Below are 128,109 nucleotides of genomic sequence, written 5' to 3' on the forward strand. Positions count from 1 at the left end.
GGTTTTGCTGACTAATCACACACTGAATTCAGCAGGAAACTTGACATGAAAAGTCATACTTTGGTGTTCAGATTCACTCTCTCCAGCTTAACAGAGTGTGCTTTTAATAAGATGACTCTCATAAAGAATTTTGCAAAATATGTTTGGGGGAAGAAGAAGACGTCCATGAAGATGAGAGAGCTGGAAATGCATAAGTCTGACGATCCTCTTGCAGTTTTGAATTTGTGTAGGTAGCATACTCTGGGTGTTGTTGGAGAAGAAGTCATTGAAACTTGAGGCTCCACTGCATTATGAGAAAAAAATCTTAAATTTTCTCTTTCAGAGAAGAGAAATTTTAGTAGTACAGAGCCTTCAGTGTTGGGTATTGGGTAATCTGAGGACTAGTTAATTCCCCTGTATGGGGTTTTCATCATCTCTAGCAACTGGCTGCTAAAGGACTACATTCAAGTAATCAAGTATGCGCAGCTGACAGACTTCCTGCTGTTTGGTAAAAGCCCTAGTGGGGTTTTAACAACTGTTTGGTGATGGTGTCAGTAGAATGTCATCCCAGCTGCAGGAGGAACAATAACTTTAAGTAAATATACTCAGTTACCTTAAAATGCAAATAAATGCCCATAGTCTTCTCAGATAGCAACTGACAGGTTGAAACGTTCCATTGCTTGTCTTGTGAGCAGTTCCATTGTTGCTGAAGACATTGCCTTGAACTCGAAAGTAGGCTGATGGAACTGTAAACAAAGAGAGATGCCCCATTTTCTAAAACAGCAACTCCAAACTTTGAGCACCTTTGCCTTTTGAATGCTTTTGGCACTGTGTGCAAGGAACACAATTCACAAACAGGTATTTTTTTCACTTGAAGTTAATTGGCTGGGCCATGAAAAATGTGGCCTCATGGCTGAATGAATAAAATATGCAAAGGTATCTGAGACCAATTAGAAATACATCGCTTCACTGGGCACCCAGTGCGTGTGTAACGGCCCATGAACCTGAACCTACCTCTGGGGCAGCTTGGGTCTGTTGGTTTGCTAGAAGCAGTTCAGGGGGACTTCCCTTGTCTGTGGCTTAAAGCAATGGAAGTGAAGCCTGCAGAAAACTTGAGGGCACTTGTGGAATACAAGATTTTTATGCAAAGGAGGAGCTAAGCTACAAGGAGTTCTTAATTGACCAAGCTGTTTGGGAAAAACAAGAAATGGAACAAGCAGGATAAAAAAACCCAACAGTAGCAACTTGTGGCAAAACTGGATACTGTGTTCTTGACACGAGCCTGGTGGAAGTGCCAAGTTCATGTTCGTGACTTGCTTTGAAACAGAATGCAGTGTACAGTATGAACACTTGCATTTCTCTATGCTCCCCTCTATTAAAAGTTGTGGCCTGTTGGTAATAAGGAAGCAGGTTCTCCCCCTGTTCCCACACCGGACTGTGATGGCTTTTTCCCAAAGCACTTGCTCTCCCTGCTTCTAGGCTGCTGTTTTCTCATAGTAATGTTTTAGGAAACACGGTGAAAGGGACTGCAGGTGGTATTTCAAGGTAATCTTACTGTTCTCACAGGCTTGTGCTGTTTGTTCTGGAGGTGAAGAAGCACCTGTGAAAACAAAGCAGTTCTTGGGCCTCTTTGTTGCTTTTCTTGGCTGGCTTTGGTTTTTCCTATCAGAAATTCCTTGAACTGGTAGATTGCTTGTGACTTCAATTCTATGCCTGTTAATATGCACTGAGTGTTACTTTTTTAATTCTACCTCATGACACGCTGTTTTTCACAAGAGTGTTGTGCTGAAGCGTTGGGCACTAACCTTTCTGTATAAGAAACGGTCGCTCCAAAGTGGCGGCAGGCCATCACGGCCGGACGCTCCCTGCAGTGCACAGCACCGAGAGCGGTGCGGGGGGCCAGCCCTGCCTGGCTCTGGAAGCCAGGGCCACAGAACAGGAGGGTAGGACTGATGCTAAAGCTGACCTGGTTAAGGGGATTGGTGATAATGTTGGTGCTTTTGTAGCGTGCCCAGCAGATGCAAATTAAAATGGATTCTGTCCATGTGTGCTGTAGAAATGTTACTTAGTTCTTCTGATTACATTTATAGTAAGTTTGAGTTAGAATAAGAAGATAATCTGAAATTCTGGTCATTTGATTACTCCTTTTCAACAATACTTGGAGATTTTCAATGAAAGTTAATCTGTTTTACCTATGAAGTTCATGTAACGCTTCCTGAAACACTGTTCCGTAGTTAATAACTGGTATGCCTTGCAGTTGCATCTTGGCAGAAGGAGTAATTTTCAGTTGTCTTTCTGAATAATATTACCTTGCCTTACTGAATCAATGGTTTGTGGTGAGCTCTGCATTATTTCTAGACAGTCAAAAGAAAGATTTATCTTACTGTTATGTTTCAAAAGGTGAATTATTAACCCAACAGAACTATATAAAACTGTCTGAAACAAAGATAAGAAAATGTTTCAAAGGGTAGATGAAAGACTGCACTAACAGCCAAGTATGGCAGGGGCTTATACCAGAGGTGTCTCTAAAGGGGTTTACTTTCGACCTCTCAAGTGTTACATCACTTGATGAATTTCACAGTATTTCCACTGAAGACAGAGCTCTCCGTTTGATGGTACAGCATGCCGTCTGTTTTTCAAATGCACGGTTTCACGTTCATTCACTTCTGCAGGAGAATTCCTCCATTCACAGCATGGCTGGTCAGCAGCAGCAGATAAACTGTGTCTCTCTAGAAATGTCGGTGTATAGCAGCGCCTACAGGAACGAGCTAGTGCTTCAGGCTGGTGATCCTTCTGTAATGTCCAGTGACTGTGTTCTGGGAGTAAATGCATTTCCTGAGTATTCCATTGGAGGTCGGTCTCTAAATCACTGCAGTGCAGTTAGACATTTAACTGTTGATGGGGCCACTCAGTGACATCCGTGTGTATGTGCTTTCTCCATAGGAGGGGCATATGGGGGTGTTGCAGCACCTATACAGCCACGGGGCATCAGTCCACTTGTCAAAGATGAGTAGTTCAGGGAAAAATGCAACCTCCAAACAGAACACTTGGGTATAGGGAGAAAGCACAGTGGCAGAGACAGACACACACACGTTTGTTTGCACTCTTGGAGTCTTGGTAAGGACAGTTCGATGGCCTACTGCCAGGATTAGAATGTAAACACCAGGTTTTGGGGGGTGGGTTGGTTGATTTTGAGGGAGTTTTTTGTTTGTGGGTGTTGTGGTTTGTTGTTTTGTTTTGTTTTTTTTTTTTTTTTTTTTAATTTGGGTAACACTGATGTGGGGAAGGTCCCAGTACCATAAAACGTGGGCCTGTTGCTCCATGAAACGTGAACTCTTAGAAAAAAGAAATACACTTGCCAAATGAAAGCTTTTAAAAAATGTAGTTTACAAGATTGTAAAAAGTTGGAGTAAAAGGAAAAAAAGTCAACAGCCCATAATATTTTTGTCCTGCAGGAAAAAGAAGCTTCTCATTTCCTGATCTTAGTCAAAGGTGCGTTTTCTTAAGCACTAAGTATCTTCAGTTAAGTATAAGGTTTTTAATACAAGAACAAAATGTGCATGTAGAATATTTTGAAATACTTGAGATTTCATAGTAAAAATTGTAGCCTTTTACTACACTAGAGGAAGTATCAGAACTGCTCTGAAAATAATGTACTTACAGCCGTACAGTAACTTACTATTTGTGGACAGTTTCTCTTGCTTGCATAATAAATTAAAGATTTAATAATTTGAGGAATTAAAATCTATTTTCATGTATTTATCTTACACTGAGCTGTGTTCTGTAATGCTCACTGGTTCTGGCCTGCTCCCCACAAGTCAGAGGAAAAAACCAGTGCACAGAGCAAAACCACCTCTGTGCGTGGGCCTCTTTCCCTTCATGGGTTTCTTCGCTGCTGCTGCCCTTGCCGTTTGTGAGAAGAAACAGCTCACTTGTGAAGCCTGGAAAGCAGGATGTGTGTTGGGGCTAGTATGACCATTACGAACAAAGTGTAATTAACCACTTCACCACCTGAGACAGCACCTGCGGGATAGAGAGCTCCTTTGTTCAAACAGGAAACCCTTGAAGGCAGCACTGGTGATCTTGTAAAATTTTGCTGAAGGAGTCTTACAGAGGCAAGCAGGCAGCTGTCTGCCCACAGGGAACGGCCAGGGACTGAAAACTGTCCTGCTCTGCCAGGGGCAGCTGCGTCTGCGGGTCGTGGGTTGCCTGTGCCAAGGGTGGCGCTGCCCTCTGACACCGACACTGGTGAGGGTCTGGGCTCCAGCGAAGCCACTCGCCATTAGGCACAGTGAAAACAGCGGCTGCACAAAGCCGGAGTTCTGCCTCGGCGTCACCGGGGGCGTCGGATGAGTGTCGTGAAGGGCCGGTGGGGCACTGCACGCTCGGGGTGCATTGGGCACGTCGCTTGGGTACCTGCTGTGGCAGCTCCTGTACCTGCGGCCTTGACACGCGCAGGGGCAATGTGATGTCTGGGTTTAAATTAGAAGATGGGTTCAAGTTTGGGGCAGGGGAATACAAGCCAAGCAGCTAAGGACATGAGCACACTTCATTGCCCTGGCTTTGCCTTAAAGGCAGCAATACTAAGCTGGCAGTGGTAACCGGTCTGTACCCTGCCAAAAATTATACATATGCTATATCCCGTTTACCTACCCTCATGCTGCAAAAATGCTCTCTGGGCTTGTCGGCGCTTGTGACTTTCTCTGGCCCCCTCATGACACATTGCATAATAAACGAGGGGAAACCTGTTTGTTTAGTTGTTAGAGACTAATCTGATAGCATTGGTGTCCATGAGAAAAGCCTAACTAGGCCATTGGAGCCTGACAGACGCATGATGTTTGTGTCTCATGGCTGTTGCTGCAGCCTCCTGCCTTTGCATTTCAGAACTGCTGAGCTGTTGCCTTCCTACCTGTTTACTTTTCCACACAAAAGCCTGTTTCCCCCACCCCCACCACACCGCCCCAACTGCAAACAGCTAACGGGTAATCAAACAAATTTGATTACCTGATCAGCCTCAAATAGGTATACAGGGGCTTTGGTATAGAAACACACCTCAAAAACAGAGAGCAGGATTTCGCAGTCTGCCCTCCTTTGCTCTAAGTGGTCATTACCCAAAGCCTAGCTCTATTAGCCATTCTCTGGGCAGTATGTCAGTGGAACTGCCCTTCCCTTCTTCAGCTGGCAATGATTGTTGTAGTCCACCAAGAAAAGCAGCCGAGGCACCAGCCATCATTTTTAAAATTCTGCTTTAGAGGCTGGTCAAACCTCCCTACGAGCCCCAGATGGATGTTTTTAGAGACAGCCACAGCCGCAGCCTGGCCCCTCGAGCCTGTCAGCAACGCAGTGACAACCACAGTGGGCAACCATGGACTGAGCCACCCGCCGGCAAAGGGTGCAAACCAGCCAGGGAAGGTAACTGAGGCCGAGGTCACCCCTTTCCAATGCGCTTTCTCCTCACGCTACCTACAGCAGCCCTGCCCTGCACACAAGCCAACCCCCACACGCTGCTAGCCAGCACTTGGTTTGAAGATCTACTCCTCCCCATCCTTGCCCAGTATCACTCGTATTCTTAAACAGTACTGAGTAGGTAAGGAGTTGAGGCAGCCTGGTTACAGCCCGTTTGCTGAGACTGGATGCAATCTCGGAACTCACCTGAACAGAGTCATTTTCATGCTAGTTGAAGGATCACAGCTCCTCCTGTGCTCTCTTCCCAGACTGGCAGCACATCCCGTTCGGTAAACGGTGTATTCCACCTCACAGTCACTCACGTGCCAAAACTCACCGGACCCCTCTCTTCCCTGATGATGAGTATCTGTCCTCTTACACAGAAAGCACCTGTAACTGGTTAAACACACTCCGCCTTTGTGTTGTGAAGCTGCCAGTGGTTACAGACCAAAGCCCAGACGATCCTGGAGCACAGCTCTGTTGTGACAGACCCTCCGCACTCCACCTCACCGTGCCACCTGAGCAGAGACAGCAACAGGCCGGAGTGGCACTTTTTTCCTTCTGCTACAGCAATGCCCATCACCAGTTAGTGGCAGACTTATGTTAACCCCTCACACTCCACGCTTCAGATCTTCCAACATTCGAGAAGTATATATGCTCTTCCACAAAGAAACAGGATGCAAATTTTTTTTATTCCATCAAGGAGTGATTACAAAAAACAGTACACTGGTAAAAACCAGATTCTGCCAGTAACAAACATTCAGTAAACATTTTATTTAAACGCAGATAATCACAAGGTTTGGATACAAGAATGCTCACTTGTGCCCAGCCATTTCTGACGGTGAAGCTAGGGACTACATTATGATTATAACACACTGATTAGAATTGATACTTGAGGGCAGTTGAGCAAACAGAAAACTCGAATTGAAAAACGTAATAGCCACTCCAAAACTTACGAAAAGACCAATTCAGACCAGTTTCTGAAAGCTTTCTGGCCCCCCGTCATCCAAAATATTTTGTTTTATATATATAGTTTCATAAAATGGAGTCCCCCAGGAGATTCAAATGCTTTTTATTAAGACCCTCACCTGGTTTATGGTTATGCTCCCTCCTCTGTCCCTTTCTCTAAGGCCTGAAGTCTTACACCTCTCAAGTCCCAAGTCTGTAAGACACACAGCACGCACTTCTGCAAGTCTTTTTTCAATACTCACCTACAGAAGCCCTTAAACATGTCTCCAAACGCTGTATCTCTCCTACCTAGCTGCTTCTCAGCTCGTCTTTGGCTGTCATCTCTGCTACACTCACAGACTTCCACTGAAGTGGGTAATACCCAGAAACCTCATCCTGTCAGCGCGGCCATACAATTCAGAACTGTTAAGAGCACACACCACGTAGGCAGAACTCCAAGTTTCAGGCAAAAATACCTTGTTGTGATTCATTATTCCACAGCCCAAATGAAACAGAAGTCATTTGCAAAAGACAATATCCCCCAGTACAGAAGAGCTGTGTTTGTGAACGACGTTCACAGCTGCAGGAGGCAGAACTATTTCATAAGCGTTACAGAAAGGGCCATCTTCTCTCTGGCCCCACAGCTGTCAGCAACAGAAAAAGCAGCAATGCAGAAAAAAAAAAAAAACAAAAAAAAACTCAAAAAGCAGAACGAACTCCACGTTTGCAAGTAGATTTTTTAACAAGGAAGGACACTTTAAAGCTTTAGTAAATTTGCTGTTTCGTTCCTTCCCCTTTTCCCTTTTCACATGAAGGCACACACATACATACACACACACACGGATCCCACTTTTGAAGAGGAGCAGCTTACGCTGAAGCTAAACATTCAGTGACCACTCTGACGCTGCTGAACGGAACGTTCATCTTAAAGCCAAGCATCAAAACGGCTGGCAGAAGAGTCTGTGCAGGCTTAGTTTAAGCCTGAAGTGCTAAACCCCAGTCATCCTCATCTGGACCTCCCCTTCTAGCTTTAAACAACAAAGAGTACTTGGGACCCTAAAACGTTTGAAAATGCAGTTCTTAAATCAAGATTGTGAAGTTTGCCAGGCAAGCGGATCAATTTTCATCAGCCCCTCCTTGATTTTCACGTTCTACAATGTGGAGCACATTCCGTCACGGAGCATTAAGGAATTTTGGGAGTGATACAGAATCAGCTGCTGGACTAATATAAGTCTTTTTTTTTCTTTTCTTTTTTTAAGCCTTGTATTTGTCTGCTAGCTTCATTATAGGTAAACTCACCTGCCAGCAAATAAATACTTTAAAAAGTTCATCTTAATTGCACCGAGGTTAAGATGCATCACCATTCACTCCATAAATATCGAAGGCCAAGACTAGTTACCTTTCACAGTACACAGGCACTGTTCCCTGGGATTCAGTGACATCATATGTGCCAACACCCAAATGAACAGAAGAGCTGCTGGAAGATCGTGTTTTCACAACAGCTTTAGCAAGAATTCGTAGGTGGCATTGATTATGCCCCAGGACAGGACAGAACGATGGTAATTCAGATGGGCTCCTCTGAAAAGGTGGATCAGTTTTCTGTCACGTTCCAGCCAGATCTTTACGAAAACTTTCGGGAAGGACTGAAATTCACCACCAATTTGAGCTTGCATGCGAGTTTTCACAACATTCACTGGGAAAAACAAGAATCCCAGCATGGCACCCAGCAGCCCTCCACAGATAAAGTCGTTGATCAAGTGAGTGCTGTAAGAGGTTGCTTCAGGCAGACACTGTTTGATAGGTCCCCGCAGGCCAAAGAAGAGTGCGTTACTGGGTCCATTTCGGAGCAGAATAGGCACCAATCCCCGGTAATACTCTCTCATCCCATAGACTCTCAGTACCTTGAAAGCCTGGTAAGTGTTTGTAAATTTATCGTGGTGTTTGTAGTCCTGAAGCAAAGTCTGAACTCGCTCAAAAGGTGTGAGAACAGCTTCCGTGGTCCCCGCGAGCACTGCTGCCATGCTGCGAGTGAGGAGTTCAGGGGCACTCGTGTGGCTATGGAGCAGGGAGGAGAAATCTTCGTACAAGCCAAACATTAGGGCCAGCGTTGTCGTCTTCTGCATTAAGGGAGGAAGGATGCCACGGTAGAGGTTTCGGATTCCGTCCTTCTGCAGCTGTTGTACTGCATCCTTTGTTTTCAAACCATACAACTGCTGTCGAAAAAGGACCTTCTGGATGGGAAAAGTGACTGCTATATTCGTGAAGGCTGCGCAGTAGCCACAGAGATAATGTTTGCCAGAGGTAGCCGTTGTGTCATTGCTTAGATATTCCTTCGCATTCGCTGGGGCAGAACCTTCCGAATCCATCATCCTGTTTTTCTGACTGTAGTCTATCTCAGTTCGCCTTCCCTGCATCAAGAAAGAAAAGAACGAGCATGAGCAGAGCTGGAGGCGACCCTGCAGCTTTTTTCACGCTAGTGGATCATTCGAACAGCGCCCAGCACCTTACATAAAATTTGAAGGAGAAAAGCAACAAATGCCAGCTCTGACAGATGTCGCACTGTTTTCTACTCACGTCTCAGAGACCCAAAAACGCGGCAGTTTTCCCTTTCTGTACACTTTCAAATTAAAATAAAAATAAATTGGGACGGAAATTGAGATACGAACCCCTCAAGCGCTACGTTACAGCTGCGAGAGGAAGTTTGTGCCTTAGATTACCCCACTTGCTGCGCCAAGGAATTCACACAGCGAAAGGCCTACTCTCACACTAGTAGCCATCACCAGGATGGTGGTTGTAGGGACAGAAGAGTCTGAGAAAGAAAGAAATAAAAAATAAATAAAATACATACAGTAGCACTACAAATCCTGATCATTCCACCCTGCCTTTCCCTGTGGAAGGAAACAACAGGTAATTTGTTGTGGTTTAACCTGGCCAGCAACTCAGCACCACTAAGTCACTCGCTCACTCCTCCCCACCCTGGTAGGATGGGGGAGAATCAGAAGGGTAAAAGTGAGAAAGAAACTCATGGTCTGAGATAAAAACAGTTTCACAATTAAAAAAGAAAATAAAAAAAATTTGTAAGGGGTAAAAAAAAAAACAACAGAGAGAGGAAAACAAAACCCAAGAAAGACAAGCGATGCAAATGAAAACCACTGCTCACCACCAACGAGCTGATGCCCAGCCCATCCCCCAGCAGCAGCCCCCTGCCAACCCCCCCAGTTTTACTGCGGAGCACCACGCCACAGGGTGTGGGACCTCCCTGGGGTCAGCTGGGGTTGGCTGTCCCAGCTGTGCCCCCCGCCAGCTCCTTGTGCACCCCCACCCTGCTACTGGCGGGGCAGGGCGAGGGGCAGAACAGCCCCTGTCCCCGGGCAAGCGCTGCTGCTCAGTGGTGCCCAACACACCCAGCGCTGTTTTCGGCACAAACCCAAAACAATGTCCCCGTACAAGCTACTAAGAAGAAAATTAACTCTATCCCAGCCAAAACTAGTACATGACTGTAACCACAGGCTTAAATTAAACTGCAAACCCACTTCTTACACAGTTTTGGAAATGTCTGAAAGCTCCAGTTAATTAACCTGCAGCCTCATCTGCACAGAAAGAGAAGAACTTGAACCCAGACTTGATTTGCATGTTTGCTGAGAAGTTGAAGACCTTGAGCTTGGCCAGATGAGGTCCTGAAGGACACGTAAACAGAGACAGGTCTATCAAACACAGCAGGGAACTACTGCAGTATCATCACCAGGCAACGCTTGCTCATCATTTAAAACGGGATGACTTATTCAACACTTACAAAGAGCTGTTTCTGCTGCCGATCCGAATCCTAACTTCCATTACAGCACAGCTCCAATTAGTCAGTAACAATCACGTGAGGCTGGTGGTGGTTTGCGAACTTCAGATTTGCAGGATTCCCATGATTTCAAAGTGGTATTTGGGGCTGATACCCCGGCTTGGCACGATAAACTGCTTTTCAAGGTGCAGCCATTACAGGCTGTTCTGCAAAGTACAGGCCAGATTGCTCAAAGCAACCCGATGGGTTATTTTGACCAAGTACATAATTTATTTTTTTTAAAAAAGAACTTACATGCCTGGGTTGGCTTCTCCCCTACAGTTATACGCTATTTAATCCTTTAAGGTCTGGCAAATGAAAATGCCACCTAACTAATTTACAGTGATGAAGCCCTTCTGTCAACGTGAGAAGCAACATCAGCGACAGGGATCCGTATTAGGTGGCTTATACACCACTGCATACCTGCACCAATTCGGGGTGTTACTTGGATTACGGTGGCTCTACTTGCATACACTAAAGAAGGCACACCTACAGACACACCAGGCTCAGCCAGAGGAGAGGGGGCCGCAACAATTCCACTAACGCAGTGTGGAAGTATCACCAGAGACAACACCGACAGAGAGATTACTCAAAAGGCCTTTACAACCAGCCATTTAGATGGGTGACAGCTGCCTGCGGCCAAAACATATTTTTCCCTCAACAGAAACTCCTAATAAAAAAAAAATCAATTAAAAAAAAAAAAGTGATGCTTAGTTTCAGAAGCCACACGCTCCCTCTGGCGTTACTGCTAGATGTGTCCAGTGGGGAATCGCTCCAGCGATCCTCACGTAGGGAAGCAGTCATGCTTTTAAGTGGGAGCGTGCAGGAGCCAGGCACAGCCAGCCCCCCCCCGAAGTGCTTATGACAGAACCCTTGCTCTCAGACAGAATTTGTAAGGCCTGTGCCTTCAGTACAACAGCACAGCAGCCACTTTGTTAGAATTTAACATAAAAGACAGTCCTCAGAAAGGAGTAAAGGTTTTGGATCCTTGGCATTGCCTATCTGTACAAACCCCTGACGCTGCTGCAACATCCCGTTCTTACGCAGCAGTTCCCCTCCATCCCACTTCAGAGCGCTCCCAGCAAGGGGTCACACACGACCCTTTTGGGTACCGTGCTCCCTGACCCAAGGTCTGCAGGTCAGGTGCGTGCCACGGTCACTGCCTCGTGCTGCGCACATCTAGCGCTTCGAAAGAAGGATCTCAACCTTGTTACCTGCCTAAACGACCACGGCCTTCAAAATGCTGGCACGTGACCCGCTACGTCTGAAAAACACGAGGCAAGGAACGAAGAGAAGGGCACTTGCTGTACAGTATCATGTTGTGTCCCTGCACTTGTAACACCGGTGAGGGATCGCAGTGTTTCCCGTCATCCCGACCGCTGAGGAATGAACCCGCTCCCCAGGAACTCCTCCCGGCCCCGCGGCAGTTGAGGATCACCCCGGGAACTGAGCGCTCGCTCGATCCGTCAGTCACGGCGACACCACGAACCTGTGCTCTTCCGCCACCGGCCATGGGAAACAGCGACCCCGAAACACCGGCCGAACGCTGAAGACGCAGCGAAGGCGGAGGCTGACGGGTTCCTCCGCCAGCCCGACGCCCGACTCACCGCCTTCCCGGCGCGGCGCCGCCGAGGAGATCTCAGAGCTGCCGCTGCCGCGGGCGGGGCGGCGGGGCGGCGCGGCGGCGGGGACGCTGGGCAGCGATCGCGGCCCCTCCAGGACGCGGCACCGGGCGACCTGAAAGCGAAGAGCCGAGGGCGAGTCAGGAGCGCGGCGGCGGCGCCGCCAAGAGGCAGGGCCGCGGCCGCGCCGGGAGGGTCGAACAGCCGCCCGGGCCGGGCCCGAGCGCGGCCCGGCGGCCCTGAGGCGGTCCCCGCGGGCCGGGCCGGCGCTCAAGGTCAGGCCGGCGGCGCGGCGGGGCGCGGGGCGGCGGCTGCGGCCCGCTCCGGGGGAACCGCGCTCGCCCGCCCGCCCCGCGCCAGCGCGCCTGCGCGGCTGCCGCACCGGGCCGGGCCGGGCCGGGCCGGACCCCGCGGGCGGAGCGGGGGGCGCGGGCAGCGGCCCCGCCCCGGGACGCACCTGTTGCCATGGCAGCGGTGGCGGCGGCGGTGGAGCGGGAGGGGACGGGGGCCTCCGCCGGCGGCCCGGCCCCGCGGCCTCCGCTCCGCGCGCGCCGGCGTGTGACGCAGCCGCGACACGTGACGCAAAGGGTTTGACGCCGGCGGAGGGCGAAGCGAGGCAGCGCGTCCTCCCCCGTCACGTGACCCAGGGGAAGGGCGGTGGCCGTGCCGTCCCTTCACCGCTTCAGCCAATCAGGCAGCGGCGCGGGGCATGCGCCCCAGAGCCCCGCCCCTCCGGCGTGCCGCGGCGGTCCGGCCCGGGGCGCGGCGGGGCGGGGGTGAGCGAGCGCCCGGGCGGGCGGGGCCGGGCCTCTGCGGGCCCGTGGGGCGGGCTCTGCCGCGGGGCTGGGCCGCCGCCTCCCTCCCTCCCTCCCTTCCTCCTTCCCTCCCGCCGCCGTCGCCGCCGCTGCTGCCCGGTGCCCCGGCGTCCGCATCGGGAGAAGCTGCGGCCTCTTGTTTGCGTCCGTGCCCCGCCGGGCGGGGCAGGGCAGTGCAGGGCGCCGGGCATCAACCCCGCCCGGCAGGGCGGAGGGCGGCGGGGGCTCTGCTGCCCTGTGGGCAGGGGTCTCCCCGCCGCGCTGCGGGAGTTCTGGCGCTCCCGGGGAGAGAGGCAGGGAGAAGCGGCAGCGGGTGGTCGGCGGGGGGCTCGGCAGAGCCTCGACGCCGGTGTCGTCTTCTTTCTCCAGCTGCCAGCGCCGACCCGGTTCGTGCTGACCCCCCGGCCCTATTTGTAGGGAGGCGAGAAGCTGCGTTAGGACCAGGTACAGCGTTTCGGAGGGTGGCCCCGAGAGAGAAGGTCCTCGGGAGAGCCCCGGCCTCACCCCTCGCTGCCGGGGCGGCTCCGAGGCCTGGGGGGCTTGGGGTCCCGTCCCCGGAGGGGTGAGGCCTACTTGGTGCCCCTGGAGAAGGGTGGCATCCTTTGCTCTTGGCTGGGCTTGGTGTCGGTGTCGCGTCTCGCCAGGGAGGTGCTGGGAGGTACAAACTGCTGATGAGGTCTGGCTTTATTTTTTTTTGTTGTGGGGTTTGATTAATTTTAGTAACTTTGGTAGTAAATAGCAACAGCTCATTTTTGTTTTAGTATATATATCGCTACCATGAAGTGTCATGGTAAGGCTTAATATAGTTTAACCCATAACAACAAGCCTGCAAGAGGAACAGCAAAGAGAAAATGCCGAGCTGCTTGCCTCCCTGAAAGGGCAAGACCAAGTCTTCCCCCGAAAGTTCTGCTCAAAACTCTCCCTCTTCCAGTGTCGGTGCCTGATTTCCATGGTATTGTGATGCCCAAGCTGGGGATGCCATGCCAGGGGAGAAGCTCGGAGCTGCCGAGCCCTGCAGACCAGGGACACAGCACCACTGTCATGAGCACACTGCGTGGAGGGCTGCTGCGGGAGTGTGGCAGCGAATCTGCGTTTCCTGCACCAAAGCTCCAGTGGGCAGTTCCCCACTGGGTACCCAGGTGTTGTGTAGGACCCTATGACAAACATGAAACTTAATCTCAAGGCAAATCTGTGCTTTCTTGAGCAGATACCCTCGTTGATAGTTGCAGGATAGCTGGAAGTCAAGGTGTCTGCAAGGAAAAGTAAAATTCCCTGCATTTGGTCAAAAACTACTGTTTAAAGCACCAAGCACTTGCCTGCCTTGGCGGTGTGCATCCCTGAGAGAAGGGAGCCTGGTTCCTGGTTGCTTTTAACAGCATCATATGAGAGATGAACTCTGGCATTAGAGGGTAACCACAGTGCCTTTGGCTGTGGTGGTGTAGGCAGGGGCAAGGCCACAGGGTTGGGAGGAGTTCCTGGGGAGCGGGTTCATTCCTCAGTGGCCGGGATGACGGGAAACACTGCGATCCCTCACCGGTGTTACAAGTGCAGGGACACAACATGATACTGTACAGCAAGTGCCCTTCTCTTTGTTCCTTGCCTTGTGTTTTTCAGACATAGCTGGTCACGTTCCAGCATTTTGAAGGCCGTGGTCGTTTAGGCAGGTAACAAAGTTGAGATCCTTCATTTAAAGCACTAGATGTACTTGTTCATGTGCAGCTTTGGAGCCCCGGGATTAAGCAAGAAAGTTTTAACTGCCCTGAAAGAGCTGAAGCCTCAGAACAGCTTGGTTGGGCATTGCTGGGGCTAGCGGGGGAGGGAGGGAGTCCTGGGGTGATGGTGGAGGGAGCATGCCGTAGGATGAGTGGTGGACAGATCCCATGTCTGCCTGAGGTGCGCCAGCCTGCTGCTCTGTCCCTGTCAACTCGGGGTCTGCCCTGGCTGAGCATCGCCTTCCCCTCTGTGCCCCAGAAGTTCTCTGGGTTCACCGCTGACTGCGTACGGTCCTTTGTAGGTGCTGATGGAGGTTGGTGGCTTGCCAGTGGAGCTGTGGCAGCTCATCTTCTCCTACCTGCGCCTCCCTGACCTGGGACATTGCAGCTTGGTCTGCAGGGCCTGGCACGAGCTGGTCCTCAGCCTGGACAAAACGCGCTGGCGGCAGCTCTGCCTGGGCTGCCTCAAGCACAGACACCCCAACTGGCCCAACCAGCCCGGCGTGGAGCCACCATCCTGGAGAGAGGCCTTCAAACAGCACTACCTGGCCTCCAAAACCTGGACCAAAACCACACAGGACCTGGAGCCCTCCAACTGCCTCTCTCTCTTCCGGAGGAGGAAGGGCCGGCGACGGCTTTGTGTGGGCACGGGTGGCGAGTTCGGCAGCCTCCGGGCCGCCCTGGCCGCCGCCAGCCCCTACGACCGCCTTGTGCTGCTGCCCGGCGTGCACGAGGAGCAGAGCGAGGTGCTGCTGAAAGTGCCTGTGGAGGTTGTGGGGCAGGGCAAGCTGGGTGACGTGGCACTGCTGGTGAGCATCGACCAGCACTGCCCCACCGCCCGCCTCTGCAACGTGGTCTTCATGCCATCCCGCTTCACCTCGGTGCTCTACAAGGTAAGGCTCAGCGGAGCGAGGGCGGTGGGGATGGCAAGGCCGCCTGGGTGTCACAACCAAGGGGGGTCCCCGGTCCATGGGCGTCTGGGGAGTGCGACCAGGGGTTTGTGGGACTGTCTAATACATGGTGGCTCAGGGGCTTTGTCCCCTGAATGTTTCTACTTCATTACTGATTGCCATAAATTTCATACAAATCACCACTAGCAAGGATGCCTCTGATTAATAAAGCATGTATATATATATATGTGTATGTATCGTGCTATTAGAAGTTGCTATCAGCAATCGATAATACAGTATCAATCAACAGTATGGCAGCAATCAGTAACTGTACAGCAACAACCCATATCAGTGCAACAAGGAAAGCAGAAGGTAAACAGTATTGCAGGTTACTGCAGGGTTACCACCAGTGCCAAGCAGACGAGCTTATGATGGATTACTGATGTGTATATATAATACAGGTATCGAGAGAATTAGATTTCAGAAGGGGCCAAACCATCTGTCACAGGTGAATTATTGAGAGGTCATCATTGTGGGGTAATCTAAGGGTTTCATTAATGGTTAAACGATGATCAAATGATAATGGTTGAATAATAATTAAATGGTAATCAAATGGTTATTAAGTGATAGTTGAATGAAACACTGATTTGACAATGATTTGACACTGATTTAAACAAAGATTTAAATGATAATTTAGATGGTGGTTGAACACTGCTACTTGCTACACTTCTAATAATTCAGCTATAGCTGGGTATATAAAAGTCACTAGCATACAGTGTACTTTTAGGCCTAATGTAAAATGTTGCTGACCTCCTTATGGGTGTCGGATGCCAGGTGTGCAGTCTCTTAGCCTCAAGGAGTAACCTTGAGCAGTGTCCCTGCTCTGGGGAGACCTCCGTCGTGCAGCCCACTGCCATGCAGGAGAGTTTAATGGGCTCAGGGGGCTGCAGGTATTGATGGTGTAAAGTCAGCCCCCCCACCCCCCCCCCACCCCCCCTTTGGTGCTGTGCAGGTGTGCGGCCATAGCGATTTTAGTGTTGTCTAGTCTCAACTCAGGCTGGCACTGTTGCTCCTGGTGAGACATGACTGAGGCTCCTTAGTCCCTGTGGAGGTCTGGCCCAACAGCATTCTCACGCAGGGCTGGCTGTGGTCAGGGCTACTTGTCAGAGTGATGCCTGAACCACAGCGCTGCTTGCTTGGTCAGAGTGGGTGCACCCGTCACACCATCCCAGAGGGGCACCCAGTTGTCCCAGAGGTGGGAAGGCGAACGGAACCAACCCCAAAAGTGAGGCCGCAGGGGAGCAGCCAGGTAACAGAGTCTCACAGCAAAGGTGGTCCGTGTCACAGTCTGGCGTCAGCTGGGCATCCCCGGATGGTGTCCGGGATCTGATAGCAGGTTCACGCAGAGAGTTCAGCCGATTTAGGAAAGGAAAAGTACGTGCAGGATGGGACGTTCTCAGAGAGAGGAGCTCCATCTTGGATAAAAGATAAGTTTGTTTTAAGAGAGTGTAGCACGCCACCACTTTGAGAAACCAATAGGTGCTGCTAATTTCCGTGTTTCACCTGAAGCATCCAATAGATGATGATGGTTTTGTTCTTTCAGAGCAATTTTCTTTTTCTGGGCTGTTTCCACTATTCCCGATGGTAAGTTGCCATTGGAATCCCTTGCTTTTTGCACTTACTGGTGATATCTCAGGATGCCTCTGGTTTCTCAGTACCTACCTGCACCTCAGAGACGCAGCTGTGCTTCTCAAGGATGTTTCTGGCTCCCAGCTCCTAGGCTGGCAGGCGTTTTCCTTTGTTCAGTGATCTTCTCCTTATCACCAGCCGCCTTTCCAACTGCCCACATGGCGAGGCGTGAGTGATTCAAGAGGCCTGGTGTGCAAGAGGCACCCCTGGGAGCCAGCCCTCCCCGCTGTGTCCTCCACACCAGCTCTGCTGCCCCAAAAACTGGTTGGCGCTGATGTGTGCTCTGTCCTCAGCCTGGGCTGGAAGCCCTTGGCTGGGATGCTCAGGGTCTTTCTGGGCCTAAGCCAGGACAGGGGATCACAGGCCGAGCTCCGCTGACGTGGTCTGGACCAGCTGCTGACTGGTCCAGAGCAGGATGTGCCCAGTGCAAGTGCTGCACCCGTGAGCTGTGCCTCCAAAAACGAGACCTTCCTTGTGATGAGTCAGCCCATCCTTAGTTATAATTTACGGTTTCATTTCCTTTCCACCATTTTATTATGTGTTACATTTAACTTAATCAGTCTGAAAGTCCTCAGGAGACAGATAATGTGCCAGCAAGCGGTGGGAAAACCAAGTCACAAATCTGCTGAGAAAGTCTCTGTCCGTGGCCACGTGCTGGATTGCTGAAGCGGACACATGGTGTCTTGCTCAGTGATGTGTCCTGCGTTTGGCTGGTCAGCGTGGCTGCATTTTGCCTTTCTGGCCATCGCTCTGGTCTCTGCGTACAGCGGGGTGATGGTGCAGCCCTTCAGCTGCTGTTGATGGAATAAGAGTGTTTTCTCCCAAATCCGTCAATGAAAAACAAGTTGAAAAAGCAAACTTATGCCGATCCTACTGACAGTCATAAAACCATGTGAGTTGCAATTTCAGAAGGGCCTTCACATGCAGCCTCTCAGAAGCTAATTTGATTGTGCACCTTTTAATTAGCTTTTTTTAACTAAAAAAGGGAAGGTACAATTCAGGGATTTCTGTGTGGTTGTCTTTGGGTACAAAGAAATGCATTTCAAAACCTGTTTGCAGTATGACCACTTCTGAGAGTGCTCAAGGCTGAAAACAAATGTTAGGATGGTGTGTTAGCTGCAGATTCTGGAAATCTCTCTAAAATTGCCCCAGCTCACCTCTCACAAGCATTGGTCTGTCTGCTCTTCATGTGGTGCACTAGGCAATCAAGGGATAACCTGCAAAGAGAAAGTAACTATTTAGGAGATTCCTAGTCAGATCAGGAGCACAGTTAAATTCCAAGCACGCTACTCATCTCTTCTGGCCTGGCTCTTCTGCCTTGTTTCAGGTTCGTTGGCCTTTTCTGTAGATGAGTAGAGACTTGCCCTGCCTGTGCAGGAGAGAGAGATTTGGCCATGCACAGTCATCCTGGTGGTTTGCCAGCACCCATAAATTGTTGTGTGTATTGCCTAGCAAAGGAGGAAGGCCGTGGTAGGGATGGCTAATGGTTCTGCAAGTACCAGCAAGTCAGATGGGAAACCACAACCAGGGAACAAGGAATTCATGCCGTCTCTTCTGCTGCAATATCACAATGTACCACCCGCGCAGCAACACAGCACAAGTTTTTGCCCGTTTTGCTTTGCACTTGACCTGTTGTGGGTGCAGCATCCTTCCTGCAAGTATGGTAATGGCTCCAGGGAGAGCTGTAGCTCTCCGGGCCAACCAGGCAATGTTTGATGTTGTCTTACCTGCTGCTTCACCCTGTAAACCCCTGAGTATTAACAATGCCAGCTGGCAAATGCATGTCTCTGAAGGCTGCAGAGTCTTCTGTGCAGGGAGCGTTGCTAAGGTTTAGTGATCTTGGCACACCTAGGGCCTGTCTGCTCCCGTGCATGGCTGCTGGGGCTGCAAAGCTGTGTCTTGGCAGGGAAGTTAAGGAAACGCCAGCAGGGAAGAAGTCAGTAGGTGTCACTTGTTGCAAGATACTCAGCTTTCAGCACTGTATCTGTGCCTGTGTGAGCTCGTTGCGTTTGTGACACCTGAACACATCGTGTGTTTGTGAGCATGCTGTGGAAGGACTTTGTGGTACATCCAGGTCTGCTTTTTCTTGCTTTGTGCAGTCATCTCACCTTGTGCTTACTCTCCAGACAACCTCGGGCTACGTCCAGTTCGACAATTGCAACTTTGAAAGCGGGCAGCTGCAGATCCACGCGCCAGGGACGTGCCAGGTGAAGTTCTGCACCTTCAGCCAGTCCAGCATCCACCTCCACAGCGTGGCCCTCTGCCTCCTGGAGAACTGTGAGTTCACCGGCAGTGAGAACGCCTCTGTAACTGTGGAGGGCTGCCCAAGCTCTGATCGTAACTGGGCCTGCAAGCACCTGGCCATGCTGGCCAAGTCCTGCACAGCATCCATGTGGGACCCTGACCCAGCCGGCTGCCCTGTGGCCAGGCGGGATGGCTGGGGGGAGTCACTGCTGGGGCCACTGAGAACATGCGAGATTGTTGTAGGGGAAGAACGAAGCAGCTTCCCCTCTGCTGCGGGTGCTCAAGCCTTGCTTGGCACAACCCAGGAGGACCATGAATTTGGAGGGAACCTGCGGGCAGCAAAGGAGGAGTACCCAGCCATCGACTCAAACTCCAGCGACAGTGACTTATGCAGCGACGATGAAGAGGATGCTCAGGCTGCGTACAAACTGCCCTATGAAGCCCTCAGACTGAGTCACACGCTTGCTGACATTACGGACAGTAGGCTTCAAAGCAACAGACTGCACACCCTTCAGAGGGACCTTAAGCTCAAGTCTCTGCAGCAGGAGCTGCAGCAGGACAAGGAGGCCCAGTCTTTGGCCAGCTCTGTGCAAGGCTGCATCATCCGACAGTGCCTTTTCAGGGACGGGAAGGGAGGAATATTCATTTATTCACGAGGGCAAGCAAAACTGGAAGGAAGCATCTTCAGGGATCTGACCTACGCAGTGCGCTGCATACAAAACAGTAAGGTGCTGTGAAGACTCCTGGCAAGCCATCTTCCCTCTCCCTCCTGCTCCACCAGCTCCTTTCCTATGCCTGGCTTGGGTTAACCAGCCCAAACGAAAGGCAGGTTGCTTGCAGCAGGCTGCTTTCTGCGTGCAGTAATGTAATTGCAGATGAAGGCATTAACTCGGTGCCATGTTGGGGTCATGTAGTTAGGCCCGCTCTACCTATGAATTGAACTCTCACCCTGTAGAAGTGCTGCTGGTTATCATCACCTTTGCTGCTCCCAGCACAGCCCGTACCACAAATGTAGGGATTTGGGGACTGCCGTGTCAGCCCCTGGTCTTGCCCCTCACCATGGCCAGTCCTGGCTACTTCAGGAGGGTGTGCAGGAGTGGGTGCCTGCTGCAGGCACAGAGAGGGTGTAGGGAGGGATTTTGGCCGAGGACATTTGCCAGAGGCTGAACTGAGGTTTTCCCTCAGCAGAACATCTAACCCTGTGCTTGCCTGGAGCTTTCCGCCTCTGTGTCTGTGCTCCTCTTCAGACAGGATGGTGGCAGCGAGGACTGGGGGGAGAATCACTGCCAAAGTCCCCTCTGAGCTGCTTGGGGGCTGCTTTCATGGGAGTTAGGCTAGCAAAAAATGTAGGTCCAGCACTTTGGACCGTATTCTGGTTTTATTCCCTTTGGCTTGCTTCCGTTTGCTCAGCAGCCTGGTGTTGGCTGGTAGCGAATGGGGGGGAGATGAGGCCAGTCCAGCTGCTGCTCTCCGTGAGAATTTGCTCAGCTCGGAATTGGCCCAGAGGCTCTTGTTGAGAGGTGGGTGTCAGAGCATCAGGCAATGGGAGACAGTGAAATGCTTGCCTGTGAGATGAGGGAAAGCTGCAACACGAAGTAGGAGCATGGTGGAGCTGGCAAGGGCTCGGTGTCCTTGCACAGCCAGGACCCTCTGGCGCAGGGCAAGCCTGGGCCAGGGCCTGGTGTGTGGGACCCAGCTGGAGCGGCTGCCTGCGTTTCTCACCTCCTGTAGCTCCCTCCCCAGGCAGCCAAGTGTGACTGATGAAGACAGGCGGCTGTCAAGCCCTTCTGAGCTCCACATTTAGTCAAGAGATTGAATGAAGCACCTTTCTGGAATGAGCAAATAAAAGGAGGTATAATTTAATTACCTTCTGATCTGTGTTGCTCATTGAAGTGGGATATGCAAAGGCAATTTGTAGATCATTTCTTAGCACTCGTAAGACATGGATTTAAGACATGATTTTGTTTGGCTGCAAAATATTAAAGATTGCTGCTGTGTAAATATTTAACTATTTATTTGCTTAGAGGAAACTAGATTGTTATGATTGGTGTCAGTGACTACAGTTCGCTGGCTGGGCCGTTTCTGCCCCCAAATGGCAGGATCTTTGCTCTAAAGGCACAAGGTGATGGACGGGTCTCGTTGCTGTTGCGCACTGGCCTGGTCAGCTTCATGGGAGACTCATGGGAGGCTCTGGAACGTTTGACCGTGTCACCTCCGAGCAGCTCTGTGCAGCAGGGAGTCAGGAGGCAGCCTCTTGCTGACTGTACTGAGAGGATGCTGATGCAAATGGGGACTGCCCGAGGGGATGGGTCAAGTCTGTTGTACGATGAGCGGTGTGGAGATGGGACAGGGAATGGTCACTTGCTATTGCTGACGGTGTGAATGAAGCCATTTGGGCACACCTGAACGTGGGCTTTGTCAAGCAGAGGGATGTGTGAGACCAAAAGGATGTCTGTCCTCTGGCTGTGCAGCACAAAGCTCTGTGGGTCCCCATCCCCAAGCAGACCCATGGCAGTGGGTAATGCCCAACAGGCTTTACCGTAGCACTTGTCCACCCACACTCATCTTCCTTGCAGCTGGACTGTGTGCCTGGCACACCCTGGGTTGCAGGAGAGGCAGAGAGGTGGTAGATGCACAGAGGTTGCAGAAGGGAGAGCTATACCCTTTGTTCATGTCCTCCTCCTTGTCCTTCTGACTACAGCTACAGGTGCTTCTCCTCTTCACTACAGGTTATCATGCTGAGGAATGACATCCACCATTGCAAAGCGTCAGGGATATTCCTGCGCCTGTCAGCAGGAGGCCTGATTGCAGACAACAACATCCATTCGAACTGTGAGGCCGGAGTGGACATTCGTAAGGGAGCCAACCCCCTCGTTCTGGTATGTACCCCTCCGAGCCGTGCTGGAGGGCAGCGTGCTCTTTCTTTCATGTGCTGTTTCTCTCCGAGGGGCAGTGGGGATCCATCTCCCAGTATAGAAAACACTGACCTTTCTGTTAGCCTTGCCCTTCAGCCTGTTTCTTCGATTTTGCTGATGAATTAGACTACAGCTAAGTCCAAGGGCAAGGCACAGCAAAGTGCTGACTGATGATACATTCATGGTCTCCTGCTCTATTTGATGGTACGTGTCTTAAAATTTCTGCGCATAGAGGGGAGGGTAGGGGCATGTTCTCCTATCAAGTAAACTCCCCACGTGAACTTGTGCAGGGAAGGTAGTAAATCGGCACTGTACTGTAAATTGTTTCTCCCACACTGGGAATCATGTTGTCTACCCTGGGACCTGGTGTAGGTCTCAGCTATGTGCCCAGCCCTGGGCAGAAGGGGACCAGCAGCCTGCTCCCCAGCAGCATGGCTTTCCTGCCGAATCAGTAGTGTCTCCAGCTGTGCAGCGGGTGACCTTGTCCCCATTTACTGAATGCTGTGTCTGTGGTCATCCTTGAAGGAACCGGGGCCTCACCGTGTGGGGAGAGGCAGAGGGGTGGATACAAACTGCCATCCCAGTGACCCTCTGCGCAGGCAGAGCTGCAGCCCTGTGGAGGAGGAGGTGCCAGTTCAGCCACGGAGCCGCGGGCCATGCCTGCCCTTGGCTGCAGCTTTGAGCTCTTGTTTGTTGCTTTGCCTGGTTTGGCAATTCCTACCCCACCACTCCGCGAGGTACCGGGCTCGGAGCGTCCCAGCGTACTCCTGTCCTCACGGGGATGTTGGCCCCTGTGGAGAGACACAGCTGCGCGGCTGTTGACAGCTGCTGACAGCGGGCATTCAGGCTGTGCGAAGTGCCGTCTAGCAGCTTGAGAAAAGGCATCACGCTGTAATGCCAGGCACCCTGCTTGGACTCCTGCCTCCAGCTCCTGTGGGGTGCCACGAGGGTCTTTTCCTCTGGGTGGCCAGGGGAAGGTGCTGGACTTGCAGCCTCACCAGCCCTGCCCAGTGTCAGACAGGCTGCGGGGAACAGAGCATCGCTGGGTCCAGGGCAGGCCTTGGAGGTGGCAGCAGGAGCTGCTGGAGGAGGAAGAGGCTGCAGGCATGATGGGAAGGGAAATTTGGCATTGTATACGAGAACCCCAAGGAAGGGTAAAAGTTAAGTGTGCCTTGACCGTTTGAGAGTGATTTCTTGGCAGCTGGATTAATTACCCTTCTGCCCTTTAACCCAGCAGGGTTGGGAGCTGTTGCTTTTCTCTGTGGTTGCTGTCTCCTCTTGCTCACTTTTATGAGTGACCTTCCTTCCTTTTGCTTTTATTCTCTCTACATGTGCAAAAATAAAACCGTAGTGCAATAAGATACACAGTGGCCTTCGCTCAGGCATTGTCGTCGTTGGCAACGGAAAAGGCATCATCCGTAGCAATCAGATCTATGGGAATAAAGAAGCTGGCATTTATATTCTGTATAATGGAAACCCTGCTGTGAGGTACGTTAGCTAGCACTGACCTCTCTCTCTCCTCTTTCATCTGTTAAGAATTATTCCTCCCACTGTGCACACTCTTCTTCTCTTTTTTTCTATCCCAACCATAGAGCAGAAATAGGACCATGGTGCACTAGTACCTTTCTGTGACTTCCCTCTCTCTGCTTGCCGCACCCAGGTCTTTGCCAAGTGCCAGTACTGGGTTTTCCCCCTGGATCTGAGGAGGACACAGGTCGTGTTCAAGATGAGCAACTCATGCATGTCATGGTGCTTTTTGCAGGAAAAGGGGAAGCAGACCTTGGCACTCCAAATGTTGTTACTTCAATTCAGTTTTCTTTAAACACCTGGAGCTGCCACTGACTTGTGTGTGTTTAATACCATTCAGTCTAGATGTTAGTACTGGTGCCTGGCAGGCTTTCTTCAGGCTGATGCCGTCAGCTTTACCTGGTCGTATCAAGTGGTACCAATGAACCCAGAATGAGACAGCAGCTGGAGCATGGTATTGGTTGCAGATGTGAGGGGCATCTCATCTGTACTGACACACCTTCCCACCTCTTACTGTGCCTGTGGCTAATAAGGAACAGGCGTGTGACAGCTCACCGTGGTGTTGTAGAGCAGGTTGGGTCACCATGGGAAGAAAACGTTTGCTCTGGATCAGCCCTGTAGCTAGGATGTGAGTATTCGTGCTGCAAGTATTGGTAGTTAACAGTGCTTCAAGTGCTGCAGACCTCATGAAAGCGACTTCTTGCAGGTTTGTGATCTGTGTGCAGAGCTGGTGAGGTTTAGACAGGCTACCTGTATGGACACATAAGAACAGGTTACCACAGCACTTAGTCTAGGTGGAGACTTGGAGAGAAGTCTGCACCCGATGTACCAGCCCTGAAAACACAGGGGTCAGGGCCAGGCTTTCCAACAAGGGATTATGAAAGTGCTCTCTGAGAGGTACTGTTTTCTGAGAAAAGCGATATAGTAATGGCAGGGCCCAGCAGTGCAGAGGAAACACGCTGTGGGATGGAGAGATTCACTAGATATCCTTCCCTCCGTACTTTCTCACATCATTTACAACCTCAGCTTGCACCTCGTGAATGACATGTGACCGTCCGTGCTTGCTGGGACATAGGTGATGGGGAGGAGGCAGGGAGGAAGATTGGTGGGAAGACACCTTTTTTGTCCTGACCAGCCACTCCTTTTGGAGGAGCCCCCCTTTGCCCCTTGTGCATGCTGCTCTGTGCTGCCTTGCGTCTGCACTGGCTTGAGGTGTGCTCTGGCACTGGCTAAGGCTGCATGTGCCGGTGGTGCCACATGCAGACGTGTTGAGTGTGGGGCTCAGCAGGGGCTGTTGGCATGGCTGGGTCTCACCAACAGGATGGTGTGTGCAGCTGCAGGCAGGCAAACAGGTTAGTGTTTTGCCCATTCCTCGAGCATCAAGCCCAGCTCTGTCCTGTGTTGCTGCCTGGCTGGGGGACAGGTTTTGGTGGGGCATTATGAGGGGCTCCATGCAGAAAGCAGGGAGGTATCCCTCTGAGAAGTGTGCCAGCAACGTGGGTCCTGAGTACCATCTTTAAGTGTGATACAGGTACTTGGGCATGTATGTCTGCCAATCAGAGGTACTCTCTGCAGCAGCTAAAAAGCTGTTTGGGGAAGACTCTGTGCCTCACTGTGCCGAGGCTGGGAGGTGCTGAGTGTGATGATGCCTGATGGTGTACAGCTGATGCCTGGTGGTGCACGGCTACTGCCTGCTCCCCTGTCGTCGTTTGAGCCCACCCAGCCAGCAACAAAGCACCACGCAGCTGCTTGCTCACCCCTACCCCATCCCCTGAGGGATGGGGAAGAGAAAATGCAACCAAAAGGCTTGAGGGTCGAGACATGGGACAGGGAGGGCTCACTTACCAGCTATGGTCACGAGCAAAAGACAGACTCAACTTGGGGATAACAACGCACATTTAACACAAAGCAACCACCACTATCAAGGAAAATGAGAGATACAACCAGGTCTTAAATACAACACACCTCCCCCCTACACCCCTCCAGTCTCCCCGGGCTCAGCTCTGCTCCCTCTTCCCCCCCAGCAGCGCAGAGGCAGGGAATGGGGGTCACAGCCCGGCCGGCACAAAGGGTCTCCGCTGCTCCTTCCCCCGCAGGGAGAGGGGCCCTCGCAGCCCTCCCCTGCCCCACCGCGGGGTCCCTCTCACGGCAGACATTCCTCCTGTAACTGCTCCAAAGCGAGTCCTTCCCGCGGGGCCGTAGCTCCCCAACCCACCCCAGCGCGGTCCCCCCCCGGGGCTGCCGCCCTCCCACCGACGGGCGGCTCCAGCGCGGCCAGAGTCATGGCTGCTCTGGGCCCGGTCGCTGCTCCTCCGGCCCGGGGCCCTCCGCGGGCTGCAGGGTGATCTCTGGGCCACCGCTGGGCTCCAGGGGCTGCAGGGGCTCAGCCACCACCCTACCGTGGGCCACAGGGGAACCTCTGCTCTGGCACAGCTCCCCCTCTCCTGCCTCACTGATCCGGGGTGTCCGCAGGGCTGTCTGTCTCCCATCCCCTCCTCTCCTCTGTTCACCAACCAGACAGGTGAACAAAGAACTCACCCAACAGTTTCTTTCATTCTTAAATAGTTATTCCAAGAGGTGACAATTGGCCTGGACTTGGCCAGAGGTGGGTCTGAAGTTGGAGCTGGGGGAGCTTCTCGAAGCCTCTCCTGTAGAACTGCCTCTGTAGTCCCATCCCCCCTAGAAAAACCCGGCCAGGCAGCAACATACCAGTCCCCTAAGTGAGAGCAGCACTGGAGGGCACTGCCCTGCCGTGGTGGGACCTGGGCAGCTGAGAGCCCCCACCTTATGTTCCTGGGGGATTGCCTCTGGGATGGTTTTGCGGCTTCTCTTCCTCCTTAGCCTTGCAGCTGCTGGTGCGAGCACAGATTTCAAATAAAGGCGCCTCGTGCCCTCTTCTCACCTGGTCCCTCTTCCTGGAGGCAGGTGCGTGTGTCACACCAGGCCCTGCAGCCCACAAGCATCTTTCCATTCTCTGGCAGCCACTGATAGCCTGCGTTGCTTTGGCAGGGCAGCGGGGGCTTTCCTCCAGTGCCAGTATGGGCAGCCGTGCCAGCGCAGCCAAGGGCAGCAGAAGCATGAACTGCCTGGCAAGGTGGGGTGGTCCCCGCTCTGCCTACACTTCTCCCTGGGAGCGGGACAGCAGTGCGAAACGCTGTGTCCACCCCTCCACCCCAAGCCAGTGCTGGCGATTGCATCTCACAGGCTCCGCTTTCCCACCCTGGCTGCAGAAGCTCTTCCACTCCCTTCACAGCCCGGAGAGAGCAGAGCCATCTCTGGTGAGCACTCCTGGGTGGATGCCGGGGCAGAGTCCGTGACAGGCACCGCACTCGGTTGGTATTTTTAATTCGTGAGCATCCTGGTTGCTCTTCTCCTCTGAACTTGAGGAGCAAGCCAGAGATTCAAGGCTGTGTTGTGGAGGAGGAGCTGGTGGTGGGTTTGGGTCTCCTGGACTTCATTCCTCCTGACAGGTGGTAGGTGGGAGCCCGGGGGACAGCAGGTGATGCCTCTACTTGGGCACCACATGTGCTTTCCAGGCTGTCATTCCCAGTGTGGTGCTGCCTCTGCTTCTACCACCATGTTTAATCTTTCCCACCATCAACCACAGTCACTGTCTGCCCGCTGGCTTCAGGGCTTCTCTCAGAGCAGCACTCTTGTGGCTGATAAAGCCTTTTGCCTCCTGCCTGGCGTGGGGAGGATGGGGGGAAATGGACTGAAGCCCTCACAGACGACTCTGCTGTGTCCACATAGGTGGGCTCCAGCTGCTCCGTGGTGTGTCCTCCATGCTTTTCCACGGGAGCACATGGGTCTGCAGCGCGGAGGTCCCTGCTCCATGCTGCCCACAGGGAGGCTGCAACAGCTGGCTGTGGGTGGCCTGCCTTCCTGCAGGGCATGCTGCATGGTGCTGGGAGAGCCGAGCGTGCAGGGTGGTTTGCAGAGGAGCGAGTTTAACCCTGAGGAGAAGGATAGTCCATCTCAGGGGTGGGGGTCACTGTGGGTGCAGGTTGCCAGTGGTGTGGAGGGGCCAGGCTGCAGGAGGCAGTGCTTGGTTCTCCCCGTCTGTACATTCCCTGCAGTTGTGGGGGACGCTCCTGGAGACAGAACAGACGACTGGTCTGACGTGGTGGCCATTTGGATGGTCATGAGCACCTCCCACTCTTCAAATGCTCTTCTGATGTGTGGTTCTCCATGCCTCTTTCGTGTTTTCACCTCCTTGAAAGTAGTTTGGCCGTCGGTAGCTCCACTCTGCTTTGCATGCGCCTTCCCCACTGTGCTTCCCTTTCGCCACTCCTCGCTGTGTGGCTGCCCTGTGCCCAGCTCTTGCTGCCAGGCACAGGCAACAGGCTGTGACAAGCAGCCAGCCAGGGGGACCGGTGCCTCTGCAGAGACCTGCTGTGCTGGCATCAGTGCAAACCATAAGCAGGCAACACTGCTGCTGGTAACTTTATTTTCTTCTCCTGCCCCAGTGGGAACCATATTTTCCAGGGACTGGCTGCTGGAATAGCAGTGAATGAGAATGGGAGAGGCCACATCACAGGTATGGCGATGAAAATGGCGTTGTTATGCCCAGTTTCTTTGTCTTTAAGCCTCGTCTGTTTGATTGCAAAGTTTATCTTGTGGTGGTTCTTGGGTGATGGTAGGAGCAATAATCCCTTGCTTTGCATTTTCTCAATGGCATTTCTGCCGCTGATGGAGAGAGCATGTCCTTCTGCGGTGTGTCCTCCGAGTTACTGTTCCCTTTGTGTCTGGCCCAGCAGGGAATGTGTGCTCCAGAGCAATCTGCCACATGGACTTCCCTCCCGAGCCATCCAGTTTATAACTTAAAGCTGTCAATTATGTTTTCCTACTGTTGTGGCACCTCTGAGTGGTTTTCTGCTCTGCGCAGCACCTCGGAGAACAGGGAGGTGGTGGTTACTGCAGCTGGTAATTACCGGTGTCCTGTGCAGGAGAGCATTGCCAGGGGAGCGGGGAACAGGGCATGCCTGAGTCTTGGGCTCCACCACAGGCAATGGGAGCTTTTCGCTGGGGCCAGGTCTTGGTTTGCCACATCTCCTTGCTCCTCCATGGGCAGGAGCGCTGTGTGATCACCCTGTCCTCCCTGCCTGGCCCTAGGGAATGTCATCTGCGAGAACCAGTGGGGCGGGGCAGACATCCGCCATGGGGGCGACCCCGTCCTCAGGAACAACCTCATCTCCTGCGGCTACTCGGACGGCGTGGTGGTGGGCGAGTGCGGGAAGGGCCTCATTGAAGGAAACGCCATCCACGGTAAGGAAGCAAGCTTGGGGGGAGAGCGACTCTCGCCTTCTCCCCCCCTCCCCCCATCTTCTTGCACTTGCTGGGCTGCCCTCTGCCTCCAGTGCACTTTGGGGCTGTGGTGGGTGCCCAGGAGGAGGCTGTGGTGGGGGAAGCCACGTCTGCTGCTGTCCTGCACCCAGGTAACCCAGGGCCTGCAGGGTTTGTAATCTAACAACTGGGCTGACGTCTGACGGGGCTAAACTCCCCGAGTGATTTTCTTAGGAAGCTGGAAGTACCCTTGTTAAAGGGGTTTTAAAGTGGCTGCAGAGAGCCCACTGCTGCCAGGGTGCGGGACTGAGTCCTGGAGGGTCTGTGCTCCTCCCTGGCCCTGTTTAGGGCAGAGATGGGATGCAGGCAGTCACATGGCACAGCTTTGTTCATGTCTGTCTGTCCGTCTGTTCCACTAGCAACACTGGAGGCAGTGGTAGCCAGTAGTGCTGGTGGCCAGCGTCAGCTCCTTGCAGCGAAGGTAGGGTACACAGACAGGGAGTTCCCAGAGGTTTCTGGAACAGCAGTGGCTGGGGCAGGAGGAGGGTGGTCATAGGGCACAGCCACCCTGGACGTGGCAAAGCTGCAGCTCAGCCTGCATTAAACATTGGAGAATACACCTGGGGCCCCAAAGCCAAGCCTCGGGGAAACCCATCTCAGTGCTCCCAGAGCTGTTTGCTCCCTGGCCCTGGAGACTCCCAGTCCTGGAGAAGGAGAGACCAGGGCACATGGGCTCCCAGCACTGTGGCTGCCTGTCTGCAGCAAAGCCACCTGTGCATGGAGTCGGCGGACAGGGCTGTGCTTATCTATCTCCCAGAGCCCCGAGGCTGCAGGGGTTTACCTCCTGGTTGCACGAGTTAAACCAGGGGACTTGAGCTGGGGTCAGAGCATGGGCAGTGCCAAGAGAGGGCAGAGGTGGGGAAACAAAGGCACTTTGCTCACGGACTCAAGTCAGCCCAGAGAGACCAAGTCAGGGCCAAAGGATTTCTGTGAGCCCCAGACATGTAGGTTTAGCCTTCACATGTGCTCAAAGAGGGGTTGCCTCCATCCCACCTGGACATGGGCTACCAGCCGCTTTGGGGCAGGACTGGGGGTCTCTGAGCACTGCTGAGTTGGTGGGCTGTGCCGCCCCACCCTGCAGGCAACAAGGGCTGCGGCGTGTGGATGACGTCCTCCAGCCTCCCACACCTCATCAACAACCAGATCAGCCACAACAGCTTCTATGGGGTGGCGGTGTTCTGCCGCAAGGACGACGCTGGTGACTACCACCCCGGTCAGGGGGGCAGCGAGAGCTTCCACGAGGAGAGGGAGGGTGCCGGTGGGGAGAACGACCCCGACAGCGAGGAGGAGTACCGGGCTGCCCGGCGTCCCATCAGCGTGGCGCTGGTGGAGTTGAACAGCATCAACCACAACGGAGGTGAGCTCAGGGCCCAGAGTTCTGGGCTCCAGGAGAAGGGGTGGCATGCAGAATGGTGTGTTGTCCTGGCCCATCAGCACTGCGGTGGGCCGGGGTCATCTTCAGCTGCCTCTAGGCCAGGAGCACTAGAAAAATGGTGGACTGAGACCTGAGTGTGGGTGGGTTTTTGTCCTTAAGCTCCCAGTCAGAAAGTCATATTGTGACAGAAGAAACAGGGTAGCTTTTAGAAATCCATTTGTGGTCGTTATGACTGAGGCTGCAGGCTCCTAACCGATGGCTCTTCTTTTTGGTTGGCAGCTGCGGGGTTGCACGTCAAGAGCAGCGAAGCGCTGCACATAGTCGCCAACGTGATTCACGCCAACCACGATGGCGGGGTGGCTGTGCTGCAGAGCAGCCAGCTGACGCGCATCGCCCACAACAGCATCTCCGGCAACAGCCGGGGCGGCGTGCTGGTCGAGGCCAAGTGCCGGGTGGAGCTGCGCGGCAATGGCATCTATGAGAACCGCAGCCACGGCATCGTCTCCAAAGGAGAGGGCGTCATCGCAGAGAACGACATCGTCGGCAACCACAGGTGTGGCCTTCAGCTGCTCCAGGCAGCGGACATGAAGGTGTGTCCCGCGGAGAGCTGAGGGGGCACCAACTTGTGCATCCCTGCACCCAGGGGCAGAGGCAAGGCAGAGGCTGCTGCTGCTGCCCTCCCTCCCTGGGCGAGGGGAAGGCAGCAGGCCCCCCAGTTAGCGAGCAGGGCAGGAGGGACTGCCCTGGCATTGACAGCAGGAGGAGTGGACAGTTGGGATCTCATCCTCCACCCTGTGACTAGAGAGGGTGTAATTTCCAGGCTACATTAGAAGTGTGTCCAGCCAATTGAGGAAAGTTGTCACCCATCTCCCTTGCCATCAGGAGGCTGCATCTGTGAAGTGCTGTGTCCAGTTTGGGACCCTCAGGGTCAAAAGAGAGGTGGGGAAAAGGGAGAGAGTCTTTTGCAGAGCTTCCAGGATGGGCAAGTGCCAGGATGCATGACTAACAAGATGAGGCAGAGGGAACTGCTCTTGGTTAGTCTGGCAAAGGAGAAGCCAAGGGGGGGTCTAACAGCAGCCCACAGCTGCCTGAAGAGCAGTTGGAGCCAAACCCTTCTCAGCAGTGCCAGGCAGTACAGCAAGGGTGAAACAGCACAAGTTGCAGTGGTCCCTAGACCTTGGCAGGTCCAGGTGGAAGACTGAGGGAACCTTCTTGCCTTGGTGGGTGGCGCAGCCCTGGAACAGGCTACAGAGCAGCATGGGGTCACCATCCTTGGGGTTTCCAAGCCTTGGCAGGACAAAGCCAGGGCTGCCCTGCCTAGGCAGTCCTACTCCAGAGCTGCTTTCCACCAGCAGTCCTTAACTCCAGTTTTTCTGTGGGCAGTCATTTGGAATAGGCTGGGGGAAAGTAGGCAGAAATTGTTTGAGGGAAGATACAGGTGGGTATTAAGTAAGCGTTTGTTTTTAATCAGGGCACCAGTGTAAAAGTAGAGTGCACTGCTCAGAAGCAAGTGACATTTCCATCCCTAGTGGGTTTGAAGTGTGTCATGTCCTAACATCAAGAGGGGTTTGGAAGTGCTCTGTAGTGCCCAGAGAGAGGAGGTGAGATCTTCCCTAGCCTCAGCATTGTTGAGTCCTTGCTTATTATTGCTCAGGAAACCATACGTGTTCCAGCGGAGCTGGCCATGTTGCCCCAGAGCACTCTGTGCCCATGGTGACAGGAATGTGAACAGAGGTCTGTTATCAGCAGCAGCTTTTCAGGTGGGCGAGCGCGTGGGGGAAGGGCTTGTGCCAGCTCGTGCCATTGCTCAGTGGCAAAGAAAAGAATGAAGTTTGGAAGTCCTGTCTCAAGGCTGTATCTGCTTTGACAGTGGTCCACAGGTGGCTTGTCACATCTGTCTGATGTTTAAGCCTTGGTAAAGGGCAGCTCAGTCATCATTTCCCACATGTGGAGTCATAGATGGCTTGTAGGAGAGACCTCTCTTCCTCAGAGCAGCAAAGGGAACCCTGTACATTTTGGTGCAATGACATTCAACAAAGTCTGTCTTCTTCCAGGCTTGTCCCCTGTAGTTAACTGAGCGGCACAGTGGGTGATCCCATAGGCCTCTGCTGGAGATTTGCAGGCTGCGTGAGCTGTGCTGAAGAACTGGGGTAGCTAGCATCTGAACTAGATTTTTGGAAGTTAGATGCAATGTTCCAACATCTAGCCAGTTCCCAAGGTTAGTACCTGGCTCAAGGTTGCCTCCGTTCTGTTCTTTGTGGAGGTGAAGCCATCGTGCATCAAAATGATAACTGCAATTTAACTCATCATGAAGGACCTCAAAATGAGTATACAGAAAGCCCTGCCAAGACAAATGCTCTGTGTGAGTCCTGCAGGGGCTGCAGACTCCTTTGGAAAACCATGCCTGTAGAAGAACATTGTCCTCTGGAGCAGAAGCTAAAAAATGCTGCATTTTCCATGGTCCCAGCTGTCCAGTCCCTTGGAGCACACAGGCAGGGTTGGGGAGCAGAGTGAGGGGCACAGGTACTTCTGGAACTCCTGGCAATGTCGTGGTGCCATCATTTCTCATCCGACCACTGGCAGAGCCAAGAGGTGCCTGAGGGCAGGTGATGTGGTGTGTGGTGCTGGGTGGGGAGAAGCATTGGGCAAGGAGTGTCGCAGGAGCAGTTGCTGTGGATCCAAGGAGGAAAAAGAACCAAACTGATCTTCCAGATGATGGCACAGTGAGAGCTGTGGGAAGAGGAGACTCCTAAGTGCTCTTTTTTCATATACAAAGAAGTGACAGCCTGTACGTAGGGCTGTTCGAAACCTGGAGGGCAAGGAGCAGCAGCAAGTTCACGTTCAGCAGCCTCTGTTCTGGGCGTTGGGTACCAGCTGCAGGGAAGCTTGCAGTGTCTAGCACTGACAGCACCTGAGCTGCCAGCGTAGGCCACCAGTCATGTATGGAAGGCCTTGGGAAAGCTGGTGTGTGCATGGCTAGGGCGCGTCCAGTCTGAACCCTTGGTATGCTCCCAAACTGCCAGGGAGTCCTAGTGAGCCTGTGGAAGAGCTTTGGGGTTTGGTTTTGTGTTGATCGAAGAGCCATATGGGCAATGTCCTTCTGCTTGGGCCATCCCATCTAAAGCTTATTTTGCAGGTGACCAAGAACAGGATCCAGTCCTTTCGGGACTATGGGATTGCTCTCTTTGATGAAGCCAAAGGCCTTGTGCAGGAAAACCTTATTTTCCAAGGGCGATCCAAGAAATCCATTTTGCGACCGATATCAAATGCAGAGGATTGTGTCATCCAAAACAACGTGCTTCTCACCTTCAAGAAAAGGTGAGGTCCTTGGCACCATGGGGTGCAGTTGCAAGCTTGGAGCCACCATTGTGCTCCTGTGCTAGGTAATCACTGGAGGGCTCTGCTTTGTAGCTCCTCTTCCCAGCTTCCCACGCCAACTGACCCGTGGTACGAGCGCACGTGCGTGGTGAACCACTGCAGGTGGGAACCGCAGAGCAAGCAGAGCCAAGAGGTTCCTCACGACATACCTCTAAAGCCAGCTGAGGGGTTTGGGTTATCCCTTGACAGGCCAGAGTGGGTCTTTGCAATCTCTCACATCTGCCCCATGGCCTGGCCAGCTCATTCTCCTGCGCAGTGCTGCCTTTGACCATCTGTCTGCTGTGTTTGCGTACTGACCTGCTGCCCCTGCGGTACAGACAGCCCCAGGGAGTTTGTAGGCTGGACAGTGAGAGTGGAGAGTCGGAGGAAGGAGGAAAGGCCAGAGGTACCTCCAGTCTGCATTGTGCTTTTGTGCTGGCTAGGAGGAGGGTGGCCTTAGGCAACAGGTTCCACCTCCAGGCTTTCGCTACCAGAGCAACGTGAATGGCGAATGGAGGGTGAAATGCATGGTGGAGTGCTCGTTTTTCCCAGGCGTGATTTAGCTGCCCTGGTCTTCTTGCCAGTAGAGACAGAATGTGTCTTCTGATAGTCTTCAGAGGTACTGCTGTAGCTGCAGACTTCTAATGTGTATTGCAAGGTTTTCCTTGGCTTCTGGCTGTCACCCGCATCTCAGTGACTCTCATCATTACAGGCCTTGTTCAAAACAGATCACTCTAGACCAGGATTCTGCAGCAGACACCTGGGGAGGGAAAGCCAGAGCCATACAAGGGATGGGTGTTCAGTGGATTGTTCTTTTCGTCTAGAAATTTGACCTCAACTCTCCTCTCTGGGTCACAAATCTTGGTCCAGCACGTGGGAGAGGACACAATGAACCTGGGAGACTTGCATTACTGGCAGGAGGTTAGGACATATAGTCCCCCAGGTTGATAATCTCTCACCTGCTCCTCCAGACTTCTACAGCATGAAAGCCAAGTGCACTAGAGAGGACTCTCAGCACCTCCTCCGGTGCCCTTAGCCCCATGATTCCTCCATTAGGTTTTCAAATACGGCCCCCTTCAAGCAATTCTTAGAGGGTCCCAGCACTGACTCTCCTTCTGCAGGGTCTTGCCCCATCACCCAGAACTTCCAGTCGCTTAGAGGTGTTAGCTGTGAAATCACAGGAAGTAGTTTTTGCAGTAAAGCAAGATGTTCCATCTCAATTCTCCAACCATTTCTGTCCCACTTGGGTTTTGGAACGGACGTCGTGGCCAGCACTGCTCTGCCCCTTTCCGCTTTGAAGGGCGAACCTCAAGGGAGCATTTGAAGGCTGCTCTGGAAGTACCGTTTCACTCCACTCATGGCCACCCATGTGGTGTCTCTCCTTTTCGCAGGTTTGATATGGAGTGCATGCTGATCAACCCCCCGGCACGGCCTCACATCGAAGGAGGTGCCCCGGGGTCCCGCACAGCAGCTGGTTGTCAGAGGGTTTCCAGCATAACCACCAGGGTGGATGGGGGCTGCCACAACCATGGCAGCATCTTCTGCACCGTTCTTTGACCAGGGAGGAAGGTTTCCTCACCAGTCTCTCCACCTGTCTTTTCTCCAGAGCTGCTACTGAGGAGCTCTCACAGCTCAGGGACGGGGACCCCCAGTGGACCGTACTCCCTTTTCATGAAGGATTTTGCAACTTCGGTGTCATCTCACTAAATAAAAAATAGCTGGGAAAACAGCCATTTGTGTCCTCCTCTTTGCCCACTGAGATCGCTGCTGGGGGAATTGACAACTGAGCAGTTCCTTAGATGGAATGTGCTCCTGGCAGGACCAGCAGTGCCCCAGCCTGAGCTCCAGACAAAGCTCTCTTCCTGTGCAGCCTCCGGCATTATTTATTTGGGAATCACTTGCTTTGAGGCTGCTTCTTCAGTGACTGTCTGCATTTGTGTCAGTATCAGGCTGAACTGGTCTCACTCAGTTTCTCTTTGTGCTGATTTTGACCCAGAAGGGGCACACTGATCAGACAGATGTACGCACAGACAGACGGACCTGCAGTGCAGATCCCTCCAGCAACTGAGCTCAGGCACTGTCTGCCCAGTACCTGCCCCAGTCTCCCCAGTTTCTGGCACCAGGACATATGAGCCCCCAGACACTGCAGGCCCCTGCCAACAGACAGACACAGACACCCAGAGGCAGGCAGGCAGACAGACAGACAGATAGAGTGCCTGGGCTCCCCAGCCACTCCACCTACTTGTTGGTGGCAGTCCCACGCAGATGCTGGTCCCCACATACTACTGATGCTGGCACCCACACCAAAGGGAGAGCCCTCACCCTGGTATGAGTTGGAAATGGTGCCTGATGAGCAGATGTCTGTTGACTGCGCTTGTCAGGCACTGGCAGGGCCAGACCAGCATCCATCCTTGGCCACCAGCCACCTCTTTACACACAATGGGCCACTTTTTATCCCTTATCCCCGTTTTCCCACGTTTGTTCTCCCCAAACCATGTCAATGCCTACGTTTCCCCACATTTGGTTCCTCGCCTGGGCACCCTGCAATAAGCTTTGTGCAGTCCCAGAATGCTCTTCCCCTGCACCCCATAGCAAGTCCTGTACCCCTGGCAGTGACCCCTGGGTCTGTGAGGTGCTCGTGAGAGGGTGATGTCCCCCAGCCCACGGGGCTGAGCTCCTCTGCGACTGGGAGGAGCTGGGCAGGGGCTCGTGGCTCTGGGGTGTCACTGGGGATCCCCCGCTGGCCCCTGGGGCTCGGGGCTCTGCCTGCGGGGAGACAGAGGCTTGCATGCCATAACCTCGCGTGACCGGCTGGTGGTTTCTGCCTTGTCATCCCCCTGCCTGAATCTGGTTGTTGGCTCCCAGCTGGGTTTTCTCCATCTCATTCACACAACAAGCTGTCCACACAGGTTTCTCCTCTGGTACAGGCTGGCATAACTGTGTTGCGCAGTCTGATGTCATCTGCTCCTTCTCTGCAGACCGATGCTGTAAGAAGATCCAACCCACTTTTTTTTTTTTCTTGTAAAAAGTAGTATCGTTTCCTATAATTTCAGGAAAACTGTCTGCCACAAATAAAATGCTGTATTTTTGAAAGTGATCTACATTTTAGTAACAACTGAGTTGCTTTCCAAGCTGAGTGAAAATTTCCAGAGTGGCTTTTGGGGTGACCCTTTTGGAAGGGGCTGTCGGACGCAGCCCTGCCCACCCGGCAGGGACAGGCACGTGGCAAGCACACAGCCTGTGCCGAAGCCTGGGGGGTTTCATATGCTCAGGAGTAGGTTTAAAACCAGAGGCAAGTAACAACATTGTAAGTTGGCAAATCTCTGCCCGTAGCTACGTATACATTACTTCTGGGTGTACAGTCCAGAGTCATCTTGAACCACCATCAAAGGAAACCTTTTACCATTAGCTGACTGCCTGTTTTATTTTGGTATGGTGTGGTCAGCGAGTGTGTCAGGGGCCTGGTTTGCCTCAGGATAAAGGCAAAGCTGGCCTAGCACAAGCCTTCGGAGCCCAGCGCATCTGAAGCACAATCTGCCGGTCGCTGTTCCCTGAGCAGAGTGGGAGGAGATGCACCCAGCGCAAGGAGAGCCGAGCACGGGGCGGGGGTGTGTGGTCTCTTGAGATGAAGGTGGCTGAGCTGAGGCAGACTTAGAGAAATGGGAAGATGAGACCCCCTGGGGCGTTGCAGGGCAGGCCCTGACATGGTGGTGCCACTCGGGAGGAGACAAACTTCAGGGAAAGAAGGCTTGTAGCTCCAGGCTGAGACCCACCCTCCAGCCGATGACTGGGTTCGTTTGCTTGAGGGGTGGTCCTGAAGCAGGAGTAGAGTCAAGCAGTAGACGAAGCTGTCGGTGTTAGTGGGGGAGATGCCAATCCATGACGTGCCTGTATGAGTTATGGGGTAGGTGGCAGGAGAGGAACGAATGCAGAGGTTCGTAGCAGGGGTGGGTGTGTGGGAAGGATGTGAGAACCCAAATGCAGGCTGTGGGGCAGAAACCTGAAGTCCCAGGCTCCATGTTGCTGTCGCTGCAGTGCTGCCTGTCTCATGTACAAGGCTCCACAGCTTTGGTGTGCGGAGGCAGGGGGGAACCTCCAGGGAGAACTGGAAGAGGAAGGGTGGGCTGTCAGGACAGAGCCAGGCTGCTGGCACAGACAGAAACATTCCAGTGGTGTGTTTAAACTGGAAGTTGCCAGAAGGTTAGCATGCCTGCAGAAGCACCTGGAAATGTTCAGTACTACTCTGAAAATGCTGGTAGGGAAACAAACAGCACAGTTGCAATAGGCATGGAGGCTCTGTTCACGGTGGTGGTTGCTGGCGCACAGAACCTGGAGTGGGCTGAAATTGCACATACTTCTAAGCCAAAGCTGAGAACCTCAAAAATAAGATGGGGAACCTGTAAGGCCTGGGGCTGCCTGCAGTGGCTTGAACCCTGGGCTTTAGGAGAACTTCTCTCTGTTCAGGCACTTCCCAGAGGCTCCTGAATCCCATCAGCCAGACCCAAAAAAACCCAAAGAAAAAAAACAGCGAGATTTGAGATCTTCACAATAGCTTTAATATCCCCTTCATTCTGTACTTTTTGCACTTTAGAGCAGCAAAATACCCCGTGGAGGCTCCATGTGCTGTCAACCAGGCATACAAAAAATTGTTCACAAAAACCATGTAGTTTAACTCACTTCACAGATTATGAGCAAGCTGGTAATGTCAATATATGGAGTAAGAGGAAGAGGTCATGTGATTGAGTATCTTTAAGCTTTTGACAGGTTGAGCTGGAAGTACAGAGCTCAAATATTGTCTTCAAATAGTTAATTTATACTATCATGCACTATGGAAAAATCCAACCATTCATACTGACTTCATCTTCACAAGGAAATAAAAAATAAAGTTTGTTTTCCCAAGGAATCTTTCAATTTTACATTAAACACAGTTGAGATCCTGACTGGTCAGCACAGTTAGGACTTTCAGACACAGTCAGAAAACAGTACTCTTTTCTTGTGAGGGCACTTATTAATTTTCACTGGTGTTTGTTAATCATGAAACGTTTCATGTTCTTGTATGACAGTGGATAGTTAATAGAGCATAATGGAAGCAGTGTGGGGCGCTGCTGTACTGGTGCAAACCCCGAATTCAAGTGCTGGTTGTGACACAGCAGGTAACAGCCCCCAGGCCCCTGACCCAGCAGCTCGCTGAGGGCACAGTCTGGAGCTCTGCTGACTTTGTCACCACCTCAACACTGTGAAAAGCTGGGGCACGTACATGACTTGCACGGCTGCTTCTTGGCACAGCACAGGCCTTGCATTTTGCTTTACTCAAAGAGGGCATTTGTCTGCTTCCAAGTTAATTAGAGTTCATCATTTCCAGAAAGGCAGCACTGGTGAAAGCTGAGTGCCTCCCTGCTGCTGCTGTACCTGTCCTCCTGCTGTCCACGCAGGACCCAGTTGTGAGACAACATGCCACCACTGCCAAGAGAAGCTTACTCCAACCCTTCGCTGTCCCCGCGCTCTTAGGTGTGAGAAAGAGCCTGTGCCCAGCCTATTTCACAGGACCCTTTATCTGGAGGTCAGATGCCTTATCCAGAGGACTATCGTACCTCCTGTACGCGAGTGAAGTACTGGAGAGATCTCGGGGTGGTGGCAGAGGAGCAGTGGGGAGAGCTCCTGGTTGCCTTCAAAGCAGGCAGCCGTAGGAGCCACCCCGCTCCCACGGGAACACGTGCCTGCCTGAAGGACAAAGAGGCACCCGCCGCAGGTCCTGCCTCGTCTCCCGCGCTGGCTGAGACGTGCCGATGCTGCCTGGCTTTGGCCTGCGCTCGCTGAGGCAGCAGCCGCGGGCAGGCACGGTGTTTTCACAGCAGCGGCTCAGAGCTGTTCGGTGGTGGTCCCCAGGGAGCCACGGGCCTCCCGCTCCCAGCCAGCCTGCCTGGGCAGCACCATGCTCTGCCAAGGGGGAGCATTCTCCAACCTCTAACCTGCCCATCAGCCTCCGCAACTTGCGGACATGCCTCTGGAGAGACGTGCATGGCCTCTCTTGTACCCTCCATGTCCAGGACATGCTCTCGAGTAAGGTGACCCTGGAAAGTTAGGCAGAGTGTCGGCAAACCTCCCCTCATTTCCAGCAAAGCATCTTTCCCCACCACTGCTGGATCTCTCCTTCAACCTTTCCTGTCGTCTCTCAGGGATCAACCCATCCGCTCACACTCCCCTCTCCATGATGCAGACAGGGACAAGAGCCCGTGACGAAGGGCTCCTGGTCCCTGTAGGCTACCTACATCTTGCTGTGGTTCACACCTGGTACAAGTCCCCTCAGTGGGACCTGCCTGCAGCCCTGTCCTGCCTGCTTCAGAGGGGACTGCCCAGCCCTGGGGGGTGTCTCTCTGGCCCCAAGATGGGATCTCTGGTCCTCCTCCCCCCCGCCGCATCCCTGCCTCAGCACTTCCTTCCGAACAGCAAAGAACTCTACTGTTTCACGGGAAGGTGAATAGCTGCTTTGCAAAGTGCAGCAGCTAATGGCAAGACACGATGCAGATGAGACATCCTCCCCTTCAGCCCGAATTAGCACTTGTTTTCCCTGAATGAGGGGTGCTGCTCTCAGACGTGGTCAGAGCAGGCTCTGCTGCACACAGCAGCGATGTCAAGAGAGGCCATTAACATCTTCAACTCTGCTGCAAGTGGCTCCAAATCATGGAAAAAAGCATCACTTCTTGCTCGGCTGGTCGGGCAACAACCACCTCTGCCTTCTCTGCTCACCTCGGCACACAGAAGCAGCTTTGCAGCAGTTAATTTTTCATCCCAAACCCCATGGTGTTATCAGCATGATCTGCAGCTGCTCCCCTCCTCACACCCTGTATCAACCATCTGAAACACAGCAGCAACGAGCTAGAATTAGATAAAGAGGATAAACTAACGATGTATCTCAGAATAGTGCTTCATACCAGTATCAGCCACAGCTGCTGGCTCCGATGGGCAGAAGACCAGATCCTAATAAGAATTAAAAAAAAAAACACCAACAAAAAAACCACAAAAGGCAAAAAGTGGTTTCCGTCAGATCAGATCCCTGAGCAAACTCAGTCTACTGAAGATTGGAGAACAAGGCCTGGGTAAGTTGGAAGCTTCCAAATTCCAGCACGGGGAAGCGCGGAGCCCTGCACCTGGGGAGGAGCAGCCCCAGGCACCAGGACACGCTGGGGGCTGCCCAGCCAGAAAATGTCTTGGCAGGAAGGGACCGGTGGTCCCTGTGGGCACTTAGTTGAACGTGAGCCAGACGCGTGCCCTGGCAGCAAAGGCTAACGGTGTCCTGGGTGGCATGAGGAGGACCATCTCCAGCAGGTCAGGGAAGGTGATCCTTTCCCTCTGCTCAGCGCTGGTGAGGCCACACTGCAGTGCTGTGTCTGCTTCTTGTCTCCCCAGCACCAGAGAGGCATGGACATACCAGAGCCCAGCGAAGGGCAGCTAAGGTGCTGAAGGGACCAAAGCATCACTCCTACAAGGAAAGACTGAGAGAGCTGGGATTGCTCATCTGGGAGTAGAGAAGGCTCAGGTGATGCCATCGATGTCTATAAATACCTGAAGGTGTCGAAAGGACCAGCCAGGCTCTTCCCAGTGGCAGCCAGTGCCAGGACCAGAGGCCACGGGCACACGCTGAAACAAGGGAGGTTCCCTCTGAACATCAGGAAAGGATTTGCACTGCGAGGGTGACCGAGCACTGGGACAGGTTGCCCAGAGAGGTTGTGGTGTTTCCATCACTGGAGATATGAAAAAGTCAATGGGGATGGTGCTGGGCCCTTGGCTCTGTGTGCCCTACTTGGGCAGGGGGACTGGACAAGGTGACCTCTAGAGATGCCTTCCAGTCTCAACCATTTGTGATAAAAACATTTGATTATCTGCAGCCTGTAATTCCCATGGCATTGATTATCCTCTGCCCAGAAAACTGTGTGTCTGTGTCAGTCCTAAGGACAGCTGTGAACAGTGGGTCATTAAGGTTTGTAAGGAGCTACCCTTAAATCCCCAAATGACGTACTAAACACAAATCACCATCTAAAGCAAAGACACCTCAAAGAGAAGAGTACTCTTGACATCCCATGCTCCCATTTCACATAAGCTTTTCCTCTTGGAGGCGATCCTCAGCTTTTCACTAGCCCCAGATGCCTACAACCTTGCTTAGTAAACATCTGCAATGAGGCTTACAGCCCAGCAGCCCAGGACCAGACTGAAAATGCAGGGGCTGGGAATCCACAGCTCCAAATTCAAACTAACTACCCTTTCTGAAGGTGACACTAGCTCCGAGTCAGCAGAATTCTCCCTGCTCCATACAAGAAGCCAGGACAGGAAAAGTGGCAGAAACATTTTGTGTTGCAGCTTTACACTTTTTCAACACAAAACTACACTGAAACTTCTAGAGAAAGACAGACACAGAGCCAAGGAGCTGTGTGCAAGGCATGCTTTGCTTAGTCTCTCTTTCTATGCTTTCTACCCTGCATGTGTGAAAAGGGGTAAAACAGGCCACGAACAAACAGCTCACTGCCAGAACCAACCAGACAGCAGTCAGTGGAGGACCCGCAGTTCCAGTGTTCTCCTGCTCCAGCACAATCTACATCTTTCTCCTCTCATACAGACAGGAAAAAAGAAAAAGGTTTTATTGCAGCTTTTTCTACATAAATAGAAAAAAGAAGCAGTCGAACACCTGTTCCAACCCAGCCTCAATACAGGGTGTCAGTGGGGCCATGTGCTGACGCGGGATAGCCAAATCCAACAAACAGAAGCATCCCCATGACGCTCGCTGTGCAGAAGAGCAGTTGAGAAAAGAACTGCTTTGCCCCTGCTCCGACCTCCCAGATATTTTAGTTCATTTTCTTGCGCTTCTGTTGTTTCCCTGACACCTGTGCAGGCAAGGGGAGAGAGAGAGTGCCCAGCTTGTGGTTCTGATCATTCTCAAGTCCTGGCAGCCCCTTTGCCTTGGAGACCTTCAACCGCATGGCCTTTGCGATGTCCATCATCCTGGAAAACACCAGAGAACACTGCGTCAGTGGGGCACACAAGTCTTCTGTACCGAACTCTGCACAAAACAGCAACTGCCTTTTTCTCAGGGAAGCCAGAAGGCACCAGCCAGCAGGATGCACTCTCTGCATCTCGAGGACACCATGGAGACAGAAGCTGGAAGCATTCAAAGACTACAAGGCGGACCCTTCCCGGAGAGGCTAGAATGCTGCCAAGCTGTGCACTGCCACCTCAAGCAGCATTACAAACCCATGCTGCCTTACTCAATGGCCAGCTGACTTGAGAAAAAATAACCCTGCTCTCCACTTCCCTACGAAGAGGGGAACAGGCATTATTTGTGTTCAGCAGCTGCTGCTGGCAGCCCAACAGCTGCTTCCCAGTGCACTCATCCCCCACGTGTGGTACAATGAATGGAACCCAATGTAAGAGTTGGTCTGAAGAACAGCATTGTCTCAACCTTGTCATGAGGGACACAGACAGTAAGGTACCCCAAAAGTTAGGCTAACATCTTGACATGAGTCTGCAGCGACCTGCCTGAGACGCAGTTGCTGATCCCAAGAATGGAATGCCAGGCTTGTAAGGTCATTGTGCCCTGGACAGAGCAAGGACAAGAGCTGAGCGACTTGTTCATCTGGCAGGAAACAGCAAAAGGGTAAGAGTGCTGGTACCTGCTTCTCCCTTCTAGAAACCTTGTGAGGGGAGATAACAGCCGAAAGAAGGAGCCTTGCAGAGGCAAGACAGCTCTGTTTTGGCTGAATGCTGTGCTGTTCTCTGGTGCCAGGGACGAGCCTGAGAACTGTTATCAAGAAAGATCGATCAGCATCGATGGAGCCAAGAAGAGGCGGAGACACAGAGGAGGAGCAAGGTGTGATACTTGGCATAAAAGATGGGTCCTCAGCACCCAAACTTTGGAAGCTTTCCCCACCACAATGATTGTTAGGACCGGCGGGATGCTGCCTGGACCTGGGACCATAGGGCCTTTGACCCGCGGTGGTAGCTATCAATCTCTGTCCTCTTCTCACTTTACTGTTCCCTTTCCTTTCACCCTCTTTACCTATCACATGCTGCCTTACGGACAAACAATAGCGTTTCACTGTTTGACTGAAGCAAACCCCTTTGGCATGGTTTGCCTTAATTTTGCACTTTAAGATCTCAGCGAACGAACCATCATGAGTCCACTGAGTGGACTGTGACACCCAGTACACCAAGAACATCTCCTCTTAGCCACTAAAATGCAGGATCTTTAGCTGTAGGAAGAGGGGCTTGGCTGAGATGTGAAGAACCTGGGCAAGAAGGTGCAAACCAGAACACACCCGGAGTTCCGTCAGAGAGAACAAAGTGCCGCCGAAGGGAAGCCAGCAGGGAAACAGGGGTACTGGCCTCAGCCAGGGTCCTGAGAACAACCAAGCTCCAGAATCCTCCCAGCTGACTCTATCATCTTTGAAATACACACAGATTAAGTTGGGAAGGGTTCTTCAGTCAAACCTCCCACTCCAAGCAAGGATCATGCCATCACATGGCTCAGGGCTATGTGTCTCTCTCCTCAATTCTTCCTCTTCCACGCTTTTGTCAACAGCATCCTATGCCTTGTGTTCCCAGCTCCAGTACAGCAATTAAGAACAAAACCTGGGCATCACTTGTGAAAACCAACATGGATTCCCTAAAAAGTTTAGTTCCAAAAAGAAAAAAAAAAAAAAAAGACAGGAAAAAATGGATGGAAACCAACAGCAAACACTGCTGTTAAACCCACCACTATCCATCAAAGAATCAGGAGCATAACTCAGGGCAAAACCAGATGTAATTGCGCCAAGGCTGACTAGGAAGCTTCCAAGACCAAGAGGTGACTAAGGGCTCTGAAAACTCCCAGTTATCACCAGACCTTAACATTACATCTCTCAGCCAGAGTCCCTAAGATGGTCCACAATGTTCTTCTCAGTTAAAGCGAAGGGTTTGTGTCCCTCCGCAGCTCCCAACCAGCCGCACGGCCACCAAGCAATCCTGTTAAGGAAGACCAATGTGACCAAGTTAGGACGCATGTGTCCTTGGCATCACTGTCCCCCCCCCAGAACAGGACAGGGTGGGAGGGAGACACTGAGCCCTTCCCAGACAGCGTTAACAAGCTGCCTGGTGAGCAGACGTCTGCTGGCTGGGGGACTTCCCAGCCAGCACAGCGGGCTGGCTGAGTGGCTCGGGTCAACTCCTGATGTGCTCTGCAGGGGCCAGAGAGACGGTACAGGACAAACCGCAGGGCAGAACCCGCAGAGCCAGCGGCGCTGGCAGCAGGCTCCGCCGACACCTGCTGGGAAATGCAGGTCTTGCAGCCAACAGCGGCTGCATGACACTTCCGTGCTCTTTCTTCCACAGAAAATCAGCGAGCCAGCACAGCAAGGGTTGTTTGCTCTGAAGCTTACTCGGCAAGCTGTTTTCTACCCATTCACCTTCACTAACCCTGACTGGACAAATCCTTATTTCAAACACTACGGCCACCAGTTCTGCCTACAACCTCTCCTCGTGATGCTTTGCTGAGAAGTCCACAAGTTCATTAGTATTTCAGAAACAAAAACAATCTCCTCGGTGCCAAGCCCAGAGTGGGTAAATTTCAGGGGCCTGGGATTCCTCCACATAAACAACAATCTACATGCCCACAGTGCAACTATGAGGAAAACCCCCTGTTCCCAGCTTTCCTGCTGCAGTCAGCTGCAAGCATGCACCGACACCCAGACCAGTACCTAACAGGGACTGGAGCTCAGCAGGAAGAAGGGGCACAGAGGACAGGAAAGTGAAGACTGACGTGAATTGTCAAGCAAGAAACAGAGCTAGGTGGCAGTGGACAGCCCTGTCCTGGAATCTGCTCCACCTGGCCATTTCAGTGCTGCCTGCCTCAGTTTCCTTCCCTGCACAAGAGCTGACGAGCCTCGATGCACCCAGGACCTTTTCGCGGCAAGCGCCCTCTCAAAGTCTGAGATGTATAACCACCCTCCTTTACAAGCATCAGGGCTTTAAACTAAAGATTCAACAAACTCATAAAAGGCAGAGTCCGATTACAACAGGTATTGCCCAGGTGCCAGAGAGGCTCCAGAGCTCCCTCCTCAGAGGCTCTCTGTAGGAGGATCACAACATACCTCAGCAGGTATGAACAAACAGGACACCTCACCTGCTTTCTTGGAGCTTCAAGTCATTCTGCAGGACGGTGAGGTCTGTTTGGAAGTTGTTAATGTGCAGAGCCAATGCAATGACGTATGCTGTGATTTTAGCCTTCATTGATGCAGAGATTAAATTCTGGACACTGCATGGCAAGAGGGAGAACACATGAGATGTGGAGCGTCAGTGAAGCCAAAACACAACCCCATGAGCTGCAGGCAGAACTGGAGCCCCAGTTGGACATGATGATTCCTAAACACCAAAGAGCTCAAAGCAACACAGACCTCTGATCACATAGGCCTAACAGGCTTCTCTGTTGTCCCGTTTCTGTTCAGAAGTGCAGGCCCCTGATGTTGTTTATTGCTATGCAGCCTTGACAAAGCCACTAACTAATGACACTTCAGCCTCTTTGGCATGCTGGTCCCTTGCAAGAGGAAAGCAAAGGAAAGCTGTTCTGAGGTCAGTCAGTGTAACTACTAATGGCACCTCAAGTACACAGTCCACATGAAGCAGATCCCTGGCTGGCGACCCTCTGGGAGCATTTGAGCCTTCAGCCAAAAGGTGGCCTGTTTGGACTCAAATTCTCTGTTCCTGTCATATTAACAGCAGCAGTGCAGCTGTGCAATAGCTGAGTATCAGCACTGCGCCCCTTCCAGGCAGAGAGGATGTTGGCTCCCCAAGTGTGGGGAAGGCACTGCAGCAAGCACGAGAATACTATTTACTGTTGCCTGTATTTTGGTGCTTCCACTCAACAGGATTTCTGAAAACGTTTATCCAGATTTACAACTGCTTAGTTGTAAGTGGCACCTGTCTGAAGGCTGCAGCCAAGGGCCACCTGATCAAAGACATCCCCCAACAGCTGCCTGAGGCCCTCCCTGCAGCGAGACAGCACACAGCACCACAGGAGTGGCTCTGACACTGCTGGAAAGGAGGACCTTGCAGCAGCTTCCCTGCCCCTGCTGGGTGGTGGCTTCTCCTGGCTGACCTCCATGGCAGGACCAGACCCTACCTTACTATAACAAACTTCATCACTGCTGGTGGGGCAGTGCCTGGGCAAGGCTTAGGCAGAACGCTCTGGCCTGAATCCATACGGGTGCAAGGGCATGGGTCTCAGCCCAGCGCAAGTTAACCAGTGCAAATCCTTACACAGTTTTGTCTGTGCAGCTTTCAATAGAGAATCCAAAGAAGTTGTGCTTAGGTGCCTGTAAAAGCACCCCCGTTATGCTAATTAAACTATGCGAGCGCAAAAAAAGTACCATCATTTAGCCCCTGCACTACCTCTGTCCTGGCCCGCTCTGGGATGGCGGAAGAGCCGATGCATCCATCTGTCAGCTGCCTTGGTTCGCAGTGAAAACGCACGTGTGGACAGCTGCCTGCTCAGCTGCACGGCAAGCACCCATTCTGCCACCCTGCGCGCAGGAGCGGTCAGGCAGCTGGCTGGGCACCCCATTTGGTCACACTAGCTAAATCCACCAGTGCAGGCTTGCTTTTGCACATGTGGCCCTGCTTCTCCCAGTCACATTTTAGACCTGCACTGTACAAAATGGACAATCACCAGCCACGACCCAAGGTTCTACGGGGCTGGGCCTGTGAGGCAACATAAGCTACTGCTATCTCCCGTTTTGGTAGGAGGTTTTCTGATAACGTGTGCATGGCCCTTCAAGCTGAACTCCACCATATCTCTGCCTCGAGAACATCAAAGCAAACATAGCTCCTTACCTGCCGTTGTTGTAGGTCAGGGAAGTGAAATTCTTCATGAGTTTCTTGCTAATAACATGTGGGCATTCGGGACCCATTGGATCTAGGACAGAAAGGCATTTTGCAGTGGAATGAGAAACACACACTCTTTCTTGTACTGCCCATCTCCAGCCATCATAAAGCATGTTTATTACCACAAACTTTATCGCCTCTTCCCAGAACCTAAAAGGAACCTAGGCACCTGATTTCTAGGTCTCATCATTTCTCAGGCCTGAGGGAGGCTCGTAACAGCTTTTCTTTTCTTTACAAACGGGATCCCCACTTCAATACTACACAACCTAAAATGCATGCATGTGTGCCTACGCATATATTTCTTTTAATAGATTCCTGCCTTTTAATAGATGGCCCTGTCACAAACTATGAAAACTGGAAACACCCCAACAGAATCCTACTAGCACCAAGACTAGTCATTTCCACATCCTCCTTGACTAGGTCCTACAGGGTGACTCCTGCGTCTCCAGCAATGCAGGAGGGTATTTACAGCCAGGCGTGCCACCTCCTCCTCTATCACTCCCCTGCCATTGAAAATGCTAACATGTCTTCTGACAAGGAGACTCAAAGGTCTTGAAAATCTCAACCAAAACATTTTGTGCAATGCTTTTGAGAACAGCAGTTCCTGCTGCTTTTTAAAAGTGAGATCCCTGAATACAACAGAGGTACAATCACTGTGATCCACACATTCAGCTAATAAGCAAAGGATGATGAAGACAGTCTCAAAAGCACAAAAAAGAAATAAAAAGGATGCATTGTGTGCTGTATGCCTCTTGCACCTGGAATACGGAGGCTGGATGAGGGAGAGAGCTGATAGTTTCCAGCCTCTTGTCTTAGGACGTGTGGAAATAGAAAACATGTTTGTAAGTACAGAACTATCAATAAACCAGAAACTATCTCTGAATTTCCAATCTAAGCTACGCTGTTTCCTACCAAGAGGACCTCACAGTGCCATCCTAATGCATGACAGTTACAAAGGGACTGAAAAGGATTAGCCATACATCATCCTAGCAGATGCAGATCTAACTACCCTCAACAACACGGAGATCCCCAACCTCAGCATGAAACAGGCTGAAAGCAACTGCTGAAGGTAGCTGTTTGATCACACAGCTCATTCTGGTCAGCTTTACTGTTTTCTACTGCAGTGATTACACCAAGTCTCAGCAGGTAGCTTAAAACATTCTGAAAACTTACGCTTCTTCTTGATCACTTTCAGGTAGCTGAACTTAATAAGGGTGTCGAGGAACCAGAGGCACCGGGCTTTATGATCTCTGCTCTTCTCATCAGCAGGCAGGAACTTCAGCTCCTCTAAAACAAAGGAGCAGTGGCTGAAGGAGAGAGGGGGGGAGGATGAGGCTCAAAGAACCAGGAACCAGTTTACATCACCAGGAAGACCAGACACACCTCTAACTTCCAACGCTCAGCTGTTTGAGAAGGGTTCCCTGGACACCTATAAAGGGTAGCCCCAGAGGCTGCTTTGTGAGCACACTTACCTGTCAATGCCCACCACGTTCAGCCAGCCCCTTCCAGTGCACAGCTACTAAGAAGGTCCCTGCACTGCAGAAACTGCAGGCTCTCAACACGGCACACAGACACACTTCTACTTCAGCACAGGCAGACGGGAAGCACGGGGAGGTGTGGTTTGTGCTTTTCCTGCTCATTTCTGCCCCTCAGCACAAGGCCTTAATAGCTCTAAGTGTACGTCCACGTCAGCTGGCCAAGCCACAGCAACCTTCACAGCAAGTCAGTTCTTGGCTGGGACAGTGCCCAGCCACAGGCATGCTCAGCATGGTTCTGTGGTCTGTATTCTAGACACCTGCCTTCAGACCCAGCTTTGGATTTCTCCACTCTCTTCCTCTGCAATCAGTTCCCCATGCGGCAGCCAGGCTGCTGTGCACACAACTTCCTCACCCGTACATAACGACACCCCACATTCCCCAAGGCAGGTGTTGTTCAGCCATGCCTGGACCAAATGTCCTCCTTCTGACTGAAAAGATCAGCCTGGCTGCAGTGGAGCTGGCAGCAGCAGCCATCCCGCCCCGCAAAAAACCCCACAGTTTCACAGGGCCCACCTCAACTATTCCAAGGCTGTTTGAGCAGCATTACCTTTTATCTTCTGTTTTCTTGGTGATTTCTTCTGGAGTGATGTTAACAAAGACTGCTGCTGGAACCCGCAATGCTTCATACTCTGCTGGGGACAGAACTGGAAGGAGTTTAAAGAAAAGAACAAGCGTGCCTTTGCTCTCCCTTCTGGTCTGAACAGCTCACACCAAGACAAGCTCTATCCACTCTGGCTTTAGGTGTTGGGCAGGGAAGTAGGGAAGGGAATTACAAGTGGGTAGGACCTAATGACAAGACTTGGAAGCTGGCCATTAACAAAGGTCTCTAAAGGACTGTGGCTTGATCACAAGTCACTTCTCCTGCATGGCTGACCCCGTTACTATTCCCAGTTGAAATGCCACCAACAGAGAAACACAGCAGCCTGCTCTCTGTACGAAAGAGGCAGGATATGGGACCTGCAGGCCCATAAAATCTCAACACGGCAGGTCTTTGCTCTCAGCTTTTGGCTTGTGAGGGAAGAAGACTCAGCTCATTCACTGGCGGCAGTCACTCCCACGTGCCAGCTCACTGGCATCAAGGCTTACAGGTGAAACCAGAGAGAAACCACTCTGCCACAGAAAAAGATACTGTCCTCAAACTTGTAAACATTTTCTGGTTTGTCAGCGTCTTCGTTACATTGGGGGAGGAAGACAGAGATGTTCTGTACATCATCTTGGGCCGCATCCTGGATTAAAGCTTTGGAGAGAAGCAGGAAAGAAGAGTATTTGGACCATGGAAACAAAAACACAGAGAACATGACCACAACCCAGATCCTTCCTTTAAACACAAATCTACTCAATGGTGGTTCTTGGGGCAACACCAGTTTAGTCACAACTGGAGCTTTAAGGGTTTAAAACTCCAGTTTATCTCACTTGGGACAGTAGTAAGGAAAAGGCTACAGCCTTTCCCTATTTTGTTTCATTACTGCCACAGGTAGGTGCTGACTGTGCAGAAAGCATTCCAGTAGGCACAGAAAAGGCCAACAGCTTCCAGTATGCCTGCTATGTATTCATCGTGCTGGGTTTTAGACTGTGTCATCACTTATACCAAGAGCTTGCTGCTCCTTAAAATTTAGAAAGGCCACTCCAGACTAGGGAAAAATCTGGGAAAGGAGTGCACTAGGACAAACTGGTCACTGCTACTGCGCCTCACGCCTGCAGGGTGGGCAGAATATGGTTTTGGCACCCTGGATTCCATTGGACATCCACTTAGCACAATGCAGCACCGAGAGCACAGTCAATATCCAACCTGGAACAGAAGAGATGAGAGCTGATGCGTTCTACAGTCAGACATCTCTCCCACTCATAGGCAATGGAACTCAGAATACCAGAAGTGCTGGTGAAAAGCAGCTCTGGAGGTCTCCTGTCCAACCCCCTGCTAGGAGTAGGACTGTCTACAACACTAGATCAGAGAAGCCCTGGCTTTGTCCTGCCAAAGCTTGGAAACCCCCAAGGATGGTGACTCCACACCTCTGTGACACCTTCCAGGGCTGCGCCACTCTCCAAGGCAAGAAGGTGCCCCCAGTCTCCCACCTGGACCTGCCAAGGTCCAGGGACCACTGCAACTTGTGTCGACCCTTGTTGCCACTGCTGAGAGGGGCTTGGCTCTGACTGCCCTTTGGGTATCTGTGGGCTGCTGTTAGACTCCCCCTTGGCCTCCTCTTTGCCAGACTAACCAAGCCCTGCTCCCTCTGCCTTTTCTTGCCAGTTGTGTGAACTCCAGGTCCCTGCCTGTTCTTGTTGTCCTGCCATGACTCCTCTGCCATTTCTCCACTTCCTTTTTGATGAGGGCAGGGGTGCAGGGGGATGGCACAGGCTGGACAACGTAATACAGATGCAGCCTCACCAGCACTCAGTAGCAGGGTTATCAACTCTCCTTGAAGCATCACCTCAGTGTGACGCTTTGGAGAGTGAATGTCCCTTGCAGTAGTGACAATAACTAAGGCCATGGCAGACTCCTCTTTGCTGCAGGCTCCTCCATAGCAGAAGCCCAAGTCCATCAGCCTGGCTCACAACAGCACTGGGGAATGGCACTTGATGTGACCTGGTTTAGGGTCATTGGACCCTATGTGGACCATTTTCCACAGACATGCCACTGCAAAACCAGGGTCCAGTTCACCTTAATGAACGTTCAGCATTTCAGTTCAGACCAGGTGAACATACTGCCTTTATCCCAGCAAACTGATAGCCAGGGACTCCCAGAACAGCTCCCAACAGTGGGCAGGGATGGACACTGATGCCACAAGGATCTTCCCTCATTTAAGCGACTACCACACTAAGTCTGGCAGGATCAGAAGGAAGCAGTTCCTTTTCTACCACAAAGATCTGCCAGCTCCTCCACATATACCTGTCTCAGCTGCTAGACCGGCTGCTTCCTTGGTCACTCAAAGAAAACACCTATCTTCTTCCTACCATAGCTGGTGAAAAACAGACAGAAAAAGGCACTTCTGATTGCCTTCGTTAAACCCTGAGACAATATTCTTACCTGTTACTCCCTTTGCATCTATAACGTTTGCTGCTGCTTTTGTCACAGCTGTATTCAGAACATCATTGCCCACTGCATTCATTCGCCGAGAGTTCAGAGCTCGCTTCTGCTTGCTGGTACCAAAGGCCTCAATGCACAAATCCATCTGTGTAAGACAGATGTGAATTAAAACACGCTGCTGAACTGAAGACACTTTGCACCTAAGAGGAAAACTCAGCTAACCACCACTTGTTCCACATCCATGTTCTCCACGATTCAAATCTTTCACTGGGCACAACCCAACCATGCAACAAGCACTGATCTGCAAGTGGGTAGGAAGTAACTGGGACCGTAATCAAGCCTAAAATAATTATGAAAATACTGCCAAGTTAGGCACCAATAACACGCCGTCTCACAGACCTCCGAGGCACAGAGAGGGAGCTGTACCTGCAGAGGTTTACCCTGAAGTAAACCAAACCTCACATCTCAGAACAAGGATCATCTGCCACTGTTAGCTGGATAATCACAGTAGAATATGATAAGGGGTTTCAACTTTACCTTCTCCCTGTAGGATTTATTCTGATAATCCTTCGTGTCGTCAGGTATTAAGTTATCTATAAAAGAACAAGAGTTGGTACACTTGGCTTGCAGCAGCCAGGACAGCACATGCACTCAGTATCCCTTCAGCTCTAACCCATTACCAAAAGACTTTGCACATCACTTCAAGATTTCTTCCACAGAACTTTGTCAATTCAAGAACACACTGAATATGAGAGTATGTACCTAGACCAAAAAAGGAAAGGCAGGCCAAGTTTTGCTATAAAGCCCACGACCGTAACACTTAGACTGCAGCAATACCCAGGTCCTGCTGCACAGGGGAAATACAAGCTCCCAAAAGACTGAATTCTTTGGGTTACCCTCCTGGGTTCAGTAACAAAAAGCAGTTCTGCTGAAGAAAAGCTGTTTTGTTTTCCAGTGATCCATTCCCTTGGCCTGACAATTTCTAGGCCTCCCTCAGCAGCATACCTAGACAAGGCTGCACTCACTCCAAACAGCGACAATTTTGTTACCGACTCCAGCACTTCCACCCTCCCACCTGTAACATTCTCTGCTTAACCTCCGCCCTAAATTTCACCTTGCGTCCTTCTCCCTCTGATTTTTAACATCACGCAGTGCCTTAGAAGGACAGCGTAATGACCCTCTTCCCTCCATGCTGAAGAAATAAGGCAGATACGAGGAAGAGCAGCCAGGCAGACAACAGAGAGCACTGCTGTCAGCAGCTAGGCAGTCAACAGCTGAATGCATACATAGGTCTAGCACGCTGCGACTCTGGTGCTGGGGTTAAACACGGTATCTTCCTACCTGACAACAAGGGCTGCATGTTGAATATTTCAGCATTATAGACTTCCATTTGCCCAGAGTCCTTGTCTAACACACCAATAAAATACCTGGGAAGAACAGGGGCAAGTGATTAGTGAGAAGACAGTCCAGTGGAAGCGATGCTTTAAAATACATGGTGCAGAACTACACGTATTCCCCATCCTCTGCCAATTCTTCTGCCTTGCAAATGCAAGTTTTCCAAGAACATTCAGAATGTCACAATAAAACAAGTTACCTCCAAGGCATGCACGTATATATATATATATATAAAAAAATATATAAGACTCATTGTTCTAAGTAAACATAGAAGTCTTAAGACACCTAAATTAGCTCCAAAATGCACAGACCAAGTCTTGGTGCTGCAGTGCTAGCTGCTACTTGCTTTTGTCTTTTTTTGATGTGTCAGGACCCTTGCTTTCTCACTGCTTCTACGCAGTTTCCCATGTTTTAAAGACTTGGGTTCCTTGTGGCCAGTTCTCTGCTTAGTTCATGCCACTTTAAGTCCTCGGAGCTTCTCAGAAATATGACTTCACTGCCTCTAAAATAGGATTTTTCTCAGGAGAAATCTCACATTTCAGAGGGGCAAGCACAAACGGTTTGTGCTGCTCCTCACCATGTCTCATCGCCCCCCAGGAACAGGCTGTGTGTCACCCTTCCCTGAAGCTGATCAGGCTGTCAACTGCACTAGTTTCCTACCCAGCCAGAAGAGTCCATTCCATGTGACCCCATCTGACTGGTGCCTGAACTTGCTCTGCCCTGTAACACATCTTCCTAAGGACTCACTTTCTGAACATAAAACCCACTTGCACAACAGGCTGCCTGTTGAAGTGGGAGCAATATTCTCAAGGCAACTGCTCTCAGAGGAGCTGCCCGGGTACAGTGGGAATGACAGCACCTCACTGGCCAGAAAGAATTTCTGAGTAGCTCCTGCTGTCGCAGGAAGCCCAGAGGTTTGGTGGACTCATTGACTTTCCACTCAGCATAAACAGGTTTGTTTGCTCAGAGGTGGTTTCTGCTCCCTGTTACACCCACAACAGCAGCTGTGAGTGCACAGCTTTAGGCCAACAGCTGCCAAGAGCTACGGGAATGGATCTGCTGGAGGAAACCCTCATGCATGCAGCTGAAGCAGACGTAGGACAACAGGGACGGAAGGATGGCACGGGAAAATCTGAAAGAAAAGCAAGAAACCACTTAATTGATTCTTGCCTGCATCTCTGGAGATCCTGGGGCATGCACACATCTAATGCAAAAACTAATACTTGGAGCTGAACAAATACCAGCAGTTAGTCTTTCCTGTTAACTTCACAGCTCAGGATCTCCAGAGGTGCAGGCAAGAGCCACTTCAGCCACTAAAACCATCTCTTAATTAGTGTTCAGAGATAAGAGCACTACTTCTGCCTAGAAATAATACTGCACTGATACCTGTATCATATGTATTCATTAAATGAAATTTCTCTCTCCAAACTCAAGAAGAAAAAGCCCCTTGGTGCCTTTTTTTCAGCTACAGCATCTTAAACTAAAGACTGTTATACCTGAAGGTCCAGCTCTCCTGGTTTCACTTCTCCAAGAGAAGAACAAAGATTAGTATCAGCAAGGTTTGAAGGACTATTTGAAGAGGTGAAAGGAGTCCCTTTTAAAGAATAGGGTATTTCAGTGGGAAGGGACCTAGAACAATCATCTAGTCCACCTGCCTGATGACTTCAGGGCTGACCAAAAGCTAAAGCATGTTACGGGCATTATCCAAATGTGCCTTGAACACTGACAGCCTTGGGGCATTGACCACCTCTCCAAGAAGCCTGTTCCAGTGTCTGACCACCCTCTCGGTAAAGAAATGCTTCCTCATGTCAAGTCTGATTCAGAACATAGGACCACCAGGACACTCACATCTGAAAGCACTTCCTCTTCCTAGCAGTTTTACACAACTCTGCTCTTCACTCGCCCACCCCACCCATACTTTAACTAGTCAGGTCAGTGCAGTCCAATAAGAGGCGAGCTCTGTGAGCAAACCCACTGCAGTTGCCTTGTGTGATCTAGGAGCAGAGCACTTGGTACCAAGAGCCTGACATGCAAGTTACATGCATGCAATTCAGTGTTCTGTAGGCTGGCAGGACCAGCAATATGCATCAAAGGAGAAAAGAAACACCTTCGGGTATAACAAGACAAGATTGTCACATTGGCTCTCCAGCCATTTGGCGGTTCTTCTACTAGAGAACGAGAAAGATCTCACATACAGAATACTACTTAGGAGGCCAGTGGGATCTGCCCCAAGGCCACAAAGGTCATATTCTTAAACCAGGACAGGTAAAGGCTGGTGATTTCACCAACGCTTCCTTTCACAGTGTGTGGCACAGACAGTTTATGAGTTGGCACAGCAGCATCATGCTGTGGCCCACCGTTTAACTTCAATGGTGATTGGTGACCATGAGGTTTCCTGGACAGCAGAAGACAATCCTGACGATTTCTTAACCTTAATTTCTTTGTTTCTTAATAACAAAGCTGTTATTTTGAGGTTTCACCTACATCAAATCATGTCCTCACCCTTTCCTTCACAAGACCTTTTCAAATGCACTCTATTTGTACATAACATCACAACTTCCAAAGGGACGCAATGCGCACAAACAATGCAGTTGCCACATGTCAAAATCCTCTTGATTCAAATCACGGACTCTGTGGGAGCTTCTGAGCCAGCTTTAAGAAAGGCTACCAGGAACTTGGTGTCTGAGCAACTTCTCTGCTTCCGCCTCCACGCCCCTGCCCCCATTTTGCCTGCAACCTGTACCTGCATAGGGAGTTAGATTTCATAAGTCCACTGTCAAAGTTATTCCCCACATAGGAAAGCCTTTCAGTTTCTGAGACCTGGAAAACAAAAGAAAAATCACTTGAATACAGGGCTGTGAATAATCTTCTCTGCATCTGCTTTACTTTCCCTGGTGCCACAAAGCTCTACATTCCCAGGCATCAGGCACTAGTCATGCATTGGCAAACTTCACTGCCCATTCTGTGTACATTTTGCATCAGGTCAAAATGTTTGAAAAACAGACAATGTTTCCTGACACTGAAACTACTCACGATATATAATTCTATCTCAGCTTTCACTATGCTAGCAGATGAGGAACCACTACAAAGAAATCACGGGAATCACAATTTAAATTTAGTTTATCAGAGTAGAAACTTGGGTGTCACCACAGTTAAAATGCCTCACTGTGTTGACTACCATACTTCAACCCAGAAGCAACAGTTTGTGAAACAAACTGGGTTTACTCACAAAGTCACTAGTGAAGAGAGATCAGGCCTCTCTGCCAGTCAATGGGAGATACTATTTCCAGTGCCTTAGGGTCCTTAACACAGTTGCTCACAGCTTCCAGCCAGGACAAACCTTATAGTTTTCAGCCTGGGCAGAGCCACCACTACAAGTCAGGGGAACTTGGTTTAAAACGTAATTTTAAACAATCCATTTAAAGCCCTAGCACTGCCAAGTGACTGTAATCCACTGACTGAAAAAAAAAGAGCTATCAGGAATGGCTCAACCACCTAAATGTACTTCAGAATGTCTGTGTTTCTACTATACTGTAGTATATTTCCCCTGAGGATTTTGGCTAAAAAGTCATTTATTCCTTGAGTGAATCACGTGTGTAAGTAGCTGTAAAACTTAACAGTAGCAGCAGAAAGCACCTTCTGACTTTAATCTTGGTTCTCTCTTCACTGAAAGAAATATAAATCTCCTTATAATGTAATTTAACAAGAACAAACCCAACTTTAGTAAAGAATGAACTGTGTTTGCTGTGTAAATATAACACAGCACATTTTGTGATCAAACCACAGACTGGTAGGAGTTGGAAGGGACCTCTGGAGATCACTTAGTTCAACCCTGCTGCTAAAGCAGGGTCACCTAAAATGGACTGACTAGTCATTAAGTAACAGCTTTTAACTTTGAAACATTATTTCCCCTTAGGTTATTAAAATAAACTATAAACACACACAACTTCAGTCAATCACCCTTCGCTTGAGAATACACAATGACATATCAATCAAAATTTTTCACATAAGTCTGTATTCAGTTCTGAAGGAAAGGTTACTAACTCTCACACGTCACTCAAAATGCCCCATATTGCATTATTCAGGTTCCTTTCTGTTCCAAGAGCCAACCTGTGATGCCAAGCCCGAGAGGGCATGGCACAGTCTGATCCTGACCGACTGTGCCCCGACACCCAGTGGGGCTGCAGGACCTGGACTCCAGGGTGCAAGGACACCTTGTGGGGCTCCGCAGAGGTGTGGGTAGCCCCAGCGGGGACCCTGGCTCCTGGCTCCCCAGCACCAGGCGCTCCTCAGGGCAAGTGAACAACTCTCCAAGTGAACGAAGCCGATCCCTGAACGTCAAGCGCTCCCCTGCTCTGCCACCTCCATCATGCCCACACCCATTGTGGCAGCAGCCCACGTAAGAACCAGAACTTCCTCTGAAATCCCAGAGATTTTGTGAAATTTAGAGAACGGTTCTCCCCCTCGCACAGGCTGGGGCTAAACTTTTTTTTTTTTTTTTTAAGAAATTTGCTACAAAGCAAAGTTCCACCGAGCTCTTCCGAGCCTCGCTCACTGTTGTGTAAGGGGCGCAGGTGGAGCAGGGGGGCAGGCAGGAGCCTGGAGAGGAACGGCAGCTCTGACACGGTCCGCAGGGCCACGTCTCTGACCGAGATTTCTCGTTCCTGCCCGCAGCAGCTGCCACGTCCGCAGCCGTCAGGGCAAAAAAGGGCGAAAGCCCTTCGCTGCCCACCGAGGCGGACATTGCCCGTGCGCCCCCGGCACGGCCCCGGGAGGAGCCCTCGCCCCGGTGGCTAACGGGCCCCGCAACCTCCCGACCCGCCGCTCCCGGCGGCTACCCGGACACGGCGGAGCAGTCCTCGTTGCACGGCGAGCCGCGCCGCGGCCGCGGAGACCGTGCCGGAGCCGCACCCGCCGCCGCGACCCATTTCGGGGCGGCCACCGCTCCGGGTTCCCGCCGCCGCCGCCCTCACCGGAGCCGCCGAGGCGGCCAACACGAGGAACGTCTGCAGGCGCCGGCGGGAGCGCGCTCCCCGGGGGGGCCCTTACCAGGATCCTCCGGTGCTTCTTCCGCGGGTGGGCCGTGTCCCTGTTTCGATAGACGGTGAACCGCATGGAGTCGGACCGCCGCAGCCTGCCGTTGGAGAACCGCACTGCAAGGCGGCGGGGAGAGGCCGTGAGCCCGGGCAACGCCGGCCGGCCCCCGCCCCGCCCGCTCCCCGCTCCCGCCCGCTCCCGTCCGCAGCCCCCGCCCGCCGCCTCACCCAGCACCGCCGGCTGCTCCACCTCGGGCTCCCCGCGGTAGCGCCAGGTGGCGGAGGCGGCCATGGCGCTGGGCAGCGAGGGGCGGTGGGAGGTCCCTTCCGGGGCTGCCCGCCCCTCCCCTCCCCTCCCCCCCCCCCCCCGCCGCCTTCCCAGGGGTTCTACGCGAGGCCCCGGCGCCCGGGGAGCGGCAGGGCCCACGGCGGGCGGCGGCTCACTGCCGCCACCGGGCCTGGGCCTCCCCCACCAGGCCCGGGCCTCCGCCGCTCCGCTCCAGCGGCCGTGCAGCCCGCCCGATCCGGCGGGGGGCGCCCCTCCGCGGCTGCGGGAAGGCTGGACGCGTCCAATCACGGCTGTGCTTATTGCCGAGTCTTTGGGGGGGGGGGGAGAAGGTGGTGCACTTTCTCACCAGCAACGAGACTGATGACTGGTTGGCCGTCGGGAGGGGGCGGGCTCCGCGCGGCGGTCCCGCGCACGCGCGCCGAGCAGGGCCGCTGCGCGTGGCGTCACTTCCGGCCGCCGGCGCGGCCGCCGCAGCGCAGGGCCCGTGGGGGCGGAGCCGCGGGAGCGGGGGACGGGGCCGCAGGGCCGAGGACGACGGTCGCGCTCGGCCCGGCCCGGCCCGGCCCTGCCCTGCCCTGCCGCGGCCCTGCCCGCTCGGAGAGCAGAGGCAGCGGGGGGGCGGGACCGCAGGTGAGCGGGGGCGGTGGCGGGCCCTGCAGGCGGCGCCGGCACCAGACAAGGCCGGGGGGCGACCGGGGGGCGGCGGGTGACGTGGGCGGCCGGGGCCGGGCCGGGCCGGGCCTGGCGGGGCGGAGAGAGCATCTGCTCCGGGCGGCTGCCGCTGCCGCTTTCCCCCCTCCCTGGGCAGCCCCTCGCCCCGGGTAGCCCCACGCCGGGCCCGCTGGAAGCCTCTCGGGAGGCGGAGGTGCGCGGGAGGGCGGCGAGCTGCGGGCGGGGAACGCGGTTGTGCCGCGCTTGAGAAGAAACCGTAGGACACCACGCGGGCTGGGGCGGCACTCGCTTCTCCGGGACCCCCGGCTTCCTTCGCGGGGCTTCCGTGGGCCTGTCCGTGGCGGCGGGGTCAGCGCGGCGAGCGCAGGGCCCCTGCGGGGGCCGGGCGCTGCCTCTGCCGGGATCCGGTGGGACGGCGCTGGCGCTTGGTCTCTGCCCTGGGGCGCCTTGAGGCGCATCCGATTATGACCAGTCGGGACAGACGACGAAGCTGCGTCTCTTGAGTGCCAGAGGCTGCGTTTGACAGGGGTCTCTGGGGGGTCTTTTTGTGATGCGTGCCGCGGTATTTGTGAAAGGTACGGAAATATATACGTGGGTGTATTTTTAACTGCTGATGATGCAAAAATGAGATGTAGATGGTGTCTTGACAGGGACATAAAGCTTGCATATTCCAGCTGATGTTAAAAAAAAAAAAAAAAGGTACAACTCCATTCTTCAGCACGTACAGGAATGAGCACAGGATCACAGTTCATTTAATGTTCTGGAATTTTCAAAGAAACGTCTCTTCAGGTGTCATGTCGTGAATTAGGTTTTACTTTCTCGCACTTGGTGTAACTATTGAATCATAGTTCATTTTGTGGAGGGCAGCGTACAGGCAGAGAGGTGTTACATGTGCTGTTGGTGTACGGAAGTTGCAAGCACACCAGCTGCTTCTGTGGAATGTGTGTTACCTCTGTGGCATTGACATCACCAGCTGCCAGTTTTCCTCGTGGTCGTGCTAACAAAGGCAAACTCTGCAGTGGTCAGGCTGGAAAGTGTCTTGGGGTCTGCAGTAAACTCATATGCTGTACAGAAAAGGCAGACCTGGAGTGGTGTCAGTGCAGAAACAGAGAAGGAAGTTACCATCTTTGAACTGACAAAAGCTGCTTAATTTCTTCCTCCACCTTTCAAAAATTACTCAGAAGGAATTCAGTTAATTCATTGTAATATATTCAAATAATGTAAATTGTTACCCTCTAGTGTGACTTTTAAACAGTGATTAAGGCAATATGTTATTTTTAATTCTTCATTAGTACATGCTTGTGTTGGGTTTCGTGGCAAGGTTTTGGTAGCAGGGGGCTGCAGGGGTGGCTTCTGTGAGAAGATGCCAGAAGCTGCCCCCTATCAGACAGAGCCTGTTCCAGCCGGCTCCAAGACAGACCCACTGCTGGCCAAAGCTGAGCCAGTCAGCAGTGGTGGTAGCACCTGTCTGATGCTGTATTTAAGAAAGGGTAGAGAATGCTGCACAGCAGCAGCTGGGAGAGAAGAGTGAGAAAATGTGAAAGAAACAGAAGACAAAGTCAGTGAAGAAGGAGGGGGAGGAGGTGCTCCAGGCACCAGAGCAGAGATTCCCCTGCAGCCTAGGGTGAAGACCATGGTGAGGCAGGTTGACCCCCTGCAGCCTGTGCGGGTCCGTGGTGGAGTCCTGGATGAAGCTGCCGCTGTGGAGAGCTCCTGGCAGGACCTGTGGGCCCGTGGAGAGAGGAGCCCATGCTGGAACAGGTTTGCTGGCAGGACCTGTAGCCCATGGGGGACCACACTGGAGCAGTTGGTTCCTGAAGGACTGCACCCCGTGGAAGGGACCTGTGCTGGAGCAGGGGAAGAGTGTGAGGAGGAAGCAGCAGCAGAGATGAAGCGTTATGAACTGACCGCAACCCCCATTGCCTATCCCCCTGTGTGCTCAGGGGGAGGAGGTGGAAGAGTTGGGAGTGAAGTTGAGCCCAGGAAGAAGGATGAGGGGAAGATGTTTTTAGTTTTGTTCTTCTTTCTTTCTATCCTATTCTGTTATTCGTTGGCAATAAATTAATCTTACCCAGGTCGAGTGTTTCAGGTGGTAACTGGTGAATGATCTCCCTGTCCTTATCTCAATGCATAGGCTTTTCATCTTACTTTCTCCCCCATCTTTCTGAGGAGTGGGAATGAGAGAGCAGCTGGGTGGGCATCTGATCAACCCGCCCACAATGCCAGAATAGACAGGACTGTGCAGTGCGTCCATGTAGGGTTCTTCTTCCCTTCTGAGGGTGAGATGATAATGTTAGAAGGTGAGTTTTTGAGGCAAGCTTTGGTAGATAGAAGCAGGTAATTCAACAGCTCTCATCTGAAATACAGCAGTCATTTATTGAATCAGTTATGTGGGAACAGTTATTTGCTTAGGCTGTGGGTGTGTAATGCTGATGAATCCATTGTGGTGGAGGCAAACTAATATTTGTTACTTGATCTAAACCGTTTCCTGGCAAAAGCAGATTTATTTGTTATGCAGTTAACACTAGCTTCATTGGGGTTAAAAGCTTGTGCAAAGGAATCACCAAGGAAGGTGGCTGGACAGGGTTGTTTAAGGTTCTTGAACCTCTGGTAGACAGTGACGTTGGAGAGCTAGGTTTAGAAATGATTGCCATATAGAGCAAGAAGGCATCCTGTTGGCACCAAGCTGTCTGTGGCTGCCCTTCCCTGTGAGATCCTTGCCTGCAGACCATTGGTTCTGCGTGCTGTTTGTGGTTTGATTCGTGAGCTGGGGGTGATGGTAGGTGAGAGAAGTTCCCTTTGCAGTGCCGGGTGTTCTTGGGAGAGGACGATGGCAGTGACAGACTGCCATGGCACCATGAACCTTGTGGGAGGTTTTCTGAACTGATAACATAACCGCGAGCTCAGATCAGTCCTCTTTGATGGCAGCTTGTCTTCCTGTGCCCTTAAACGACTTTACTGCCAGTTCTGTGTAGAGCATTCTCTGCTTTTCCCTTTGTAAATAAATCAAATAGTGATACTGCCCAAACAGCTTTCTTCAGATGTTTCACCATGCAATGCCAAAACCCCGTTGTGCTCTTGGGAACAACTGTTTTCTTATATCTAGATACAGTTTTTTAGCTTTCTAAGATCAAGAATAGAATCTGTGATCTTCTTTCCCTGTTTCTTACTGATCACTAGAAAACACTGTGCTTTTGTAAGATGACCAGAAAAACATATGTCAACTCTTCTGAGAGAGTCTGATGCCTGTGAAAGCTGTGGTACTGACCTTGAAGCCCAAATGATGAATTGTGAGGAAACTCTGTCCAGTCTGTTCAGAACATACAGCAGTACAGGTGTGCTGAATAGCGGAATTACAACAAAGAAACCAGACCCCTGGTGACAAGCTGAGATGGCACAGCAGAATGCAGGAGTGTCACATTTCTGTCTCCTCCCGTGTGGCTTCCTCTGAAGTGTCGCGCTGTGCTGCGCGATCCGAGAGATGCATCACAGGGCTGGGAGGAGGTGAGTGGAAATGTCGGGGGCGGAAGAACGGCAGTGTCACAGGTAATGTCCGTTTCTTCAGGTAACTAAGAGAGTCTTGGAAAAATCTGGCCTTTTTTTAGGAAGCCTTTTGTTGCTCCTTTCAAAGATCCTCTTTGCAGCTGGCAAGCTGTGCTCTTACTGTTTGTTGGTGAGTTGGTGTTGCCATGGGTTGGACTACCTATTTGCCGTACCTCTCAGATGATGAGAAAATACTCAGCCATATGCTAATCTCTTGCTCTTCTCTGGAGGGCTGATGCAACCAGCAGCAGCGCTTGCAGTGCAGTTTATCCTTTCGGATTCTTAGACAGGTTGTAACTCATCCTCTGTGACAACAGAGAGAGAAGCTGTGTGAGTTGAACTGTACATAAAATCTGGCTGAGGAAGCACCTCAGATGAGATGCTGTAAGCTCAGCTGTCAGCCATGAAAGTCACCAGTTGTCAGACACATACAAAAAATGCCTTTTGTGGCTGGCACTCATCGTGTTGTTGCATACACGACAGTGAGGTAACACACTGGAGTCTGCTTTAGTTGTGTGGGTCAAATCCAGAAACCATTTTAACTACTGCTAACTGGAGTTCCGCCATATGTTCAGTTTGAAAATGTGCTCAGAGCAGAGAACGCATATCCTCTGTGTTTCAAAGTGATGAATCTTGCTGAAGATGTCAAAGAAAGTGAAGACTTTCATTTCTTCCTGTCTCTGCCCTCCCACCATCCTGCTGACTTGTTAAAAAAACAACATAAGTGATAGTAGAAGGTGTTCTCTAAAATAACACCTGTATCACTGACTCCTGTCTAGGTTTATGTTGGTGTTTCAGACTTCAGGGGAGCTTTTTATAAGATGTGTTGTTTCCGGCATCATGGTTAAGCACAGTACAAGTGTATTGTAATGTTTTGTAAAGTGTAATTTAAGTGAAGAGGCAAACAGTGACATTGACACGTGCTTAAGTTTTGGCTATATGCCGGGGATTCCTGCAGGCTTGGCACCCAGACTATCACATGCGTTTAAATACAGATAGTTGGCAATGGGGTTTGGAGCGCAAGTAATCGATTGTCCTTCGTTTATCTGATAAGGAAGAAACAAGCATCTAGTCTATAAAGTTTTCAGTAGTGTATTTGTGTGTGGGATTTCTTCTGATACCATTCTGCTGAATGGTATCGCTGAGGCCGCTTTTGTTGATGATTTCAGTAACACAAAATCAGTTATTTTGCAAACTTTTTAAAAGCTTCTTTAGGGGGAACTTGAGGTTGCATCTGATTTTCTTGTTTGTTTGACTATGTATGTTTGACTTCTTGACACTGGCTCAGGATTGCAGTGTAATCTAAATTGTGTTCTTTGGCATTGGACGTAGAAATAAAATTTTAGGTAGATCATTATTCAGAGTTGTTATTTTTCACATTATTTATAGTGAATTAACTTTAACTTTTTTTTAGAGGAGCAAGAGGAAAGAGGTTTTTATTCTGCAGTCGTTTTTGTGCAAGTTTACTTAAATACTTGCCTTGTCCCGTCTTGCTGCAGCTTAAGTATTAGAGGGATTTGATGGAAAAAGGGACTGTAAGTCTACATAGTATTATCAAGGCTAATCACTCAAGAAATAGAAAGAAACCATATGAAGAATTTTTTACAAGTAGTAGAAATATGTGCTAATAAAACCTGAATTTCTGTGGAAGATTCTGCAGTGTCCGTTCTCCTGCCACGTGATTGTGTGTGATACCAGCTGTCCCTTGTGTTTCCTACCTGCCTGGCTGGGGAGAAGGCTGCATGAGTGCCTCATGCGTAGCTGTACGTGCAAACTGGCCAGCTGGCTGGTTTTGGTTTGGGGTGTTTTGTGGTGTTTAAGAGAATAAGGGAATTATGACTCTGTGAGAAGTAGTCCTTGTAAATGTGGCTTCTTCTGTCACCAGACGCCAACTTCAACAAAAAATGTAAGAATTCAGTGTCTAATCTCTTCTTTGCTGAATTTTGTTGGAGCTGAGGTTAATAGCTAACGGGAAATTAATAAACAGGCTGTATAATTGTGAATTGCAGGTCTTTTCTCCTAGCATTTTGTAACACTTGCACGTCATCTTCTCAATTAGGTATTTTTAATCTTGATGCTTTCTTAATATGGAAGGCTTGGGTTAAGAAATTTAAGCCTTCTCTTTATCCACATGTCTGAGGAATATTTTACTATGTGCCACCACCATGAATGTTGCGTGATCAGGTTCCTCTGCACAGCCCCAAGGGAGCTTGGCGAGGTGATGGCAGGAGGGGGAGCCCAAGCAGTACCTGCAGAGCTGCTCCCAAGCCCATCCCTGGAGCAAGCCTGTCAGGCCCATCTCTGCATCCCAGAGGAGCACAGGGGCACAGGCGGGAGCCCAAATCAAGGACCCCAAGAAAGGAGCACCCTGTCCAGGCCCCTGCCAGGGCAGCCCCAGCAGAGCCTCTGCCCAGTGTCACCTCGTATTAAGGGGGTTGCTGCCTGCTGCTGGGACACAGGGGCTGCAGGGAAAACTAGTTTGGAATCCCACAGGACTGGTTATGGGATGTTTAGGAGAGGAACCAAAAGTGAGGCAAAGGAGGAATTTAGGGGATTCGGGGAGGAAGAATTGTGGAAATACAGAGGGGTAAGGGGATGAAAAGGGCCGGTCGCGTGTAGGCAGTTGGCTGGTCAGTGCTCTTGCCTAGCTGTGCCCTGAGCCAGAGCAGCAATGTCTGTCCTGCTCCTGCTTGTGTTCCTTCCTGGATCTGTCCTGGGTGAGGGCTCTCTGGTTGGTGTGAACACTGCCACGGGGCGATGGGTCCCTGTGTCTGTGGGACTCCGACTGGACCAAGTGCAGGTGTGCGAGTGTCTGATGGCCAGCGAAGATCAGCGTGGATGAGCTGGTGAGGTGGCCTGGGAGCAAGGGGGTCCGTGGGTCTCTAAGGGCAGCTCTGGGTGTGGAAACGCCTGTGTCTGTAGGGGGCAAGAACGTGGCGGGGTCAGCTGTGGGACCAGGCAAGTCCCGGTCAGCTCTGTGTGCCTGTGACAGTTTGTACTGGCAACTGGAGCCAGGCTGTGGCCTCGGGGACAAGAAGACTGGGATTCAGGGGACAGCTACTGGGAGGGCCAGCTGCCGGAGGAGTCCACCTCATACACCAGTATGTATGTTCTCGCAGGTGGACTTCCATCGTGCCTGGCCAGGGAGGGGAGTAGCATGAGGCCCCTGCTGCTGCCCATGTTTGTGTGAGTGCTGAGTGTTGCTCGTAGCGTACATGTGTGCTCTGCCTGTTGGTGCCCGCTGGGAATGCGTCTTCTGCGGGGGCCTGGGGACGCTTAGCAGCAGCTGCCTCGCCTCTCTTGGGCCATTGGGTCTGCTGTGGTATATTTTCCTCTGGCAGTGAAGAGGCAAGTTAAGTATTTAAATATCTACTGAGTACACTTTTTATTCAAAGGTTAATTATCTTTTTAAGAGTATAATAAAAATGCTAGGGAGAAAGTGCTTCCTTATTAATTTTTACCAAATCAATCTTACATTAAAAAAAATCCATAGTTCTCCCCTAAAAGTCTTCTGAAAATACCAAAGCAAGCTGTAAAATTGAAAGCCAGAGACGTAAGTGTGTTTAAAACTACACCTACAGTGACTTCTGGTTTATTGCCTTCCCCAGGCAGAGGTGGCATCTGAATATTTAATAGCTTCAATTGATTTTTCTTCAATAAATCTACGTAATGGCTGTTGAATTCGCCTGTGCTTGCCCGTGGCAAGGAGTTCTGTAGCTTTACTGCATTATGTGAAGGAGTGTTTCTTTGGTACTAACCGTGACTGTTTCATTTCAGAGGCCTTAGTTCAGGGACAGGTGGAATGCTTGTTTTCCAGTCAGGATTTCATAGATGTTCTTTCATTGCTTGCCCTTAAAATTTTCCTGGCTCTGACTATGGGTATTTATAGTAAAAGTACTTGTAGCTAAAGAATTTTGTATAGTTTCTTTTCACTCGTGGTCATTTGTTTGGTTATAAAGCTAAACTGTTCCCTTTCCCACTGCTCTCCAAAAGACCACTGGACTCAGTGTCTGCTGTTTGTACCACTGATGCCTCCCTCTGAGTCCCACCGATGGGATCTGGTTCAGCAGAAGATTTCATCTAACATTCCCTGGATGCCCAGGTTGTGGACTGGAGCTGGCTGTGAGCCTCACGAAGGCTGCAGAGACTGGCTACTGAGACCACTCGCTACTCAGTTGGCAGCATCTCTGTCCTTCATCCAAATAGACATTCACACACTGTGTGATGGGATGCTGCCCGTCACATGCTGGAGGTGTTGGGTCGTTTGACAGGGGAGTGATGGGGATGTGTAGCCCACGGGTGGTTCAGGGGAGTCTTCATGTCCAGCTGTTGCTGAAAGGCGAGGCACCACTGAAGCAGGAGCGGAAGACAGACCGAATGTGCGTACCCAGGAGTATGCCACTCAATATATGTTTTGATCTTGACTTAAGTGCATTACGTGTGTTCAGTAACCTGAGGTAGCTAATACCTCACCGAATGTGGTATGTGGATAGTAAGCAGCATGTATGACTCAAACCTAGTTAGATAATTTTCAGCTGATCTTGTACAAGAACACAGAATCACAGCTTCACTGTGGGGTCTGTGTTTGTTAGTTCTAGTTCGAGGACTTCAGCCTTTATGTTATAGGAAACGTTAAATGCCAAGCCAAATTAATGTTATTTGAAGCAAAACTGGGGTTTGTCTTGTTTCGGGGCACAAAAGACGCCGTTGCTGTTGGTGACTGTAAGCAGCAAAATTCTGAGATCCCAAATCATTGGTCAAAACAACTGTTGCCTGTTTTCTCTAGTTCAAATACATATTGCTGCCTGGGCAGAAATACCTTGGGCCATCCCTGTAAACCATCTTCCTTTCTGGAGTCCAGCTTAATCTGTTTACTGATGGGAAATCATGTCCTCCTGTTGTTTGGAATTTTCCGCCTCCAGTCTTCTCTGGGCCTTGGTTTGAATGTGTTACCACATAGGCTTCTGAAGCATACCACCTCCTGGGATTGGCTTGATAAGGGCAATGCATGATCTCTCAAGTATTTTGTGTCTTCTGCAGTGCACTTCCTAAAATGACCTTTAGCAGTGCACAGACTGGGAACTGCTTGCGTGCTTGTGGGCAGCCTGCTTCTGATGACCCTTGAAGCTGGAGCAGTCTCTGTGGGGCCCTGTGCTTTCTGCAGCGAAGGTACAAGTGGGACGATTTTGTCCTTGGTTGCAGATGGGATGCAGCAAAGTGCTCCTGCCGTGGCTGCCTTTGTAGGTGGTGGTGGTGCTGATGGTTCAGCACTGCTGCACATTGGAAAGTCGCCGTAGTTAATCCCACGGGGGCCTGGCATTTTCCAGGGTGTCTGTAGCATTGTACGCTGTGCGCATCAGCCCTGCCTATAGCTGTACAACTGTGAAGTGGTTTCTTGGAGCTGTCAATCTTGACTGGGGAGTGAAGTGAAAAGTCGACCAACATCCAGGCCCCCCAAGAGCACACTGATGCTGTAGTGAAGGCACTCTAAATAGAGCGAAAGTTTCTTTGTTGCTCTGGCAATGGTTGCCTGCCTGGCCCCCCCTCCCCCCATCCCCTCCTCCTCTTTCTAAATTCTTCCTAGATCCTGTATTTCAGTCCTGTGAAGCCAAGGACATTTTCTCTGGCATGACACCTGGCCCATCTCAGAGGCCAGCGAAAGAAGGTCAATGAAGAGTTGTTTGGCAGTCCCCTCAGCTTTCCAGAGACACCTGGCTGGAGGGGGTCTTTCCTTGCAGAGGAGGTTGTCCCTGCATGGTGCTTGCTGGAACAAAGGAGGGCATGAGTTCAGCTAGGTGTGCTTGAGCAGCAAGGGCAGACAGCGACATGGCAGCGCTGCTCACAAAGCAGCCCTCGCCTCTGCCACCTCTCAGGTACTTCTTGCTGGGACTTGTGGCTCTTGTCACAGGCACCCTGTCTGCCTTTGGCCCCACTGTCTGAGGACGGTGAGTTTCAGGGTTCACTCTTTTGTTCCTCCCTCCTTCTACAACCACCAGGAAGCATTTCCTCACTTTTCCTTGCATTACACTTCTCTCAGAGAAAACATGTAGAAACAAAAACTGTGGAATTCCAACGTTTGTCTTGCTTACCATTTTTTTGTTTGAAAATGTCATCTTATTTTTACTGTCAAATACACATTGGTAGTGAAAGATAAATAAAATCACCTGTTTTATTTAATATTCCTATTTCTTATTAAAAGAAGAGCGGCAAACTCATTCTTCTGTTTTATTACACAACTTCATTTGTAGAGGTAAGGGAGACCGTGACACAGTACTTAATTAATTCTCATTACGGTGCTTATTTCAGACATCACAGCCTTAGTGCTGCCAAAATAGGGGATTTTTGGTGCTGCTGGTAAGCCTGAACCCTCACCGTTGCTGGAAGGCCTGAAGTGTAATTTATTTATTTCTTCTTTTTAAAATACTCAGGAACCAATTACAGTTTGAGGCAACGGATTTTTGCCAGCGGAAGTTTTGTCTTTTCAGTGTTTAGGTAAAACTCTGGTTCTTTGTAAGCCTGTATCCTTTGGAGAGGGGCAAAGTTCTTTGTCCAGTGGACTAGGTGGTGAAATGTTTCTCCAGCAAAGACCTGCAAAGTGTCTGTTGTGTGCCTTGGGGAAGGAGGAGGTGGGTGAATGCCAGCTGCCTCTTGGCTGGGGAACAGCATCTGCTCTTACATTAGCTCTGGCCTGGCAGCTGAGGCAGGCAGGGGCTGTTTTCTGAGATTTTTTTATCACCTAATGGTCTTAGTCTTTGTGCTTTGATGCCAGTCTGCTGCCTCTTCTGGCCTGAATTCAGATCTCTTCACCTACTATGCTACCAAATCCCTTAACTTTGTGGAGCCTGGTCTCAGTCCAAGTGGAGCAAAACCTGCAAACTTGAGCAGGTCTCTTTGTCTAGGTTGCTCCTAAGGGATTTCACAAGCCTGGGAATTGCAAAAAACCCACAATACTGTTCGTCACACAGTAGTGACCACAGTAGCCTCAAGACAGGCTACAAATGGAGAGCACCTGCACCGAAGGCCTTCCTACCCAATAGCTGGCTGTAGTCTCTTGTCCCTGACAATGCGAGACTTTGTTATTTAATGACAAGAAGTGTTACAGAGCACAATTGCTCTCCCTGTCCCTTCTAGAGCTATTAGAGACACCGTCACGTTTTGACTGAGGAGACTAGTATTTTGAGTCCGACATGTTTTATAGCTGTGGGCCTGCTAGAAAAGGGGGGCCTAGCTTTGTACCCTTGCTGGATGGAGAGCCCAGGATGCCTTCAGATGGTGCCTGTTCAGCTCCGCCAGCGGATGGTCTGCCTGGGAAACCTTGTTTAGCCCTGGGCCCAGGCGGAGCTTCCTCCGGCGTCTGGGGGGATTCAGTTTGACAGTGTGCAGAGTGGGAGCAGGTGGGGTTACTGGGCAGGGAGGGCGGGCACACAGAGCATGCGTGAGCTTTGTTTCCTGAGGAGAAACCTAATCTCATGCTGCTTGCAGAATAACTCCTGGACTATCTGTCTAGAGAAGAGTATCCTTTATAGAGGAGGATCAAGAACCCTTCCGCTTCCCCTTGACATGTTAATGGTGGTAACCCAAGGCTGGGGAACGTTGCAGACGTACTGACCTAGTTTGAGCTGAGTTGCTGGAAGCCCATGGATCTTCCTAATTCTACAGCTGCCCGCGTACGTATGTGTAAGTGTAAATCCGTGCAGTGATCTGCTTGGCTTTTCGACCTTCACCACACAGTCTTACAGCAGTATGTGTCTTGGAGGTGCTAGTCCCTGGTCTGCCCTGCCGCCTTTGCAGCAAAGGCGAGCGCAGAGCTCGGCTGGGGCAGCCTCTGTGGCCTGTGCTGCTCGTGCTCCATGCCTGTGATCTCAGGAGTTGCTCTTTGCCTGTCTGAGGTTTTGCTGTTTCTGCTGGTCCTTCCAAGTAGATAGTTAACGTATGTCCATCCAGGCGAATAAAATTGCAAGGTAATTAACAGTATGTCAGCAGCTGTACCTGCTTTTGTCTGAATGAATGCCTGTACCTTCTGAACAAAGTCGTTGCATAAGGTGAAACACCTGCGAAGGGCTTGAAGTATAAACATTATTTCTGAACAAGCTTTATGGGTCAAACAGGACAATGGGAAGCTTTGTGTGCAGTTTACTTGTATGGCTTGTCACTGTGCACATACGCAAATGCAGCATGTGGTTTGTTCACAACGTGTGCATTTGAGGACAGACTTTCTAAATCAGCAGACTCGTGTTTGATCCTTCTTCAAAAGTATAATTCTTTCTCTGTGACTGTTTAGCTGCTTTACAGTCTTCTTGTGTCACATGATTCTGTGGTATTGCTATTGAAATGTGAACACAAAAATGTGTGTGTGCCCTATACACACAACCTTTCTGTTGCCTGAATCTTATACGTTGTTGGTTTGTCATGAGAAAAAGTAGAGATATCACCAAAAGTCACCTATTTGGTCTTAAGGTGAGTGTACTAAGATTTGGCTTACATTCTGTTAATGGAAATTCAAGAAAAAAACCAGGCTTGAGTTTGTCTAGTTGTCTCATTGAGTACTGCATCATTTTGTCAAAAGCTTCCCATAACTTCCTCATGGACCAAGAAGGTTTGTAAGGAGTAGCAAGTATGGAGATGGCTCTTGATGTTGGCAACTTTTATATTTTACTACCGTTTTATTTATTTTGTGGGAAAAACAGAGGACTTTTGGTGCATCCCAGCTGATAAACTATAGTGAATAAGAAAATTGTATTGCACTTCTGATAGCTAAAGGTGGCGGTTTGAAGTAAGAGATGACCCCTTGTTCCAGTGCAGAAGCGTCTCCCTTCTTTTCCATTAAGTCTCTCTTCTGTGTTTCTGTGTTGCTGATACTTGAATGGCAGTTCTGCAGAGCAGCTGAGAGACTGTGCAGAAAGTCATTTGCAGAAGGTGAAAGTGGATTAAATGAGCATTAAAGTTCAGACTTTTCAGTGCGGTTGTCTAATAATGTGAGCAATTTATCAAAGGTTGCAGTAGATTATTCACAACTAGGTTTTTTTTAAAACCATGATTAAATGTTTTACTAAAGAGTGTGTTTTAGTTTGGACAGGAGCAGACGGAGGTGAAATGACCTGCGTTTTTCAGTTTGCAGCAGAGCTGCCTGTGACCCCTCGAATGCTGAGGTGGCTGTTGTATTAGGTCAGCTCCACGGCAGAACCTGCAAGACTGCCAGCTTTGATGCAGTACCAATGTGGCAGTGGTAAATTAAGATCAATTATTGTTCATCTGTCTTCCAGCTGTCGTCTTTCATTCTTAAACCTGGGCTTGCTGTGGTCCGAATAGGACTTCAGCCATTTTTAATGTTATAGTTTCTTCTGTTTTGTTTTATAGGATCATGGATTTTCCAGGACACTTTGAGCAAATCTTTCAGCAGCTCAACTACCAGAGGCTTCATGGCCAGCTCTGCGACTGTGTCATTGTGGTGGGAAACAGGCATTTCAAAGCCCATCGCTCTGTTTTGGCAGCATGTAGCACACATTTCCGAGCTCTGTTTACTGTAGCAGAAGGAGACCAGACTATGAATATGATTCAGCTGGACAGCGAAGTGGTGACAGCAGAAGCTTTTGCTGCCCTGATAGATATGATGTATACTTCCACACTAATGCTTGGAGAGAGCAACGTCATGGATGTCTTGCTGGCTGCTTCTCACTTACATTTGAACTCTGTTGTTAAAGCATGCAAACACTACCTTACTACCAGGACGCTGCCGATGTCTCCACCGAGTGATAGAGTTCAAGAGCAAAATGCACGCATGCAGAGGTCCTTCATGCTCCAGCAGCTTGGACTGAGCATCGTGAGCTCTGCCTTAAATTCCACTCAGAGCACAGAGGAGCAAGCAAATGCTATGAGCTCCTCGATGAGAAGTAACATCGAGCAGCGCACTACTTTTCCTATCCGTCGTCTCCACAAACGTAAACAGTCTTCTGAAGATCGGGCCAGGCAGCGCATCAGGCCCACGGTGGATGAGTCTGTTTCTGACGTGACTGCAGAGAGCGGGCAGTCAGTAGTTCATTCGCGGGAAGATTTTTTCTCGCCAGATTCGCTGAAGATTGTGGACAACTCTAAGGCCGATGCTGTTGCTGATAACCAGGAGGATAACACTATTATGTTTGATCAGTCTTTCAGTGCTCAGGAAGATGCTCAAGTGCCCAGCCAGTCTGACAACAGCGGAGGAAACATTTCTCAGATGTCCATGGCATCCCAGGCAACACAGGTGGAAACCAGCTTTGATCAGGAGGCTGCTTCTGAGAAGAACAACTTCCCATGTGAGAATCCAGAGGTCAGTCTGGATGAGAAAGAGCATATGAGAGTGGTCGTGAAGTCTGAGCCATTGAGTTCCCCAGAGCCTCAAGATGAGGTGAGCGATGTCACTTCCCAAGCGGAGGGCAGCGAGTCTGTTGAAGTGGAAGGCGGAGTAGTGAGCGCAGAGAAGATAGAACTGAGTCCCGAGAGCAGTGATCGTAGCTTTTCTGACCCACAGTCCAGTACTGATAGGGTGGGAGACATCCACATTATGGAGGTGTCAAATAACCTGGAACACAAGTCTACTTTCAGTATCTCAAATTTTCTAAATAAAAGCAGAGGTGGTGGCTTCGGTGCTAGTCAAAACAGTGATGACAACATTCCAAATACCACCAGTGACTGCAGAATGGACAGTGATGCCTCTTACCTGATGAGTCCGGAGTCGGGGCCTGCTGGTGGCCATTCATCTGCCACCATCTCCCACGTCGAGAATCCATTTAGCGAGCCTGCAGACTCTCATTTTGTGAGACCAATGCAGGACGTGATGGGTCTCCCCTGTGTGCAGACTTCTGGGTACCGGGCAGCAGAACAGTTCGGCATGGATTTTCCACGGTCAGGCTTGGGCTTGCACTCCCTGTCAAGGGCAATGATGGGCTCAGCAAGAGGTGGAGCTAGCAGCTTTCCGGGCTACCGCCGCATAGCCCCAAAAATGCCTGTGGTGACCTCTGTCAGGAGCTCCCAGCTGCAAGATAACTCATCCAGTTCCCAGCTGATCATGAATGGGACCACTTCTTTTGAAAACGGGCATCCTTCACAGCCTGGTCCACCGCAGCTGACGAGGGCATCTGCAGATGTCCTTTCAAAATGCAAGAAGGCCTTATCTGAGCACAACGTCTTGGTTGTAGAAGGTGCACGCAAGTACGCATGCAAGATCTGCTGCAAGACGTTTTTGACCTTGACGGACTGCAAGAAACACATCCGCGTGCACACGGGAGAAAAGCCTTACGCCTGCCTGAAGTGTGGCAAGCGGTTCAGCCAGTCCAGCCACCTCTATAAACACTCCAAGACAACCTGCCTGAGGTGGCAGAGCAGCAATCTGCCTAGCACTTTGCTTTAACCTTCTCCACCGTGGGCCTGAAGAAGAGTGCCGGCCCAGACGTCGAGCTCCCTGAAGCGCCGCAAGAACGTGAACACTATTTTCTTCGAGGCTGCGGGCTCAGAGGCTGCTCTTGTTGGTCGGTGAACACTTAGGTGTGATTGTGCTGCACACACAAAAGTCTTGGTTCTGTCAATTGGGGATATTACTGTACCTACCTCACAGGGGTGTTGTGAGGCTGAAACAGCTGTAAGCGAAGAACTTGGAAACCCTCGGAAGTCGCACTGCAGAAGTGTGAAGCATTGCTGTGATGTACGGTCAGGCCTTGGGCTGACGGGGATACAATCCCTAAGGCCAAGGAGTTCCTTTGCAGGGCAGAGGGGTGAGACCGTAGTTATCTCATGAAGTAGCATGTTCCAACAATGAGAAACTGAAGTGCAAATTTCCTCTTTTTTTTCTAAAGTATTTTGTAAAAGTGAAAGCATTTAAATAGATGGCCTGTTAAAACAAGTTGCTGCATTATGTGTGGACAGTAGTGCAAGAGCTGTGTACTGTAACTAATGCAGACTGCGTGTCTTCAAAAGAGAAAAACAACTGTGGGTGCACCTGTCTGACATAATGCTTCAGAATACGCTAACTATGAAAATAGTTCTAGGGTTATGAATGTATGTTTGGCTGTTTTGTAGTAAAGGACACTGTGTAATGAAGGTGCTTAAATTAAATGCAAGACAAGTAACTTTTGGACTGCCAGATGTACATATACTTTTGAGTACAGCAAGATCTGGGTGTTTGACTGAGTTTTTTCTGTAGAAACTTGTATTAAGTGATAAGTGAAGTACTGTTTCTTGTTCGTGCTATTCTTAACAGTATTTTAAGCAATTTGTATCTCCTATGTTAAAATTCTATATACACAGAAGCGTGAAAAGAGCTTGTCTTTGTCTGCTTTGTTATTTTGAAGGAGAAAGATAATTTGTGATGGCTTTTTTTTACGGTGTAAGATAGTCTCTTGCTGTTTCCAGATGCTGATAGTCAGTCCGATCCCCATTACTGCGCAAGCATATTGTCCTTTTCTGACGCTCTTATCTTCAGGCTTTTAATTTCCTCCTCTGCGCACATACTTTCCTTCGCAGCTATGAATTGTTCCTCAGATTAAACCAGTCAGGAGGGATCCTCATTTGCTGTATTTATTTATGTCTCTCTGTAAAACATAGTTGTCAAATCCAGTCCTTCCACTTAAAGTAGCATCATAAATGTACTTTTCCACATAAATTTTTAAAATCTAGCATAATTTTAATTAAAAAAAAAATAGCACTGTACACTTTGTGTAGCAGAAATTCAGTGATCATTATTCTTCAAGTGAACAGTGTAAGTCTTGTTTTAATTTCCTCTTCTTTGATACCATTGTAACCAATACTGCCTGCAGGCTCTCTTTTTTCTTTGTTTGAGATGGCACGTGAACGTGCATACGGGCGTTCAGCATATTAGGTTTCTAAATAACATTTCGGAGCGCTTCTGCTGATAAACGTTGCTCTACCATTTAGGAGCTGGGTCAGGGCTACAGCATGTCCATTCTGCTCAGGAGACACACAGGATTTGCATTTCCTGGTTTCTAAGTTGCGGAGCAACAGCTTTCCGTTAATAGAAAAAAAATTTGCAAACCTTCCCCACTTGATTTTACTCTGTGTAACAAATGCATCCTGTGTGATGATATTTAGCAGTTTCATGGAGTTTGTGCTACCTGATAGTTAGCCTTCTTAAACATCTGGGGTTTATCTTTGGATAAACTGAAAATAAAATGTGGATTACCACAGTCCTGTAGGTCCCTTAGCAGGATGAACCATCAAAACTGTTGAAGCACAGAAACCAAGCAGTCGTTGTCAGACCAAAGGAAACATGGAAATCTTTCTGTACTTGGCTTTATGTGAGGCAGTAGTCCACTAACAAAGAAACGTGACTTCATCTCTAATTACACCACTTCACATTGGAAAAAAAAAAAAAGCCAAATGTCTGTCACGTGGAATTTGCACCTTGAGCATCCAAGGTAAACAGGAACAGGGAAACTCAGTGAGCGATTGGATTAACTCCTTTGAAAGGTTAAGGTTTTTGTTATAGGATTTATTTAATGGTTGTATGTCTGGCTCTTGATTTTACACGCACTAAAGAAATGTGCTGCATTTTTTTTGAAGCATTAGGATGTGCCACATTTTGTTTGATAATAATTTTGATATCAGGGGACTAACAGCATTGAGCTATACTAAACAATCGCTTGGAAACATTAATAAAATGCAGTATTTTGTACTTTAATACTTTCTTGTGTTGCCTTATTAGTAACATTTTATTTATTTAATCTTCCTTGCATTTCTAGTGTTTTGTTTTAAAAATAGGGGATTTTTTACGTTTTCTGTCTGTTTCCTATAGCACATCTGAATTCCTTGAATTCTTATGATGTATAGGAATAAAACATCTCTGTGAGTAAGGAGGTTAGAGTAAGTAAGAACTAATATGAGTAGCTAAACATATTTAACTGTACTTTTGAACTGTTTTTATAAAAATTTTAATGTCATTGTGAAATACCTGACCTTGTGCAGGACTTCTGTCTTCTTCCTTTAAGAAAAAAATCAATCTGGAGCATTTTTGGCAATAGCAACTTTAAGTTTCATTATTCATTGACATCTAGTGCATCTGGAGGAGCACACTGCAAACGCAGGAGCCCGTGGCCGGCTTGTCGCTTTCCTAGTCTTCCAGTATGAAGCAATATCTCAGAACGGTGTCTCCACTTAGCTATCCCCTGCTGTAAAATGAGAGTGTCTCATCTCAAAGCCAGTAACATCGTCAAAGAGCTTATTGCCCTGACTTTTGTTCAAAATTCGGCGTTGCAGATGCTACAGTGAGCTCTCCTGTGAAGATGTCAGTATGTTAGCAGTATGAAACATCTGAAAATAAACCCTACATTTTTGTGCTGCTGTGTCTGACTTGATTTACTTGTTTACGTTATCCTGATGTCTTTGCCAACAGCGTATAATGGATTGACTAAACAAGTAATGCTCGTGTGTTAGCTGATTGGGCTCTTCGTGTTACTAGACCACTCGGCAGTGCAAAATCCTGATGAAATGTGGGCGCGCACATAGGCGTATTTGTCAGCTGAGGCCAAGCGCATAGTGCTGCCCGGGACCGGCCTCCTGCGTCATGCTCACGCTTCGCCAGTTTTGGATGGTCGTGTAACACCTAATCAACGAGAAGTGGGTCTGTGTCTGAGCTGGTATGAAGTCCTGAAGGACTGTGTTGTCCTGTCAGCGCTTTGTGAGCTGTGCAGCTGGACGTCATGCCGGTGGCTTTGATCGAGCTCGGGGTGCTTTGAGCCACTGCCCCCGCGTGGTGGGCTGCCTTCTGGCTAGCTCTCTGCTCTGGAGGTGGCATTAAAGATGTTTCACGCAGATTATCTGAGATGCCCTGCGACTGGCTGACCTACTTGCTCCTGCTGCAGCCTTGATGGAAGGGGCACATTGCCTGCGTCTCCCCCTCATCAGATGAAGGCTGGAAAGCCTTGGGGTTCTGAGCGCATCCCCTCTTGTGCAAGGAAATTACTGACATTTTTTCAGCTCTATCAGTTCCCCAATGAGTTCACTTTGCGACTGCGCAGGTGCTGTTGCTGGCGAGGGAGCAAGGATAAGTGGCTGAGTAATGCCATTATTATTTTTGGTAGCAACATCTGAATGCCCATCACTGACCTTCCAGGTCTGCAGCACAAGGCCACTAACACAGGCCGGTGTGGCGACTTGCTTAATAAAGTGTGTTAGTGCTGATGAGACTAAACTGCATGGCATGACAGCGTAGTTCATGTCTTGAATAGGCATCAGAGAGTTAAGCAGGTTTTGACAAGGCATAAAAGCAGCAGTCTGTAATTTAAATGCTATTTCTTAATGTATGAAAATAAGTTCAGTCTGGAGCTTCCTCTAAAAAGGAGAGACTCTGAACCGGTGTGGGATGTCAGCTGGCAGAAGCCATGCGCCAGTACTACATTGTGTAACTACACGTGTGTAGGGGCACGTGCTTAGCTGAAGTGTTATGTTCACTTACGCTATGGAGCCACGTTCGAGGGCTTCCTGTTCCTGCCAGAGAAAAGACTTGGAGAGACTGCGGTGAAGTCTCCTGTTGGGAAACTTGCACGGAGGCTGGGCTGTGCGCCCCGTGCTCTGCAGCTGACTCTGCAGAGGCAGCTGCAGGTCACTCGCCTTGGCTTCCAGCAGGGTGCTGTAGTCTCACTAGGTCCGTCCACGAGCATCTCCTGCTCAATTCAGCCTTGTAAAACACCATGAGAAGACCTCTGTTCAGGAATTCCAAGGGAGGGGTCTGTCCACAACATCAGTAGGTACTTTGAGTGCTCAACTCCTACAGCGAACGTTCTCACTTCTGTGGAAGTTTTACTACCTCTGTTGCTCGTGTGCTACGTGGCGGGGGCTGGCCCTTGCAAGCAGCTGAGAAGAGTAAACATGACACTGGTCTCCGCAGGGGACTGCGTTCCCCTGCCTTGTCCCTGCTGTGCTCTGGGCTCATCCTCCTGCTGTGAGCATGCGGCCAGCGGAGAAATGTCTAGGCTGCTGTGAAATGCTGCTTCCCCACAGCAGGGCGAGTGCGAGTCGCCTTGTTTGCATCAGCCAAATAACCAGCAAAACAGGCCACGTGAAAGGCATCTGCAAAGCGATTATTACTCCTTATGTCAGCCTGTAAACAAAGAAATATTTGTTCTTAGCAAAAACAGATTGTAAAAGCCTGTACTTTTACTCACTAACAATTTTGTTCCTGGTGAAATATACTCTTTGTAAGGGCTTATTATTATGGTTGTTACTGAAATAATGTTAATATCTGCATGTCATCTGTAAGGTCTATAATCCATGGTCATCATTGCTCTCTGAATTCCTTGTGGGAAGACGTTGACGCGATGATCTGGAGGCCCAGCACAGCTGCTCTTCCCTGGGAGCTGTAGCAGCTCACTGCAGCACTGGCTCTTTAGCTGCTGGTGGCACAAAGTTTTGACTAGCAATCATTGCTATGGAGTATGTCCAGGACTTAATGAACAAGAAATCCTGTTAAGAGGTGTGTGCCTTCAGACAGAGACCCAGCAAGGCTTTCCTGTGCTTTGCCGTCAGTAGGTTCAGCTCCGATTAGCCACACTCAGACTTGCCTAAAAAACTACAGGTTCCTTTAGGCAGGGGCAGAGAGATGAGGTCAACACTATTATCATTTACAGTTTTAAACTATTTTTAGAGAGCAGAATCTTTTCAGTAAGGGCACACTGGTGATCTCTGTGGCTGGTAGAGCAAAATGATGGACTGCTGCAGAAGGCACTCTTCTCGAGGAAATTCCAAGGTGCAGTACCTGAAATGTGCTTCGGTCGCTCCGGCAGCTTTATTTACCAGCGTGTGTCTATTTCTTAATATACTCGGGGAATCTAAAACAAATGCTCAGATACCAGTTTATTTACACCTAACTATTTATCACGTCATTTGGGTTCACAATAATCTCTCAAATACTTAGTCAACATCCATCAGCATTACAGTAACTTTACGAATACTGGAATCTTTAGTGCCAAAACTCGAAAATTATACAGATCAGCAAACTAACCTGACGGACTTGCACCCAAGTAATACAGCCAAGGCTTTCACGTCAAAGGAAATCCTTCTGATTCCTGTTATGTCAACTGGGAACTTCCCAGCCAGTTGAGATGCTCAGGAGCCCACCCTTTCCTACTTACCACCATGGCTACAAACGTTTCCTTGGTCAGCAGAGGTCTCATTAGAAACTTAACCAAACGCTTTCTGCTTCTGATGGGCAGGCATACAGTAATCAGCAAGGCTCGTGAATCAAAACATATTGATAAACATGTCAGATACTCTCTGAGGCATGAAGCAAATGTCTTCCTTTAACTAGCCAGCGTCAATAACTAATTAATGAACATCTTCCAATAGCTATTATTGCTATCAGAGTATGGTTCATTTAACATCAAGAGAAATTCAAGCAGAGAATTCAGCATGAAGAGCACTTGCCATGGGACAGAAAGAGAAGTACAGAGCGTGCTAGATGAACTCTAATTCCCAAGCACAGGCTTTTCTCTGTGTGTATCACCTCCCTCCCTGCACTAGGCATAAAACAATGCCAGCTGCTGCCCTCCACGCTCATCTCTTAAGAAATGTTTTAGATTATTATGCAGCACCCTGCTCAGCTTTTATGCGGGATGAGAGCTGAAGAAAACAGTACACTGCTGCTCTCAGAGGTGCAGACTCGTGCACTTTCTTTTACCCTTGCCAGAAACATTCCTGTGCTGAACAGTAACGAACAGTGAATTGAGCAGTTCAGGCACGTTATGGCCGGTTACTGTCCTGGGCTTTCCTCCAGAGGCTGTTCTCTGGCTGGCCGGCCGGCTGCAGCACAGCACTCGCTGCCTCCAGGCTTGGCCACCTCTGGCACCACTCACCTCATGCCTGACTCGCTGGCAGGAGAGTGGGGAAGCTGCGCTGGGTGCTGGGTGCCTTGCAGGAGGGGTCTGGCTGGGCTGCAGTCTTCTTGCCGGGAGGAAGCAGCAGGGTCATCCTCCTCCTGGCCCATGGGTGCCGACAGCCCCTACCCAGAGCTCGGCAGAGAGGAGCTGTTGGCGGCACTGCTGGGAGCACTGTCACCAAGCTCCCGAGCTGGGAATGAGGCACTTTCCTCTTGCCGGGTGCAGCCCCATCTCTCCCTCCCCTTGTACCATCGTCTCAGGAAAACACTGGTTTCGCTCTGTCCAGCAGCTGAGGCTCCGTGCTACTTCTCCTTTCTTTTTCAGTGCAATTTCTACAGGCACGAGGGGCTCTTGCAAAGGCCCGAAGTGTGGCGGAAGCCTTTGGACCACCCAAGGAAGGCTGGCTGGGGAGAGCCGAGTCAGAGATGCGCCGGGTGGTGCAGGCGCAGCGTTTGTACCGGCTGAAGGTCCGTGCCCACCCACAGCACCTGACACCTTCTTCAGTGCCTGTAAGAAGCCAGCAGCTGGCCAGAGGGGGGGAAAGGGCTGCCTCTGGTGCTCAGACGTTGACCCTGGTCCATCCCTCTGGGCTGGATGCAGAGAGGTGTCCGGGTTGTGAGGAGGTGTCCCAGGACAGACACAGCAAGGATGGCTGGGGGTGAGGCAGGGTCGGGGTCCAGCAGCCGAGCTGCTGGGCAGGGGGAGCTTTGCCTCCTCTTGCTGCCAAAGGGTGGCACTCGCTGGGGCTGGGTAAACCTCAGCCCCGAGGTGGAAGCAGGCCATCGTGCGTTTAGCCCAGGGGCATTGGCCCGGCTGCAGCATCGCATCCGTGCTGGGGATGGGCGCTTGAGTGGGGCCCCTGCTGACCCTGCGCCTGCTCTTGCACAGGTCCAGCCACCCCTGCTGCCAGGGCCAAGGCCTGTTGGCAAACCCCTGTGGAGGTGAAGGCACAGAGGAGGGTGCACGGGTGGCTGCAGAGGCAGATGAGCTTGATGCAAAGGGACAGCGGCCCTTGTACAGGTGCGCCTCAGCTGAGTGGATCAGCCGATTGTGCTGCCGTTCACCCTGGATGCCATGAAAGGAGCTCAGGTGTCCTCCTGCGCGAGCCTGGCCACCATGGGGAGGTTCATCTGGCTCAGCCCAACGGGGTGTGCAAGCACTGGAGAGCAACAGGCTTGAGCTGGCTCCAGCCCATGTGCTCCCTCGTGGCAGCTGGGGACATCCAGCATGGTGACAGGGAGCATCTGGAGACCGGGGATGGGTATATCATGTTTCTACTGCAGTCCCCCTGTATATCACAATTGCAGTGCTGTGCTTGTACTGCCATTTCAGTACATTGATGTATCACTCTGCTAAATCAAAATCTAATGTAACATCAAATGCCTACAGTGAAGCAAATTTGGTATTAAGCACCGTACCTTCCTTGTGTGGAGTATCTAAAAGACCACACTCAGAGGGTACCAGGCTCTGGCAGGTGCTGGGTTGGGATCGGGGGGGTGACCGAGGGTGGTGGTCAGATCACACCGGAGCATGGCTGGAAGAAGGATGCCCATGCCCACCCACCCTACGCACTGGGCAGAAATCCCAGTGCTTTGCCCTGGGATGAGGACAGCTTTTGAACCTTGCTTCAAGCTGCAAGGCACCATCTCTAATAATTCTACATGGCATCTGAAGGGGGCTCCTCCAAAGCCACAAGCTCCTGGGTTACCTTTATATGTTGTGCTGTAGGTTCCTGTGCTTGTGAGGCCGACAGAGCCGCTCCAGTCGCGGCTTTGAAAGAAAGGAGGATGGAGATGACCCGGTAGCAGCCGCGTGGCTGGTGCAGATGCTCTGCTGCTGCAGATGCTCTGCTGCTGGTAGAGCTTGTCGCTGCCCAGCAACTTCAGCACCTGCCCTGGCTGAAGGCACGGGGCATGCTTTGTGTTCCCTGCCTGTGGGACAGATTCCCTGGGGCCAGGCGAACCGAAATGCTTACTCACTTCCTGCTCCTCCACAGCTCTCACAGTCTTGGCAGCAAGGCTGTCCTTCGTTTTCTACGCTGCTCTGAATGCCAAAACCTGGGGAGGAGAGCAATGAGGCTGGGAGAGGAGTGATGGCCGATCGAGAGCCACAGCTCACAAGGAACCCAAGCCCACGTCTGCTTTTCACCACGTCCCCCAGCATGAGGACTGGGAGCAGATGGGGCTGGGAGGAGGCTGGTTTAAAACCAGTGAGACCCATCACCGGACTGTGCAGCAGGGGCACCCTCGGGGCTGCCTGGGGTGGGGGGCACTGCATGGCCATGACCAGCATGTCTGTGAACTGACCCTGTGGGCAGCGGGCAGGGTTGTCCCACTTACCTCGTGGTCCTAGGTGCCAGGAGGGCACAAGGGGGTGGGACCAAGGCTGGGCTGACCTGTGGCCCCAAGCAGCCTCCTTGCCACTGTTGGGCAGGGGTGGGCCAGACGGACCCCCACCTTGTCCCCCTCACTAGCCCCAGCAGGCTGCACTTGCGAAGGCTACCCCAACCACCCTGCAGAGGTAGAACATGAGAAGCTGAACTGAACTGGCTTCCTCATCATACCTGTGTTCACACGTGGGAAACACAAATTTGCATTTTGCAGATGTGTCCCGCTGTGGCAGTGCTGTCGCTGCAAGACTGGGCACAGGACAACCCTCTGGTAGAACTCCAGCAGAGCAACATGGCTGTGCTTGTTTAACAGACTTCACTGTTGACTTCAAAATGCAACAGTCCTAGACATCGGATTCTTGCCTTTTATTGTGAAAATCCCAGTCAGGTGTTTTCCTTTGCTGTATAGTGACCTGTTCAGAACTGCTCCCTGAGCGCTGGCAGCACAGGAGGATGGAAAATGTTGCTTGTCTAGGCCGTGAAGCTGTGACCGTGGCTCCCAACCAGAGATTCCCCAGGGCCCCCAAAGGGCTTGGTTCCCATCCGAGGAAGAACAGACCCCTGACCTGGGTTTGCTTGCAGCAGACTGGGAAGGACTGCTGCAGCTGCAGAGGACTCTGAGGAAAGCCACCCCTTTCAAGCAAGCTCCCAGAGGAAGCAGGGTAACACCGGGAAAGGGGCTCAATCACTCCTTAGTCTTGGGAAGAAAACTCTGGAAGCCCACAGCTGAGCCCCCTGCTGAAGGAAGTGAGGAGCGAGCTGCTGCCACCCTCAAGAGCATGGCTGGATGCTGCAGGGCTGCGCACTCACCGTGCAGGACCCTGCTGCAGACACCTTGTGGGCATGCCCCCTGCAAAACTGGGAAAAAACGTCCTTGACCCTTTCCACTGTCGCCCCAGGAAGGTGCTCAGAGATCACACTCGACACACATGCATTCAAGGCAGGATTTCTGACAAGCTCTAAACGTGTTAAACTCCTCCTGCCACTGCAATGCAATGCTGCAGCTGCCTTTCATTAATCCTTAAGGAGACAACGCCATCAGGGCACGCTGCCCTCAGAGAGGGCATGGCAAGCAGCATGCAGGAGCACTCCTCGGAGCACTCCTCACCGACTGTTCCGCTCGCTGGAGGGGAAGCTTGCTGAGGAGGGTTGGCAGGGAGAGATGGGTTCCAACCTCCATTTATAGAAGCAGGACGGTCGCTGCAGGGGAGATGGAACCCCCAAAGATCCCGATATGTGCTCATCCAGGCCTCTCCTAGGGACAGCTAGAGGCTTGGCACTGTCTTGGGTTTTCCTTTGCACTAACACCTTTCATTGCATGTCTGGGAAGGAGAGGGGTGCTGAGGCCAGAACCAGTGGGGGCTACAGAACCTCCCAGCATGAATTCTGGTGTGCAAGCCACCTCAGAGCCCTGCCCAGAATTAGTTACAGATACAAAAGGCAGAGCTGGAGATGCCAGGGGAGCCATGCAAGCCTTTTTTGCTTTTCCTTAGACACCTGAAGAACAAACATCATGCCTTGGCATGGATTCAGCAAGACCTTTTAATGTGTGCTTGGCAGCGGGCTGGCAGAAGCTCCCCTGGCAGCATTGTGCCTGTGCCAACTGAGCAATTATCTCTCCTCCCTTCCTGGCTACGAGCTCAGAGCTCAACTACAGAGCTGCCTGGCCTTTTGCTGTGAGCCCAGGAGCCAGGCTTTGAGGATAGGCACTGCAGCAGCTCCCTCGTGGTCGACAGTCCCAACACCACAAGTGTTCTCTGAATTGGGACCAAACACCATCTGTTGCCTGTCGAGTGAAGTGGCAACACAACCACGGGACCCTGTAAGAGTCAGTCCAAAGAACAGCATTGTCTCAACCTTGTCATGAGGGACACAGACAGTAAGGTACCCCAAAAGTTAGGCTAACATCTTGACATGAGTCTGCAGCGACCTGCCTGAGACGCAGTTGCTGATCCCAAGAATGGAATGCCAGGCTTGTAAGGTCATTGTGCCCTGGACAGAGCAAGGACAAGAGCTGAGCGACTTGTTCATCTGGCAGGAAACAGCAAAAGGGTAAGAGTGCTGGTACCTGCTTCTCCCTTCTAGAAACTTTGTGAGGGGAGATAACAGCTGAAAGAGGGAGCCTTGCAGAGGTAAGACAGCTCTGTTTTGGCTGAATGCTGTGCCGTTCTCTGGTGCCAGGGACGAGCCCGAGAACTGTTATCAAGAAAGATCGATCAGCATCGATGGAGCCAAGAAGAGGCGGAGACACAGAGGAGGAGCAAGGTGTGATACTTGGCATAAAAGATGGCTCCTCAGCACCCAAACTTTGGAAGCTTTCCCCACCACGACCATCGTTAGGACTGGCGGAACGCTGCCTGGACCTGGAACCACAGGGCCGCCTTCAACCCGCAGTGGTAGTTATCAGTCTCTGTCCCCTTCTCACTTTACTGTTCCCTTTCCTTTCACCCTTTTTATCTATATAAATAGGTAACAATAAAGTCTCACTGTTTGACTGAAGCAAACCCCTTTGGCATGGTTTGCCTTAATTTTGCACTTCAAGATCTCAGCGAACGAATCATCACGACTCCACTGAGTGACCATGACAGACCCACAACCCCCTACAACGTGTGTCCGCCACGCGCCTGGGGTCACCCCGTTCTCAAACAAAATGAGCACGACACATTCACTGCTTCTCTTTAATGGCTACAGTGCAGCTCCCTCACCGCAGGCACCGCTGCTGTGCTGCTGCAGGGGCAAAGAGGCACAGGACTGGTCCGCAAGGCTTCTCCAGGGCAAGGTAACGCCAAGTCTTGCCACCCTGCAGGAGCGGGGCTCTGGCTGTCACAGTAGCAGCTCATGGGGCATGGGCTCCCCTCGCAGCCCCGCCAGCAGGTTGTTTGCTGCCAGCACTGCCATGGTGCTCCTCGTGGCGTACGTGGCACTCCCGATGTGCGGCAGAATCACTGCAGGGGACAGGGGAGGTTACTTGCTCATTTCTTACCTTCACTGACCTCTTACAGCCTCTTCTAGGAGTCTTCCCACACAGGAGCACCAGCTGCTGCTCCACCAGGAGCTGGCATCACACATGGAGCATGAAACAAAATCATGAGCCACTGAGAACCGGAAAAGACATCTGAAAAATGGCTAACTGAGGTATTTTTTAAGTCATCCAGGCCAAAGACAGTAAGCCAAGAGTGGGTCCTCCTTTCTGTCTTCAGGCTTGGTACTCGCCTTCCTGCACAGACTCAGTGGGTGGTAGATGTAAAATACTATGCCTGTGGCAGACAAACACGCAGTGAAATCTGCACGCTGTTGCCTGATTGCCACACAGCTTTGGGAGGTTCTGCTCATCGACAGGCGTGAACCAACACATACTGGGGAAAGAGCCTGAAGACTGCTGTGAAACGTCGTGGTTTACAGGCCCCTGGGTGCACTGGGATGGCAGGAGTGGAGGCAAAAGGCCCCCGCTGAAAAGAGCTGGCATGCTGTAGCACAGTCAGGGCAGGGATTTTTGTCGACCTCTGTGAAAAGGCTCCTTTTACACAATGCAAAGGAACAAGCCAAAGCTGCTTCACTGGTAAATTACTGCAACATTAGTAGTGGAGAGTACTTGCCCCAGGTATGGATAAAAGCCTGCACTGCAGTCTCTGTTTGTTTTATAACAGAGAGCATCTACAGGCAATGCAGGAGCCTGAATGCCTGGCACGCTGCTGCCCCAGGCTGCAGACCCAAGAAGGACTGTAGGGCCAGGTAGGTCCTTTCTCCCCCAGTCAAGAACTAGCCTGGGTTCCTTGTTCACTGTGAAAGTAATATCAACCCTTCTTCTTCCTCTACTTATGCCACGTTCCTCCAGCTGCTGAAACTATTTGGCAGTTTTGGGTGAAATCTGTGAATAGCTTCAGAATCATCAAAGCCTCATTTTCTGTGAAAAATAAATACATATGTATTTATTTTGTCTTGCTCAGTGTTGTTCCAGATCTCTAAGATCTCTGAAGTCCTGCAAATACTTCCAGAAAGTCTCTGCTTTTATATTTTCTCACACTGTCTACTATGGCAGACAAATAAAAAATAGTTTTTAGCAAAAAGATAAATCAAAGCAACAGCTATGAACTTGTATTTCAGAAATGGACACTCAGTCATGGGCAGTTCCAAATTTTCATGTGTGTCTCTGGTTTTTTTTTTTTGAACAGACTTTTCCTACTCCAGAAACCTCCTTCCTGGAGAGTACATCCTGCTGCTGCCTGCACAGCCACTCCGGTACTTTGCCCATGCAAGTGAAGATGCACAGAGCAGTCCCATGCTCGGGGTGCAGCCTGAGCAGCCAAGGCACTCAACCACGTGGGAGGGAGCTGCTCTGGCCTGGCTTGTGCCATCGGCTCTTGGCAGGGCCGGCCACCCCAGTGGAGCTGAGCCTTCAGGCAGAACAGGCACCCTGCCATGGCACCGGCAATGGGGTTGCAGACAATCACAGATTTTTACTTTCTAACTGGAAAGTGGTGCCTTCTCCATGTTGCATTTCTGTCTCTTTTCTGCCTCGAGGGATAGAAGCGAGCCTGTGTGGCTTCTGTCTGTCAGCCCCACTCGGTAACCAGCCCGACCCGCCTGCTCCCTGTCTGGAGGAAGAGAGGAAGGCTCCTGGCCCTGCTTTAGAGTCGATGGGCCAAGTTACTCACTGAAGACGGGGGAAAGCAGTGAACAAGCCAGGAGCTGTTCCTAACTTGTCCCAGGCTGCTGGCCAGCCTGTGGTGCCTGTGAGGATGGAGCTGCACTGGTGTGTGGCAAGGCCATGGGAAACAGCCCCGCCGCACAGCCCCTTCAGTCTGCCACAGCGAGGATCCCAGGAAAACACGGAGGGCTGCTAACATCCTGCACTAAAACATCATCCTGCCCCACGCGGCAGCTCTTGGCAAGCTTTCAGGAAAGCACCGGTGAAACTAACACTGATCAGCTACGGCCCCTGGCTGCGGGCGCTCCTGCTCCACTCCAGCAGCCTGGCGATGCTGAAGCACCAGAGCAGCCGAGCAAGCCCCTTCCTAACCGGTCTTCCTCACGTGACCTAACCTCCTCTGGAGAAGACACGCACTAGTCCTGGGACCAGCACCTTCCTACCTGCCTGAAGCCTGCTACTATCCAGAAAACAGGCTGCCTGAGCTCGCTGGGCTCCACTTTCCCAATGAAAATTGCCTTGGGCTGTCCAGGCGATGCAGCTAGGCCATCTGCAAAGAGATCTCTGCTCATCCCATAGGGCGAGCACTTGCTGGTCACTCCAGCTCAGGGCTGTCTAATCTGCTGACATCCACTGGTGATGGACTCACTCAGGACAAGGCTAGCACTTAAATGAACTGTGCTTCTGAGCACAGGGGCTGAACCTGCGCCTGCCAGCCCAGGCTCACAGTGGATGGGCTAGCTGGTGAGTCCTGCAGCGGCTGCAGCGCTCCCGAGGCTGAGGTTCCTCTAGGCAGACTCAACATCCAGCTTTTTGGCCACATGGGAAGCCTTTCTAGCAGAATATATGCCCAGGAGCTTACAGAATACTAAAGTTGGGTGTGGCATGAGGAGGGATTTGGTTTCTCATTCAGGCACCTGCTGGTATCAGACTTCATGAATTTTACCCCATGCCACCACGCATCGAATGGAGATCCACCAGGAAGGTGTTAAAAAACGAGACGATGTCAACTGCTTTCTGGATAACTAAAATACCTCCCATGCTTGTTTTACATCACATTGATGAGGTCTTTCCCTCTAGCAGCTCCCTGCATTGTACGGTGGCTACCTGCAGCCTGCTTACATACACTTGACCTTGCTGTCCTTCCATGCTTCAGTGCTTGTTCGCACTGGCCTGCTAAGAGGATGAAGAATCTTCATCACACCAGCAAGCAGGTCCCCAGCTGGGGGCACATGAGGTGCCCGAAAAGCATGCTGCCGGAGCACAGCAGGAGCTTGGCCGTCTGGCTGGCCACTTACCGCAGTTCTTGAGGGAGAGCAGGGGGTGGTCAGTGGGCAGCGGCTCCGGCGTCGTGACGTCCAAGCCCGCCGCTGCGATCTGGCCATGGGCCAGCGCGTCGTACAGGTCCTCCTGGTTCACCACGGCCCCCCTGGCAAACACAGAGGGAGAGGCCCGTGCTGCTGCTGAGGGGACCCATGGGCTCCCAGGGGCATGTGACCAGGGCACAGGCCTGTCCATGTGGGACAGCCCGGGCAGAGGCACCAGGGCTGCCCAAGCAGAGGTCAGACCCTCTCTGGATGCACCTGGGCCTCCCAGTGCAACGAGCTGCTCCTGCCCCAGGCTGCCCACCAGCGGGGAGAAGAGCTGGGTGCCCGAGTGCAGGACAACCCCAGGGCAGCCGTGGTAGGAGACGCAGCCAGCCCGAGGTGTCCCGGGCGGCCGCCGTGTGTCAGGCCGCATGGGTTCTGCCCTGCCATGGCACTCCGCAAGAAGGCAGCGGGAACGGGAGGCGACCGTGAGACTCGGCCAAGGTGCCCTGTTGCAGCCGCCGCCGTCGCAAGAGGCTTCTGGCAGCCGCAGCCCTCTCCTGGGCAATCCCTCAGCCTCACCCTCCTGCCACCCAATGGTCACCAGAGTGGGACACAGGGCACTGGGGAGGAGACAGAGGCTGTAGTCCCCTGAATAACTTATCCTGCCTTCAGCTTGATCCCAAGAGACCTTGGGCTGGAGGCAGCAGGCCACACGCCAGGCAGATGGTCCCAGCGGTGGCAGCCATGAAGGCTGTACATGCTGTCTGGACTCCCAGTGGACGCACATCTCACAGCCTACGAGATACGCCCTGCGACCACAGCTGTCAGCAGGGTGACAGCCACCCCCCCTTGGTGCAGGAGACTGGGTTGTGATTACCTGCTTGTGTTGATGAACACAGAGGTCTTCTTCATTCTGCTGAAGAAGTCCTTGTTGCACATTCCCTGGGTGGCTGGACTCAAAGCACATGTCACCACAACGAAGTCTGACTCTTCGGCCAGCCTTGTGAGTGGGACTGAGCAGAGAAACACAGGTCACAGCTCTACTCAGGGACCTCACCAACCCTCTTACCCTTAAGGTTCACTGGCAAGAAAGTGCTGCTCTGGAGAGACCTGGCCAACCCTCCTCTGCAGATGGGGAGACACAAGGACCAGCACACTCCCAACAGAAACCACACATTCCTACAGATACTACTGCAGTGGGGTTTTTTTCACTTTTGAATTAAAATCAAGCCAAAGGGAAATCTAATAATGCTTCAGCCATCTGGCTCAAAGGAGGCTCTGGTATGTATTTCATGTTTAGACAGCGAAATATGGCAGCAGCTGTTTATACCAGCATTAAATCTGTCTATATGGTACCTACAGATAATGACTTCTGCCACTTTCACTCCTGGAGGTAAGAGGAAAGTGCAAGGAGCAGGACAAGTTCTGCCAATGACTTTATGCAAAAAAGTACCAACTGGAAATGTGTTGGCTTCAAAATGGAAAATTATCACTTGACGCAAGTCTCGGGACTCTAACAGGGCCACAGAACAGTCCCATTCAGCAGCTAGGAGACATTCCCAGGCTTGGCTGGACTGCAGCATTCCTTTTAAAGCAGGAGGTTAAGCCGACATTTGTTTCCAGCAAGCAACATCTACTCCGGGTGAAGATCTGCCATCAGCCTCAGCCTGTTTCTTCCTCCCTGCAGGACACCTCGGTACCCATCCCATGGAGGACAGTTCACCAGACCCCTCCAGTGGCAGCCCCCAATTTCCCCTCCCTGTCCCTTGCATTACACTTCCTTGTGGGAATGAAACTAACTGGAAATCACATGCAGAGGGAAGATGAAAAGCAAAAGCAGCAGAAAGAGCTGCACTCCACAATTATGGTGCGTGGTCAGCTGGACTGCCTGGCTCAAAGGAGGCAGGTTGCCCCCCTGCCATCCACCACCACTGCACGGGAAGTGTTTGGGATTTGCCACTCCCTCCTTTGCTGCCCCCACAGTGCTTTATGCCAGCTACACTGAGGAGCTGCCCAGCACCTCCAGATCGCACCCTGGCTCGCCCTGGCCCATCCCACGTGGTGACACCTTCCCGGAGCCATCCCAGCCATACTGCTCTGTGCTGCCCTGTAGCAGGCAACCAACCGCCGGTTCCTTCTTACCAAACTCAGCTTCAAACTCTGCAGCACTCTCTGGTTTCGGGCGACTCCCAGTGTACAAAAACTTCTTGACCCCAAATGGCTTCAGGCGGCGGGCAACTGCCTGTCCTAGGAGCGAGAGAGAGGACTGTCCAGCCGCTGTGCCAGTGCCTGCATGAGGCATGCCGCACAGACGTTAACGCCTGGCCACGGGGTCCATCCGGCCTCTCCAGGTGGTCCGTCCTTCGGCAAGCTTGCACTCGGTGCGGCCGACAGCGCAGCAGCGAGCCGAGGGCATAGCTCGCTAAAGGGTCGCTGTGATGCGGTCGCTCCTGCCAGGCTGCGTTCAAGGCTGGAGCGTTGCACGTGTGGGGTCAGGGGGCGGATGTCTTCTGCTGCTCCTCAAGCAAGCAGGAACAAAATACCTGCCACATTGAAGCTGGGGAAAGGGAGCCATGGGACGTTAAACCTGAAGCTATCCTAGGGAGCAAACTGGAAAACGAGGAAAGAAACAGCCATCTGCTGACAAAGTCCACAACTGAACAAGCACGTGACAAGCACATCATTTTGGACTTTGTCAGGGCATTTGTTTAACTGCGAATCAAGAGGACGATGTCCAGTTTGCTATGGCATTGAGATGCTGTGGATGCATTTGAATGCTTTAACCTTTAAAAGTTTAGGCCTAATAAGTCAAGATAGCTGTTCAGAGAGGCTCTGCAGAGCTCTCCTTGTTCTTGTAGATTTTAAAGAGGTGAACACCAGGGCCACTACCTTGGCTGAACCTCCAAAACCACCCTGGAGACACACAAAACTTGTGCCTGACCTGCACTTACCTATTCTCCCCAGACCTATGATGCCCACCGTACTATCAGACAGACCATAGCCACACATCCATAAGGGCTTCCATGTTGTCCAGCCACCACTAGCAGAGAGAGTGAGATGGAAACAGATGTCAGAGAGCAGCAGGGGAGAGCCTGCTCATAGCCCAGCCCAGCATTTGGGCAAGTACGTCAGAGTTGAACATTGCAGGTGGCCAGCCCCTCTGGCACGGACAGATGATGTTACAGCCAGGCTCTCTGGGGTTCCTGCTTCAAGTGACCTTGCTGGTCTCTTGCAGGAGTCTGCTTGGACCTGAGGTGTGCACCAGCAGCAGCCTTGGGAGCAGTTTAATTTAAGCGCTGCTAACCACTGCCCCGAACGACTGCCAGTCAGTGAGCTCTGGCCAGACCTTCCATGCGTGCCCACCCTGAGGGGTCTGTGGTGGCCTGGGGTGCCCTCTCCTGCAGGTCCTCTACCTAGCATACAGAGGGGAGTCCTGCCCCTCTCACCGCCCCTGAGAAGCACGTTTCCAAAGAGCCATGGAACTGCACGGGACTCCACCTCAGCCTGCAAGATGTTCAGTGCAAGCCGGGTGAAACTCTGCCTTCAGCCCCATTTCATCTGTCCAGCGTGGCACGCCTTCCCCCGCAGCTCTCGACCTGCCGGGGGCCTGCCGGGCTCAGAAGCCAGCCCTTGCTCCAGCTGGCACCTGCCGATACTCACTTCTTTACCTGCTCCACCGCCTCCGGCAGCCGGCGGCACACAGTCAGAAGTAAAGCTACGGAGAGTTCTGCGGTGGCATCGGTCAGGACATCGGGGGTGTACCCCACACGGATCCCTCTGCAAGGCAAGCACAGGTCTCTGGGGCAACGCTGCCAGCCTTGGGGTGCCACCTCAAAACTGCTGGGCACGTTGCTGACTAACACCTCTTCGAAGTCCCTGCAGAACCATGTGCAAGAGGACACCCCTTTTGGCTCCCCAGCCCTTCTTCCAAAGACTCCTCTCAGCCGCAGCTGCGGCGGGGTTACGCCCACCCCACCCCAGCACCCAAACGTTCCTCCTGCCCCAGCCGGAGTGGGGGTGACCCCGGCCACACCCCAGCGAGAGGGAGCTGGGGGTCCCGTCCACCCGCCGAAGCCCACTCGCCAGCCGGCGCGGAAGCGACCCGCAGCACCAAGAGCGGGGCAAGCTCGGCGCTTCGCCCTCCTTCCGCGCCGCCTCCCCGGTCCCCCGCTCCGTCCCTCGGGGCGCAGCTCCCAGGGGTTACCGCTTCTTGATCTCGTCCAGGGCGAGGTGGTCAAATCCCACGGACATGGTGCTGATGACTTTCAGCCCGGGCCCTGAAAGACACCACCAGCTCGGCTGCACGGCGTAGCCCCGGGGGGCTGGGCCGGGCCGGGCGGGGAAGGGGGGGCGGGGGGAGCGGGTTCCCGGGCCGCAGCCCGCACCCACCGGCGGCCTCCAGCACCTCGCGGTCGATGCGGTCGGTGAGGAGGCAGAGCAGGCCGCGCTTCCCCGCCACGCCCGCCAGCAGCTCGGCCCGCGGCACCGGCTCCTCCGAGTCCCACTGCTGGACGCGGCACCTGCGGCGGAAGCGGGGACAGTCACCGCGCCCGCCGCCGCCGCCACCAGGGGCGGCCCAACCCGACCCGACCCGACCCGACCCGACCCCGCCCGGCCCCGCGCTCACCCGCCGGCCTGCGACAGGACCCGCAGCCCCTCGGCCGGGATCCGCCGCGTCACGAACACCGCCATGGCCGTGCGACCGGCCCGCTCCGCTCCGCTCCGCCGCGCCCCAGCCCCGCCCAGGCTCCGCCCCAGCCCCGCCGAGGCCCCGCCCAGGCTCCGCCCCGGTCCCGCCGAGGCCCCGCCCCCGCGCAGCGCCCGCGCTCAGGGAACGGCAGCAGGGCCCCGGGGAGCGGGGCGGGAGCGCTGCCGCGGCGCACCCGTGCAGCGCCTGGAGCCCCTGCGCGGTGCAGACGTGCGGTGCATGCATGGAGCATCTGTGCAGTGCACCCGTGCAGTGCCGCGTATGCATGGAGCCCTGTGCAGTGCCCCCGTGCGGTGCAGCGTATGGATGGAGCCCCTGTGCAGTGCAGACGCGCAGTGCATGCGTGGAGCGTCTGTGCAGTGCGTCCATGCAGTGCAGCGTGTGCGTGGAGACCCTGCACAGTGCGGACATGCAGTGCATGCGTGGAGCATCTGTGCAGTGCGTCCATGCAGTGCAGCGTGTGCGTGGAGACCCTGCACAGTGCGGACATGCAGTGCATGCGTGGAGCATCTGTGCAGTGCGTCCATGCAGTGCAGCGTGTGCGTGGAGACCCTGCGCAGTGCACCCGGGCTGTGCAGACATGCAGTGCATGCACAGAACCCCTGCGCAGTGCATGTGTGGCGCACCTCTTTGATGTGCACAGGCAATGCAGATGTGGCGCAGCTACGCAATGCACACACGCAGTGCACGCCTGGAGAGGGGACACAAGGCTTGGCTGCCACCCCACCACGGAGAGCTTACAGCCCCCCTGCAGCCCCTCCATCCGGCGAACATTGCCTTTGCTTTCTCTGGGCTCGGGTGTGCATCCAGGCTGCGGGTGGACGAGCAGCTTGTCAGAACGGGTGGTAAACTCTGGTAAACGATCACACAGCTTCAGGCGTGGGTTTCCCCTTGCAGAGAGCTTTGCCGTGCCCACTGAGAACAGCAGCCCACCCATCTTTGCCCCAGGTTTGGAGGCCTGGGTGAGAGCTGGCGCTCTGTAACCATACTACCACCTCTGCCTCAAAGGAGCCCTTCCCAAAGCACGGCTGCTCCTGGCAGCACCTGCTGTGCTGCTGTCGGTGCTTGTGTGGGTGACAGGAGGAGCTAGCAACATCTCTGCCCTGTGCCAAGTCCTGGAGGGGCTTCTGGTGGGTCTCCCTTGAAGAAGCCGCTCCACATGCAGCCCCCTCACCCCCTGACTTGCATGGGACAGATGTCCCCAAGCCCTTGAGCTGGCCACAGGAGGGAAAATCTCCTGGCCTTTTGAACGGCTGGGGCAGCACTCTGGGGCAGCAAGGGTCTGTGGGCATCTGGACTGCCTAGGCGGAAGGTGGGCATCCTGCAGGGCAGGAGTGGCAGCCTGGCTGGGACGCTGATGGGGAACATTGTAGGATAGCAGAGGGGAAGGGTGGACTGCATCATGGAAGAGGAGATGGGACCTTTTGGACATCAGCAACTCCACTGGACTTGGTGTGGAGACTGCAGATCCCAAGAAACAGATTACTGGTGGATGGCAGAGGAGACCTACCCGCTGTGTTACAGCTGGCAGAGGTCTGCGTTCAGAGCACACGTGCTGCTGATCTGCCTGCCAGCTCTGTTCCTGGCAGGGGACTGAAACTTGCAAAAGTCCTGCAGGACTTTTAAAAGATTTTTTTAAGCCCAAGATGATGTTTTGGTAGAATCTGGCTGAATTCTTGCAGGTGTCAGTGCACCAGTGTCTCAGAAAAGCAGAGCAGGCCAATGGAAGGACAGACAGAACAAGCCGGGTGCATCCCTCTGTCAGTCGTGCACACGTCTCTGTGTGCACACAGGTACACATGCTGACGTGGAGGGCCTGGTTCCAGGGACCACCCTGGTGTGGATGAGGTATGCATTCACTCACATACATACATCTACATATGGATTTGCATACATTTATTTGGGTTCCTTTTGACTTTCTAATTCCTTGCAACATCAGGGTATTGTGTGTGAGCCCGTGCGTCTTCTAGCCTAGGGGCTGCTGCCAAACATTACAAACTGTGACACTGAACTCTATCACAGTGATAGTTTCATACCTTTGTAGAAGTACTGCTGTAGTGCTATACTGTGTAGTGCTGTGTAATTCCGCCACCAGCCAGCCAAGGGACTGTAACCTGCGTAAGTAAGGTGGGGCGGGAAGCACGTCAGCCAGCTTTTAGACAAGGCCGGTGTCATTAAAGCTGGGTTGGTGATGACCTATACCACTTTTGCTGGTTTCTGGACTCCCAGATCCTGTTTTGCTGTGGTCACCCAACCTGGTCCCTGACCAGAACTGTTTTCTGAGCTCTGAGCTCCTTCACTTCTGCCTGCTGAGGCATCATTTGAGCACTTCTTTCTCTGCTGGCCTGGGAGGCACAGAGGAGCCATGATGTTACACCCTGCTAGGACACAGCCTGTATCTCTAAGCAGCACATGCCTTTTCCAAAGCAAGAGTGAAAATGTGCCAGCCATGAGGCACAAGCCACCCAACTAACCTGCAGCTCCAGGAACAGCATTCATCTCCTAAAGGTCCCTCTGTTCAGCTACTTGAAGAGACACCACAGAGCAGCCCGTTCTGACACATCGCCCCCACTGCAAGTGTCTAGGCTGAGCTGGTTGCCTAAACTTCGTTGATGGAGGAGGAGTGCCACCTCTAGCCGGCAACTGATGCCACAGGTAGTGTTTAGGGATGAGAATTTCCACATCAGAGTCTCCAGTGACTACTTTGAAAAGTTTCCAAAGGCCAGAGGTAAGCAGAGTAAAGCCTCTCACGATACCAAGTCTGTTTGGTAAATTGCCAGATTTAAATTTGCTGGAGACCTGATCTGCTCCACAGCAGGTGCTCCACAGGCTTGTCCTCCTGTCCTGTCCCCCTCCCCCCCCCCCCGGTTTTGAGTTTGGAAAGAGGATGACCTGCAGGCAGAGGCTCAGGCCCTGTAAGTCGGCAGCTTTGATGTGACTAAGCAGAGCCTGGCTGTCACCATAGCCCTGCTGGGAAAACAAAGAGTCTGTTCACTATGGGGCTTTTTTCTTGTCATTTCTCTGGGAGATAAGAGCCTTTGTTATCTGACGGAAGCTTTAACAAGAGGGCTGGAGAGAGCACAAGAGCACAACCGTCTGATCTTAATGGGAGTTTCACAGTAAACTTGGAGGCCAGGGACTTACAGTGCTTTTTCCCTGGCACGACCTGTCAGTGCTGTATGAGTTATCAGCTTGTCTAATGAAACTGTACTCTACTGGTGGGATTTTCCTTTATCATGATGCATGCCTGTTCCCACCATCAGTATGTTGTCAGATTATCCCAGCAGAATCCGTTTTATTTTTTAATAATTGCTTGAAAGTTTATTTTATTTTATTGAGCTGGGTTATCATTAGAGCTGACATCTTATCTCACTTCCTGATCATGTAAGGATTTGTGTCAGGAGTATATGCTCTCCAGCATGACATCTCTGCGCTAATCTCGTGGCGTGGTGGCTGCAAGGTTTTCCTTTTCCCTTTCCTGCCGCCCTCCCCTACTCGCCCAGGTGAATGCGTTGGAGTCACCCATTTGGGAGAACACGCCACAGCTGCCGGTGCCCCGTTGCCGGAGCCAGCAGACTGCACACAGTGGTAGCTTCTGAACACCCGGCCAGTTCCTCCAGTGGCGCCAGTTTGAGCAGAATGGAGACCACCAGAGAGGGTTTATTTACAAAACAAAACACACAATGCTGCCAAGAGTATGACTTTTATCAGTACACTTCAATGCACAGAGCACCTATAAACTGTCTCCTTAGCTGTGTGGCTTCAGATTCAAAGTCTTTACTCTAAATGTGCGGAAACCCTTTCCTGAAGTGCCTTGGGTTGTCACCACCCTTCTGTGCCACCAGCTCCAGCCACAGGCACACAGTAGTCTCAGGACCTGATCAGCAAATGCACCCTGTGCACCGCCTAAGATGTCTCAGAAAATCACTGCTCAGCGGCAAAAGCTTGTGACAACATGATCCGGGCAAGGACAAGAGAACGTGTGCTTCCCTGCGTGCAGCTGGCAGTCAGCTCCGGCGGGACGAAGCCAGCCTCTCATGCCAGACCTGAGGACATTTTGCTTGCAGACTCAGCCCGACTTCTTTGGATCATGTCACTTGCACAGTTTGGTGACAAAATCCTTTTGCACCATATGAGTCGGTGGCAGCCCAGCTCTACGTGCCTGTTCGCTTCGCAGGTCACAGCCCACTGGGGCGAGAAACTCGCTGCCTCTTGGAAAGGTGATAGCTTCTCAGTCCCTCTGGAGGCACGGTTGCTGTCAGTGCTGTGCTCTTGCACTGCATCTTACAGGTGTCCTCTGCGGCGGGGTGCAGCTCAGAGCCACAGGGTCCCTGAGGCTGGAGGCACCTCCAGAGGTTGCCTTGTCCAACCCCTGCTCGAAGTAGGGTCCCCTAGATCCAGTTGTGCAGGGCTGTGTCCAGCTGGGATTGGGGTGTCTCCAGAGACGGAGGCTCCACGTTGTCTTCAGGCAACTGGTTCTCGTTTCAGCCACCTTCAAAGTGAAAAAGAGTTTTTCTTCTATTTCAGTGGAATTTCCTGTGTCTCACTGTGTGCCCATTGCCTTTCTGATGGGCACTGCTGAGAAGAGCCTGGATCCCACAGCTTTGTTCCCCTGCCAGTATTTATAGACACAGATAGTACACCCCGAGCCCTCTCTTTCCCCAGCACTGGTCAAAACTGTGTTGTCAGGCCAGGCACAATTCCATTTGAGCCTGTTCCTAATGCCCACAGCTTCCTCCCTGTGACCGCTCCACCTCAAGCGCTACTTGGAGCCACAGGTTTTGGCATCATGGGATTGTATGCTTGATTCTAAAAATGCAGGTGTTTCATGAGCAGAGGAACAAATGTAGCTTGATTCCCCATGAGTTTCTGCCCTGTGAATGGTTGCACTCAGTGTTGAAGGAGGTGCTCATCTCACTGAAGCCCTCTCTGGGGATGAGGATGGAGAGGGTGAAGGCACTGACTATTTCTAAGGCTGAACAGACTCTGTGTGAAGGAGTGTTCCAGAGTGTTCGACCCCTTTTTTGCCTGGCTTGAGGGCATGCCACAGCAATACACAGAGAAGGAGCTATTTCCTTTCCTCGATTTTGCACTGGATGCCATTCAACCTAACATTCTCTTCTTCTTCTTCTTGTCCCATGGGACAAACTGGGTAGCAATTCCCAGTTTCCTATTTTGGTGTTTCGTAGGTATTAGTACGTGTATGTGTGTATAAAAAAACCACACACAGACATAAATGCGTAATTTACACTTAGTATTTTCTGTATTTCCTCTAATTCCCTTCTTTTGGTGAAATGCCAGCCTGTGCTACCTCTCCGCAGCACCCACTGGCCAGCTCTCCTCTCCTTTGTGCACACCGTGAAGGTGCATACATCAAGCTTAGCCACGGCGTCTTTAGCTGCGTACATCACAGTATTCCTATCCACCTTTTCCTTCTGAATCATTTTCCTGCTGTGTTTGAACTGTCGCCTCCTCGGCCATAGCTGGTGGCTAACAAGAGTGGCTGCGGGGAGGCCAGCACAGCCATCCTGCTGCCTCCGCCTGCTCCTCATGGCTTTGTGCCCACCGCTGTCCTCCTCCACCGCCCCTTCTGCCGACCCGCCTTTGCTGGCTCTTTCGGAAATGCTGCACGTGTCCGTCCATCTGCCTGACCTGGGGATGCCTTGTAGCATTTCCTTGCTCTACCACACTTTGCTTCACCCCTGAGTTTCAGATTGTTAAAGTAATTAATCGGTCTCTCATCCATGACCTGGCATCTTTCCTGTTATCTGGACACCCTGGTGAAAACTGAGCTATAAATTCTGTTTTTACCATCTGGTTTGTTTCAGACAGACCTGCAGAGCATTTTACCCCTGGGAAACTGTGCAGAACTCTGCAAAACCTTTCTGAAAGCTGAAATGAGAGAGATGAACGGATGCCATATCTTCCTCTGCTTGCTGGCAAGTGGCCGGGCTGCTGCTGGAGGAGCAAGGATGCTGGGTATGTCCCAGCCAGGCCCAGGGCCAGATTTTCTTTCCTCCTGTGCAGATTTATAGGGGTTTGCCATAGCAGCTAGCACATCAATGCTGTCACAGATGGAAAAGCCCTGCCATGGGAATAGCCTCCCCGAACAGTGTTTTCACATTTCCCCTGAGCAAGGCTGTTCAATTCCCATTGCTTTGCTTTTATTTTTTCCTGCCAGTGGGCTAGGCGCAAAGAGAGCCAGCTGGGCGCCTGAGTCAGGAGGCAGCTGTAGGAGATGTGTCAGAGCCTCAGCCAGCCTCTGTGAGCCACGGGCCACTGCCAGCGGGGCCATGGACCTGCCGTTAGCTGAGCAGCTGCCTCTGCCAGTGACTCTGGGGTGTGTGCTCAAAGAGGTGGAAATGTCACCCTCTTGGGCACAGCAGGAGCTTGATGGGATTTTTAGGAGTGTGTGTCAGGGCAGGACAAAAACCACCACTGGCTTTCACTGTATGAAGGTGATGTCCTTCGAAATACAAGTCACCCTTGGCAAAGGTCACAGCTCTCCAGAGGGTACAGGAACGCAGAGATGTGGCAGCTCCTTGCAAAAAGCCATCAGAATGACTGGGTTTCTGTCTGTCCATCCCATCCCATCCCATCCCATCCCATCCCATCCCATCCCATCCCATCCCATCCCATCCCATCCCATCCCATCCCATCCATGCATCCTGGGTTTTGAGGAACTATGGCTCTGCAGGAAGTGCTGAGGGTGAGAACTGGTTTCCTGGGGGTTTATGTCAGCCTGGAGTAGGAAAGCACTTGCCAGGGGGCTGGTGGTGGGACCAAATCCAGCCAAACTTACGCCCACCAGATTCATTGGCCGCTTCTCAGAGCAAAGCCTATTTGTTGGGATCCAGCTGGTTAATTAGTAACTGTGGTGGGGCATGGCTGTGTTCCCATTTTGGGATGTGCAGTATGTCTCCAGGGTCAAAACTGGGCACAGTGGCATTGGCTCCTGGGAGGAGCAGGGGACCTGTATGCCTAAGGGACATGACCTGTGGGTCTGTGCCAGTGGCTCTGCATGCCTTTCACCTGTGGGGAGCGGGGCTGGGCCAGCTGTCCTGCCCGGAGCCTCTCAGCATTCGCTATCCCACGGGAGAAGGGGCTGGATGTGCTGCTGCTGCTTGCCTGTGCCGCTCACCTCTTCTTCACCTCCCTGGGGTAAATGTGGTCACGTCCCACCGTGGTGGTGCTGACTGCTCTCACGTTGGGTTCCTGCTACTGCAAGACAACCAGTGGTGACACTGACCTGGTGGGGGTTTGCAGCCCCCGCCTGGGTCTAATCCTGACAAAACCGGTAATCTGCTGCTGGAAGGGACTGCCCTGAGCCAGAACTAGCCAGCCCGGCAGCTCCATGGTGTGTCCCAAGCAGAGCAAGACCTCATCAGTCAGCCTCGTCGCTGCGCACACAGTTACTGACTGTCCTGCTGCGAGGCACTTTCCTTGGCAAACAATGTCCCCATGAGGCTAGAAGCCGACACACTGCTGCAGGACGGGTCCACTGCTCTGCCACAGTCCTCCATCAGCAGGGCTGGTGGCCTCCTGCTGCCCTCGCCAGTCACACTGCTGCCTCTGCTGTTGTGCCTCCTCCAGCAGCAGATGCACGGCCCTGGAATCCCAGACACTTGCGTTGGGAGTTTTAAGCAGGACCAGGATTCACCAGAGTCACATTGCTCGATGTGGCAGCTGTGGAGGTGGGATTGTGGAGGGGATCAGATGCTCACAGCCTACGGACTAACCTGCTGAGCAAGCGTTGCTGGCTCCTTTATCCCATAAATGCTGGATTGCCAGGTAGGGTGATGGCTGGACAAAGCTGCCTGAAGGTGTTATGAGCCTTGTAAGGGCAGCAAAGAGGCAGCATGTAGGCAAGAACCCACAGGGGTGCACTGGGAGAAGGGGCTTTTTGCTCCATCAGTGATTTTTCTTGTCATTGCCAGTATCTCTGGTGATGGGAAGATTTTGGCTGACAGAAGGGCCTCATGCTGTGGTCCCACAAGACCTCTCAAAGCACTGGCGCTTGTCTCTCCTTCCCCACAGCCTGTGGCTCCAAGCTCTGCTCTGTACTGCCCCTCGGCACCTGCACATGTGGAGGTGGGACTGCCCTGTCCCACGGAGATCTGGAGCCCTTCAGCGTGGCTCCTCCAAATGCACTCGCTTCACATTCTCCTCCTCACTGCCTCTGGATCTCCAAGACTCCCTCCTTGGGCAGAGGGAGCTGGGGCTGCGCGTGGGAGGATCCTGCCCACCCAGCTGGGTCCTGAGTCCAGCAGGCTTTTCCTGTCCTGTCCCGGTCCGAGCTTCCATCCGTTGCTGCTCCAGCTTGTCTAGCTGTACGCCCATGTTCCCCCTTGCCTTGCTGTGCCCAATCCTCTCCTTTGTGCAGTTTGCATGGCCTGGGATTTTGCATGTGGGACACAACACGCAGGGCACCGCCGTTTCAGGCTCTGTGATGTTCAGGAGTCTGTTAGCCAGATGAAAGCCTGCCTTTACTGGAGGGTGAATGTGTACTTACGCTGTTAGGCTATTACCGCAAGATTATTTTTGAAGCATTTTCAGAGGTTTCCTGTATAGAGGAAAAACATATTGTCTCCATGAGGGATTTCAACCACACCAGTTTCTTTAATCCTTCTTAAAGGATAGCTAGGATTTTGTATTTAGGAGCAACCAAAACCTTTGGACGATTCTGTTCTAAGAAGCAATATTTTAATTTTCCTTTCTTAAAAGACAACTGGCACCTTTAAAAGAAGTCTCAAAGCTCTTCCTGGAGAGGATTCACGGTGGACAGATCAAACTTGGCACCAGCTGCCTGCAGTGGCCTGGCCAGGCCCGGGCTGCTGCGCTGGGTCTCTGCCAGACAGGGGCTGGAGGAGCAGCCGTGGGGCCCTGAGGCCGGGACAGCTCCTGGGGGCTTCCCTGTGCTGACTCCTGCCCTTCCTTCACCGTTCCAGGTGGCTCAATGGACAAACCCGAGCCAGTGCCGAGGGCAGGGGCTGGTGACCGCCCCAACAACCTGGCGAGATGGGGGTGTCCTGGACTGCAGCACTGGCTCTGCCCGGCATGGCTCCCCGCTGCCGCCCTGACCTGCCTGGGGTGCAGGGAGGGCATCAAGATGCCCGGACACACGTCCTGTGGCCCCGGCCCCATGGCTCACCCCTCCCCGCAGCTCTCCTCCGCTCACTCTGTCCCTCTTCCCCGGCCGAACGCTGCCGGACGAGTCCGGGTTGATGAAGCTGCAGCTCCCAAGGTGAGGGAAGGTTTGTTAATCCCCAGACTCCTCCTGAGCAGGCTGCAGCGGTGAGGACAGCGCTGGGACCATTTTTTGGCAGATCCTGTCACGAGGTGACCTGTTGTTCCCCAGTCCTACCAGATGAGCTTCCATCCTGGGCAGTGCTGCTGGATTTGTGTTGCTGACGTCAGAGATGTGACGGCTGCCGGAGGAGACTTGTCTGGGGGATGCTCAGCACCTGCATTTTACCATTCCATTGCAGGCTGAGCCAGAAGCTGGTTTTGGACTGCATTACGTGGATACCACACGTGGAGCTACCCCTGCTCTGCTCCACCCCTCCGTCAGAGGCAGCGCTGCCCACACCTGTGGTACCGGGGCTCTCCAGGGCCTCACGCCATGCCGCGGGAAGGGCCGAGGCCAAGCGCAGCCCTGTCCTGTGCTCTCCGTCCCGCTGGAGATACTGGGAGGACACCTCCAGCCCATGGTCCTCTGCGAACCGCCCTGGCGGGAGCTTGGGAAGGCAACGACGTGCAGACGGGAGCGAATCCTCTGAACAGGAACAAAACGACGGCTCATGTCTGCATCGTGATGAGGCGCTGTTTGCCATGCATCGGTGCCAATTACTGAAACAAGCCTTCCTCCTTTTAATGACCTTTCCACAAAAATATAACAGTGTGCTCAGGGTAACTACCTACAGCAGGGTGAGGGGGAGAGGGACTAAATGCAGCAAAAGAAAGCAGGCTACGGTTAACAATGGACCGTTTAAAGAAAATAGAAAAAAGGCAGGCAGATGGCATGAATATTAGTGCATGAAAATGACTAACACTCTGAGAATTTCCCAGTGTACTTCTGACTGGTTTGGGCTTGCTTTTATAATTAATTTATGGAAAGCACCTAAATTGGGAATAAACACAATCTCGCAAATCCCTTCTAATCTCTGCCTGTATTTTCGAAACGATACCCTGAAGGTATAGTTTCTTACAATGATTAAACTGTTTTCCTTTTAAGAATTAAAAGGGACTTTTTTCATGCGATTGTGCAGAGCATTAGTGGTCAGGACTGAACTCAGAACTGTTTTAGATGCAATCTATTGTTGGAAGTGCCCGGATGGGGGCATTTCCCCACTGGACTGCTGGATGCTAAATCTGCCAATATTTTCATTTTGGATTCATGTATTTTAATGCAAAATATGACCTGGTGTGTGTCAGCCACCTAGTGACTCAGAAGCATCCTGACATTAGCATAAATTTGGAAACTTCCTTTAAGAGTAAAAAAAAAAAAAAAATGTATTTTTCATTAAGTTGCTGCTTCTCTCTGACAATAAAAGCAAAATTCCCTCCCTCGGGCAGGACGCACAGAAAGTGCTCAGGGAGGTCACGCAGCACAAACAATGGGGGATCTGGAGTGCGCTGCGCTGGCGGCCCCCGGTCTCTGGGTGCACGCAGGAGCAAGCTGTTCAGTGCAGCTCTGCCCAGGAGGAGAAGCCTGTAGAGATACAGGCTTTGCTCCGCAGTTGCCGTCACCTGGAATTCGGTTCCCACTGGTCCTCACAGGGGGTCTGTGCCCGGTGCTGCCGGCGGGGCCATGTGTCTGCCTGTGGAGGGGAGACGCGGCAAGGGGCGGACAAGCACAGCAGCGCCCTGGGATGCTTTCCGGTGGCACCGGTGTGATAAGGGTCCCCCGGGACAGCGACGGACACTTGTCACCTGGCCCCTGGGGACATGCATGGTGGCAGAGCATGGTGGGCCTGCAGGGCAGTGCGTGGAGTGGTGGGAGGGCTGGGGAGGGCCAGCTTGAAGCCTCCGCCATCCCTTTGTGCCTGCACACCGGCAGGCAGCCGGAGGAGAACCCACGTGTGCGGGGGGAGACCCTGGCCAGACAGACCGGAGAGGAGAGGACGGGCATCGCCTGTTGCAGCCATGGCTGCTGACGGCACAGCTCACTGTGGCTCGTGCTGGTCCCTGGGCCTTCCCTTTTGCCTGTGCCGCCGCGCGTGGAGGCATTGCTGCGCGTGGAGGTATTGCTGCTCCTCTGCAGCTTGCTATGGCTGCAGTGGCACGTCAGCGGCTCTGGCATGAGCCAGGAGACCCCGGCTTGTTGAGATCTGCTGCTGTGGCCGCAGAGACAGCGCCAGCCTGGGGAAGGAGGGCGTGCCACTGAAATTTCGGTGGTGTTCATGGCTGTGGGGCTGGGCTCGGGGAGGGGTCTGGTAGTGAGGACATGCGGGTGCGAGAAGGCACTGGGGCGGTTATTACATGGCTTACTGTGTTTAAACACGGAAATCAAGGTAAGAATTACCCGGGGCACAACCTGTCCCTTTGATTTGGCCTTTGCAGCTCAGTCATGCATAGGAGAAGCCTTTTCCTTGTTGCCTCCAGCAGCATCTCCTTGTAATGGCTAATGGGAAAATATCGTGGCAGTGAAAAACTCTCTCACCCTCATAAACACAATGACAAGGCTAAGTGATCCGTCTGCAGCATGAGCAGGGCGTTTGGGCTGCATGTCTCAGATGAATGCTTCCCATTTTGCAGGCTGTTTGCATGTGCTTTATGAGCTTCAGCAGTAATTCAGGCAACTGCCAGACAGATGACAAGAGACTGGCAGAGGAAGCTGCGATTCTGGCTGCCGTGGGTGCTGCCGAGGGTGTGTGGTTGGGACCTCTCACTCCCTGGGGGTGGCCAGCAGCCCGTCTGGGAGGGTGAGCTTTGGCAGCAGCCCCGAGGCCACCTGCGCTGCAGTAGCTCCGTGTCCCTGCGCCGATGCTGGGCAGAGCCCTCGTGGTGCTGCTCCCTGCAGCGCTGCCCGCACATCCCTGGGGGCTGCAGCCTCACCTTTCTGGAGCGGAGGCCAGAAGCTGGGTTGGTTTTTGCAAAGTCCGCACCAGGGTATTTACTTTTCTCCTGTTGTGGCTGTTTGTTCGATCACAACATTCCCAGGGGTCCACCTACTCTATTTTGCTTAACAGTTCTCTCCTACACGCAGGGTTGCTGGGTTTTAACATAGTTTTTCTATTCTTTGGGGAAAAACGAGAGAGAGTCAGAAAGACTGAATATGATCTTTGTTTACAGAATATTACTGCAGTAATTAAAATGCTTTGGAAGATGTTCTGTTCCCAGAAGTAATAAATAGTTTTGACTGTTTTGCCCCATTAATTGCATATTAGTTAAATACGTATTTTTTATAACATGCGTATTCACTCACCTGCTTACTCTGACAGTCAAATGCATATTTAAATATGCATTATACCCTTTAATGCATAGTAATTATTTGGTAGAGAGTGAAGACTCTTTCTGAGCAGCCCCTTTCAAGGGAGCTGTGTGCGCAGCCTCATGTTGACTCTGGGGGGTAAACCCCCGTCAGGTCTGCTGAGGTCACGGGGTATGGCTGGGCTGTGTGCCCTGCCACAGCCTGGGCCATGCACAGCGTCCCACAGACACGGACACAGTGCCTGGGGGCTTATGCCTGCTGCCAGCAGCCTTCCCCCTGCACAGCTCCCACAGCGGCCACCTTGCCTTTGCCTTGCTAGGGCGGGTGCTTGCAGAGCAAGCACCTGGCTTTTACAAAGCATCGGGCTTTTGGGGCGAAAGGAGAGGATGGATGGGTGGTGGTGCCCTGGGCTAGCCTCGTCCCACAGCTCCGTTGGGTGACCCAGCATGGCCCGGCATGGGTGACAGACAGTGCAGTAGCATCGGGTGGTGGCACGGGGTGGCAGCTCCTCTCCCGGGGGACCACGTGAATTTTGTGTGACAGCAAGTGCCGGCTGGGAAGGGTCCGGAGATCTCTCTTGGATTCCTTTTTCTCCTTCATCTCTCAGCAAAAGAGGCACCAGTTTCAGATGTCTGAGGTCAGCGTAGGCTCAGGACTCAGTGACCAGCTTGACAAAGGGGCCGCTCCTGCTGACCTTAGCTGGGCGCTTCGTGTTGTCAGATTTTGTAGGAAAGATCAGTCTCACCCTTTTGACGGCCACAGTTGGCTGGCATGCCGAGTCAGGAGCTGCCCTGGCAATGCTGATCAGTGGGCAATAAAAGCCTGGGTGAGAGGATAGGGACCACCGGTGTTTGTGACAGGACAGGCCATTCCCACAGTTGCCATCACCTCCTAGGATTACCCGGTTTTGCTTTTGGACTGTAATACATGACAGCAAGAGCTGTCAGGGAGAGTGCAAACACCTTTCGTTAGGTCACTTGACAGCTGAGGGGCTCTCTATGTCTGAAAGCTCACCTGCCTTTCTCAAGTACACCCAGCTGTTGTCTCCTGCAACAGGGCCCTGATGTCCTACCCCTGCGCTGAGGGGCTAACAGCCAGCAGCTCCTGGCAGCTGAACCTGCACTTGATTGAAGACAAAATACTGACCTGGTGCAAGCTGCATCTCTGCCAGGGAGAGATGGGTGGGCAGTTTTCACTGTCTCCCCCAGCCCCTCAGGCACAGGCATCATATCAGGCAGACCTCTTCCCTCTCGCCCTGCTTCCTCCTGCTGCTGCTTCCAGTGACTTCCCGAGCTGCACCAGCCACCCAAGGAAGATCCCTGCCAGGGGTTACTCGCCCTTGAGAGCAGCACTGAGCTCCCTGTGTGGCTGCCTGTGGCCAAATCACGGCACGCAGCATTGGAGACAAAGCCAGGAGCAAAGCCAAGCTGCTGCCTGCCTGATCATGCCTCACCCATGTCTCAGACCACTGTGGCTGCGGCGAGCCATCTCCACAGCATGGACGGGCGGCCAGCATGCACACACCAACCTCTGCAGATGCTGCACCTCACCCTGCTGGGGGCTAACTGAGCCCCAGTGCCAGGAGCAGGACTGGAGGGCATTTGCTTCTCCCCATCCAGAGCTGGGTAGTGTGTGACATTTTCAGTGGCAGCACACATTCAGGAGCAGAGCTGTGTGGGGTCACAGGCATGCTCCCATCCCTCTGGGGGAGTCCTGCATGTTGGGTCACTGCTGCTGCGACTGCCACCTTCTTGGCAGTGCTTCCCTCCATCCAAGGGAGGATGCGCGAGCCCAGCAGCCCCTGCTCCACAGCCATGCCCTGCTGATGCTGCTTTCCACCTCACGCCTTCCCTGTGGCATTTTCGTTTTGAGACAGCAAGACTGGAGGGAAGGCAATCCACACCATTTGCCTGGCGTAGTGTTAAGACAGCTTTCCTGGACACAGAAGGGGGGTGTCCCAGCCCCACAGACCCAGTGGGACGTCAGCTTGCACTGGCCATGTCCTTGCTGTGGCTACTGATCTCGGGTGGGAGCACTCTGTGAGCAGGAGTCGAGGGTGCAGTGTGGTACCAGACCTGTTTCCGACCAGATGCCCCTTGGCAGTGCCATGGCTATGTCCCCCTCTCCGGGGGCTGCAGCCAGCCCCGGGGGCATCACCGCTAAAACATGGCCGTGTTTCTAGCGGCAGGTCCGGCTGCAGTCTTCTGAGGAACAATGCACTCCTACTGTATGGTACCAGATTGTACATCAAAACTATTATTTCCAACATCTCTGGCTTAATTGTAAAACTATAATACAAATGACATTGGGGGTTTGCTGGAGTTAAATTTTAATAGCAAGCCAGCGCCCCTTTAATGACATTTTATACATTTAAATTGGGCATGATCCCTTTGGGAACAGTAATTTTATTCATGGAGATTATGTCTAATTTGAATATAAAAACACCACTAAAAAGATATTGGATTTGCTATTTTTCACTGGCAGGAGCTCCGGAGTCCAATCTTCCCAACTGACTGGGCTTTGGTGGATTAACAAAAACCAACAACCCCCCAACTTCCATCCAGCAAAGTGCAGTACAGAAATCTGTGCGTGTTCAAGTGCTGCCGCCCAGCCGGTCCAGCTCGGCTCCCTGGCCAGCTCTGAGGTGCAGCGATGAGCACCACAGCCAGCCCTCTGCTGTGGCTGTGGCCGCTGCCTGTCCCTCACCACGAGGTGCAAGGGGGAGGAAGCTGTGGGGCACCCACCTGGGACGGGCCATGGCCGTGGCCAGAGGGTTATGCCTCTGGAGGCAGCCCTGCCGAGCCGGCTGGCCCCAGCCCCAGCGCAGACCCCGCTGGGTGACTACCAGCACTGCTGGGGATGGTGACTGCCTCTCGTGCTGCTGCAGTCTCCCTGTTCCTGTGCCAGACCTGGCCAGAGCCTCCAAATTTCAACATCAGTTTCCCCTGACTGCTCTCAAATTGGCAGATAGTTTGGCCAGGGTGGGTTCTTGCCCCACCGAGGGCAGGACAGGGCCCAGCAGGCTCCATACTTGTCCTGCTTGTCTTTTCTCGTGACAACCGAGTTAAAGATGGACAGCCTACAGGCAAGCCTCCTCTGGGGAACGTTGCTGTGCGTGAGGGACCCTCGGTGGCTCGTGGACACTTGCACGCAGCCAGCGCCAGGGTTCACAAGGGCACCTGGACGGCTCCTGCTGCTGGCTCCTGCAGAGGCCAGACGTCCTCAGTGGGGAGGATGCTGAACAGAAACGTCCCAGCTTCGTAAGGAGCACGCTTGAGTCCTCTTCGTTGCAGCATCTGGCTGGAGGAATTGGGGCTGTTTTGGTGCACACCCTGTTCTGGCTGTACCTTGCTGCACAGAGCATGTGCCTGCCCCGCGTAGTGCTGCAGGAAGAAGTCAGCCTGGTGTGCAGGCAAGATCTGCAGGTGAAAAACAGCTCTGCTCCCACCTGGGGACCGGAATAAAACCGCCAGGGTTGCAAAACCTCTTAGCTCACTGAGGAAGAGAGATCTGGTGTGCTGGTGGGCCTGCGCAGAAGTAGGTGCTGGTGAGGACCCGGGGTGGGACGCTTTAACAGGGCTGAGCTCATCAGCACAGGGTGCTGCGTGCAGCCCTCCCTGGCCACCAGCTGTACCCTTCAGCGCACGGAGCCGATAACAGCGCTGACACTGATGTGTGCCTGCACAAAGCTGCAGCCTCATCTCCGAGCCAGGATAAACTGTTTGGCCTTTGGACAAGATTATTTCTGTTCAGAACAGGATTGTTATCACTTAATTGAAAATAATTATCCAATGCAAATTGGCTTCAAGTTGGCAGGCTGAGTTGAGAAGACGGCGTATTTCCAAGCTGTCCTGAGGAGAGCTGAGCACGGTGGCAGGGTGAGAGGCTGGGACTGTCTGTAGGGCTGGGGGAGGACATGGCGGGGGGGGGGCATGGGGGTTCCCTTTGAAACACCCACGCCCAGCAAGGAAAATGGGGGAGCCCACCCATCCTGCCTGGTTCTTTCATGCACTGGGGCCTTCCAGTTTGCCTTTCCAAAGCTTGGACAAGCTTTGGCTTTGAATCTCCCCCGAAAGCAGGAAGCATCAATCCATCAGCAGGCAGCCCCAGACAGCACCGCCCCGCCCCTGTTTTTGGCATCAGCTCAGGCAGCAGACAACACGGGTACAAACGAGACGAGATGCAGCCTTGGCCTGGGGCTGGCTGAGAGTTACCCACCACCGTCAGCTGGGGACCGCAGGAGCCTGACACATCACTGGTGAAAGAGTGCTGGAGAAGGCCACGGTACCTACACAGCCCCCGTGGGGGCAGTGGGAGTGTTGGCACTGGCGCCAGCTGCTTGAGAGATCTCTGCTCAGGTGTGACAGAGAAGGTGTTAACAAGCCTGTACCCCACTCTGGTAGGTCTGCACCTGGGATTTCTTCACAGGAAGGATGCAGCTCTCCTGCTGCTGTCGATCCGATAGCTGCAGCCGCTAGTCCCAGGGATGGAGAGAGCTGGTGCTATAGAGCGGCTGGGCCACAGCCAGGACGTGGAAACGTTTGGGGAACGAGGCAGAAACAGACCCTCTGGTGATCTGACCTGACGGGTCACCTAAGCCTTGGCTGGGCTTTTGCTTCTTCTGCTGAACCTGTTCTTGCTACGCATAGCCGCCTGTCATTCAAAATGTCACCTGTGCCAGTGTGTTCTCGCTGGTAAACTTCTTCTAAGGAGAATCAGAGATCCTGGCGTGTCTCTGTGAGATTTCTGCCACCCCAACCCTCTCAACACCTGATGAACCTTCCACTTGGGGCCCCTGTGGCTGCCCTTGTCTACAGGCTGCATGGGCCATGGTCAGCCTGAGGAGGGGGATCTGCCAGAGAAGACCCTGCCCGGTGGAGATCACCTGGGCACTTGTCCTGCCCTGAGTGAACACGGGCGCACAGGCGGTGAGGAGCCTTTCAGCTTTTGTTGCGACACCACAGTGCTCTGCCTGTCTGTCTGCCACGGTGAAAGCCAGTGGGGCTGGCTGGAGCCCATGGAACGTTCAGAGGCTCTGGCTGTCCGAGACCATTTGCAGCAGTGGGGACAAGCCCTCTGTGGTGAGCAGAGCCTGGGGCAGGGTCTTGTTCTTCAGCTTCAAAGGGAACTGCAGAATCACCTGCCTCGTCAGCTCCCCATTCCCGTTCCCTGTCCTGCTTCTCACGTATGGGCGAACCAGCGGACTCCCACACCCCACGCAGAGGAAAGCACCGGCAGATGCTGGCTCAGACACGGCACCAGCTGAATCCGGCTGGTGTCTGCGTGTCCACGCTGCCGCCCTGCCAGCGAGGACCCACACCTGCGGGCCAGGGGCTCTTTGTGGCTGTTCTGCCCTTGGTGTTTTCTCCTCTCCCTTTTCTTTTTTTTTTTTTCTGCCTGAACGGGTTTGGATTAGACAAGACCTTCCTGAATGTACACACCACCTCTGCCAGTGCACAAATGCATGGGAGAATACTGAGTTTCCACAACAGTTTTTATATGATTTGACCAGACTGGTACAAGGTTAATTAAAAACCCCAATGTTTAAATGCAGTTTCATCAGAAGAAGTGTAAAATGCTTCTGCAAGAATCTCTGTCAGGACTTTTCAAAGATAGTGTACTTTACCTGGCAAAGCACAATTAGACACAGTCAAATATTGTCCTGGTTAAAGACTATTAATTTTCCTTACATTTGTCATGAATTAATTTTTTCTGGCTATATCAACAGTGTTTCCTTTATAAATACAACTGGCTCCTTTACATTGAAAAATTAAATTTGCTTTGATAATGAACTGAGGTGCTAATAATCGTTTTGCAATGCAAAAAAGCGCAATTACTGGCTGCCGTGCCATACACTGCCACAGTCAGTTGTAACTGTCTGAAAGTCTGCATCGGTACCGGTGGACACAGTGAAGACAGTCAAGAGTTACTCAGGGCTGCAGAGACAAAACCTGCACTGGCGGGAGACTGGAGCAGCGCCATGGGGCTGCGAGTGCTCGGTGGGTCCCCTCTGCCTCTGCTAGTGCAGCTGGGCAGGGGCTGGCGGGGCTGTGCCAAGCGTCCTGTGAGCTGGACCCTGCTTCGGCACAGCCGCCCACCTGGGTGGCGGCAGGGCTTTTTTGTGCCATGGATGCTGCAGGCTCGCCTTGATTTCTGTCTTTGTACCCCACGTGCTGCCGCGGCGCCAGTGGCTTGTCCCTGCTGGCACACCGCTGCCCTGCTGCCACCGCCATCGCTCAGCCGCCCCGCTCCCCTCGCTGTGTCTGGCTCTCCCACCATCACCTGGGAGCACGGCCAACGGCCGGGCGGCTGTTTGTGCTGCTGGGCGCTGTCAGCAGGGGCTGCACGGCTGCTGGTGTGAATTCCTGTTCCCCAAAAGGCTTGGAAAAACTATGCCCAGGCGATGAGGCTTTCTTTCCCTCTCCAGGATGTCCTCATCCATGCCAGTGGCAAGGAGCAGAAGGGACATGCAGCCACCATCTTGCTTCTCCTTGCCTCAAACTTCTGCCCAGACTGAGGACGGAAGCAGTAGCTCACCAGGCCCCCGCGCTCCTGTGAGACACTTCTGCCTGTCAGGGCACACACAGGTTGGGCATTAGTCTAAACTCCTTCAGCTTCCTCTTACCTCAGCAGACAACAGAAAAGCAGAGGACTTTAGGTACCAAATCAGCGCACTAAAGATGATCTATGCACAACATCCACTTTAGGTAGTGCCTCCTACCTTTAACTGAGGCAGTTTTGCTAATATATTTTAAAAGTTAAAGCTCAGAATGTGTGAGTGTATATTTTAAAAAAATACATTATTTGATAGCTTGGTGTTGTCTTTGTTCTTTTGTTGAAAGTAAATCATTAAAGGGAAAATTATAAGACAAAATGAAAAACCATGGTGCATAGAAAATCCACCAGCAGTTCAATAGAAACCTCTTAACACACAAGCTAAGAGGAGGAGGAGGATAAAGCTTTGCTTGGTCTGCTTCAGTGTGTGCTGAATTTCCCATACAGCGGGGCTCTTAGAGCTTACGTTCTGCCTAAGCCCTAAAGAACAGGATAAAAATGAATTTTTGCAGGACCTAGCGATTAGGAAGTCACAGTGCTGGAGACAGTCTTTCATGGTGGTGTTAGTCCCCCTGCTCCAGCGTTGCTTTAGAAAGTGCACCCACTGACGTTTCGGCAGCAGCCATCCACAGAGCACCTCATCCATGTGGGCAGCTTTCCCTGCTCACGCTTCGTCAGCCTGACGTATTTTTTGCCTTGTTTAATAACTCTTGCAGAGCAGGAGATTCCCTCCTGGAGAACACCTGAGAAGGCTTGTGCCATGACACGGAGAAAGGGGACAAGGTTTAACCCAGACTTAGCGTTTCAATTCACTGCTCAAATCACCTTCCAAACTGATGAGCACACTGTGAGCTGGATTCAGCCCCACTTCCACCAGGAGAAGCCTTTTTGTGGATGATGGATTGTGGCTGCTAGTGAGTGGATGGTAGGGATATTTGTGAGACAACCTGCAAGGAGTTCGTGAGGAATAAGAAATCCCTTCACAGAAAAAGCAAACCCAGTTCTGGGAAGGGGCCAGTCTGGGTGCAGGGGGGTGGTGACTCGCAGGTGGAATGCAGTCCTGTCTAAAAGGCGCTTGTGAAACAGGGCGGTGTGAGAGTACCCTTCCTTGCTGATGCGGCCTGTGAAAGCCTGACGTGTTGAGGTGTCCCTGTTCACCGATTTGGACAAACTGAACCTTGGATTGGCTTTTGCACTGGTTCAGTCACTGGGCAAAAACTCAGCACTCTTGGAAGAGCCGTTCAGTGTCGTGTGGGTGGAACATGATCTGTCCGTAGGAGCGAGACCATCCTGAGGCCTGTGGGTCTGCAAAGTCACTGCGGACAGGACCTGACTTGTCAGTGCTGGGTCTTGTCTAGAGCTGCTGGGGAAGCACAATGACAGGAGTTATAGTTAATTTTGTTCTGCTCTCTCTGGGCACCACAGCTGCAGTTAGAGTCGCTGCTTGCTGGGGTCAGCTCAGCAGCTTGTCTGGGAGATTCTGACCCCAACTCTACTGCCTCTGGGGGAGGAGCAGGGATCCGTGCCCTCATGGGACAAACCCACCCCAGCAAATCCGAGTCTTGCCCCATAGCACCAAACCAGTCCCAAAACAGGACTTCCACCCTTTCTTCCGTGCTCTGCTGCCTGCCTTCATGGACTTGGCCTCCGGCTGCTCCTGCGGCACAGGGCAGCATCCCTCGTGCTCCTGCCAGCTCCCAGGCACAGGGCAGCATCCCTCGTGCTCCCGCCAGCTCCCAGGCAGGTGCCATGGCCGGGTACGTGCCCTCCCGCAGCCTGTCTCAGCAGCACAATGCTGCCTCACCAGTCCTGCCCATCTGCCTGCCACAGCTCCTTCCCTGCCGTCACCCCCGCCAGGACTGATGACACCTACGCACAGCAGCAAACACGGGCGCTGGGGCCTGAGCCCGAGCTCCCACACTTGCAATATGCTGGGCAGGAGGCGAGGGCCTCCCGCTGCGGGCAGAGGCTGCCCAGGCTACTGGTGCCCATGGAAGGCATACGAGGTCCTACGTGTCTGGCAGAGACCAGAGGTCTCTCCGCTTCCCAACCAGGACAAAACATTAAAAAAAAACATTAAAAAAAATTAAAACAAAATTAAAACAAAATTAATTGTTCGTCAGACAAATTGGCCTCAGGATTTCCAGAGTGGGGAGGTAACGGTGTCCTCTGAGCTGTGGTTAAGAAGCAAGCTCCATCACAAAGCACAGCAAATCAAATCCCAGTCATGCTCTGCAAAAGACTCACAGCAAGAGACTATGCCTTGGCAACGATCAAGGGCTGAAACCTCCACATGCTCTGCCAAGCCAGCGGTGTACCTGCAGCTCCTTGTCCGAGAGGGAAGGAGGGTGGTTTTAGGGTCAATGGGGGCCATGCCTGCAGCAGGTTTTAGGCATATGCGTCTGGGCTTTGGCTCCACACCAACAAAACGGGGCCATAATCGCTCCCTCCTCAGTCCACCAGCCTGTATGTCCTCAGCACCAGGACACGCCACTGCACCTGCTCCCACTGCAGCCTCTGCCTGGGCAGGACTGGGACATGGCTCCATACCATGGTGCCCTGATGCAACGGGGAGCTCAGGAACCAACTTTGTGCTGCAGGGACCCCCTGGGGCAAACATCCTCACTGGCTTGCTGACTAATGGTAGTAGCCTGAGAGCTGTGGTGTCCAAGACAGACTGTGTCGCGCTGCTGTCAGAGGAGTGGTGCCAGACTGAAGGTAGCACGCCCCGATCAGAGCAGCACGGGACCTTGCACCTTAGCAGCAGCGTTGACTGGTGGTGGAAGCCCCGAACCTTGTCCCTGCTGTCAGCAGGATGCTGCTCATGCCTGGCTTTTCCCTGATGATCTGGCTGGAGACCCGCACAGTGCTGGCAACATGGGAGCAGATCACCTTTCTGCTGCATGTTTCTGACCTCTCCGTTGGGGCTGTGCGTAAGGGCTCCAGGATGGAATGCAGCCGCAGTGCCCCAGGCATCACCAGCTGCACAGGGGCGTGTGGGGTGGCTCTTGGCATCTAAAACGCTGGTCACTGCTCCCAGCGGCGTGGCACAGTGTGGCTGTGTAGCTCAGACACGCTTGGTTAAGTGACTTCGGCAGCAGATTCCACAATAGCTTATGCCTTGAGAGACAGAGATATATATTGATATTTTTAGGCAGACTTTGGGGAAAAGAAAGCTTCAAGGAGGAGCTAGCTCTCTGTTCCACTGTGTTACAAAGACGTGTTTAATTCCTTTCCAGTGCACGCTGGTATATGGCGGAGATGTACACCTCAAATCACAGTATTCCTTCCTTCCTCAACCTTGCTGTGTAGTAGCTGCAACAAATGATAGACCAAATACTCTCTTCTCCCCTCTTCACTCCTGGGACGACTGCCCCCATTATCAAACAAGACTCTGACCTTTTGATCCATCCATCTTGTCTCCTCCACAGAGTCTGGGCTGAGCTACGGCCCTTTATTTATTCACGCAATGTAGGTTTCCTCATGCTGCTTCACCAGTGCACATCAACTGTGACCCTGAGACACTATCCTCTCCTGGGATAAGCATGTTTTTCAGTCCCAGGCATCTCTAGAGTAAAGACTGACAGTTCTTTAAAGGAGGGGGAAAAAAAGCAGGTGGGAGGAATGACAGGCTGAACTACATTTTGGTTTAATAGGATAAAATGGAGCTTGATGAAAGAAACTCAGTCTGCAAGTCATCCATTCCAGAACAGGATTTTAATGCAGTGCTTTCCTTTAACTAGTACCTAATGTCATGGTATTTTTGCTGGTGGAAAATGCACCACTCCTTTCTGCCATGTTCCTTATCCTGTCCTTCTCATCCAATGCAAAAACATCTTCAACTGTTTTTTTTTTGCACTAAGTTCTGTAAAATTCACCAGCTGCTAGACAGAACCTTACTGGTAGTGCTGGGAGGCACTGACTAACAGTGACAGCCTGCTGGTGCAAGTCTTTTAGTTTCAAGCAGCCAAAGAAAGAGACCTGGGAGCAGAGCCCAGCACACGGGCACACAGAGCAGACACTTGGTTGTGCTTCTCCAGCAGGTAAGCGGAGATGGCATTCTGGCTGGTCCATGTGGAGTTTAATGATTTGGGAAGGTGAGAAGGTTCACTGACTGGACGTACTCCATGGGACTCCATCTCTGGGGCTGGAAACATGCCTGCAGGCAAAGGCCCTGCCACAGCCCTGCTGGCTGGCAAGAGACAGAGCCTTGTTGTCTCGCTGCACCTTGTTGCTCCCAGGTCCAAGAAGGCTCCAGCAACTGGTCTGGGGGAAGGTTTTGAAGCTGGAGTGGAGTATGCGGGCTGCGAGATGTGGGGCACTGAGTTTCAGGCACCTGAGCACTACCGCGGACTGGGGAGCAATTCCTGAAGACGGGGCAGTCCCACACAGCCAGTGGGATGCAAGAGTCTTGGTTCTCCTGCTTTCCATTCCAGCAGTGCCTGGCCACGGGCTTGGTTGACCACCCTCTGCCTAACATCAGCTCAGGGCACCACTGCTTACACCGAAGGGAGGGCAGGACCAGGCTGCTGAGAGACCACTGAAGACAGGGACCTCACCAGTCCGTCCAGGCGTTGGCTCGCTCAACCACCTCTCCTCTCCAGGGGCTGTTTGTTCAACTCTTCCCTGAAACCTGCCAGCCAGACTGCATGCCCTCCTCACACAACCTGCTGCTGTCCCCTGTCACCTTTACCATCTTTTTTTCTTAGTGTCTCAGCTACACCTCTCTCGCTGTTCTTTAAGGGCGTGCTTTGCTGTCCTACTCACCCCCATATTAAGAACGCCCGTCTTCTTTTGCACCTTATTTAGCTGGCTGCTCTTCTCTTGAAAAACTAGCCTCCTTCATGTCAGCTAGCTGCATTATCTGGACCCTCTGTTTCTCCTCTGAATTCTCTGTTGTGCCCTCTACAGCAGATTTGCTGTCTTGCCTCGCAAAACCTGACATAGGTCAGTATTTGAGCTGATGTCTTAACCTGCCATGACCTAAGTGGACTTGTGGTTAATGCTTGTTTGTATATAATGCTGCAGTACCTTGTTTCTTTTATTGCAGATTTGCTGCCTCATGTTCAGCTTGGGAGCTGCACTGCAACACTGCTCCCCAGTCAGTCAGAGCCTGGCCTTCACCTGCAAGGTTGCTACAGGAAGTTCCTTCACCATCAGCTCCCAAGTGTTGCTGTTTTACCTTTTTCTCTCCCCATGGTCCCAGATACCTGGCTTTCTCTGTGCTTTTACTCACTGTCTTGCCACCCCAAGCAACAGACATCCATTGGAGCAAAAGCCAGGTCAGATACCCCCAGGACTGGGCGGCTGCAGTACTTGGGAGGTGAAAGCCTGAGACATTTCCACCACAAACCCATCACCTGGTGTTTGCTGCAGTCACTGCCAGACGCAGGCAGAAGCCACAATCTACAGCCAGGCTTCTGTGGGTTTTGCCCAAGCACTTGTACAAGTTACCTTGCCTAAACTTTCCACCATTAGCCTCCCCAGACAAGGGAGGCTTTTGCTCACCAGCGCATAACTGGTTTTGAAAAATTCCATAGAATGAGTCCAAGGTGAAATGTTGTTGGCTGAAGCCGCTGGGCATCACAGAAACAACTCAAGAATCCTGGCTGGCTCAACTCCTGCCACAGCAGCCAGGCACCTTACCTTTAGAGGAGGAGTTCGGAAAACCCTGACTCGCTCCACACCTGACCGCCTCTTGACATTAGACTCGGGCAAGGTAAAGGCATCTGCACCTCTTATGCACAGGGGCTACGCTGCTGCCCCCAAGCTGGTGCCGCTGTCCCTGAGCTGGTACGTCAGCCCTCCTTACAGCAGCCTCGCTAGCACGGCAATACACCACTGTCAGACGTTCTTGTGCGGAGTGATTTCAGCCTGTATCGTTTTTCCACTACCGATGCCGCCTCTCACATTGGTTATGCTGCTAAATAATGCATCATCACGTAAAGCCATTGCATAACGTCTGGAGGAGGAGTAAATCGCACTTTTTATCTCCTTGCAGGTTCCTTTGAGGAAGAAAGTGGTGGAACGAGGACAGTCAGAGGTAGAGACAGAGGAGGTCTCCGTGGGAAACCTCTCCAAAGCGTGCTTCCCCAGTGGCCATCAGAATAATGCTTCTCTGGCCTTCACATCCAAGAACGACGATCTTATTTCTTTTGTGGCACACCTCATAAAACCCCTCACCCACAGGCTGATGGCTCAGAGTGATCTCTCATTAAATGCTGTTGCAGTCCACAGTTTCCTCCTTGGCCTCCTGGACATTGTTGAAAAGACAGCTGCTTCAGTTTTGGGGGAGTGAAGCAGAAAACTACCTGCTCCTGATGTTCTTCAGTAAATGAGAGGCATGGAGGATCTGAAAACTCTCCAGAGTGTGGACCAGCCCTTAACACACTATTGTACAGAGAAGAGAATGGTGAGGCCACGATTTCACTGAGCCATGCCATTTTTACCTTAAGAACCCCTCAAACTTACTGAATATTAGCTTGAAAAATAGTGGAGAAAACAGTTCCCGGAGGCGAGATTCCCTAAGCCTTGCCTCAGCACAGGTTAGGTGGTGAGGTTGTCCGTTCCCAGGTTTTGTACTGACATGCTTTCTAGTTACCCCTGGAGTGGAAGAGCTACTGGGATGCAGTCCCCTGAGAGCAGTCACACAGTCACCATTTATGAAGACAGCATTCTCCATCCCTGCACGCTGCCCATGGACAGTAGGTACAGGCTTATTATGTACCCCCAGACAGTGACAACTCCTGATGCCTGAGCCACCCATCTCTTGGAGAGGGAGAATCTGTTCCCTTTGGGAATCCCCTGCTTGTAACCCTTCTGTCCAAGGAAGTCTTGGGGGACACAAGAGCACGAACGCAGTCTCCTGAGCATTTTGAAGAAGGGTGCAGCTCCCAGAAGAGACTGACTCACCGCGTGACAACCTAGCTGGCCAGATGACCAAACGGATGCATCAGTAAAGCTGGGGTTGATCTCAATACTTAGTCTAAAACAACCCTCCTTCCCCATCTGCCAGTCTACAGGATGGTTCAGCTAAAGGCTATGGGAGACTTTTGTTCAAACAGAACCAGGCATTGACAAACAAAAAGGGATGCAGAACACAGCATATGGGAAAAGACCATCTTCAACGTCAGGGCCAAGTCTTTTCAGGAGTGGAATTAATTTTTTTTTTTTTTTTTATTAGGGCTAAAAGTGATTTACTTTTTCAGTATCATCAGGAACTTTTCAATCAAGTAATCAATGAAGTTAAACTAAAATAAATTTCAGCTGCCAAAAAGGACACACTTAGTCAAAACTGGGTACTAGGTTCCCAAGCATTATGTAGGCAAAGCTCCACTCCAAACACCTCTGAGATGAGGTGATACAGTCACTAAAATACCAGTGTTCTCACTGGCGACCCTGCCAAACAAAATGCCGACGAATTCAGGGAGTACCAGCAGGGAATACCACTGGCAGAATGACACTCCTAAATTTTTTCTGCTGTACCCATATCCCCTTCTCAGATACCCTTACATTAGCACAGGTTACAAATACTTTCTAATTTTGAAACAGCCGTAGCCAAAGGCCCGTTTCTTAGTCAGAACTAACAGAGGACACGCACCTTCACGAAATTGTGCTATAGTTACTTTTTTATTTTATTTTTCATTAGTAAAACCACTAATTGCTTCGCAAATGAAGTGGTATAGTACAGAGTAGGTCATGAATCAGTATAGACAGTTTCCTTTTCAAAGCCATTAAATCTCTTGCCAGAGGTGATACAGTTTCAGCTCAGGAAAGAGAAGACAACACTGTTTTCAGTTATGCTTGGTAAGGCAAGAAAATGTAGAACAAACCCACATATTTTATATCCCCCATGTAAAGTTTTATTTGGGTCGTTCCTTTGATGAAGCATTTATTCTTAAAAAGCTTTTAAAACACACTTGTTTAACTCCAGTGTACAAAAATACCTGTCTTTAAAAAAAACTATTAGATTTTAGTGCAGTTTGTCTGGAATCAAAATGACTTTTCATACTCTGCTACCTTTTCTCCAGAAACAAACTCTACACCAAGGGGAACGAGGACATGATTAATTCGAGCTGTAAACTCTGTCCCATTCTCAGCTGCTTTCTCCTGCCCTGCTGACTAGTTGGCAAAGGCAGGGAACGGGCTCGCACCGAAAGCCATGGCACCGAGGGTAACGGATCCACAACACCACGTTGGAGCGTGAGGCAGGAGACGGTCAGGTCCCAAAGCCCAAGAGGCGACAAGTTTGCAGCACCTTCCGGGAGGGACAGGAGTGGAAAAGTGCCCAGCTGCCCTCTGGACAGGACCGACTGGCCACAGGGAATGTGCTTTACAACCACGTCCCTGGTCTCTATCCCCACTCCTCCTTACGTCAGACTGCCTCCAGTGTCAGCTCCAGGGGCGCTGTGCTCCCTAGCAGCAGGTCCTGCTCCGACAGGCAGAGCAACATCTCACCGGTGAAGAAACAAAACCCACCAAACCCTGCACGGACCCTTTCCCCCCAACACCTACCCCCAAGCAAAGAAAATAAAATGACTGCTGAGCAGTACAGCCACTGCAGGCACGAGCACCAAGTCCCGCCTGTCCAGTGGACAGCTCGTGACAGACAGAGCACTCCGTTTTGGGAACAGAGACAGATATTCGGTGTGTGACTGGTGCCTGGGCATGCCCGCCCAGGTTCAGGGACGGACTTAAATGCAGCACGCTGAGGAAGGGACAAAAACAAACAGAAGGCAGTGCCAGAGCCAGTAAGTGTCAGTGCCATCTGTCTGCTTCCTCATCACCAGGACTTCTGTTTGGACTTCTTCCTCCTCTGTTTGATGAGGAATAAATTCTCATTGATATCAGGACTAGCGTCCTTCTGCTTTTTCCATTTCTTCTTCTTTTTAGCACCTTCCAGAGGCTCCTGCGCATATGCAGTCTTGCTGCCTGGGAATGCCTGGAAAATGGACTTGTGACGGATTTTGCTGCCCTTCCACGCCTGCCTTTTACACCCTCTAGGGAAGTCCTCCTCGAAATGATGGTGCATTTCAGCATCACTTCTGTGTCTCTCTTCTCTGGGTTTCTCTGCCCGGGACATCTTCATCTTTTTGTGACACTTGCCATCTTTCTTATGTTTCCCATGTTCTTTCCAAGGCTTTCTCTTCTGCTTATGCCTGTGCCCCCCATGTTCTTCTTCCTGCCATGGCATCTCTGACTGTTCTGGCAGAAGGCCGGCTTCCTGCAGTTCTGTAAAACAGAGCAGTTTATTTCAATATCCATGCAGAAAACCTAAAACTTAGTGCCTGAGCCATCACAGCTTCTCTTATGTATGTACAAAGTTAGTTAGGAAAAAAATCTATCTCTGATAGATCTGATAGATTTTTTCATAGTGTTTTTTTTTCTGTCAACAGACTAGAATCTTAACAAACTACAGTTTAATCCTCTTCCTGCTAGTTCACAGCATTTTTAATATCAGTGCAGTTTACAGAATTAAAACATCTGACAATGCCCACCTAGTGGCTTTGACACAAAAAACTTCCGCGATAGACACGGATGAATAAAGTCACAAATCTTTTACTACCGTTGGACTATCTGTTCAAATCCCTGCAGCTCTTCCCAACACATATATGAAAATAATCCCACAATATTTCTGAAAGCAGTAAGGACAGAAGAAAGTGTCAAAGAACTGAAAAGCAGGAGAAACCTCCCAAAACATACTGTACCTGCAACCTTTCTTTTTAATCTTTTCACTCTTCTCTTGATCTCGTATTCATCATCGTAGCAGCAGACAAATGGAGAAGCAGGGAACATGCTCCCATGCATCCGCTTTTCTGAGCACTCCTGCAAAACACATTTCAGGTCACTAGATGTGGCTGAGTTGCCATTTTCCTGGAAGGGTAACGGGTCAGTTTCTGCAGGTGCTGGTCTGTACCTGTGGAGGATGTGGCCAGCAATTCTTTAAACACTGACAATTTTACTACCATCCGATAATCCTTCCTGTGCGCACAGAAAAATGCGCCTTACACGAGCCAAGCTGCAGTCCTCTGGCAGCAAATGGAAGGAATCCCGTGCCTTTGCGGGCTAGCACACATCTGCAGCACGGACAGAAGCATGCGAGCGCTAGGTAAATAGGAGGCAAACCGCCAATGGAGCTGTCGGACCCGGGGAAGAGGGTTGTCCTGCCTGCAGCCAGCCAGGGCCCCCTGCTACCTGCCTTCACCACTTCTCACTGCCCCCTCCGCTCCCCCAGCACAGCCACATGCCCATTCTGCAGGGGAGCCCGTTCTACCTGGATCATTTGGGGTGAAGGCTAGCGCAGAAACGTGGCAGACTGAAAGCGTGGGGTGGGCTGAGGGAAGGGGCGAGCAGCGATGAGGGGCCAGTGGCAGCGTCCTCCCCAGACAGCCCACCTGCAGCCAGGACGGTGTGTCTGATTGCACACAGCTTTCTCACAGGCACAAAACGAAAGCACATCGTGCAGGAGACAGCTCTGCAAGCACATCAGATTGTGGGGAAGAGGATGAGAGCCCTCAACAGTTGGCTGAGGTGAGGAAGGGGCTGGTTCTTGCATCACATGCACGTCAGCCTGTTTTCCAAACACTTGTGAAACAGGAATGTGATTTTTTTCAACACTGCACACCAAATTTTAGCAATGTCTTGTGAGCCAGGCTAACTGGGATGCTTCTACAGTTCGGTCTCTTTTCAGGGTACCATGTGATATCAAGTGATGCTTTCTTCCCCTTGTGAATTGCTTGTTGCCTGCTGTGCTCTGCAGTATCTCCTTTCTATTTCTTGGGCACTGCCCAAATCTTGTGAACTCCGGGCCTTGCCATTCTTGAGAAACTGTCAGTAGCTTTCACTCACTCTGATGTCCCCACCACACGTTAAGTGTTTGCTGCTTCCACCACGCAGTGCCACCTCTAGCCCCTTCCCTGTGTGTCCTCCTGCCTCCTCTTTTTCAGAGGCAGAGAACATCAAAGATGCTTTTCAGATGTATTCGTATTTCTCAGCTTGTCTTTGGCCTCAGCTTGGTGAAATTACATGAAGAATCAGGTTATTCTCTGCAGTCCTCCAAAACGGTATTGTGAGGTTGTGGGACCACTGGCTTGTCTCCACATGCATGGAGGAGCGCAGACAAGCAATGGCAGCTCGCAATGGAGCCTATCCAAGTCTGAGGGCTCAGCCTTACCCCACCCACTGCAAAATCAGGCTGAATGGGACTGAGGAGGGGGTATACAAGTCCATCCGTCACCTGAGGCTGTTCTCAGTAACTATTCACCTGAGAAATGTGTATCCTGGCAGACGCTGGGATTTCACATTGAACACCTTGAACAGCCAGGTATCACCCCACAAAGAATGCTCCTCTCTCACCCTTCTTGGGTCCTCCCTCAGATTTAAGGTGAGAGAAAAGCGTAACAGAGAAGTGACACTTCAAATACCTGTGTTTCACATGAGTGAAACCTAAGAGCAGCCTTTAGGCAGGGCATAAAGCTGCCTGCCTATGTGGAATAAATGAATGAAAATATTATCCCTGAATGTTGCCAAAGAGGTTACTGAAAACAACACAGATTGGCTTTACACAGGGGTATGCAAAGATACATCCAGCTTCCTGTGATAGCTGCAAAACGTACTGCCTGAGATCCCGCATCAAACCTAGGGCTTGCTCTGCCGGCACGTGGCCCGTTTGTTGTTTTTGTTTTGTTAATGCACTGACAGAGAAGCCTGAGTGAAAGACATGCACAGGCCACCCCAACCGGCGCTCCTCTTTTCCTCTTCATCTCCCCGGCATTGATAAGCCGGCTCAGCAACGTCCAACATGCGCTTGGCCATCTCCTCCCCTCTCGAGTACGCTGCCGCTGCTGCCATACACCGTGTACTGTTACAGACTCCTGGGACAGTCTCCAGTGCTGGAGGCATCGCACAGAGGACGGACAGCAGAGCCTGCTACCACCCTGCAGGGGGAATGTGCTGCGTGACTGGCATACTGGGATGTGAATGTAAGGCACATCTGCAGATACCCTTCAGTCCCTTATCGCCGCTGCCTTGAGAACTTGCTACAGCCTGAATAATACCATGGGCTGTCCCTCATTAACCCGCCCTCCCTCTTAACTTTCCTACGGGGATGCTCCTTAAAATGACCACGTCTTTGTTATGGACCATAAGAGACAACGTTTTGGATGTGTGGACTGCTATGAAATGAACTATGACGTGGCATCTACTAAAGAAAGTAAGATTTCTTGTCCTTATTAAATCCTTAATTTACATAAAAACATGACTGTTGTGATAAACGATGCAGCAAATTCAGGAAACATAACTGCCAGGTGTTGCAATATCTGACACTTTATGTCTTAATTACTTCATCTCTACAAACATCAAGCAATCTGCAATGACCTTCCTACTGGAACCACACAGTTAACTCTGGGATTTAGCAAGTTTTTTGCTCTTGCCTCTGTTTTTGGGAAAGGTCTCCCTAGACCTCTAGCAAAGAAAAGGAATTTCAGGTGTTCCTAAACTAGATTAAATGGTAACATGAAAGGAAAGAACTGCAGTGGGAAGCACTGATTATGGTGCGTATCTACAAAACTGACCCCAGCTTTTTCTTCTTGGTCAGTTTGTTATTCCTCTGCTTTAATAAGCAGGTTCTTGAGGTCTAGAAATTAGAAAAATGTTAAGAGACACTTGTCATCACAAGTAATTTTTACCTGCTTAAAAATGTTTACATTTTAAAAAGCCCCACAAATCCCCCTCCCCCTTTTTTTCCCCCTTAACTTAAAGGCAGATCTTTCAAGCTCTGACAGAGCTGCTCACTGCATGAACTCAGGCACTGATTGTGACCTCAGTTTTCTTAGCCAGTGAGAGCTGCAAATCTCAGGTGCATGGCCTGTCCAGCTGGGTCGCTATGAAGATGCATTGCAGGCCACCAGTCCAGCTTCCTCAGCCATTCACGGACAGAAGGTTTAGTGATTTGAGTGCAAATACTCAGTCACCATTACATAATCCGATGTGTTCCTGGTTTTTCTGTGTGCGTACAGAAAGATCGGTATCTTTGCCCTTCTGTGATGTTACTGACTTCTGCATTTTCAGTCAGTCATTGCTCAGGCTATTTCTGCTCCTTGTACACAGGTAAATACACTATCTTATCCTCTTTAACTTTGATAGCCATAAAAGGTTGTCCTTGCGTCACTTTACTTTCTTACTGATTTTACACAGTTTCTACCATTTTCTACCCAAGTAATTACTGTCAGCTCCTCCCACGTTGAGAAATTATTTTCACAGCAGCCTTTCTTGTATCCGTGTACGGCAGACTTCCTCAAATGCCATTTTTTGACAGTTGAATAACACGTTCCTTATCCATTGCCAGCAGTCACTCTCACATTTTCTTCAATCCCATCACCTCCGTTTTTATTGTATATGCCCATTTTAGTGTCTATATTACTGGCAGGGACTTTATTCTGGTTCTGTTTAACAGGATCAGTTTCAGGGCTGCTCTCACAGGCTTTTATCAGCTCTAGTCCCAGACAGCAGGCAGCACACGCTAGTTCACATGGTCGTATCGCTGCGGTCTCACACTGCTGCCACACGTGTAGCTCTGCCTTGAGCAGATCTCTGGCAGGTGAAGCCAAGGATTCGGACTCCTGTCCCACAGACAAGGCAGTGCCCATGCTGCTGCCGTGCCAGGGATAACAGCAGGCTGCTGGCACACGCTCGCCTCTCGCCGAGGCTGGACTGCACCAGCCATGCAGGCAGGGCTTGTCCTGGACGCACGCGACAGCCTTGATGTACTGCTCGAGGAGCAAAACCTTCACTTGTCTCCAAAGACAGGTCGGCGCTGAAAATCTTCTGTTTATCTTTCAGCTCTGCCATGAGAAGATCCCATCAAACCTGCCCTACTTGTCCCACAGGGATTATTTAGCCAAAAACAGCAGCAAGCTTTCAATGACACATCTTCAGCAGCTGTAGGAGCCGACACACAGGAGAGAAGGAAGTAATTTGCTGGGAATTTGCTACCTCTAAGCTGGAGGAAACTATAAACTTAACCCATCCAATGCATGAGTAACATTAATTTTCTAGAATACTTGTGGCTCCTGGCCATATTCCACAAAAGAGAAGAACTAATATGTGTTTGGTGTTGGTATCTGCAGGTAGAGAGCTGCACTTGTCACGGGGTGGGGGGGGCTGAAAAAGGCGATAAACATCAGCACGCAACCACAGAAGATGCAGCACACCTCCAGTTTTTAGTGAAGCCAATTAAGGGTCACGATGTCCTACTTCACCAGGCTGTGTACTGTACTTCACAGACGGATGATGTCAAACTTAACTTAGTTGTTGAATTTAACTAAGAAACTACAAATAAGGATAGCCAAAAGCAGGCAGAAATGGAAAATTCCTAAAAGGGGCATTCAAATTGTTGGGCTGAATGCGGTGAAAAACCTTACATGACGTTGAACATGGCAGTAAGGCACTAACATTTCATTCCATGAGCCACAGGAAAAAAAAGAAAGCAAGAAAGCAAGCAAGAAAGCAAGAAAGAAAGCAAGCAAGAAAGCAAGCAAGAAAGCAAGAAAGCAAGCAAGAAAGAAAAAGCTCTGTTCAGCAACTGTTTTCCAATGAACATTCTCTCCCAGGCGCTCTCATTTTGACTTAAGATCTAAAACACAAATTGATAAACCTGTCAAGGAGAGATAGTAACTTTTCCTTTCCTACGTATCTCTAAATAAGATGGGTGAGATCACTTTATACATTGGCCTCCACTGATTGCAGCAGTGCTGCAAAGTCACAAACATTTCATTAGAGCGGCCATTTGTGCAGTGTTAGCTTGACTCTTCCAGCTCTCTTCTCCAACCACACACCATGACAGGGACTAACATCTGCCCCAAGGATCTGCTCTACACTGAGGCAGAGACTGCTGAGACTTACATGTCCAAAGTGCCCTTTCCGGGAACAGTTGTAGCAGTACGCTGAAGCAGAGCGCTCAGAGTGAGAACAGTCTGCCTTGATTGGTCCTGGCTTTGTCTGAAAGATGGAAATAGGCAAGAATTAGGCCTGGCAGTATTCTGAATGCTGAATTAAAAATAAATTAAAATTACATAAATATAATTTTATTATGCTTAAATCAATACATTCCTGC

The 128,109-nt window shown here is 51.8% G+C and overlaps 6 protein-coding genes across 9 annotated transcripts in view; 2 read left to right on the top strand and 4 right to left on the bottom strand.

Moving 5' to 3' along the window:
* Window positions 1-6,097: 6,097 nt before the first annotated feature.
* On the bottom strand, window positions 6,098-11,777 carry SLC25A51 (solute carrier family 25 member 51). 4 transcript variants are annotated; one of them, XR_015184052.1, is made up of 3 exons: window positions 11,691-11,777; window positions 7,772-8,780; window positions 6,098-7,016 (listed from the first exon to the last, which is right to left on the bottom strand). XR_015184052.1 is itself a non-coding variant. In XM_086479508.1 (2 exons), exons 1-2 carry the CDS (start codon window positions 11,712-11,714, stop codon window positions 7,866-7,868), a joined length of 939 nt encoding a protein of 312 aa, XP_086335634.1. In that variant the 5' UTR covers window positions 11,715-11,777; the 3' UTR covers window positions 6,098-7,865. The 4 variants fall into 4 exon arrangements, 3 of the variants coding, with proteins under 3 accessions (XP_086335634.1, XP_086335636.1, XP_086335635.1); XM_086479508.1 differs by having other exon boundaries at window positions 6,098-8,780; XM_086479510.1 differs by lacking the exon at window positions 11,691-11,777 and adding an exon at window positions 11,416-11,435 and having other exon boundaries at window positions 6,098-8,780.
* A 2,881-nt stretch (window positions 11,778-14,658) lies between these two features.
* Window positions 14,659-35,254, top strand: FBXO10 (F-box protein 10). Its single transcript, XM_086480297.1, is given in 10 exon segments — window positions 14,659-15,243; window positions 19,056-19,901; window positions 21,903-22,052; window positions 23,440-23,576; window positions 28,082-28,152; window positions 28,728-28,880; window positions 30,040-30,315; window positions 30,613-30,923; window positions 33,470-33,673; window positions 35,095-35,254. Coding segments are annotated over 10 exon segments (2,886 nt in total). The 3' UTR covers window positions 35,248-35,254.
* A 7,042-nt stretch (window positions 35,255-42,296) lies between these two features.
* POLR1E (RNA polymerase I subunit E) lies at window positions 42,297-58,881 on the bottom strand. The gene is made up of 12 exons (XM_086480028.1): window positions 58,818-58,881; window positions 58,603-58,706; window positions 56,297-56,373; window positions 53,500-53,585; window positions 52,696-52,751; window positions 52,159-52,303; window positions 50,263-50,370; window positions 49,681-49,777; window positions 48,769-48,902; window positions 47,545-47,626; window positions 45,839-45,970; window positions 42,297-42,684 (listed from the first exon to the last, which is right to left on the bottom strand). Exons 1-12 carry the CDS (start codon window positions 58,879-58,881, stop codon window positions 42,528-42,530), a joined length of 1,242 nt encoding a protein of 413 aa, XP_086336154.1. The 3' UTR covers window positions 42,297-42,527.
* Window positions 58,882-59,479: 598 nt separating this feature from the next.
* ZBTB5 (zinc finger and BTB domain containing 5) lies at window positions 59,480-77,418 on the top strand. Its single transcript, XM_086479286.1, has 2 exons — window positions 59,480-59,508; window positions 72,451-77,418. Exon 2 carries the CDS (start codon window positions 72,455-72,457, stop codon window positions 74,477-74,479), a length of 2,025 nt encoding a protein of 674 aa, XP_086335412.1. The 5' UTR covers window positions 59,480-59,508; window positions 72,451-72,454; the 3' UTR covers window positions 74,480-77,418.
* Window positions 77,419-86,020: 8,602 nt separating this feature from the next.
* On the bottom strand, window positions 86,021-93,993 carry GRHPR (glyoxylate and hydroxypyruvate reductase). The gene is made up of 9 exons (XM_086479757.1): window positions 93,929-93,993; window positions 93,691-93,821; window positions 93,506-93,578; window positions 92,962-93,078; window positions 92,253-92,341; window positions 91,444-91,548; window positions 90,179-90,314; window positions 89,290-89,420; window positions 86,021-86,288 (listed from the first exon to the last, which is right to left on the bottom strand). The coding sequence occupies exons 1-9, from the start codon at window positions 93,991-93,993 to the stop codon at window positions 86,167-86,169; spliced, it is 969 nt and encodes a 322-aa protein (XP_086335883.1). The 3' UTR covers window positions 86,021-86,166.
* Window positions 93,994-121,758: 27,765 nt separating this feature from the next.
* ZCCHC7 (zinc finger CCHC-type containing 7) overlaps window positions 121,759-128,109 on the bottom strand; it is a 110,715-nt gene continuing 104,364 nt past the window's right edge. The window contains exons 6-8 of the mRNA XM_086479825.1: window positions 127,899-127,994; window positions 122,705-122,822; window positions 121,759-122,228 (exon numbers count right to left, since the gene is read on the bottom strand). Of these exons, the coding sequence (XP_086335951.1) occupies window positions 121,780-122,228; window positions 122,705-122,822; window positions 127,899-127,994 (663 nt within the window). The 3' untranslated portion in view covers window positions 121,759-121,779. The remainder of the gene's footprint in view (window positions 122,229-122,704; window positions 122,823-127,898; window positions 127,995-128,109) is intronic.

The sequence above is a fragment of the Leptosomus discolor genome, chromosome Z (genome assembly GCF_034619465.1).
Source record: "Leptosomus discolor isolate bLepDis1 chromosome Z, bLepDis1.hap2, whole genome shotgun sequence".
NCBI lineage: Eukaryota > Metazoa > Chordata > Aves > Leptosomiformes > Leptosomidae > Leptosomus > Leptosomus discolor.

What these genes read in the sequence shown, in the direction of transcription:
- SLC25A51 (XM_086479508.1), bottom strand. Translation starts at nt 11,714, where the DNA reads ATGGCCGGTGGCGGAAGAGCACAG. An exon ending in CCGGTGGCGGAAGAGCACAG is followed by an intron (nt 8,781 to 11,690) that starts GTTCGTGGTGTC and finishes TTCTTGATGCAG; the next exon opens with GGAAGGCGAACTGAGATAGA.
- ZBTB5 (XM_086479286.1), top strand. Translation starts at nt 72,455, where the DNA reads ATGGATTTTCCAGGACACTTTGAGCAAATCTTTCAGCAGCTCAACTAC.
- POLR1E (XM_086480028.1), bottom strand. Translation starts at nt 58,881, where the DNA reads ATGGCCGCCTCCGCCACCTGGCGCTACCGCGGGGAGCCCGAGGTGGAG. An exon ending in ATAAATCCTACAGGGAGAAG is followed by an intron (nt 52,304 to 52,695) that starts GTAAAGTTGAAA and finishes TGTCTTACACAG; the next exon opens with ATGGATTTGTGCATTGAGGC. An exon ending in GAAAGTGATCAAGAAGAAGC is followed by an intron (nt 47,627 to 48,768) that starts GTAAGTTTTCAG and finishes TTTCTGTCCTAG; the next exon opens with ATCCAATGGGTCCCGAATGC.
- GRHPR (XM_086479757.1), bottom strand. Translation starts at nt 93,993, where the DNA reads ATGGCGGTGTTCGTGACGCGGCGGATCCCGGCCGAGGGGCTGCGGGTC. An exon ending in GTCCTGTCGCAGGCCGGCGG is followed by an intron (nt 93,822 to 93,928) that starts GTGAGCGCGGGG and finishes CTTCCGCCGCAG; the next exon opens with GTGCCGCGTCCAGCAGTGGG. An exon ending in GTGTTCATCAACACAAGCAG is followed by an intron (nt 89,421 to 90,178) that starts GTAATCACAACC and finishes TGTGTTTGCCAG; the next exon opens with GGGGGCCGTGGTGAACCAGG.